Source organism: Schistocerca nitens, chromosome 1 (genome assembly GCF_023898315.1).
Source record: "Schistocerca nitens isolate TAMUIC-IGC-003100 chromosome 1, iqSchNite1.1, whole genome shotgun sequence".
Classification (NCBI taxonomy): domain Eukaryota; kingdom Metazoa; phylum Arthropoda; class Insecta; order Orthoptera; family Acrididae; genus Schistocerca; species Schistocerca nitens.
Genome location: NC_064614.1, coordinates 1,249,231,335 through 1,249,375,513, shown reverse-complemented (window position 1 = coordinate 1,249,375,513; position 144,179 = coordinate 1,249,231,335). Strand labels below are relative to the sequence as shown.

At 41.2% G+C, this 144,179-nt stretch overlaps 1 protein-coding gene across 1 annotated transcript; it reads left to right on the top strand.

Annotated features, from left to right (window-relative positions):
- The first annotated feature begins 28,618 nt into the window (after nt 1-28,618).
- Nucleotides 28,619-138,042, top strand: LOC126233923 (trichohyalin-like). Its single transcript, XM_049942894.1, has 5 exons — nt 28,619-28,684; nt 28,792-28,996; nt 32,770-32,970; nt 99,768-101,761; nt 137,917-138,042. The coding sequence occupies exons 1-5, from the start codon at nt 28,619-28,621 to the stop codon at nt 138,040-138,042; spliced, it is 2,592 nt and encodes an 863-aa protein (XP_049798851.1).
- The last annotated feature ends 6,137 nt before the right edge of the window (nt 138,043-144,179 follow it).

Here is a 144,179-nt window from a genome sequence, read left to right as displayed (position 1 = left end):
TTTAGTCACATTTCTGTTCATAAGCAGACAAAGCAAACTGTCTTGTGGACAGCTCCTTATAACTGGTTATGCCTTACAGACTCACAGCTGATACACTCTCCTGATCTGGAACAATGGCTACACTCAGCAGCAGTTTGGGCCCTGCACTTCTCAACATAACAGCCACCATCTTCACGTTCATGCTCATCCCATTCATTGTTGCAGGCCAGCTTCGCTCCAGTACACAGTGTTACCATACGAATCTGCAAATGTCACTTGATAGTCAGAAGAAAGGGACATTTACTTACAACAACACAATATAACAGTCCACATTACTCATTATATGTTCCCAATTTCTTTCTCAACAAGTGATCTAATTACATTAGTAAACATGATCGGGAACAATTTCTTCTCTTCACTCTCACTTAGTATCAGCATGTCGAAGCAGTAATGTTAAGGTTAAATTTTGTGCATTCACTTTCAATATTTTTGTTTTATGTTAACAGGAAAGGTTCAGATTTTCTTGTAACATGAAGTTCAATAAATAACCCATCCACTCCATTTTGGCACCTGCTTAGTTAGCAGGGTCCACACAGTAGGTTAATATAATAAGCTACATGTTGCAAAATAAGCCTGATAGTCAACAGAGATGACAGGACACACTAACAAAGACAATGTATACTTCACTTTCAAATCAATAAACTTGTCTTTTTGAGACATTATTATTATAAATCTGGGCATTCCTGGTACAAAATTTTAAGAACTACCTGAAGACAATAGGAAGAAAACAACTTCTGAATCTAAAATCTACTCATTATCAACCACATCTGCAAACTACATTTAAGTGTTGAAACACGCAGCTTGAAAAACAATGAACTGTAGCAAAGATCAAAGGATTTATTTTTATTCCATGATTACTGGTATGTGTCCTAAGAGCTATGATGGCAGCTTTAGTTTTGCCGAAACAGGTAATCATGGAATAAAAAGAATTCCTGTGACCTTGGCTACCAGTTTATTGTTTTACAAGCATCTAGAAAGCTCCCACATTAGCACAATGTGCTCCATACAAGCAGCTTGGATCATGACTGACCATTCAAGATTCTAAGGCTTCTTTCACACCGATTTTTGGATTTAGTAAACCCAGTTATCACGTGACAAAATGTTAGTATGGAAATGTTGCTCTTTGTGTCAAAGAGAGACCAGTGATGTCTAAAGTGTTGCTTTCATTCTGTATTAATATCTCATGAAAATACTTGCTTTTATAATATGTAAGGATCTAAAAGGGAAATTGTCAAGTTGTGAACTACTTGATAATGCCAATCTCACATGGTGAGGCTATTTTCACATACCTCCTCCTAATCATGTTTTTCAGTGTTATTGCATTATTCCTTATTTCCTAAAGTTGATAAGCAGACATCTTGGAATAGTGTCTTCAGTGATCTTTAGAGTCTTACACATAAATGGCAAAACATACTCCCTAATGGTATTTGGTTAACAGTGGCTTAAGAATGAGCTCACCAATTCACAACCACAGCATTATAGCTTAAATGTACAGAATTAAAATTTTGGAGTGGATAGGTAGAATGCCTGTACCAATGAATTTTAAAAAAATGAGTTTTCATACTCAGTGACAAACAGGATTTGTTAGAATGAACCAGTTATGTATTTAATGCTATTCTGCATTTGGATTGTGTTCTTTGATGTTGAACATGGTTCAGGGACATCATGCAGCACCACAAGACTGCAATCTGATGTGCTTACATCATCACAAGTGTCCAAGTGTGTGTTGCCATGGAGTTTCTTCTGTGTGAAGTTCCATGTTATTGGGATTCCCATGGACAAAGAGCACCTGGGTTACTAGACAATGAAGTGGCAAGAGATGTTAACCAGGTTCAATTCTAGTACATGCTTGCTTTTCAATTTGAAAAGGCTCTTATAACTCTTGTTGCCCAATTAATAAATTGATACTCATAAATATCTTCCTTCACACTTATTCCAGTTTTAACTTCCAAGAGCTTTCAACCCCATGGTCAAGGCAGGTAATGGGAACCCTCTTAAGAGGTAGAAGGAATACCAATACAACCTCTACACTCCAAACCATAATAGGCAGTGGAGTTTTCTAATCCAGTGCATAAGAGAGTTCCCAGAAGAGATCAGACAAAATAACCAGACATCCAGAAGAACTAGAAAGAATACTTTAATAGCTATTACTCCTCAAAGTACTCAAAATTTGGACTAGAAGACAAAGCCAATTTCCATTGCCACAAGGCAACTGCTGAGCTGATGAGCAGCAAGGTTTTCTGTTTTCAGTGTAGCTCCTTTTCTGCTTATATGCACACAGGTTAAGTGATCTGGAAATAATCTTCATAGTTACCCCTGAAGATATGAACAGCATGGCTAATTGGTTGTTAATATGTTCCATGGACATAGCCTATAGTGGCCACTTCTGTTTTAAAATATGTTATATCTTCTGTAAGTCCTCCTATGAAGCAATACAAAAAGGGGTAGTAATTTAAATGAAAATTTGTGTTCATCTGGGATTTCAATATCAGGATCTCATGTGGGCAACAAAAAGTCATTGTACCCGACTTCAATTTGTCAACTAAAGTTGTAACCTATATATTTAGAACCTTCAGTTTTGGCACTAGATCTTCCAACATTCATTCAAGTCAGTAAACTCTAATGCAGTGCTATTACACATTAAATTACTTCAATAAAGAGCAGCTCTTTAGGTCTAATTTACTACTAACATTATTACACAAATTAGCTATCTGCAGAAATTTTTTGAGTTGGGAAATGTCTAAAATATGTTTACTATAATACACTCTGCAATGCTGAAGTTTGAGTTGAGCAGAATGGATAATCTCTTGCAAACAAATTGTAAGATGGAGATAAAGTAAAGTTAAAATGACATAACTGAGTAATTGAATTAGGTGACTTTTAAGAAATTTGTAAATGAGTCACTGAATAGTGGATGAGATTTTTTTCTATTTGGGGAGCAAAATGACTGGCTGCAATGTTAATTCAGGCTCACAATAATGAGATGTTAACTTCTGAAATGGTAATCCAAACAAATTTAGGTGTCATTAAATTCTTTTCTGAAAATATTTGCAATGTAGCTGTCTATAGTACGTCACCAAGAATTTACAGGTGGACAATGGGAGCTTTTGAAATGTGGTGCCATAAAAGGTCTATCAAGGGGAGCCATGGTGTTCATATCACAGATTTACCTCATCCTATACACATTTACTAGGACAATGCTGAAGTAGTAACACATATTGAGGCCATTTCAATGAAACTGCAAGAGAAGCTTTCTCTGCCAGTGATGTACCAATGCAGTGCCATCGAACAAGAACTCTGTAATCTGAATCATTGAACACATTCCATCCATGCTTTTTATTTATGTTTTTTCAACACTAGTCACTTCATATACATTAGATTTGAAAGGTAATATGATGAAGGCATGAACATACATGACATTTTATTGAATTTTCCATGTTATGCAGTCTTTCACAAATTTTTGTTATTACAATAAATAGTATGCAATTCCTACAGACAAGTTAAGAATTCAGACTTTTTCATATTCCATTGACAAATGATAAATTGATTCTCATGAAGATGCTACTAAAATACATTCAATCATAAATCACTAATTTTTGGCATTCATTTACAAAAATAGTGTGTTATGCATGTTTTTTTTATCATTTTTCAAAAGAAATTTTTCAAAATTTCAACATGCTTTGCTTTTCCTTATAAACTTTGGGGATTCCTTGTGCATGTGGGAAAATTACATTCATTCAACGTAATAACTGCTGTATAAAAATGATGTCAAAAGCATATCTGATGATTAATCTTTCATTACTTTCATATTCTGGATATTGTAAGACAGTATTATCGAATGCAGTTATTTACACCTTTATTCATTGGTGTTTTACTAGTCATCCAAACCAACGCATCCTTGAAGACTGTGTTTGCAGATTGTGTTCAGGTGTGAAGCAGTTACTAGTAGCTACCCCTGATTACAAGTGTAAGATTCCAGAAATCGCAACAGGCATACATTTTCAGGAAAGCAATGGGTTTGGTTGTTTGCTTGTCGATAGTTAATATTTTCTGTGATAAAAATTAGCAAATTACCAAATAAATTAAAAATTTGGTAGTATGTTTATGCAAATGCACTTGACTTTGTATCTTTCAAAATTCATATGTATGAAATATGGCTAGTGTTGAAAAAACAAAAACCGTGAGTGGGACTTGATCCAACAATCAACTGATTGCAGAGCTTTAACGCTAAGCACACAACTTCTGCCAGCTCACTGCCATGGGCAACATGCACTGGTACATCACTGACATATAGAACTTCTCTTGCAAGTTTCTCATTCTCCTACATAGTGTGCCTTACTACTTCCACATTATGTTGTCCTAATGTATTAACATAAAAAAGGTACAAAATCTGCAGAAAATCTGATATGAATATTGTGGTGTCGCTGCCAGACACCACACTTGCTAGGTGGTAGCCTTTAAAACAGCCGCGGTCCTTTGGCATACGTCGGACCCGCGTGTCGCCACTATCAATGATTGCAGACCGAGCACCGCCACACGGCAGGTCTAAAGAGACTCCCAAGCACTCACCCCAGTTGTACGGCCAACTTTGCTAGCGATGGTTCACTGACTACAGATGCTCTCATTTGCAGAGACGACAATTTAGCATAGCCTTCAGCTACGTCATTTGCTACGACCTAGCAAGGCACCATATTCAGTTAGTATTGATATTGTGAATCATGTACCGTCAAGAGCGATGTTCATCATTAATAGATTAAAGTTAAGTATCAAACTACTTACGCCTGCTTTCTGAATTCTAATTCCTTTCATGTTGCAGACCTCATGTCAGTATAGTTCTTCCCTCCTCACGCCAGCCTGTGTGAGCTAAAACACGTGCATTTTGGCCTCCTCTAGTAACACGGCGTTGGCTCTTCTGCTAACACAACAAATATCATGGCCTGTCCTTGCAAACAGGAGATTTTCCAGACTTGCCCTCATATTCATGCTTACAGGATTTGACGTCCAGTGTGTGGACACCAGTTTCCTAATCCTGTACAGCACCACTCAAATACAGTAAAAATCTACTTTAAGTATTTTGAGTGCCATTAAGTATAAAAATTTCATTTTAGTTAAATTTGTCGAGTATTTAATTCCATCATACTGCTTCAGGATAGTGATATTCATACATTATCCTTTAAAACCTTAAGTATGAAGAGAATCTAAGAAGGGAGTCCATAAGGTTTCCTTGTTAGATTAGACAAAAAGATCTAGATGAACTGAATCAAAACCACAGCTGCAGTAAAATGGTTCCAGGAAGATCGGCTGTAGCAGCCCTACGGGGCTGATATCTTTCAGAGCAGACTCATGTGGAGAGCAAGATCACGTGCCAACGGATGTGTAATTACACCAGCCAGGCTCACCACTACGAGAGACTACTTGCCATATACAGAGCTGCAGATGACTGTGTGACAGGGCGGATGTTCCGGGCCAGCACAACTGACTGGGTCTGCCAGCCCAGCAGCTGGTGCTCCGCCTGGATTGTGTGGTTCCCAGCCACCACCACCACCACTACCTTCTTCATCACAACTGAAGGGTTACCAGCTGTTGCAAGCACCACTTGCACACAGTGGCTTGTTGATAGAGTGGCAATCTTATCTACATATGAAGGAAATGTCCCGACTGACTACCCAGCCTGAACCACTAAATACAAACTTTCAGTTTTCAAAGTGTGTCTAAGAAAGAATGTTTTGAAATTTCAAACCTAAGGAAGTAGAAAAGGGATGAAAGATGTTTGTATCATGTCACTATTGAGACAGATTTTAAGATCACCTATGAAAATTTGTACTTTATTCCTCAGTCAAATTAAGAAATATGTGTTTCAGCACTTTTCGAAATTTAACACTTATGGGAGTGCAATAGTAGCTGAAACATTTTACATAATTAAAAACTATTGAAGTTCTTTTTTGGATCTCCATCTACAGATGCTGGTATTTGACTGTTACAAATAAAAACACATGCCGCTGTTTTTGAAAATTGAGCCCCTAACGGATTTAAATAGGAGATGAAAATTCATGAAAATATTTGTACAGTATGAAAAAGATGTTTGCTACTCACCATATTGTAGAGATGTGAGTCACAGATAAGCACAACTAAAAGACTGTCATCTTTTGTGCCTACTTGCAATTCCACATCTCTGCTTTTTCATAACGCTACATTTCGTCCAAGATTTTTCGTTGTAAGAAAATAGTTATACTGAACAATTTTTAATGTTAAATTTACAGAAACTGTTATTTCACTTCTCAGTTATAAAGAAATCTGTGTTCAGGATTGAAGTTTCTATGGAAATATCTCTACAAGAATGCAAAATGTGTGATTAACAATAACTATTGGTCAGCTACCAGAATCCTTAGGAAAGAATTACACTGAGAAAATACTATGCTTCTATGTCCTTTATCAGTGTGCAATGTTTGGAAAGTATTACAATTTGTAAACAAAAATACAATTAAGGAGAAAAGAAATATGTGCAGACCACACAGTCTGCCCAAGTGAAGCAGCACACACTACGCTAGTTTAATTGTGAGCTTAAAGCTGTCCGTGGTAGTACAGCAATTTAAAATTGCAGAATTAACTACAATAAAAGTTGCCTTTTAAGATTTTTCTGTCTCACAATCTGCACGAATGCTGGTTGATATCGATTTCCTTGTCCACAGGGCAGGCACACGTGTAACATTTCTCCATCTGGAAACAATTAAGTTCCCAGTTGCAAGTCACATTTCACAAAATTTTTGGCCAGTCCTCTGATTAGGTTACATTTGCTAACTTGCAGTAATCACTGAAGGTAATTAAGCAACATTTTCAGTAAGGTAAAGGTCTCAGAATGTTGTTCACACAGTGAGAAGCATGCTAAATGTGCTCATCAAAGGAGGAGGCAATCATTTGCTTCATATTCTTTTTATAAATGTAATTTCTTGCTGCAATATAATTATTTTTAGTTTGCAGATGCATTCCACCTTTTCATTTTCATTTTTAAGGGACTGTCTTAAATAAAGCCCACTCATAAAAAATTAAACATCATCCAATCACTTTAGTGTGAATACATTTCCACTCCAGAATGCGTTGAACTCATTTAGACACCATTTGCAGCTGTTCCATCTGTGTGCCAAGATTTAGAAGTTTATAACATCTAAGAGAACTGAGTCACCCATCAGTTGTGGAATACCATCTATAATATAATGAACTGCCTGGCTAACCACCTCCAATTTCTCAAGATTTGGTTTGTGATATGAACAAACTTTACGAGGATCAAGAATTCAGTGCCAAAGTTGTCAACATAATTTCCACATATTGTACAACAGTTTAGAGGAACTGAATTAGAGAAAATTTTGTTCTGGTTGGGTTTCAAGACTTCTGATCACAGAGTAAGCAGATTGGGCTGTATTTCAGAGCTTTTAATTTTATAACAAATCAGGAACAAGATTAATTTTTTTGCCTCATTGTTACATGAGGCGATTCAAACTTCAATGAAATGGTGATGCACATTGTTGTCAACCAGAGAAAGCTATATAATTTCACTACAAAGATCAATGTAACCATCTTAGGACAGGGAATGGTCACTGGATTTTGTGCCCAGACAAAAATTGTGATCCCTATTTTGTGACCTTGAGGAAACTCTCTCTCTCTCTCTCTCTCTCTCTCTCTGTGTGTGTGTGTGTGTGTGTGTGTGTGTGTGTGTGTGTGTGTAGAAGAACACTGGGTTCGTAATTACTAACTACTGAAGAACATATGGATCAGGTAAGAGATTTAAGTGGAAGATAATTTTGAGTTAAATGGAAATGAAGTTTGTTATCTGCTTGAATTGCCCTGAAACAGTTGGGAAAGGTGGTGATCTGATTGAGTATAGGTACATCACAAGTCTTTATTTTTCTTTCCCTTGTCTTTCGTAACTCAACAGAACTAACTCTGGGATAGCCTTAACCCACCAATATATAAAGTGGCTGGTACCAGGCAAGGTTAATTCTGAACTCAGAAATCTGCTGTAATCAGTAAATCTGAAAAATTTGTTTTGGGGCAATTTCAGTAACTTTTGTAATGTAGAACTACAATAGTTGCAACCATGATATACATTGTAAAAGCACTGCAGGTTTAATTCCTATTACAGTCTACCTCTACAAACAATTGATGGAACAGTTTTTTTCTCATAGCCCATAATACCATTTGCTTTGTGACTTTGTTAGTGTTGTTTTGGGTTTGTTTTTCTTAGGTGTTTACTATCTAAGTTATATAATCTGACAAGACATGCTCTTGTCTGACTGGAATACATGAAGATGTAGTTTGTCATCTAGACTTTTACATTATAGGTATCGAGATCAAACTATCTGTCATTCCAGTGGATAACAAATCTCTTTCAGCACCTTTTGACATAAAAGGGAAGTCCACTGAGAAGAGTTAATCTGCAGTTAAAGGGGCACTGATTAGTCAAGATTTGTAACTAATGTATGTCTTAACAGACATTTTCCCCCACACTGGGAGCATATGATCCCCAAAGTAACAGTACTCACACATTTCAGAGTCCTGCTTGGGAAAGCTCTCTCTGTTTAATGCAGTGAAACTTCACCTAATCAAATACACATTTCAGTTTCACATTGTTCCTGCATATCAGCTATGATATTTTTTGTGGGGTATGTACACATAATAATACCACAATATACGAGAGGCATATAAGAATCATCACCTCTACATTTTTTACAATCAACTGCACCATCTGAGCTTACCAATCAGTTACATTAAGAGACAGCAGCAATATCTCACTATGCTGTTATCTGGTACCATTTGCAGCACAGTGGCAATAAGAATTTGATTTTCAATGTTTCATTGAATTATTGGCCAAATTGTAAAGATTTAAAATGCTATCATAATCTGCTCATTAACAAGCATAATCTTATAATAGAAGAACAAAGATGTATTACAATTACAAACTGTCTTGAGGCAGTTTAATTGCCAGTGCACAAATACCTGGCCTTCTTCCATCTGGTATCTGAGAGATTACTTAAAGGTTTCTAACAAATCTCACATAAAATTTCAAAATTTTTTACATTGACACTTATTTCGCAATCTGTAGTAGAAAAATACAAGCATACATTTTTAACACCAGAGATGACGCTAATTATTTTTTACACAAATCAAGAGCTAATAAATGTTAGGATTGGCAAAACTTTTAAAATAACCTTTCCACATTACACATGCACCATCCAAGACCTATGACAAGTAATGCAAACTTAACTTACACAAATCCACAACCATTACAATATTAAGGGATGCTGGATTAGAATTTGAGACTAATTGAAACACACAAAGAATGTAATGGAGAGGCATTAGTGAGGCCCTGACATCAGCTAGAAGGATGTGTTTAGGGTGCACTGAGCTTATGAGATGTCAATGAACAGCAGTATACATTTTGTAATTAGAATTTCATAATTATATACCCATGTCTTAGATATGCTTTAGCATTTGATCAAGCTGACATTTATTATCCTCCTAAAATTGGATAAATACAATCTTTTGAAGTATGAGAGTAATTCATGTTGCTTCATAAACTGAGTGTTTTTATTAACAATTTTTGCAATGAAATACTTCCTAAATGACAACCTTTCAGATGTGTTATCTGAGAAACCTATTGTTTGTAGATTGCACAGCCAATACTTGCATAGTTTGAATTATGTAGTATGGTCATTAGACTACAATTCAAGACATTTCCAATGCTAGCAGCTTCACAGTCTTCAATTGCAAAGCAATTACAAACTCAAACAAGCTCAGCAAGCTCAACCCTCAAAATAAAACCCCCAAGTTCCAGTTTTTAGTATTTTGACAGAAACTTAAAATCCTGGGCACACTCAGACAACTTAATAACAGTCCTTCAAAAAAATACAACACTGCATACATCTGTTTAGGCACTGGTAGTCAAGTGTTCAGCAGCTAGAGAATGTCTGGTCTACATTTGTAGTGTGGCTGTCTTATTTGAGTTAAGGTGGTTGCCAACAGACATATTTACAGTGTAAGGCTTTGGATACTCAAAACATGCACTTTAAGACTCTCCTGTATTTTTAAGCAATGCTTTCCAAAAAGGATGGCTATGGTGATCCTGTGTTTGACATTTAATTTAATCGCATAACCACAGATTCACATCTCATCACCAGTTATGATTCTCTTAAACGTCTCTCATTTGTGCAATTCTCAAGCTCTTTACAGATTGCAAGGGGGAGGTCTTTCTGGTCTCACGAGCCACAGGATGAACTTGGCGGCAACCTGACACATTCCAAGATGCTGTGTCAGGATTTCACAACATGATCCAATTGAAATTTTACATTCTTCTGCAGTCTGAAGGGGCAGGCACAATTTTGTCGACAATCTTGACGTGAGTATCATCTGTAGATGTCAGAGAATCCTGAACAAGAATCACATAGCTTTCCACAATGACATTTTTAAATTGTGTGAAACATTCACAACACAGTGTGGCTTAAGCACTCACCATCATAGGCTTCCTGCCTCATCTGGTGTGTCTCTGTGGAGGTTCTCTTGAGTCTCATGCAAAGTTTAATACAGATGTGTTTCACTTCTAACTACTTTCTCGAAATTCGCAAACTCTGTGGCAACATTCTACTCAATACAGTACTGAACAATAATTGACAGACCCACAATAATGAAACTTCTGACAGTTATGCATTAAACTCAGGTGCAAGCGGGGGTGCCAACTGCATCTTTCTCCAACGCAATACTGGTGCGAATTTATGAGTGTTTCGAAATTTTTTGAACAGATCTCATACTCAAGATTTATTGTTGGGGAAATTCAAAATTTTGATAATCATTTTCAACTTTAAAATCTCTCTTTATATGACTATGTACATTGCCGGTCTAGATTTTCATTTATAGAAACTATTCTTAGGAACAATTTCAAAAAACTGCTAAGGGGTTATTTGCCTGTGTCCATGCTACAGTGACTGTGACGTCAGGCCACTACTTATGATTGCAATGCCCCACCAATGAGTGTTATGGATCTTACACAGGGAAAGAGTTAGTGTTTATTTTACTCAGCACTAAAGCACTAAATTGAATCCACTACTTCTGTTAAGGTAGTTTCCATGCTTTTGAATTTGTGAGGTCTACATATCCTGGCTTTGAAATGACTGCTTTAAATCACAGTAGCCGAGAAATGAATTTGATTCCTCTTCATCCCAGTGCATGACCTATACCTGCTTATTTATCTTTCGTCCAATAAGTCCTCGACCAAGAGTTATGAGGAAGCTTCCCCACAGCAATGGCTTCCAAATGCAAGTTCCTTCATACCCTGTGATCGCTGTCATCCAAGTTGATGGATTCTATTGACTGCAGCTCAGCATCCGCCCTGTACAAGCATCATTGCCCATGTCTACAGTCATTCCGTCGGGTCAGTGCACACCGACCACTCACCATGACTTAAGTATGTCATTGAAAGAACATCTCATATGTAGGACAGGTAACTGACTGATGAACTGTTGGTTTGGGAAAGAAAATTCAATGTATTTAAGAATGAGCAAACGTCTGCAACCAGGTTCTGAGCCAGTCACAGTTTGTACTCCCAAAGGACTTCTGCATTGAATATGGGATTTAAAATTCCATTGACAACATTTTAGACAATACATTAAAATATTTCACCCATCAGGATTTGTGTAATGTGTCCATGACACTTGACAAAATCATCATATTTTGAAGAAGCTTTAAGTTTATGATTTTCAAGTTATGGTTGGTAAATAGTTCACTTAATATTTCATGGGGCTGCACGATGTCAAAAATTCTTAAATCATTTCTACTTAAAAACTCTTTTTGTGCCAGTGACCCTCAATAGATAGTGTGTATGTCAAATTTTGTTGTTTGTCAACATCAAAACAAAAATCCTGTTGAGTAAATAGTACCCTGTTTCCACAGAGGAAATTTGTCTTCTGACTGCAGTGATGTTCTGAATCATGGCCAGTGTTGCAAATATAATCCAAGGAACATGCAAAAACAATGGAACTAAATGAATGTCTACATTGTTACATGCTCTGTTACTGACTAGATGCTAACTATTTAAATTAGGACCAGTTTGTTCCTATTACGGATGTGACTAAGGAAAGCTTAACAGATCAATGAGGTCAAAGATGACTGGTATCTTAATACACTCTTATGAAGTATTATCAAAACATTTTGCCAACAGGAGTATGTTGACAAGGAATTTGATAAATTCTGAAAAACAGAATAAAATTGCATAACAAATTCTATGGCTAAAGTTATTTGCTTTGATGATATTTTACTGTAGCAATTTTGAAAGAACTGAAAATTTTTCACAGTTTACACAATATTGGCAGGTGGTGAAAATACCTTTTACATTAGTAGCACATCTGACATTCACTTACAACAAGAACTAAATACTTGTAAAAAAGATGCAACAGTTATCTGATCAGTAAATGGTACATGTGTGCTTTTGGAAAACTTAGGTGAGGGTACATAATTTTCTTCAACAAAATTTGGGATATTCCCCCCCCCCCCCCCCATAAGCATTAGAAGGGCCAAGATTTCTATATTCTTATCTACAAATGTGGAAATCCATCAGTAGTTTATGTTTAAGGTTACACTTTAAATCCTACACAGGTGTCATTTTTATATACGGGACATTCTCTATTAGTGCAAAAATTTTTATCGTAGAGATACTTCAGCAGCATGCAGTGGTTCGAGTTCATCAGGAGACATCTTTATGTCACATGAAGTTTAGCAAAGCTAACACCACACAGACTGCCTTAAGTGGATCTCTTAATAGCCAACAACATGAGTGGCCAACAAAGATGAGAAACATCGAGAACTTCGCAGTCTTGGCATTTTGAATGCTCTTATGCGTTCTTTCACTGCCATCTAAGGTTTCAGTTTTTAAAGTAATCCTTTGGGTGATGAAAAATTTGAAAAGGGAAGAAAGTGTAATATGATGTCAATGTTTAACTAAAATATCTTGTGGGTGACTGTAAAACTACTCCATCATCATATACATAGCTGCTATTTTATACAGAAGAACTTAATGTGGTCTTTGTATCAAGCTAACACTCTAGCATTAAAGTTTAATTGGTTTTTCTTTAACCTAGTTTCACAAAGTCAATCCCAACTGAAATTTACATTTCTTACTCTTTACTGACTACATATTTGAAGTTCTATTTGCATTTTCCATTTCCCCAAGAACGAAATTAAACTTATAGTCCCTGCAGCTAAACCAACACAAATGTCACTGGTTTCAGCTTTATCATCTGATGTTTGAACACCTCAGTGTTACCACATATTTAAGACTTCTGTTGCATATCTGGTAGTGATTTATGAAAAATGCTTTTCTCAGTTAAGTTGATTACATGTTACCCACAACTATAATACATGAATGGAAGGTGAGACGCAGCAATTTTAAAGGAGAAAAGGGCTGTAAAACACACATTTTAGTCTGTACATGCAAGCAAAACTAAAATGTGAAAAAGGACAATAGAACATTTAAATGACAGTTCAATTCCATCAGATGTAAAATATTTAAAAACAGTGATGAATACTTTCTTGTGAACAGGATTTAAGACAAAGTGAAACAAGATACATGAATGAAGTATAGTGAAATGAGGGGGTTAGGTTCAGAAATGAAAAAAGGATAGTTAAGTGTCAGAAGTACAGAATGTATAAAACGTAACTTGTGAACAGCAAGAACAGCTTTCCAAAAAGTTAAATTTCTTTATCAACACTGTGTGCCATTTCTCTGGCGCATTTCATATCCGGAAATATCGATAGTGACTTGTATTTCTGTTTCCGTCTGGTTCGGCCTGCACAGGCACTGAGGTAGCTGCTGCCCTCTGGAGCATTTATCACTGGGGGCCACATGCGCTCGGCTCGGCAGTTGGATTCGCACCGAGCTGGTGGTATTTTGCCTTCTGCCCCAGCATGGAGGTGCAGTCTCGTTGTTGGCGGGTCTCATTGATTCGGCCGTTGGGCAGTGTGGCATGTTGTTGATGTGCTGATGGATCCCTGCATGCAATCGCTCAAGGTTCTCTGCCTCTGAAACAGGTGCCACAAATTCGCTTGGATTTCTGCACCCAGTAGCTGTAAGGACTAAAGGGCAACCTTTCTGTGTGTTTGCTCTGTCCGGTCTGCATGGTGGAGTTCGTTTCACCTTACTTCAGCTGTTGTTTATATTTTCTGTGTCATTCCATTTTGGCCAGAATGTAGGGGTCGAGTTTTCTGCTAGTGTGTACCCAGTCGTTGCCCCCGTAACCTGCCCGGGGGGCAGCCGTATCTGTTGGTGCAAATTATTTGGCAGTGTGTGTTTTGCGTGGACCCAGTGTGCTCATGTCCCCTGATTCTGAGTTGAAATTACTGTGGTCAGGCTGGCTCGGTTGCTGGAGTGTGTGTGTGATTGGTTTTCTGGCTTGCTGGGGAATGCACACATGCTTGTTCCGTTTTGTGATGTGGCAGCAGTCTGATATTTTTATGTGTGCTTGTTAAGTTGCTAGCAATTGCTTTTAGCCTTATGCTTACTTATTCTTATTTAAATTGCTGGGCATTGTCATTTGCCTCTTCTTTTACCTTTATTTATTTATAGTGTCAATTAAGCCTAAGACGATGTCCAAGGTGCTAGCAATTGATTTTAGCCTGTTGTGTACTTAATCCTATTTAAATTCTTGGGCATTGCCATTTGCTTGTTCTTTTACTCTTATTTATTGTTGTGCCAGTTAGCCCTAAGATGATGTCAGACCTTGGTATCTGTCAACCTTATTTTGGCTACTAGTGCTCAGGTGCAATATTGCCGGGACTATCCTGGATTTTGTCATTAATTGAGATCCTTTTATACTGTATTGGTAGTAGGTTTGGCAAGTGCACTTGAGTATGGTATTTATTATATGCCCCCCCCCCCCCTCTTCTTCCTTCATTTAAATTGATTTTGGTAAGATTGCTAGGTGGCCTGTGTTCTTTTATTACCTATGTAAGTTTCCCCACTGCCGCAGTCGTAACATGTTTTTACATGGAAGCGGCCCATGTTGGCCGGAGTTTGAATGTGGTCTGCACTGTTGAAATCAGCAAACTTTCTGTAAGGAAGCAAATGTTAGGCTTTGCCATACATATATTTATGGTTTGAGCTAGTCATGTACGTGTTGTTGCGTTAAGGGTTTTAGTGCATTTTTAATTGGAAATTTTATCACTCTTTTAAAGAAGGTATAGGAAGGAGTAACTTCAACTTGAAATTTAATTTTAAATTATACATTTGTGCTTCACATTATAAAATTTAGCTGTATTAGGTGAAAGTATGTAGTTTAATGCACAATGATTATTTGTTAATGTATGAAATTGTACACAGTTTTGTGTGGCAGTGATTCAAACGACACAAATAAGTTTCTCTGTTCACCTGTGGCATATAACATTTTTATTACCTCATATTATAAGCAGCTTTATTTGTTTGTGTCACTGTAATTTGTAGGCCACAGTGTAATTTATTACAATTCATTAATTGTTTTGGGGAAATAAACCTTGAATTGTATGTCCCCTTTTCATTAACCAAATCCCATCCAAATTGTCTGCTCAATGGTAGCAGGGCTACCATCCTTCCTCTGGGGGTTTTTGCCCGCAAGTAGCTTTAATCATAAGTATTTTGGCCTTGTTTGGTACTGTACTCATTTGTTCTTTTACTGTGTTTTCAGTTCAGACTGCTGTCATGAGTGCCCGATCAGTTCCTGGACTAGGATATCTGCGACGCGATCAGCTCCATAGTGAGCTGCGCATTCGCGGCCAATCTTTAGATGGCTCCATTCCTGAGTTGGCATCACGATTGTACGCAGTGTTCATATTACCAGTCAACATTGTCGCGGACAATTTTCCAGCATTGTGTGAGTCCTTGGCAAGAGTTGCACATGATCTTCAGCAATTAGAGCTGGTTCTGGATTTGTTTACGGGAGTGACACTCACACAGGAACAGGTAGCTCATATTCAGTCACACCTTCTGCATTATAGGCAGTTTCTTATAGATCTTCTCTCGTTGGGTCAATCTGGTCAGGGTAAGAAGCAAATTGAAGACCTATTGATGTCATTGCATCGTGCTTGTTATCATTATCTTTGATTAAGAATCTATCCGGGGAAAGTAGTCAAGAAGCAGTGGATGTGTTGAGCTGTGCTTCCTTGGTCAGAGATCGGGCAGCTTCCTTTGACAGTAGTTAGTAGTTTTGCCCGTTTACCTCATCTGCTAGCCTTGTTAGTTCAGAAGATTTAATGTTTAGATGTTGACTCATTGAAGCAGCTTAAATATAAGCCTTGGCTGTCGGTTGAGTTGTAAGATCATGCTGACGCTTTACAGATTTCACATTCCTTGATCCTAGCGGTGCTTTACCCATTAACTAAGGGTCATTTAACTTCCATCTTGCTTGACTATCTTCAAAATGGAGGATTATTGGTGGCATTGAGGAGACGTATTCACACGTGCAGGGTGCGGAAGAAACCTTAGCTCAATATTTTTGAAAGAGTTAACGTAGCTAGGCTAGCCTAGGACTTTGATATTCTGGAACAGGAGGGAGTTGCTATGTTACTTGAAGGTATGAGGCACAAGGATAGGGTATCCTTTGTGTGGGCCTAGCTTCCAACTTCATACAAGCAGGTTAAAGCTCTGATTTAAAGCATGAATTTTTGATGTCTGTGTGGTTTTGCTTTACCCAAACCTTACGAAGGTAGATGTCGGCTCACAGATGGGCAATGGTTACCTATCTTCAGTTTAGTGAAGGCAAATGTCTCTATATAAGGTTTTTGATGGCCGACCCCTTTCTTGATTGCTGAAAAATTAAGCACCCCGGTTATTTTGGGTTGTGATTTCATTCAACATATGGGTTTGGTCTTTGATTTCTCTGGGAACACTTTTTATTTTAAATTTATTCCTAGAACTTCTATCGCCCTGTGTTCTTGTAATCGCGAGAATCCAACCGAAACCCTTTGTGTTATAGAAGATGAGGCGGGTGTTGATCTAGATCATCTTGAGCAGGTGTCTGCTAGCCAACTTAAGCAATTAATTAGGAAGTTTCCTGAGGTAATTACTCAACGCTTGGGTATGACTGCCCTGATTCATTATGAAATACAGTTATCTGATAACTTTCCCATCCGTCGGGCACCTTACCGCCTTTCACCACCAAAAATGGGCATTCTTTGGAAAAAGAGTGAAAAGATGTTACAACAGGTAGTCAATGACCCTTCTACTTCACCTTATGCTGCCCCGATGTTTTTAGTACTGAAAGATGACCAAAAGGACTTTAGGCCGGTGGTAGATTATCACGAACTTAATAAAAAGGTAATTTTGGAGTCCGTTCCTTTACCCAATTTACATAACTGTTTTTGCTGGTTCAAGGGGGCTACCGTTTTCTCGATACTGGACCTTAATCAAGCATATTACCAAATACCTCTCGCTGAATCATAGAGGTGAGTAACAGCAATTTTGTACAGACTGGAACCTATTCAAATTCAACCGGGTCCCTTTTCGTCTTGTGACCAATGCAGCTGTGCTTTCACATTTGCGCGATAATGTATTACACGACTTAAAGTTTAAATGTGTGTACAGGTAGTTAGACGATGTTGTTGTCTTTAGTAAATCCTTTCCTGAACACCTTCACCATCTTGAACAAGTCTTTCAAAGGCTTAAAGACGCCGGGTTAACGGTCAGCCCCGCCAAGATGACCCTATGTAGAGATAGGATTTCGTTTTCAGGGCATATTGTTTCAGCCAAAGGTATCGGCATTGATCAGGAGCAAACCAGAGCCATTAGGGAATTTCCTCCACCCCACGATCAATGTGGAGTAGCTCGTTTTGTCAGCATGGTTAATTTTTTTCGTAAGCATGACCCTAACCATGCTCAGTTGGCTGCTCCTCTTAATTATTTAAGAAAAAATAACGTGCCATTCGTCTGGGGGGAACAGCTGCAACAAGGCTTTTTGGCTCTTAAGACCACTATTAGCAATCCCCCTGTGTTAGCCATCCCAGATTTCAATCTCCTCTTTGTGTTTCAGACTGATGCTTCTCATGCGGGCATAGCGGCTGTCGGGTTGCAGGAGGAAAACGGTGAGAGGCGTCCTGTAGCCTATGCCTCTCGTCGCCTTACTGATACTGAAAGTAAATACTCTGTGTATGAGTGTGAAGCTCTCACTGTTCTGTTTGCCATTGAGAAATTTGACCTTTTCCTCGAACATCGATAATTCATTTTGGAAACTGATAACCAGGCTTTGTGCTGGGTCTTGGTTCATCCCCGTAAAACAGATCGTATTGCTAGATGGGCTATTAGGTTGTTGGCAATTCATTTTAGGGTTTGTCACATGAGAGGTGTTAATAATGAGGTGGCTGATGCATTGAGTCATATGTTTACTGAAGAGCCTGGGGTTGAAGTACATGAAGGTGCCGTTAACACCATACTGAGCGAAGTGCCAGATCTATTTTGTGATTTACCTCAAGAATAGAAACAGGATTCTAAGTGGAGTGATATTTATGCTCGTCTCCACAGTGGAGAGATGGTGTCCTGCTTTTCCTTGCATCAGCGGGTCCTCTTTAAACAATGTGCTCCCCAAGGGGACTGGAAAATTTGTTTCCCTAGTAGACTCATTTTGAGTGTCTTGCACTGTTTTCATAACTTGGCCCCGGGTGGTCATCTTGGTTTCATTAAAACCTTAGCAAAGTTCCGCGAGAAATTTTTCTGGGAAGGCATGTATCGCGATGTTCGTTCTTATGTCAACAATTGTTATGATTGTAAAAATGCTAAACCTGACTCCGGGGTTCGGAAAGGTCTGCTACAATCTACTCATGAGCAGAATCCTTTGGATCATACATACATTGATTATGTCGGACCTTTGCCACATACTAAGAGAGGAAACAAGTACGTCTTTTTGGCCGTTGATGCCTTCTCTTGCTTTCTCTGGTTGAGGCCTACCACTGGAGTTACTGCCTTCATCACCATTCAGCAGCTAACCCAGATTTTCACCTGGTTTGGACTCCCGAAGAAGTTTGGTTTCAGATAATGTCCCGGCCTTTTTGTCTCGCCAGTTTAAGGGATTTGGTTTTAATCAAGGTATTAGGCATATTCCCACCACCCCTTACTAGCCCTGTCTTTCGTTTGCAGAAAGAGTTAAGTGCAATTTGAAGACGGCTCTATGTATTTATCATGCTCGGGCCCCTTCTAAGTGGGATACCACCTTAGGTTTGCTCAATCACGCGTTCAATTCCACCAGGCACAAATCCACTGACTCTTGTCCCAACAAGTTGATGTTTGCCTATCAGGTCAATTCGCCACTCTCTAATCTCGGGACCATCAATGATATTCTTCTGGAGCAATTTACTCCTGTGATTCTCCAGGAAAATTGGGAGAGAGCAAGGAGAAATGTCTTCACGACCCACCAGAAAGAGGCCAACAGGTATAATAAGTGAAGACAGCCATTTAATGCTAAGATTGGTGATTTAGTTTTTGTCCATGTGATTTCTGAGACTTGTCGACACTATTTGGGATGGAAATTTACACCGCGGTTTCGGGGGCCTTGTCGCATTGTTGAAATCTTGGGACCTATTACCTTTGAGGTAAGAGATCTCTCTTCCAGACGTATTTCCAGGGTGCACATCAGCCAGCTTAAATGCCCGTCTTATACTCAGTAGTGTTCCTCCCCCCCCCCCCCCTCCACCAAGTTTAGCCTTTGGGGGAGGAAGATTGTGCCATGTCTCTGGCGCGTAGCGTATCCGGCACTATCGATAGAGACTTGTATTTCTGTTTCCATCTGGTTCGACCTGCACAGGCACTGAGGCGGCTGCTGCCCTGTGGAGCGTCTTTCACAGGGAGCCGTGCACGCTCGGCTCCGCAGTTGGATTTTCACCGAGCTGGTGGGATTTTGCCTTCGGCCCCAGCACGGAGGTGCAGTCTCGTTGTTGGCGGGCCTCGTTGATTTGGCCATTGGGCGGTGTGCCATGTTGGTGATGTGCTGTAGTGGAGAACTGATGGATCCCTGCACGCAATCGTTCAAGGTTCTCCGCCACTGAAAACGATGCCACGATATCGCTTGGATTTCCGAACCCAGGAGTTGTAAGGACTGCAGGGCAGGCTTTCTGTGTGTTTGCTCTGTCCAGTTTGCATCGTGGGGTTCGTTTCACCTTACTTCAGCTGCTATTTATATTTTCTGTGTGATTCCGTTTTGGCTAGAGTCTAGGGGTCAAGTTTTCTGCTGGTGTGTACCCGGTCGCCACCCCCGTTTTACTGCCCAGGGGGCAGCCGTAACTGTGGGTGGGAATTATTTGGCAGTGTGTGTTTTGCGTGGACCCAGTGTGCTCATGTCCCCTGATTCTGAGTTGAAATTACTGTGGTCAGGCTGTCTCGGTTGCTGGAGTGTGTGTGATTGGTTTTCTGGCTTGCTGGGGACTGCGCGCATGCTAGTTCCGTTTTGAGATGTGGCAGCAGTCTGATATTTTTATGTGTGCTTGTTAAGTTGCTAGCAATTGCTTTTAGCCTTATGCTTACTTACTCTTATTTAAATTGCTGGGCATTGTCATTTGCCTCTTCTTTTACCTTTATTTATTTTTAGTGTCAATTAAGCCTAAGGCGATGTCAAGGTGCTAGCAATTGATTTTAGCCTGTTGTGTACTTAATCCTATTTAAATTCTTGGGCATTGCCATTTGCTTGTTATTTTACTCTTATTTATTGTTGTGCCAGTTAGCCCTAAGATGATGTCAGACCTTGGTATCTTTCAATCTTATTTAGGCTACTAGCACTCAGGTGCAATATTGCCGGGACTATCCCGGATTTTGTCATTAATTGAGATCCTTTTATACTGTATTGGTAGTAGGTTTGGCAAGTGCACTTGAGTATGGTATTTATTATATCCCCCCCCCCCCTCTTCTTCCTTCATTTAAATTGATTTTGGTAAGATTGCTAGGTGGCCTGTGTTCTTTTATTACCTATGTAAGTTTCCCCACTGCCGCAGTCGTAACATGTTTTTACATGGAAGCGGCCCATGTTGGCCGGAGTTTGAATGTGGTCTGCACTGTTGAAATCAGCAAACTTTCTGTAAGGAAGCAAATGTTAGGCTTTGCCATACATATATTTATGGTTTGAGCTAGTCATGTACGTGTTGTTGCGTTAAGGGTTTTAGTGCATTTTTAATTGGAAATTTTATCACTCTTTTAAAGATGGTATAGGAAGGAGTAACTTCAACTTGAAATTTAATTTTAAATTATACATTTGTGCTTCACATTATAAAATTTAGCTGTATTAGGTGAAAGTATGTAGTTTAATGTACAATGATTATTTGTTAATGTATGAAATTGTACACAGTTTTGTGTGGCAGTGATTCAAACGACACAAATTAGTTTCTCTGTTCACCTGTGGCATATAACATTTTTATTACCTCATATTGTAAGCAGCTTTGTTTGTTTGTGTCACTGTAATTTGTAAGCCACAGTGTAATTTATTACAATTAATTAATTGTTTTGGGGAAATAAACCTTGAATTGTATGTCCCCTTTTCATTAACCGAATCCCATCCTAATTGTCCCCTTACACAGTGTTAGGAAATGCTTGCTGAATGTATTTGTCTGGTATAATAATATAAGTGAAGGAAACCCTGGTAAACAGTTCAGACAAAAAGAATATGGTGCTGGAAGTTTTCATCTACTCATTATCTACCATTTAATTTTTCTTGTGTTTGCAATGTTCATTACTGATCCGATATGCGTACTCGTCAATTATAAGAAACATGAACATCAAAGGTCTACATTTTGAACATTCATATTAGCTGATAAGATTATTTTGACACTATTTATTCATTTTCATGTCTAAAAAGGGGTGTAAATAGAAGTGTGCATCTCAGTGGCACTGCGAGGGACCTGTGACTACATTTTTCGGACACCAGGTGTCTATGAGTAGTAGATGATAGCTGTGACATTTAAAAATCCCAAAGAAGCACGACAAAATTATGAATAGATTCCAATAGGGAAAAGTGTATCTTTTATGACCACATCACTTTATGTTTGAAACTGCTTAACCAATACAATGCTGAATAAAAACATTGTGAGTAGGGTTAAGGATTACTTGAACGTTTTTCTGAGTAATTCATTACATGTAATGAGCTGAACTGAAATATTTTCTTCTTACTTTGTGCAGAAATTCATTTTCTTTTTGTTACCACTGTTGCAATTAGTCATCTGTGAAGTAACTACAAATCATTAGTAAATACTTTTAGTTTCAACCCATGTGCCACTACTTCCAGACATTTTTTCATCAAAACTTACTGTAGCCTATGTGATGAAAGCCTGGTGTGGTGCAATTTTCTATTAATTTTATTAAAATATCAGCAGAAACTAAACTGGAAGAGCACTGTCTCCAAACAAGAGATAAGCCAAAATTTTTTTCTCTTAATATCTACAGATGTTCGTACAAAATGCAGTGCTATTTGTTTGGAAGTGCTATGCACATTAGATGCTTTATTTGTGACCTATCACTGCATTGTTATTTTGAGGCTATTGTAAGTATCATCACAATATGTCGACACATTAGTTGCCGTGGCAACAACTATCAATAGATATTTTTCTGTCACCTTACACCACTCGATGCACAACTTCGGGACCATGGGCAATTGTTTTTGTTTATTATTCTACACTCTACCGCTTATCAAATAAGTGCTACAGAATATGGTTCAAGGTTATATGGGTAGATCTTAATTACTGTAGATGATGAATAATTTGAGAGAAAAATGTATGGTCAATTGACTAAAGTGATTACATGGAAGGCCGCATACTGAGGCATCAAAGTAGCTTGGTACTGGAAAGAAGTGTACGGGGTAACAATCAGAGGGAGACCAAGGCTCAAATACAGTTAAGTATGAATGTAGTGTACACAGAGATGAAAATGCTTGGATAGCACAGACTGCATGCAAAGCTGCATGAAAACAGTATGAATTCGAGTAATTTTTTACCCTTCAGGATAGGCAATTAAAAGAGGGGGTCATGTCCCTTATTAGGGAGGTTGAGTGCTAAACATCTAGTAGTAGCCTCACATTCACTGAGGAGATACCTGTGTATCATCCTGGCTGTAACGTGACATGCCGAGAGGAGCATTTCAAACATTATCCATTCTGTGACAGGAGAGCTATTCTGCTGTGTTCATGAGCCCAGTGCATTCTGTTCTACTTTTTGTGCAGACTCCTATGTAGCTCTCCTCACCATCGGCAAAGTAGATGTTACCCATCATGAGGTCTGATGCCTGGTCTTCCGGTAGACTCAGACCTGTAAATTATGAACTGTATCAATTTACACTTCTGAAAATGGTCTGTGACCCAAATATAAACTCCATATCACGGAGCAAAATGACATTTCCCCCATTAATAAATCTCTGCTAAAGACAAAATAGGCAACAAATATAAATTTTTCAGGTGACATGGGACTGATAAAGATTGGAAATTTGTGGTAAGGACTATGGGAGCAAACTGCTTAGGTCGCTAGGATTACACACTAAAAAATGGCTCTGAGTACTATAGGACTTAACATCTGAGGTCATCAGTCCCCTAGAACTTAGAACTACTTAAACCTAACTAACCTAAGGACATCACGCACATCCATGCCTGAAGCAGGATTCAAACCTGTGACCGTAGCAGTTGCGCAGTTCCAGACTGAAGAGCCTAGAACCCCTCTGCCACAGCGGCCAGTGCTTAGACGCTACTTAATCTAAATTAAACTAACTTATGCTAAGAACAACACACACACCCATCCATGAGGGAGGACTCGAACCTCCAACAGGAGGAGCTGCGAAAGCTGTGACAAGACACCTCAGACTGCATGGCTACACCATGCAGCTGAGACTGATAACCCCAGACATTTGGCTCTGGGCCTGCACCTAATGAGCCATCAAGCCACACCACCATCCTCCATATATTTCACCAAAAATTAATTTTTCTTTTCGAAGCTGTACAGAGAATATGGAATCCGAGTGTTCTTTCTTATTCAGTAGGCATGTATTGTAGAAGAAACAGTTTCCTTTAAAATTAACACCAGAACAGTGACACTGACACGGTATTGTTTTCTATTCAATACTCTTTTCACAAATGTAAATGTCTTCATTTATCATACAATTAACTTCAGTATTTTGATTTCTTGTAAGCAACACTTTTTTAATTGCTGTGAAGTAGATTCACTAACAAGATCAGAAATGTTTCTTTGTATGAAGTCTGTACTCTAGTATGAACAGAAGGTCAGAATATTTAATATAAGAGCAATGAACATGAAGTCTGCAAAGGACAGTGAACTGTGAAAGAGTAGGTGTTCAAAATTCCCACTACAAACTTTAAGTACTTTTGGAGGGGATTGAGTACATATTATTTTAATAGGAATCCATGCCTGGAAATTTTCTGTTTCAGTCCTACTATAGTTTCAATTCATATGTTTAACCCTTCCACTTCTACTAGAAGAATTTAATTAGGTGCAATGCAGTATAATTATTAGACAACAATTCAAAAGGAAACATCTATTAATCACTCACGCACGTTTGTATTAACACTTTAACTATATGTGCTTACATTATACCAAAACGAAGAGAAACCCAGCATATTGCACTTACAGAACAGTACTGAAGCATTACAACAGAGGCTTCAACATGGGGACCACTAGCTTCACAGACATTGTACCTGGAGCACGTACACTCCACCCCACTGATGTCTCTTCAATTTCTAGTGCAACAATCAGAACTTGTGCCAGCAGATCTTCAGATCTTGCTCCATCCCTACTGGAGTCAGAGACTTTGCACACGATGCCACATGAAATAATCCACAGGAATTAAATCTGGCAATTGTGGCAGGCACACTGTTTGACCACCTCGGCCTATCAGTCTTTCACTGTACCATATCATCTGTGAGTGTGTGTGTGTGTGTGTGTGTGTGTGTGTGTGTGTGTGTGTGTGTGTGTGTGTGTGTGTAAACTGCATCTCTTAAGTGAACTGCTGCACCACCATGCTGGAACCGCAATTCCTGATGGACATGCGGTCACAGATTTCAAGACCTGCCCCAACATGTTTGTAGGAAGGTCAAATTTGCAAGACCAGTTTCAATTAAGATGTACTACACCTCCTTCCACTCAAGCTATCTTAGAACAGAAACAATATGTTTCACGACAGGCTCCTATTCTAAATATTGTGTACCTACTCCCTCTACAGGTCCTGTAAGTTTGTACAGGAATTTCTGAACACCCTGTACACACCAATTAACTACAAGTGACCAGGGTGACAGCAGGTATGCCTCCTGCATCGAGACTGAGGGCAGTAATGTTTTGTGGCTGTTTTTTTTTGTGGTTTTAGGACACAAAACTGCTACAGTCATAAGCCCCCATTCTGTGGATTAGTGGAGATTAATCATCATCAGTGTTCTGCCTAAAAGCAGGTTTTCACATGGTAGTCCTCAGGCTGTCCAGTCTTCTGCCATCCTCTTCAGGTCTGCATAATTTCCTCTCCTCTTGTGTCATCTATCATCTTGTATCTCCTTCTTCCTCTCAGTCTTCTCCCACAAACCAATCCTTCTGGAGTGTGGATTAAACAAACCAAAAAATTTTAAATCAGCAGCAATGGGAGCAAAGTTCAATGAGAAAACTAAAAACGGAAGGAAATCTTAAAAAATTCCTATTGTAGGGGGGTTGTTCTTTATTTATTTATTTATTTATTTTTTTTTGGGGGGGGGGAACTACAACCCACCCCCTCCCTTCAATAGAAAATTTTTAAGATTTCCTTCCATTTTTAATTTTGTCATTGAAATTAGCTCTCATTGCTGCTGATTTAAATTTTGGTTTCTTTAATCTTCACTCCAGAATCTCCATGTGAAAGATTCCGGAGTGAAGATTAAAAAAACCAAAATTTAAATCAGCAGCAATGGGAGCTAAATTCACGAAAACTAGAAACGGAAGGAAATCTTATAAAATTCCTATTGAAGGGGGGTTGTTTTCCCCAAAAAGAGCTTCAAATGACGAATGTCATTCCAAAAACACGTAAACTCAAGGGCGCGATCAGCTGAGTGTGTATCATCTACTAAAAGGGAAGGTATATCAGGTGACAGCTGTAAACAGGCATGTAGCAGATTAAGATAGGGGCACTAAAGTAAAAGGTGTCACGCCATTGACAACTGAGAGCAGTGGGGACAAAGCTGGGGAGGATCACCACTTAAAAGATGTCAGCTGCTAAAAAGATCGTGTCCAATATGGAGTCTAATTAAAATTACCTCCTCTCCCAACAAAGAGGCCAGGGGGAAGAGGTCCAAGCAAAGGGAAGAGGTTTTATGTCCAGTAATTTATTATCAGGAAGTGCAGACCAATGTGAGTGTCATAAAAGAGCAACACGATAAATTAAAATGCTCTGTAATCGGCAAAGGAAACCATGCCAACAGCAGGCCGAGGAAGAGAGACTGCATCCTTTGCTGCTGCATCGGCTGCCTCATTTCCTCAGTTTTTTTATGAATTGTGTTAAGTGTTGTGCTTTTAGTAGATAAAATAGGATGAAACCAGTACTTTTGTCAACTTCGATGATGTGGGGAATCCATTCTGTAACTGCCTCCCAAAACCACAGAGACTGCTGTTGCCACAGAGTTTCTGCCGTGCAGCCCAATCACTTGCCAGACAATTCAACCGTGTGACTCAAATGCATGACAGACATGTATCATAGTGACTGAACAGTGTGGCTGACTCCCATTAGTGGCAGTTTACAACGGCCGTGAGCAGGAGAGAATCATCATCACTGACAAATCACTCATCACAGCACAGCCTCCTCTGCTTGAGTCAACATCACAAATGACAATTGCCGCCACTGTATGAGGTGATTAGTTGCAGACATGAATGTGCATCCGGACAAGGTGAGCAGGGCTTTACTAGTAAAGATGTTTTATCAAAACAGCAACACTGCAGCTGCTCATTGCCAGTAGCACATTAAAGAAATACACAGAGGTCTTCTGTTCACACCAGTATTGAAAAATGTGATTCAGAAGCCTGAATTAACTGGCAATTTGGGAGCTGCTCGACCACCAAGATCACCACATTTGAATCCCTGTGATTTCTGGCTGTGAGGTCTCTTCAAGAACATCCTGACACACACTGGAGACTGATGATGAGTGTAGTGGGGGATGTAGCCTACATGTGCCCTCACATTCCATGGCCCACCGTTGTTTCAGGCAACAATAAAGCAATGTCTAGTGGGGTTCCAGGCTGTCATGGATGTAGATGGTCATCACATAGAGCAACATTTGTAACCTGGAAGGTGGACTGTGTGTGCTATTAACAAGTGCTACTCTTTCATGTGGAAATTAAAATGGGGTTCTTTCAATGGCTTATTCACTATTTCTCTTCTACAATGATGTTGCTAACACTTTCACAAAGCTTCATCATCCTATAATCACTCATCTAGTTATAAGAACCGTGAACTATTAACCAGTGCCACAAATACAGTGCCAACACACTGAACGGAGGCAGAAATAATTCCAAATCCAGTAAATAAAACAAGCAATGCACCATCCACAGCACCACAGAAACTACAATTCCAACTCCAGAAACAATCCTGGCCACATACACAGGAAGAACAGCGATCACAAAATGCTGACAACCCTCATATACCTATGAATCTGAAACTTGTCATGTCGAATGAAATTGTCATAACAGAAAATCCACCCACATTGGGAACCAGAAGACAAATTAACAGAGAGCCCTCATGTGCCAATACGACAATCAGCACATTGCACACCGTGCTTTGGTCGTGAGCACACGACTGTCAACTGCTCATGATACTCAAAATCACTACATTTTAATGCAAAGTGTATAGCATGTAGTAGAAGTTTTTAGACAAGTATCTTACTACACTAACTTTGTTTGATTTTGTTATCAATCTGCAACCACAGGAATTTCACATGCATTAACTTTGAAATTACTGCCTTTGTGTCACATATTGTAATACATATACTACTTTTTACTTTTTCTGTGAGATTTAAGAACATTAGTTCTTAACACTTTGACATTTCCTTCAGGATGAACAGTAGAAGTAGACGGAAATATTATGAAACGTCATAGAAGTACGTGAAAATATTATAAAACATCACATTAAATGCCCATGTGTTTTCTGTCTTTTGTGTCTTGCAATACATTGAGGAAACACATGACAGATAACTCTGAATTTCATTTTCATTGTGAAGAAAGAGAATTTGGCAACAACGCAGGTTAATAATATTCTGTATTTGTTTGATGAGTATTTTATTTTAGTTGTTTCCATGTCAAATCTAAATGCAAAATTCCTTACCAATATAACCCCTGTATCACACTTTTTCAGCGTTTGAAGAATGGAAGACGTCATACAAACAGAAGAATTATGTTCATTATGTGTTGGAATTTTCAGAACAACAGCTCAAAGAAGGGTTTGTCAAATATCACTGCCTCTGCTCCTTTGAATTCAGCTACATGGGAACAAGGGTTCTGTTCCTTAAAAGCATAAGAATTAACAAAACAGTCAGTGCTTGTCCATCAACCATGCAAGTAATAACTGGCAAATGCATGGTGAAACTGTTTCCCAATCATGTGGGACACAGTGCAGACACTCAAAGGACATTTCTCACAACATATGAGAGAGCAGCCTTGGCAGGTAAGAGAAATGAAACTTTTTGCATCTATGAAATCATTCAGCAGAGAATCAGATTTACATATCTTGTGTTAAATAAATAACTAAATGTGTTTTTTAATCCTGGGTAGTTATCAGAGGGTGTTCCTGTGGGACAAGTTCTCCAAGATGTACAGACTGCATCAGTGACAGCAGGAATGAAAAGAATACACCTCCTCAAAAAGAAGGATTTACACAACACTGAGAAAGAGATTTCGTACTTCAAACAGCAGAATCAAATTAAATTCAACTTCCAAGATGAAGACATTGTTTTGAGTATTATTACTGAACTTCAAGGTAAACAGCTATTGGTATACCGCAAGAGCAAAATATGTGTAGTTGGAACTCATGGCTTGACTGCATATTAACTATAATAGTTGTTGCTAGACATGGCTCTGGAATGCCAGTTACTTTTTTGTTTTTTTTTTCCAGCAGAGGGGACATGTGTTTACCTTCAATCATGAAATCTGAACAACTTGTGAAGACAAAAATGAAATTTACACTCCATCAGCAAAACCAACTGTAGATAAGTGTTACGATGGTTATGACTCTTGATGCAAAGTGGATGACATCTCTTCACCAAGATCTTGCAGATATGAACAGTACAAAAGCAGGACCAAGTCATGTAACATCAAGTGACTAATATTTGTACATGCCCAAGGAAAAAAACTATTTTCATTTACTCCATATTAAAAATTAATATGTGTGTGTAGGTGTGTGTGTAGGTTATATGCAACATGTATGTGGTTATGTCATTTCTGTCGTACTATTGTGATCAAAGCCTTGAAAGAAAAGTAATTAAAAGCACTTCTTGCACAGTGCAATACATATTTTTTGGAATGGGATAAAACCTAACTAGCATGATTGTGCTACTGATACCTATCATCCTGAGAATTATCTGGTAGAACCTAATACTGTAAATATGAGACAGCCTACATACTGGACCTGTAGGTCTTGATCTCTGATGTATTACACCAGCACTGTATTTATTACCAAAGTGCTGTCAAACACATGTATCATCTCTGACTGCTTGACACTATTGTTGACTACTATGTTTGGGGAGAGTTCACTGCAGAAACCTTACCTCATTCTTACAGCAGATATTCTCACCTGCAATCTGCCTGTCGGCACGTAAGCACTTGGCACCTTGAGGAGTGACTGTGCACATGTGGGAGCAGTGGTGATGCTTGGAGGCATTCATGCCTGCAAGTCACAATGGCAGTTAGCATTTCTATATTCTATATTTCTATTGGCACATTACATATTTTAGATTTTCAGGGTGACAGTTATTAAACTATATGAAATGAAATTGTCATAACTTCTAAACAGTTTGCATTAGGACATTCAAACTGCAGAGTTGGCCACGGGGCACAATGGGACTTAGTATGGACATGCGAATGTACCTTGTTGTAGTCAGCCATTTGCACATGAAAATGTCATGGTACAGCATTCCTGAGGGTATAGCACTTGTGAAGGCCTACTATGTGAGCAATAACAACCCAACTGCCGCTCAGAGGAAGTTTGCAGCTGAGTTCAAGCTCAATACAACTAGTCCAACTGTATCAATGATCAAGAATTTGATTTGCAAGTTTGAGAGAACAGGTAGTGTTCATGACGATAGTGTTTGCAATGTCAGTCATTCAAATAGGAGGACTGCAACAAAATGTTGTTCAATATCTGCATCTCCTAGCAAACAAAATTCGAACCCATCATCCATTATGCCCCAGGACCATGGAACAGATGTTGAGTTTTACCAACACTATCGTCCACAGAATTGACAAACAGGACTTTGATGTGAATCCGGTTTGGTTTAGTGGTGAAGCCCACTTTCATTTGGATGGGTTTGGGGGACTGAGAATCTGCATTTCATGATTGAGAAGTCTTCACCCTCAACAGGTGACTGTGTTGTGGGCAGTGTCCAATCACGGAATAAAGACTAATCAGTGCAATATTCACTGATGGCATGATGGCTACCAAATGGTACATGAAGGTTTTGGAAAATGATTTTATCCCCATTATCAAAGGTGACCCTGATTTCGACAAGATGTTTTTCATGCACAGTGGAATTCGATTCCACTGATGTACAAGAGAGAGTGATGCCCTGGAGGAGCACTTTGGGGACCACATTCAAGCTCTGGGGTACCCAGAGGCCACTGGCATGGGCCTTGATTGGCTGCAATATACTCCAGATCTGAACACATGCAACTCCTTTTTCTGGGGCTATACTAAAGACATGGTGAACAGCAATAACCCCAAAACCATTGTTGAGCTGAAAACAGCCATTCAGTTGGTCATTGACAGCAGTGGTGTTCCAACACTTCAGCAGATCATGCAGAATTTTGCTATTCATCTGCACCACATCATTGCCAATGATGGAAAGCATACTTAACACTTCATAACATAAATCTGAATATCTGTAGTGACACTTGCACATTGAATAAAGTGTGTATGCACCATACTGTGTAATTAACTTACCTTTTTTCCACAAAATTCAATAATGGTCACCCTGTTCTTTTTGTTCTATAGATCCAGGGATCGAGAACACGTGAAACAGGAACGCAATACATTTACAAAAATAGAGAAATACTAATGTTCCTTCTGTTGTTGTTGTGGTCTTAAGTCTAGAGACTGGATTGATGAAGTTCTCCATGCTACTCTGTTCTGTGCAAGCTGCTTCATCTCCAAGTAACTACTGCAACCTACATCATTCTGAATCTGCCTAGTGTATTCATCTCTTGGACTCCGTCTATGACTTTTACCCTCCATGCTGCCCTGCAATACTAAATTGGTGATCGCTTGATGCCTCAGAATGTGTCCTACCAACCAATCCCTTCTTCTAATAAAGTTGTGCCACAAGTTCCTTTTCTCCCCTATTCTGTTGAGTAGCTCCTCATTAGTTACGTGATTTACCCATGCAATTTTCAGCATTCTTCTGTAGCACCACATTTTGAAAGTTTCTATTCTCTTCTTGTCTAAACTATTTATTGCCCATGTTTCACTTCCATACATAGCTATACTCCATTCAAATACATTCAGGAAAGAATTCCTGACACTTAAATCTATACTCAAAGCTAACAAATCTCTCTCTTCAGAAACACTTTCCTTGCCATAGCCAGTCTACATTTTATATCCTCTCTATATTGACCATCATCAGTCATTTTGCTCCCCAAATAGCACAACTCACTTACTACTTTAAGTGTCTCACTTCCTGATCTAATTCCCTCAGCATCACCTGATTTAATTTGACTGCATTCCATAATCCTCATTTTGCTTTTGTTGATGTTCATCATGTTATAGCCTCCTTTCAAGACACTGTCCATTCTGTTCAACTGCTCTTCCAGCTCCTTTGCTGTCTCTGACTGAATTACAATGTCATCGGCAAACCTCAAAGTTTTTATTTTTTCTCCATGGATCTTATTTCCAACTCCACATTTTTCTTTTGTTTCCTTTACTGCTTGCTAAATATACAGATTTAATAACATTGGGGAGAGGCCACAAGCCTGTCTCACTCCCTTCCCAACCACTGCTTCCCCTTCTTGCCCTTAACTTTTATAACTGCCATCTGGTTTCTGTACAAATTGTAAATAGCCTTTTGCTCCCTGTAATTCACTCCTGCCATCTTCAGTATTTGAAAGAGAGCATTCCAGTCAACATTGTCAAAAGCTTTCTCTAAGTCTACAAATGCTTTCCTTGACCCTCTGACAGTCGCGCATGTATCTGTGAGATACATGACCTACTTTTTCTCTAATATTACCGCAATGAACAGTGGTAACTCTTTGCTGGCCCACGACATATTGTGTCATACCTTTCTTATTGCTTCACAGGAATTTCAGTCTTATCCCGATACTGACAAGGTCATAAATGAGTCAGGTGTGGGAACGTGTACTGCCCGTATCTCTCAGATACAGCGCGCCTAGTTGGGTAATGCTTTGTCATCACTAATGACTGCAGCTGTTGCATTGTTTGCAGCGTACGCAAATCGGCAGTTGCGTTGTTGTCTTATAAATGAAGCAACGTTTCATTGTAGCTACGTGTACTCTCTTTCAAAATGAGTAAACAATATGATCTAGAAAATCCTAAGGATTTGGAAGAAGTACATCGCCTTCTTCTCGACGACGACGTATCCATTGAAGATGAAGATGATCTTGCAGAAACTGATTCAGAAACCCACGATATACTCGAAACGCGATCTGTAGACTCAGACACAGATCATGAATTTGATGAAGAGGAAAATAATGAAGCACAGGAAACTTATGAACATTACTATTTTGGTGAGTAGAAAAGACAATAAATATGCTTTCAGATGTAATAATAACAATATCTAATAATGGTGTAATGTACTTATTTTTTTATTCTAGGTAAGGATGGAACTAAATGGAGGAAAGTGCCTTGGAAAGCAACACAGACACGGCCTCATAATATACTAACCAAACTGCCTGGGGTAGCTGGAGACGCAAAGAAAATGGTAACTGAAATTGACTGCTGGAGCCTATTCATCAGTAATGATATCCTAGATCTAATTGTGGTCAACACTAACAGGCATATAGCTGATCTGAAAGGAAACTTTGCTTGCGAGAATGACTGCAAGGACACAGACGCAATCGTAATAAAAGCCTTTTTTGGCTTGTTATACCTTGCTGGTGTGTTCCGTGGTGGGCGACAGAATGTTCACGACCTCTGGACAGCAATTGACCTTGGTCTGAATATTTTTAGAATGACCGAAAAACATTTCCTGTTCCTAATAAGATGTGTTCGTTTTGACGATGGAGCCACAAGACAAGAACGGCGCAAGACAGACAAATTAGCAGCCATGAGGGAAATGTTCACTATGTGTTTGAATAACTGCAAGACACATTACTCCCTTGGTCAGAACGTCACAGTTGATGAGCAGCTACCAGCAATTCGAGGCCGGTGTGGATTTCGCCAGTTCATACCATCCAAACCATCTAAATATGGCACCAAAATTTTCTGCCTATGTGTTGCCAAGCTTTATTATACTTACAACATGGAAATATATTGTGGATTACAACCAGAACCCTTTCAGAATAACACCTCCGCCAAAGAAGTAGATCTGAGACTTGCCGAACCACTATATGGGACGGGTAGAAACATTACAGCAGATAACTGGTTCACTAGTTTGGAGTTAGTAAGAGAACTGCATAAAAGGAGACTGACGTTTGTAGGCACAATTAGAAAAAACAAGAAGGAACTGCCATCGAATTTCGTAGTACCAAAAAGTAGACAGCAATATGATAGCATATTTGGCTACAGCAAGAATGAAATCCTTGTGTCATATGTCTTGAAAAAAGGGAAAACTGTACTTCTCCTTTCGAGTATGCATGTATCGTCAAGTGAGGTTTTGGAAGGTTTAGAGAAAAAAACAGCAATTATTCTACACTATACTGACACCAAATCTGGAGTTGATGTAGTTAGCCGGCCTGAGTGGCCGTGCGGTTCTAGGCGCTACAGTCTGGAGCCAAGCGACTGCTATGGTCACAGGTTCGAATCCTGCCTCGGGCAGGATGTGTGTGATGTCCTTAGGTTAGTTAGGTTTAATTAGTTCTAACTTCTAGGTGACTGATTACCTCAGAAGTTAAGTAGCATAGTGCTCAGAGCCATTTGAACCATTTGATGTAGTTGACGAACTCTGTGCAACCTACAATGTAGCTAGGTCACCAAGAAGATGGCCTATGGTGATTTTTTTCAACCTGTTGAACATTGCAGGCATCAACTCAAGAGTAATTTTCTTGGGCAACAAGAATAAATACTCAAATCGGCGCGAGTACCTCAAAACTTTGGCTCTGACCCTACTGCAAGATCATCTCATAAGAAGAGCTCTTATTATGACTCTACCTGATGATATAAGGTCAATGCTAGTAAAGTACAAACCTAAAGGAAAAGAGCAAGAAAATGCTGAAAAATCCTTGGAATCACAAAACACAAAAAGAAAAAGGTGCCAGTCATGCTACAGGGAGACAAAAAAGACTTGTCTCAGCAAGTATACATGTGAAAGATGCGGTACACATCTTTGTTTGCAAAAGCACGCAAAAATAATTTGTGAACAATGTCTTTCTGTAGAGGACAATCAGTAAAAACAGACATGCTTTGATTAGTTCAATAATTTATTTTTATCTATAGTAAAATCAATTTTTAAAAGAATTTCATGTACTTCTCCATTACAAAATGTCAAATATTTCTGATAATTTGAAAGTGTAATGAGCCTGATGTTCATTTCCGTATTTGTAAAATCTGTAACAATAAAGGTAACTGCAATTTAAAACAAAAACAAAAGAAAAAGAACCTGTAAACAAACAAAAAACCACAAAAATCGTCGCATGTATCCACGAGATACATCACGACTGGTGACGTCATGAAAGTTGACGCGCCTGCTGGTGGGTTAATCTTTCTTATAAGAGAAGTCTAAGGGTCAGTATTGCCTCACGTGTTCCCAACATTTCTATGGAATTCAAACTGATCTTCCCCAAGGTCAGCTTCTACCAGTTTTTCCATTCGTCTGTAAAGAATCCATATTGGTATTTTGCAGCCATGACATATTAAACTGATAGTTTGGTAATTTTCACACCTGTCAACACCTCTTTTCTTTGGGATTGGAATAACTATATATTCTTCTTGAAGTCTGAGGGTATTTTGCCCATCTCATACATCTTGCTTCAGATGGTAGAGCTTTGTCAGTATTGGCTCTCCCAAGGTTATAAGTATTTCTAATGGAATGTTGTCTACTCCTGGGCCCTTGTTCCAACCTAGGCCTTTCAGTGCTCTGTCAAATTCTTCACAGAGTATCATATCTCTCATTTCATCTTCATCTTCATCCTCTTCCATTTCCATAATATTACCTCATGTACATCGCCATTGTATAAGTTTCTCTTCTTGGCCTAGAACTGGTTTTCCATCCGAGCTCTTGATATTTGTACAAGTGGTTCTCCTTTTTCCAAAGGTCCCATTAATTTTCCTGTAGGCAGTATCTATCTTACCCCTAGTGAATATGTCTCTACACCCTTACATTTGTCCTCTAGCCATCCCTGCTTAACCATATTACACTTCCTATCAATCTCATTTTTGAGACGTTTGTATTCCTTTTTACCTGCTTCATTTACTGCATTTTTATATTTTCCCCTTTCATCAATTAAATGTAATGTCTTTTCTGTTATCCAATGATTTCTGCTAGCCATCGTCTATTTACTTACTTGATCCTGTACTGCTTTCACTATTTCATCTCTCAAAGCCACCCATTCTTCTTGTACTGTACTTCTTCCCCTGTTCCTGTCTATTGTTCCCTAATGCTCTCTATGAAACTTTCTATGACCTCTAATTCTTTCAGTTTATCCAGTTTCTTCAGTTTTAATCGACAGTTCATAACCAATAGGTTGTTTGTCAGAGTCCACATATGCCCCTGGAAATGTCTTACAGTTTAAAACCTGGTTCCTAAATCTGTCTTACCATTATATAATCAATCTAATAGCTTCTGGTGTCTCCAGCCTCTTCCACATATATAACCCTCTGTCATGATTCTTGAACCACATGTGAGCTATGATTAAGTTACAAAAAATGTTCAAATGTGTGTGAAATCTTATGGGACATAACTGCTATGGTCATCAGTCCCTAAGCTTACACACTACTTAACCTAAATTATCCTAAGGACAATCACACACACCCATGCCCGAGGGAGGACTCGAACCTCCGCTGGGACCAGCTGCACAGAGTTACGCTCTGTGAAAAATTCTACCAGGCAGCATCCTCTTTCATTCCTTACTGCCATTCCATACTCACCTACTACATTTCCTTCTCTTCCTTTTTCTACTATCAAATTCCACTTCCTCATGACTATTAAATTTTCATCTCCATTCACTGTCTTTTATCTCATCATACATTTCTTCAATCTCTTTGTCATCTGTGGAGCCAGTCGGCATATAAACTTGCACTACCATGGTAGGTGCAGGCTTCATGTCTACAATAACACATTCACTATGCTGTTTGTAGTAGATTACCTACACTCCTATTGTTTTATTCATTATTAAAATGGCTCCTGCTTTACCCCTATTTCATTTTGTATTTATAATCCTGTATTCACCTGACCAGAAATCTTGTTCATCCTGTCACCAAACTTCACTAACTCCCACTATATCTAACTTTAACCTATCCATTTCCCTTTTTAAATTTTCTAACTTACCTGCCCAAATAAGGGCTCTGTCGTTCCATACTCTGATCCATACAACGTCAGTTTTATTTCTCCTGATAACGACGTCCTCCTGAGTAGTTCCTCCTCGGAGATCCAAATGGGGGACTACTTTATCTCCGGAATATTTTACCCAAGAGAATGCCATCATCCTTTAACCATGCAGTAAAGCTGCATGCCCTCGGTAAAAATTATGACTGTAGTTTCACCTTGCTTTCAGCCAGTTGCAATACCATCACAGCAAGGCTCTTTTGATTAATGTTAGAATGCCAGATCAATCAATGATCTAGACTGTTGCCCCTGTAACTACTGTAAAGGCTGCTGCCCCTCTTCAGAAACAACATGTTTATCTGGCCTATCAACAGATACCCCTTCATTTTGATTGCACCTACGGTACGGGTATCTATATTGCTGAGGCATGCCAGCATCCCCACCAACGGCAAGGTCCACAGTTCAGATGGAGGCATTCCTTCTATGTGTGAAAATGTGAAACAAAGTTCCAAAATGTGAAATAAAGTTCCATATTTGTTTTATCACCACTCAGATATATCTGTCCTGTTCCATATACATCAATGATTAGTACTAACCTGGTCAAACAATGAAAACTGCTTCTATATTACTTTGTATTTGCATGAGTGTACTAGGAGATAAAACACCTTCTCAAAAGAAGCCACTGCTTCTGCTGCTCTTACCCTAATCAGTTGCTGTCTAACTCTTCAAACAAAGTGTTGGGAAAAAACCGATAGCTGTATCCCAGATACAGATGCACGTTCTATATAGAAATTCATTTAGATCCAGTATTGTGGTCTTAAATTTCACAGTCTATCTTAAATTCACACTTGTTATTGAATATGATGCACCTTCACTCATGACACACACAAGTTCAGAGATAATCTGTCTGTGCAGTTCACAGGCTGCTTAGAAGCCACCTGAGCTGGCCCCCTGGGGCACATTGGTTAGCCACTAAAGAAACAGTATTATTTACGTGACCACAAAGGACTGTTTGGCCTATTCAGTAACCTGTATTATTAATGTCCTGTCAATGGCTTAATGCTACACACAAACTGTACATTTTATCTTATGTATGCTCTACAAAGTACTAAGTTCCATAAATTGAGTGTGTTCTTCATATAACAAAGTTGGCGACAAGTGAGGGTTTGGTTTTCTCCATGTACCACTGCCAGTGCTAAGTCACCTGACAAACATCTCAATGGAAGAAATATTTGAACACATCACTGCCCAGCAGCAAGCTTTTGCAGATCGGCCGGCTCTCACCACTGCTTGCGAGTGGCATCTGCTTGTTTCAGCAGGTTACTCTCCCATCAGTGCAACTGTTGCCCTTTCTGGCATAAGATAAACCACTTGAAGATTGGGACTCCTACAAGACACTATTATGCCAACATTTCTAGGTTTTTCATGTAGGTGATTCTATCCTGTGCATGGCTTTCTTTCCTGGCTATCACCGCACAGTCGTCAAATGTACCAACTTACACTTTTGCAACAACTTCCTGGCTTGTTTGATAAAATGTGTCAGCTTCTCTCAACATGTTACTGTGACAGAACACTGTCATTGTGCTGCATGTAGAAATTTTACCATTGTCAGAAACACGCAAACCAATCCCATGAACCCTGGGCTGCAGAATCACACAGGTTGAGCAATTGCCATAAATTTGTCACCAGTACCCATCACAAATCTTACACTCATTACACGGTGCATGTTAGTCATCTTGCCCAGATGGGGAAGAGTGTGAAGATGGTGTGCTACTTCTTCAAACATGGAAGACTCAGGAGTACTGATGGACAAACTGTATCCCCACAATGACTGTCAAGATCACTGACTTGTATGTGTTTAATACACACAGGAGCTGCAGTGACTTTAGTAAAGGACTGGCACTGCTCTCCTGACACAGGTTACATTGCAGCTAACCACTGTCGATGAAAGCTAAGTGACATTAGGGAGTTTGTTTTGAGTAGTAAGAATTAGTGAAAATGCAACTCAGAGATGTTACCTTAGCAAGCACTCTTGCTGCATACTTTTGTTAAGACAATACTTTGACCTCACAAGCATTGAAGTGAAAGTACACTAGCAGTCCTGTCTGCTGGTCAATATAATGTGAAAGCCTTGAAGTAAATATGTGGGGTAACTGACACTGAGCTACTAACAAGCTAGCCGGAGTGGCCAAGCAGTTCTAGGCACTACAGTTTGGAACCACATGACTGCTACGGTCACAGGTTTGAATCCTGCCTCGGGCATGGATGTGTGTGATGTCCTTAGGTTAGTTAGGTTTAAGTAGTTCTAAATTCTAGGGGACTGATGACCTCAGAAGTTAAGTCCCATAGTACACAGAGCCATTTGAGCTACTAACAAATTGTAAACCATACTTATTTTAACTTTTCTGAGGATACAAAGCTTGCTCTCTAGTTCATTTTGCTACATTTATCTGGCATAAGCACATGTTATTGAGCAGAATGAAACAACAGTAAGTCCAAGACAGAATGAAAATACTTGAAAGATATACTGCTACTCATCACAGTTGGCATAGATCTCCACATTTATTTTTCACTGTACCTGTCCATGACTATGCCTTCTCGATGTGGTAAGAAGCAATGTAACCTTTCCCTATTGTTAATAGTATTAACCAGTATGACAGTATTGTTCATATAGTAAACAACTTACACTTGCAAATAGATTGTAGATGTGATCTACATGCTAACACCTCGTACTCAGCGGCTCTCTGGGGTGACTTCTGCATGACTGAGGTAGTCTCCATTGTTGATGTTTATGGGGGTGCTCTCACATGTCTGTCCCTTTTTGAACAGCTTGCATTTCACCACAAAGCTCGAATGCTCTGGCAGCCAGTAGAGCTCGTCCTCAAACAGCACCAGCCTTTTGGGTCTCTTTAGCTGAGGAACAAGAATGGGTTGGAAAAGCCTAGTATGCATATGCTTCAGTAACGAACTGAGGAAATTTGAGACTACACATAAATATCAACTGAAATGGGAATAAGTTCTTTAACCATCACACCACTCAGGGATTAGGCCTTAAGCCTGTTCTGTGACTACTGCATGGAATTCAGTACAAGGAGACATCTATGATTGTGGGATGTGTGGTCAGCATGTTATCGATCTCTCCATCCATTGTCAGACAAATCCTGGTGATGCTACTGCCGCTGCATTAGAACAGCTCATCTGGCCTCTAAGGTGAATGAACTCTGTTGCAGACATCTGTACCTCAGGGAGGTACCAGGAATTGAACCCGGATCATTCTGCACCCGAGGCAGCACATAGATGTGTGGCTATAGAGGTATTTGGGAATAGGACCTATGATGGTTTATTGAGCCAACACTGTTGCATTTTGTTGTTTAAACAAAACATTCATCTCTGATGCAGGTCTCTCGGGTCTCCATCTGGGTGGTAGCATTGATATCTCGCGAAGTTTCGGGAATTGTCATACTACCCATCTTCTGGCCAGAAGATGGCTAGTATGACACTTCCCGAAATGACACGAGATATCAAGGCTACCACCCAACTGGAGACCTGAGAAACCTTCATCGGTAGTTTACACTGGGAAAGCCTACAGTAACATTCATCTCTGGTCTCACACCTTCCGTGTAATGGCCATTGTGTGTATAAGTAAACCGTATCTATTAGACTGAGTTCTTTGCCAACCAGGCAGTTGAGCCCAATTCTGACAATGTGGATATTTGATATGAGCAATTACTGTCAGCTAAGGTTAACAACAGCATTCAAGTAGCAATAATTCTTCACATGTGTGATTAGAAAGATAATTGTGTGTGGCACATCGACTTGTAATGTATAGTGCTTGTGTATTGTTTTTAGGATAAAAGCAAAACTGTCATTTCATAACTGAGCTGTGCAACAGCACAAGTTCATTCGCCTTAAAAAGTAATGGAATTCTCCCTCAAGGCTACACACTACAGGAAGACTATGCTGGCATCTCATGAGTAAAGTTTGGGAAGGTATCTTTAAATTCTTATAGCTTTACAATAAATTATGTAGTCAGTTTTAGTTTGTTGTACACTCATATGTACACATGCACACTCACTATTGAACATTACATAGCATATTTTCTTTTTGCTTTAACAGCAAATGTCTAGTGCAAACAGAAACAGTGCATTTGTGACAATTATTCCACAAAAGTGAGTTTACATCAAAGTAATACAAAGTGCAGCATGCTTTAGATGTATATTGTGAATAAATTTTCAGTTTCCAACAAGTAACAAATAATTATGTAGTGGGTTTTCAGATGAACCACGTAAAGCATTTGATGAAAACAGAAAAAGCTTTAACTAGTGAATCCCAGAGTGAATATATTTTCTATTATCTGTGCTTTTGATTAACCATTCAGACTGTTGTTGTTGTTGTTGTTGTGGTCTTCAGTCCTGAGACTGGTTTGATGCAGCTCTCCATGCTACTCTATCCCGTGCAAGCTTCATCTCCCAGTACTTACTGTAACCTACATCCTTCTGAATCTGCTTAGTGTATTCATCTCTTGGTCTCCCTCTATGATTTTTACCCTCCACACTGCCCTCCAATGCTAAATTTGTGATCCCTTGATGCCTCAGAACATGTTCTACCAACCGGTCCTTTCTTCTTGTCAAGTTGGGCCACAAGCTCCTCTTCTAACCAATTCTATTCAATACCTCCACATTAGTTATGTGTATCAATCCATCAAATCTTCAGCATTCTTCTGTAGCACCACATTTTGAAAGCTTCTATTCTCTTCTTGTCCAAACTATTTATTGTCCATGTTTCACTTCCATACATGGCTACACTACATACAAATACTTTCAGAAACGACCTCCTGACACTTAAATCTATACTCAATGTTAACAAATTTGTCTTCTTCAGAAATGCTTCCCTTGCCACTGCCAGTCTACATTCCATATCCTCTCTACTTCGACCATCACCAGTTATTTTGCTCCCCAAATAGCAAAACTCCTTTACTACTTTTAGTATCTCATTTCCTAATCTAATTCCCTCAGCCACACCTGACTTAATTCGACTACATTCCATTATCCTCATTTTGCTTTTGTTGATGTTCATCTTATATCCTCCTTTCAAGACACTGTCCATTCCATTCAACTGCTCTTCCAAGTCATTTGTTGTCTCTGACAGAATTACAATATCATCAGCCAACCTCAAAGATTTTATTTTTTCTCCATAGATTTTAATCCCTACTCCGAATTTTTCTTTTGTTTCCTTTACTGCTTGCTCAATATACAGTTTGAATAACTTTGGGGAGAGGCTACAACCCTGTCTCACACCCGTCCCTTCCATGCCCCTTGATTCTTACAACTGCCATCTGGTTTCTGTACAAATTGTAAATAGCCTTTCCCTCCCTGTATTTTACCCATGCCACCTTTCAAATTTGAAAAAAAGAATATTCCAGTCAACATTGTCAAAAGCCTTCACTCAGTCCACAAATGCTAGAAATGTAGGTTTGCCTTTCCTTAACCTTTCTTCTAAGATAAGTCATAAGGTCAGTATTGCCTCATGTGTCCCAACACTTCTACATAATCCAAACTGATCTTCCCTGAGGTCGGCTCCTACCAGTTTTTCCATTTGTCTGTAAAGAAATCACGTTAGTATTTTGCTTATTAAACTGATAGTTCTGTAATTTTCACATCTGTCAACACCTGCTTTCTTTAGGATTGGAATAATTATTTTCTTCTTGAAGTCCGAGGGTATTTCGCCTGTCTCATACATCTTGCTCACCAGATGGTAGAGTTTTGTCAGGACTTGCTCTCCCAAGGTCGTCAGTAGTTCTAATGGAATGTTGTCCACTCCCAGGGCCTTGATTTGACTGAGGTCTTTCAATGCTCTGTCAAACTCTTCATGCAGTATCGTATCTCCCATTTCATCTTCCTCTACATCCTCTTCCATTTCCATAATATTGTCCTAAAGTACATCGCCCTTGTATAGACCCTCTATATACTCCTTCCACCTTTCTACTTTCCCTTCATTGCTTATAAGTCGGTTTCCATCAAAGCTCTTGATATTCATACAAGTGGCTCTCTTTTCTCCAAAGGTCTCTTTAATTTTCCTGTAGGTAGTATCTATCTTACACCTAGTGAGATAAGCCTCTACATCCTCACATTTGTCCTCTAGCCATCCCTGCTTAGCGATATTGCACTTCCTGTTAATCTCCTTTTTGAGACGCTTGTATTCCTTTTTGCCTGCTTCATTTACTGCATTTTTATATTTTCTCCTTTCATCAATTATATTCAATATTTCTTCTGTTACCCAAGGATTTCTACTAGCCCTCGTCTTTTTAGCTACTTGATCCTCTGCTGCCTTCACTACTTCATCCCTCAGAGCTACCCATTCTTCTTCTACTGTATTTCTTTCCCCCATTCCTGTCAATTGTTCTCTTATGCTCTCCCTGAAACTCTGTACAACCTCTGGTTTAGTCAGTTTCTTCAGTTTTAATCTACAGTTCATAACCAATACATTGTGGTCAGATTCCACATCTGCCCCTGAAAAAGCCTTACAATTTAAAACCTGGTTCCTAAATCTCTGTCTTACCATTATATAATCTATCTGATACCTTCTAGTATCTCCAGGACTCTTCCATGTATACAACCTTCTTTTATCATTTTTGAAACAAGTGTTAGTTATGATTAAGTTGTTCTCTGTGCCAAATTCTACCAAATGGTTTCCTCTTTCATTTCTTATCCCCATTCCATACTCACCTACTATTTTTCCTTCTCTCCCTTTTCCTGCTCTCGAATTCCAATCACCCATGACTATTAAATTTTCGTCTCCCTTCACTACCTCAATAATTTCTTTAATCTCATCATACATTTCATCCCTTTCTTCATCATCTGCAGAGTTAGTTGGCATATAAACTTGTACTACTGTAGTAGGCATGTGCTTTGTGTCTGTCTTGGTCACAATAATGTGTTCACTATGCTGTTTGTAGTAGCTTACTCGCACTCCTGTTTTTTATTCATTATTAAACCTACTCCTGCATTACCCGTTTTTCATTTTGTATTTATAACCCTGTATTCACCTGACCAGATGTCTTGTTCCTCCTGCCAGTGAACTTCACTAACTCCTACTATATCTAACTTTTACCTATCCATTTCCCTTTTTAAATTTTCTAACCTATCTGCCCAATTAAGGGTTCTGACATTCGATGCTCCAATCTGTAGAATGCCAGTTTTCTTTCTCCTGATAATGACATCCTCTTGAGTAGTCCCCACCTGGAGATCCGAATGGGGAACTATTTTACCTCTGGAATATTTTACCCAAGAGGAAGCCGTCATCACTTAGCCATACAGTAAAGCTGTATTCCCTCAGGAAAAATTACGGTTGTAGTTTCCCCTGCTTTCAGCCGTTCACAGTACCAGCACAGCAAGTCTGTTTTGGTTAGTATTACAAGCCGAGATCAGTAAATTGTCCAGACTGTTGCCCCTGCAACTACTGAAAAGGCTGCTGCCCATCTTCAGGAACCACTCGTTTGTCAGGGATCTCAACAAATGCTCCTCCATTGTGGTTGCACCTACGGTAGGGACATCTGTATCTCTGAGTCACACAAGCCTCCCCACCAACAGCAAGGTCCATTGTTCATAGGACTACTCCACATTAATCAGGATAATGTGGAACATTTGGTATAACGCTATCAAGCTGTACTGTCCTGTTGCTGCCAGTCCCCGATGTGCAAGCCTCTTTACACTAATTGTATGAAGTGTCCAGTGTGCAGGGTAATCAGAAACTCACCTCCAATATGAACTCTGCTGTCCTCTCTGCACCGTCACATGTTGTCGACTATACGACCCCGAAGGAGGCATCTGCCCAGTAGATGATGCGCCGCACCGTGTCCAGAGCCAGGCCACCCAGAAACCCAAGGCCTGACTGCACCAGAACTGTCCTGCAGAACTGTCCTTCAAGCCTGCCCTCCTAATGCTGCCAGCCTCTCCTTTTTCTACAAACGTGCTCATTTCCATCCAAAACAGAAATATGGAACAGTCAACACAGCTACATTCAATACTTCTGTTGCAGCATCTGTAAGGGGTGAACAATACGTTGTATAATGAGAAATAGTTTTGACCCACACAGGTTGATCATAGGTAAAATCTTTTGTCAAGCAGCACTAACAGTAAGAGTCAGGGGATTCATGTTTTGAGCCTGTCGAGTTCAGGCGGAGATGGACCTGCCATGTGAGTCCCCGCTGCTGTGAGTTGACCCTCAGCTGAACATTACAGATTTGTGACAAATGATATTCATTGGCATTTCTGACAAGTATTTTATAAAGGTTTCAAGCATGCCAGAGATGTATATTCACATCTGAATCAACTGAAATGGTCAGATGTTGCAGTGAAGATGGCGTGTGTTCACCATTGTTGTAGTTTGTGATGTAATGCCAAGCATTCTGACGTAACATGATTAACCATAATTAGAACAGTGACAGAAGAGTAGTATCTGCATAATGTTGTGTCCAAACAAAATACATATCAAATTGTAAGACATTTTGACAACTGTTATTGCAAACTCATTATGACTGTGTGAATGTTACTGACCAGCTGCACCCTAATTAGAAACCACTTCCAATGCAGCTAAACCCAATTACATTCTACACTCCTGGAAATTGAAATAAGAACACCGTGAATTCATTGTCCCAGGAAGGGGAAACTTTATTGACACATTCCTGGGGTCAGATACATCACATGATCACACTGACAGAACCACAGGCACATAGACACAGGCAACAGAGCATGCACAATGTCGGCACTAGTACAGTGTATATCCACCTTTCGCAGCAATGCAGGCTGCTATTCTCCCATGGAGACGATCGTAGAGATGCTGGATGTAGTCCTGTGGAACGGCTTGCCATGCCATTTTCACCTGGCGCCTCAGTTGGACCAGCGTTCGTGCTGGACGTGCAGACCGCGTGAGACGACGCTTCATCCAGTCCCAAACATGCTCAATGGGGGACAGATCCAGAGATCTTGCTGGCCACGGTAGTTGACTTACACCTTCTAGAGCACGTTGGGTGGCACGGGATACATGCGGACGTGCATTGTCCTGTTGGAACAGCACGTTCCCTTGCCGGTCTAGGAATGGTAGAACGATGGGTTCGATGACGGTTTGGATGTACCGTGCACTATTCAGTGTCCCCTCGACGATCACCAGTGGTGTACGGCCAGTGTAGGAGATCGCTCCCCACACCATGATGCCGGGTGTTGGCCCTGTGTGCCTCGGTCGTATGCAGTCCTGATTGTGGCGCTCACCTGCACAGCGCCAAACACGCATACGACCATCATTGGCACCAAGGCAGAAGCGACTCTCATCGCTGAAGACGACACGTCTCCATTCGTCCCTCCATTCACACCTGTCGCGACACCACTGGAGGTGGGCTGCACGATGTTGGGGCGTGAGCGGAAGACGGCCTAACGGTGTGCGGGACCGTAGCCCAGCTTCATGGAGACGGTTGCGAATGGTCCTCGCCGATACCCCAGGAGCAACAGTGTCCCTAATTTGCTGGGAAGTGGCGGTGCGGTCCCCTACGGCACTGCGTAGGATCCTACGGTCTTGGCGTGCATCCGTGCGTCGCTCCGGTCCAGTCCCAGGTCGACGGGCACGTGCACCTTCCGCCGACCACTGGCGACAACATCGATGTACTGTGGAGACCTCACGCCCCACGTGTTGAGCAATTCGGAGGTACGTCCACCCGGCCTCCCGCATGCCCACTATACGCCCTCGCTCAGAGTCCGTCAACTGCACATACGGTTCACGTCCACGCTGTCGCGGCATGCTACCAGTGTTAAAGACTGTGATGGAGCTCCGTATGCCACGGCAAACTGGCTGACACTGACGGCGGCGGTGCACACATGCTGCGCAGCTAGTGCCATTCGACGGCCAACACCGCGGTTCCTGGTGTGTCCGCTGTGCCGTGAGTGTGATCATTGCTTGTACAGCCCTCTCGCAGTGTCCAGAGCAAGTATGGTGGGTCTGACACACCGGTGTCAATGTGTTCTTTTTTCCATTTCCAGGAGTGTATTATGCCTTGGTCACATCAAAATTGAAGCTAGCCTACTATTTTGGTTAATAACAAGCTACATCATATTAATCTGAAGTGATTCACGTTGCAACCCTCAAATATGAAGGACATTTTCATCAGGCAGCCTTAAACTACAATTTCATTAAGTTATTTGTTGGACTCAAGGTTTGCCCATTGTCAGGTTCATCTATAGATGAAACATCAAATATGATAAACTATAAACAAAGGTCTCCATATGAGAACCAGGCAGTCATTTCTCTAAAACAATGTCCTAATGATACCCATTTCTGGGAGCCCATCCAGGAAGGGTATGATACACACAAAGTGTGGCGACAAAAGTGAGGGTGATGCTGCCAGAGAGAAAAAATACACATGTGCCAAAGATAAACAACCGATAGCTCAAGCTTAATGCCTTCTCAGTGAAATGCAGTGTGGTGTCTACACAAATCTGTAGGGCTGTAACCTTTGTGTAAAAGCTGTTATTTTGTTTTGTACATAAATGTGTAATGACAGAGCAATGAATTGTTGTGAAACTTCATATGAAACTTGGAAAATTTTTTACTGGAAACTATCTTCCTAATAGAAGTGTATGCCAAAGGCACCACTCATGTGAGTGTATGGATGTAGGGCTTCGAAGATGTCTGAGTCGATGTTTAAAATGACTATCACTCAGGACCCCCCTGAACATCAAAAAGCAGGTAATCTGTTCAATCCAACCATAATTAGAGTATTCAATTGATTGCTGAATTTGTAGCAATTGAAGAAGAATGATTAAGGAAAATTTTACAGAAACAAATGAAAATGAGAAAAGTGCGTGTGCGAAAAACTGGTGCAGAACATTCACACCATCTAACAAAAAGAAGCTTGTGGCAATGTGTATTGACACTTTATACGATTTAAAATAATCTTAATATTTAGAAAGACATATACCATGTGACTAAACTGTTTTTTCACTTCCATTACAGCAACAAAGTGCCAATCTGTGCACTGGAAGGGCCAAGCTGAGAGCAAAGGAAGCTTCAATTAGCAATTTAGATTCAAAGTGATGACTTTTTGATATTCCTGGAATTTCATCTTCACTGGGTTCCAGAACATCTAACTATTAACCACTATTACTACCTTGAGGTTCTCGCACAACTCCATGAGAAAATAAACTCCCTGAATTGCCAAAGAACAAGTTACAGGCTCTGCGTCGAGACAGTGCACAGGCTCGTACTGCATTGCCTGTTAAATAGGTTTGTAGCAAAATACCACAACTCAGTGTTAGACCACCTACAATACATGTGAGATTTAGTACTGTGTCACTTATCTATTCCCATGATCAAATCTGCATCAGAAAGAATAAAATTTCAGTCCGTTTTAAGCAGTGAAAAAACATCAGCATATGTCAAGGAGCTCACAGATGAAGAGTTCTAACACCATTTCCATCAACAGAAAATTCCCACTGAGTGTTGTAGAGAGAGAGAGAGAGAGAGAGAGAGAGAGAGAGAGAGAGGGAGAGAGTACTGAGGATGACAACTAAATACTTTATCTGTTTGAAACCAGATGTGTTACAGCAATAGTCACATTATTTTGTATCCACATCTCACATGTTCACAAATCCATCACTCATAGCTCACAACTGTTTTCAGATTCATAACTTCTCTATTTGTAATGGAACATTATGTAGATTGGAAAAAGTGATGGTAGAAATGTGATCTATAATAATATTTCTAATCACAGTTTCAATGTGCTGTTTCCCATTGTCTTTTACTAATTGCATTGAAAGTTGTATTGTGTAATACTCACTTTTCGAAAGAATCACTGAGAGGAAGAATTTAACAATTGCACTAATCATATACAAATTTAAAAGTTAAGGGAAAATTTCTGTTCCTACAAGATATTAATATCAAAAATATTACAATCTCCTGAAAACTGAAAATCCTACACTAAATCATGGACTTGGAAATCACAATGAAACAATGGAAAATCCAGGATGGAATAATAACATTATTATGAAGAGGGTAGCATGTTGCTGACCATGTGGGATGCTGAGTCACAGACACACAAAACAAAGACTACTGAACATGTAAGCTTTAGCCAGAAGGCCCTCAATCTTCCAAAATAAATAGACACACACACACACACGCACACACACACACACACACACACACCACTATCTCTGGCTGCTGGGATAAACCTTCCATCTCCAATAAATGGGCAACAAGCATTTTTGCACTTGGGTGGGTCTCAAGAACAGCTGAGTATGTAAAAAAAATGATAACACTAAACACAGGGCAAATTGTGAAGAATAAAGCACACTTAATGTAAGCTGCCTAACAACACTGATAACTCACTATTCACCTCAAGCTGAGCTACAAGAAAGTTAACTACTTTTCCTAATGAGGAAATGAGACTGAAGTAATGTTTTGTTACCAGTGTGAAAGTCTTAAGAATTTTTTTTAATTTTCAATCTCACACAAATTGTGAGACCTGACAACACATTTACTCTTTCTTCTCATATACTCACAAGTATATTGACTGCGATGTTGCCAATTCTGCTGCCATGTTCGGCCAACACCATGACAGCACAGAGCTTCTCCTTCAGGTGGCACACCTGTGGAAAGGAAAAACATTGGTCAGAAAAAATTTCTGCTCTATACTGTCAATGTCACAGCAAGCAGTTTGTTGTTAGTAAGTATTGTGTAGTCTTCATCATGAAGCCTTTGACATTTTGCTGTCAGATGCTTTTGTGTCCACGTTGTTTTCTTGTAATAAATGGTACATTTTCTTTGCAATTAAAGTTTTATTTTTGTGTTATTCTCTTATGATTTATTGCTATAGCATTATCGTATGGTAGTGGCTAAAGAAATTTTGTTGTTGTTGAAGTATTCGTAGTTAGCATGAAACAAATATAACTGAAAACTAAATAAAAAATTTTCAATGGTCAGGAGACATTGTAGCATGAAGATGTCATATCCTGTGTGAGTTGTTTCCAGTGAATCCACAAAATGTAGTATAGTTTCACAAAACATTGGTCAACATGGGTCATGCATGTTCTGTCACATGGTCAGATGACACACACCAAGGAACTATGAGTGTGACAACTATTAAGTGTTCATGCTGGCTCTATGAGCAATTTTGTTCCATGTTTGATGATGATGTTAAAGTTAAAGAAACTGTCGACTACCACAAGGAGATGAATCCAAAGACTGGTTCGTTACTCATTTGCTATCAAATGTCAGTTCTGGTAGTGTTTTTGTAATGGACAATGTGCCGTACAATTCTGTACAGTTAAATAAGGCACCAACAGCTGCTGGAAGAAGAGACAAAATAGTCAGCTGGTTGATACTGAAGACTACATGGTCAGGTGAAGATGATCTTTGGGTTTCCATTCTTGCACTCGAAAAACAGAGGTAATATCCTTATCCGATATTTTACACCTAACATTTGTGCAATTTGCTTTACCTTGTTAATGTTGAAAATCTGATTGTGTCTAATTTTGATTTTGGCCAGAACCTTTTTAATGATGTTTCTGCCATTTGATGGTAATAATATTATTTTATGTTATATGATCCAGAGTTCGGCCATAGGCCATTTTCAAGTACAGTAACTTATTTATATGTCAAAAGATATCAGACTGGTAAGAAATATGATGAAATCTGAACCATATAACAATAAAATAAAAATTGTTGCATTCAGATCGCTATGTGTGTATGTTTGTGTAAGGTGACAAACACTGGTAGCACATGTGAAAAAATATTTCATCAAGGAACACATCAGTCAGTAGAATGTTGTCCCTACAGGAATGCTGCAATGAATGACATGGCACTGTTAGGTTCTGAAGGAGCTGAGTGTTGCCGTGGTCCGAAGGGTGGGACAGGTTGACCATTCTGAATCACAAATTCTGCATGTGCAGGTACTTTCAATCAGTAATTTACAACAATAGTTTACAAAGCATGGAAAATTAATGATCTCTTCCTTTTCTCAGAAAGGATTTTGTTTTACTGTCACTCAACTGGCAAAGTACATACATGAAGTATATTTGCAGTTGCTAATCAGGTTTGCTGTTGGCTGTACATTGGAATGACAAAATTTATTGTTGACTGGGACCCAAAACTGGATTTCCCACTTATCGTGAGTAGTCCAGCACAAGCTGTGTCATTCCATTACACAAGTGATGGCTGTTCATATTCACACCTGTGAATACATTTGCTGTATTTCATAATGGCTGTAGCCTTGCAGTGCCTGTTTCTTCAGACATGCAAATATGTCTAAAGGAACACATCATACTTCTGAACACGGCCACTGCTACATTGTAAATATGTTTTGCTGTGAATCATTTTATATAGTAAAACTTAATTTTCACCACAGAAACCAAATTTCTGATTATATCCATGGTGCTTACTCTCCTTACTACCGCAGTCATAAGCATTCATTTGAAAATAGAACTAAGTTATTAACATAAATTTCAGACTGCTAGCACTTAATCTAAAATTACACCATACTCTACTCTCACACAACAAATTTATGGTAACAGGTTAAGGCAACACTGCAAAAGCTGACCACAATCTTTCAGAAGTTAATCCCATGTTCTAAGAAATTCACATGTATTCATTCTTTACACAAAACTAGTGTTTTAATATTCATTCATTTGGTCTGGGCAAGAGGAGGGGGCAGAGATGATCACAGTACAAGTACAGTAAACAATACCAGTAAATAATAATGCCCTGCTTACCAGTCACAGCTCTGACCTTTAATAACTTACTAACAAGGCAACACTAGGAATCATGGCAGCTTTTAAATGTTTCTCGAAGCACAGAAAACCAAAATTAACCTCTAGAGTATTTCCTGATGATTCCAACACACGCACAGCACTGGGTGTTTATAAGTTAGAGATGTGAAAAAGTAACAAGCTTAATCCTTGCAGTGCTATCTGAGCACGCCTAATGGGAAAGAGCGTAAGTATGCACCCACAGAACAACTTTACCAGATGTTATTGCAGCATCCTTAAGTATGGAGCACAATTAATTTCTGGAAATCCAGAACTGAGCCAAGTTAATTTGCAGCCAACGATGACTGGAGATGTTACTTGTCCAATGCAAACGAATGTGACATCTTGTGCATAAGTGGCAGAGTGGCACACAAGTGAACCGTACTGCATGGTTAAAAGATCATTTGCCAATACATTCTTCACGTGTGGGCAATTAAGATTGTAAGAACAACAGAGGCTATCTTTCTGAAGTGAGCTTCAATATTAAGGACATCAATCATACACTCCTGGAAATTGAAATAAGAACACTGTGAATTCATTGTCCCAGGAAGGGGAAACTTTATTGACACATTCCTGGGGTCAGATACATCACATGATCACACTGACAGAACCACAGGCACATAGACACAGGCAACAGAGCATGCACAATGTCGGCACTAGTACAGTGTATAACCACCTTTCGCAGCAATGCAGGCTGCTATTCTCCCATGGAGACGATCGTAGAGATGCTGGATGTAGTCCTGTGGAACGGCTTTCCATGCCATTTCCACCTGGCACCTCAGTTGGACCAGCGTTCGTGCTGGACGTGCAGACCGCGTGAGACGACGCTTCATCCAGTCCCAAACATGCTCAATGGGGGACAGATCCGGAGATCTTGCTGGCCAGGGTAGTTGACTTACATCTTCTAGAGCACGTTGGGTGGCACGGGGTACATGCGGACGTGCATTGTCCTGTTGGAACAGCAAGTTCCCTTGCCGGTCTAGGAATGGTAGAACGATAGGTTCGATGATGGTTTGGATGTACCGTGCACTATTCAGTGTCCCCTCGACGATCACCAGTGGTGTACGGCCAGTGTAGGAGATCGCTCCCCACACCATGATGCCGGGTGTTGGCCCTGTGTGCCTCGGTTGTATGCAGTCCTGATTGTGGCGCTCACCTGCACGGCGCCAAACATGCATACGACCATCATTGGCACCAAGGCAGAAGCGACTCTCATCGCTGAAGACGACACGTCTCCATTCGTCCCTCCATTCACGCCTGTCGCGACACCACTGGAGGCGGGCTGCACAGTGTTGGGGCGTGAGCGGAAGACGGCCTAACGGTGTGCGGGACCGTAGCCCAGCTGCATGGAGACGGTTGCGAATGGTCCTTGCCGATACCCCAGGAGCAACAGTGTCCCTAATTTGCTGGGAAGTGGCGGTGTGGTCCCCTACGGCACTGCGTAGGATCCTACGGTCTTGGCGTGCATCATCCGTGCATCGCTGCGGTCCGGTCCCAGGTCGACGGGCACGTGCACCTTCCGCCGACCACTGGCGACAACATCGATGTACTGTGGAGACCTCACGCCCCACGTGTTGAGCAATTCGGCGGTATGTCCACCCGGCCTCCCGCATGCCCACTATACGCCCTCGCTCAAAGTCCGTCAACTGCACATACGGTTCACGTCTATGCTGTCGCGGCATGCTACCAGTGTTAAAGACTGCGATGGAGCTCCGTATGCCACGGCAAACTGGCTGACACTGACGGCGGCGGTGCACAAATGCTGCGCAGCTAGCGCCATTCGACGGCCAACACCGCGGTTCCTGGTGTGTCCGCTGTGCCGTGCGTGTGATCATTGCTTGTACAGCCCTCTCGCAGTGTCCGGAGCAAGTATGGTGGGTCTGACACACCGGTGTCAATGTGTTCTTTTTTCCATTTCCAGGAGTGTATATGAAGCTACTTTATGAGGTACTATTTAGTTAACCAGGTTTCCAAAAGATCCAACTGGTTTGCTGGGTACATGACAATTCAGAAGACAGAAACACTACAAGATAAAATAGGACAGTACAATTTTTACTCTTACTGTAAACCATAGTACATAATTTATGAAGCATTTTAACCTTTTCACAGTTGATGGAACAGATGTCCCACTAAAGTAGTACAGTTTTGAATAATGGGACATATCTGCCTGGAATTTTGTGAGAAGCTTTGCGTACCGTAAAAAATGTGATTGGCTGGGTTTGGATCTATGGATGGCTGTGAGTAGTAAGGTGGGGCAGAAAGTCTGTTAATTTGGATCTATCTCTGGAAAATGTCTGTCATCCAAGACTGAAGCAATTTTGTTTTCTTTTACATCACAGACTTTACAAACAATGTTACTCTAAAATCATGCCTCAGGTTTGCACATTATTTTGATTATTGTGATGCAGATGCCCACTAAACTTAATATACTGTAAAAGTGTTCGTATGTGTTACGTCAAAGTGTTCTCAAAATTATATGTTGAAAATTTGCGTGAAGTATCTCATTGTTTTCATTTCTATGAGTTTGCATTGGTACTGTCAAATTGAGTGCAGTTGGCCAAATTTGGACTTCAAATTTATTGGTTTCAGAAATATCATTGTACTATTTTTCCCTTTTCTGAACATAGGTTTTGAGCTGCAGTAGATCATTTTGTCTTATTACCTTTTCCTCAGACAAATCAAAAGTAAAAAAACAGCATCTCAACTTGACATCACCTGTGGTTAATTTGACCTATTATCTTTTCGGGTAATTGTGGATTGTTTGACTAGGATGATTTTTGAATGTACCATTAATTGACAAGCAAATACTGCATTAGTTAGAATTATATATTTGTCATGCTGACGAGACTTCCCAAGCAAAAGTTTACTTTGAAAACTCTAGATTCAAACAAAAACATGCAGTTGGTTAAGTTTGTAGGACTTTGGTTGCACCTGACCAACTTGCAGAATTGAATTTTACTTTTGTAGGTGGTAGTATATCAGTCACGAACGTTTTCAACCTCATATTTTGATATAAATATAACGTGTGTTAACCAGGAAGGGCTTAACGCAGCCACAATTTTTATTATTACAGCCCAGTGCAGTTCCAAACCCAAAGGGGAGACATGAAAATAATTTCTGTGGATCACTTGGACACAAAACAGCTTAAATTAAGTATAATGGTCTCTAATGTATTGCTCAACAAAGCAAACTATGGCCCTGACCATAGCTGGAACTGCAACAACTAGATACAGCCACATTTCACTTCACACTAAAAAGCACAGACAGCAATGCCAAAACTTGCTCAGTGAGGTTCTGTGATGACAATACCATTAAATCTGTTAGTAAGGAGGGAGTAACAACTGACAAAATGTGATTAAAACAAAAGTAAGCAAAACTAAATTGATGTTCCTGTGCATCAATTTTTATGATTAATCATAGTTCTGAGCATTTTGTCAAGCTTCCACTTTGTGCATGGTATTTCGTTGATGGACCCAGATGTCTTTCAGTTGCTCCAAGTTTTGCTGTTGTGCACTCACTGCTTGGACTCCAAGCAGACACAGTTATTGTGTGGTCTCACTTATTTGTAGCAAAGTTATATTCCTGACCCACACTATGCCATTTGATATATATATATATATATTAAGAGCTAGCACTGATCCTGTCAACCACAAATTCAGCATTTTCTAACTCTGGAGAATATTATGGCTACTGACACCAATAAACTTACTGCCGTATACCAAGCATCATTTCAATAGATTATTCTGTCTTGTGTAATATGTTTTCCAATGTCTATTTCAATATCTAAGCTGTGCTGTTTCAGCAACTGTTCACACCACCATACTGGTTTCAAATTTAATTCCACAATTATATTCAAGGCAGAGTTTGGTGACAGCTTCTTTGCTCTGTTTTATTCAGAAATATCACTGGTGTTTCTGACTGTTCAGACTGTTCAGAGAGTCTGTCCCAGATAAAAGCTGCAACATTCACATGGAATACAATATACACCCAGATTTTGATGACATAGACCATCATCAACATTACTGAGGATAGTTTTTATCTTATGAGGAGAACACAACAAGTGCCATGCCCTGATTTCCCCACAAACTTTTTTCACTTGAAGAGGGTCAAAATAACCAGACACTTGACTTATGTGTAGGCAGTCTACCATTTCTGAGTAAATGCCAGTCAAAGTTTGAGGCACTTTATGTGCCTTTTAGAGTGTTAGTAGTACGAATGAAGTGGTGGCACAGTGGTCAGCATCACAGCTCCACATTTTGTGCCTAGAGTTTGAAACACTGCTTATGTTTAGTTTTGTTCTTCATTTATCTATCCTCACCCATAGACTTTACTATGCAAATGTTTTCCATTTGCCATGTTTGTCTGGTGAATAATTTGAGGAAGAAGAATAAATCAGTGATAAAACTGTTTGAAACTTTTAAGTGAAAACCCTATTGCATATCTCTACTGAAAATTAATAACAAGTGGAAGTTTCTAGGAGAGTTACATATGGTTTGCAGTCAATGTATTGCCAACATGTGAAATTTTCAATCTTAGTAATGTTCCCCAAGTGAAGTTCATATTGAAAAATGTCACTGGCAAACCTGGCTTTTTGCCAGTCCCCATTTATAAGAAAGGGGACAGAACAGCATGTGAAAACTATAGAGGCGTAACACTCCTAAGTACAGCTTATAAGATCTTCACAAGTATATTAAACGAAAGGATACGGAAGTGTGCAGAAGGCATACTAGGGGAATATCAGTGTGCCTTTCAACCAGGCAGAGGAACAAATGATCAAACATTTGTGACAAGGCAAATGATGGAAAAGTTCTATGAATATGTTATAGATCTGCATTTCTTATTCATCAATTTCAAACAAGCCTTTGACAGCATAAATCAGCAAGAACTATACAGAGTACTGAAAGAAGTTGGTATATGTGCTAAATTAATAAGACTAATCAGAGTGATAATGACAGAGGCAAGAGCAAAAGTAAAGGTCCTTAGCAGAACAAGTGAAAGCTTTGACTTTAATAAAGGTGTGAAGCAAGGGGATAGTCTCTCCACTGTCCTATTCAACATAGCCCTGCATAGTGCAGTAAATAAAATCAACAAAAGAGGCACCATATTTATCAAAACTAGCCAGATATGTGCATAAACTGATGACATTGCTATGGTAGGAAGAAATGCCAATACACTACTAGAAACATACCGGGCAATGGAAACAGAAGCCTTAAAAATTGGACTCATAGTAAATGAAAACAAAAGAAAATATAAACTAGGGTTCCCACTGAATATTTAACAGTTGCCCCCTACCGCCCATACATGGCAGGGTACAGATCGAGTGTGGTATCATTGGATGTTCCCTCTCAGACAAACTGGAATTATAAGGTCTGCAGGTATATAGGAAACAGAGGTTTCTCACTCAGCAGTAAACAAAAGCACCTGGGAGAAGGTAGCTTGCAATGGGGACCTAAACATCAATAGTCTTTTATTTATTGTCTTATATTTATTGACAATGCAGTCACAAACCCACAAAAATTTTATTGAATGTTTTACAAATAGTCAAATGGAGGAACTGAAAGGTATTCTCCTGACCAATTGTAAGGCATTTTCAGACAGCCCATGATTGGTAAAGAATTTTCTGTGGAAAATAAAGTTGAAGGATCATGAACTGTTTTCCATCCAGCCTTATATTATTCCACTTTCAAAAAAACATGCAATGACAAAAAACATTCCAAAGATGGTCTCATGGGGGATAATTGAAACGTCAACCAGCAGGTATAATAATCCACTTGTAGTTTAAACAAGAAGAACGGTTGTGTCAGGTTGGTTCTGGATGCCAGGAAGTTAAATGAAACTGTAGTAAGAGAGAGTGACACACTAGCTAACATAGATGAAATTTTGCAAAAGTTCCACCGATGTAAATTTCTCACTTCTTTTGATATGACTTGTGGCTATTGGAACATTAGTTTGGACAAGGCATCTCGGCCATGTACAGCATTTTTACATGGAGGTAAGTGTTACGAATACTGTGTGATGCCTTTTGGTCTGTATTTGTCTATATGTGTCTTTTTCAGAGCTGTTGACTAGGTGCTAGGTGAGATATTAACCAATGAAACAAAAGTCTATGTAGATCACATCCTAGAAGATAGTGCAAAATGGTTCAAGCACTGTAAGTTTCTGAATGAAGTATTGAGACCTATGTATGGAGGAGGTATAAAACTAAAATTAGTAAATCTGAATTTGGAAAGAAGGATATTTCACTATCGGGTCACGGGATTAACAAGGAACGCATTCAGCCTGATGCAGAAAATTATGCTGCTATTGCAGATTTCCCACCACCCAAGCTGGAGAACAGCTTTTATTTACTAATAACAGGAGCGTTCCAGTCTCACCATTAAACCCAGAATGTCGCCTCCAATATCTTGAAGATACTTTCATTTTCTGGCCACATAGAGACGGAGAGATGCGAAATTTCCACCAGCATAATAAGCCAATCTGTACCAACGGGCACCTGCATGCCTCATCCCAATATCTGTGTAGGACACAGAAGAAATCTGCCCTCCACACATTAACCAAGAGGGTTCTCAGGTTCGGCTATGAGGTACATCTAAAGGATTAACTACAAAGCCTCAAGTCCATTTTCTGTGCCAACAGTTATGGAAAGAAAGTAATAGATAAAACAATGGCGACAAATAATGAAGGCAATTGAGGATAGAAAAAGGAAGAAGAAAGCATCGCTCTATTAACATATGTTCAGGTTGTCACTGAACCAGTAAACAAAATTTTCAGTCGACCAGTCATCAACCAAATTTTGCGAAGAAGCAACACAATAAAAGATGTTCCTAGCACAATGAAAGGCACAGTGAACACACTACATTCTGCTGGAGTTCACAAAGTCAGGTGCCAGCGTGGATTAGTGAATGTAGGCAAGATGGGGCAACACATCAGCACTCGGATATCTGAAAACGAAAGACATATCCGAGTATGACAGCACACCAGGATAAGTGCAGTAAACAGTTGATGTTGGTAAAGCAAGCATGCTTCCAAAACAGCCTCTTACTTTTAGGAGGAAGATTAGAGAGGGAATGGAAATACCCAAGTGACTGGCCAATATGAACAGAGAAGACGGGCACCTACTTTTGATGTCTTGGCTCCCAGCAGTAACAGTACTATGGAATGACAGCTCATCTGAAGCCACACATAGAGCCACATGGGTGACAGCAGTAGCTGTAGGTCAGGTTAGATTATGTTACATCTTAGAGGCATGCCTCGGCCAGCACTAAATTTCGGGGAAATAATGCCATGTGACAGTTGCAGCATGGTTTTCCATTAGTCGATTCCATATAGCACAACCAGTAATTCAAACACAAAAAAAATTTGGGTTTCCACAAATGAAAAGAAATAACAAAAACACTAATAAAGATTTCAAACATCCCTCCCCGTTCATCCTAAACAGCCAATCAAAGTTAGACAAAGGCTAAGTCTGCAAGTATGTAGGAAACAGATGCTTCTCACTCAGCAGTAAGCAAAAGCACCGGAAGAAGGTCACTTGCAATGGGGACTGATACATTGGTACCTTTATTTTTATTGACTATGCAGCTACAAACCCACAAACTTTTTATTGAATGTTTTAGAAATAATGAAATGGAGGAGCTAAAAGGTATTCTCCCGAGCAACTGTAAGCCGCTTTCAGGCAGCCCATGATTGGTAAAGAATTTTTAGTGGAAAATAGAGTTGAAGGATCTTGAATTGTTTTCCATCCAGCCTTATATTACTCCACTTTCAGAAAAACAAGCAATGGCAGAAAACATTCCAAAGATGATCTAATGGGGGATAATTGAAACGTCAACCAGCAGGTGTAATAATCCACTTGTACTTTAAACAAGAATAACGGTTGTGCCAGGTTGGTTCTGGATGCCAGGAAGTTAAATGAAACTGTAGCGATGCAGAGTGACAGATTAGCTAACATAGACGAAATTCTGCTAAAGTTCCACCAATGTAAAGTTGTCACTCCTTTTGAAATGACTTGCAGCTATTGGATATCAGTTTGGCCAAGGGATCTAGACCATGCTCATCATTTTTATGTGTGGGTAAGTGTTTATGAATACTGTGTGATGCCATTCGACCCGTACTTGTCAATGTGTATGTTTATCAGAGATGTTGATAAGCTGCTTTGTGAGATATTAACCAGTGAAATAATGGTCTATGTAAATGATATCCTCATAACAAGTGCAGAATGATTCAGGTACTGTAAGATTCTGAATGAAGTATTGAGAGCTATGTATAGAGGATGTATAAAACTAAAATTAGTAAATCTGAATTTGGAAAGAAGGAAATTTCATTACTGGGTCATAACATTAAAAGGAACACATACAGCCTGATGCAGAAAAGCTTGCTGCTACTGCAGGTCTCCCACCACCCAAGATGGAGAACAGCTTTCATTTAGTAATAACATGAGCAGACAAGGGAAATGTGACCATTGTCTTGCATACAGAAGATTACGAGAAACGAATGGGGGATCTTCTGAGGGATTTAATTTACAAAAACCTAATGGAGATTTGACAGTCAAGACAATGAAATCAATGCGAACTAAAGTAAACTATATCGAATTTCAACATGGCCAGAAGACTCATCCCACAAGTTCCACAGGCCCGTAGAATATATGGCGTACATAACGTCCACAAAGAGGACTTTGCTTTACATCTGATTGTGAGTGCCATTCATTCTCTGATGTACAGTCTAACAAAGGAACTGACTCCAAAGTTCCGACATTTGGTGGGCCACACAAGCTGTTACGTTGAGGACTACATCCATTTTGTGGAATTTTTATAAGAAAACTGTATCTTGGTCACAGAAGTGACGGTTACTTTCGACATGAAGTCGATACCTATGAATGTACACATAAAAGACACCATGAATGGGCTGCATAGCACACGATATCTGTGATCTAGTACTCCACTCTTTATCACCCATCTATTTTGTTGGAGTGGGGAATTTTATGAACAGACAGGTGGAGTAGCAATGGGCTCCCCTCTTTTGCCTATTAAAGCAGACATCTTTATGGAAGAATTTGAAGAAGCAGCACTCCAGTCCGCACCATTACACCCAGAATGTTGGCTTCAATATCTTGAAAATACTTTCATTATCTGACCACATGGAGAGGAAGAGCTACAAAACTATGACCAGCATCTCAACCAGCAGCAGGGAGAATCCAATTAGCTATGGAGATGGAAAAGAATCAGGTGCTGTCTTTCCTCGACATTGGTGTTTACAGAAAGCCTAATGGTAAAGTGGGACATCGAAAACATAATAAGCAAACCTGCACAGACAGGCAACTGCATGCCTCCTCGCAGTATCACCATACACAGAAGAAATCTGCCCTGCAAACTTTAACCAAACGAATTCTCCGGTTCGGATATGAGTAACATCTAAAGGATTAACTACAAAATCTAAAGTCCATTTTTTGTGCCAACAGTTATGGAATGAAAGTAATAGATAAAACTATGGGGACAAATAATGAAGTCATTACAGGATAACAAAAGGAAGCACAAAGCATCCCCCTATTACCGTACATTCAAGTTGTCACTGACAAGGTGAGCAAAATTCTCCATCGACAAGGCCTCAAGCAAATTTTTCCAAAGAAGCAACACAATAAAAGATGTTCTCAGAACAACAAAAATACACAGTTGACAAACTACATTCTGCTGCAGTTCACGAAATGAGCAGCAAATGTGGATTACTGTATGTAAGCGAGATGGGGCGACCCATGAACACTCGGATGTCAGAAAATGAAAGACATATCCGAGTATGACAGCACACCAGGATGAGTGCAGTAAACAGTTTATTTTGGTAAAGCAAGCATGCTGCTGAAACAGCCTCTTACTTTCAGAAGAAAGATCAGAGTGGCAATAGAAATATTAAAGCGACTGAACAATATGAACAGAGAAGACGGGCAGCAAACTCCGTCTGCCAGCAACAGCAGCACCATGGGACAACAGCTCATGTGAAGCCCTACATAGAGCATCATGGGATACTGGAGTATCTGTAGGTAAGCTTAAGTTAGGTTACATATTTATGGCATGCCTTTGCTGGCACTAAAATTAAGGGAAACAACACCGTGTCACAGTTGTCGCATGGTTTTCCATTAGCCAATTTCCGTAAATCACAACCAGTCATGCAATTACAAATCAAAATATCGCGTTCCCATGAAACAAAAGAAATAATAAAAACACTAATAAAGATTTCTAACATCCCTCCCCTTCATCCTAAAAAGGGTATCGGAATTACACAACAGCTAAATCTGCAGATATATAGGAAACAGTGGTTTCTCACTCAGCAGTAAACAAAAACGTGCAGTCGAAGGCTGATTGCAATGGGGACCAAAACATCAGAAACCTTATATATATTGACAATGGGGTCGCAAACATACTAACAATTTATTGAATGTATTGCAAACAGTCAAACGTAGGAAATCAAATGAATTCTCCAGAGCATCTGTTACGCATTTTCTGACAGCCAAGCTATGGTAAACGATTTTCAGTGCAAAATAGAGTTGAAGGATCATGAACTGTTTTCCAAGCCGTCCTATAATATTCCATTTTCAAAAAAACAACTGGTGAGAAAAAACATTCAAAATTTGGTCTCGTGGAGGGTAATTGATAGGTCAACCAGCAGGAGTAATACCCAACTTGTAGAGTAAAGAAGAAAAATTGTGGTGTCAGGCTGGTGCTGGATGCCAGGAAGTTAAAAGAAACTGTAACAATGCAGAGTGACAGATTAGCTAACATAGATGAAATTCTGCTAAAGTTACACCGATGTAAAGTTGTCACTACTTTTGAAATGACTTGCGGCTATTGGATATCAGTTTGGGCAAGGGATCTAGACCATGTACATCATATTTACATGAAGGTAGGTGTTTATGAATACTGTGTGATGCCATTTGGTCTGTACTTGTCAATGTGTGTGTTTATCAGAGCTGTTGACAAGGTGCTACGTGAGACATTAAACAATGAAATAACGGTCTATGTAGATGATATACTCATAGCGAGTGCAGAATGATTCAAGTACTGTAAGATTCTGAATGAAGTATTGAGAGCTATGTATAGAGGAGGTATTAAACTAACATTAGTAAATCTGAATTTGGAAAGAAGGAAATTTCATCACTGGGTCATAACATTAAAAGGAACGCATACAGCCTGATGCAGAAAAGCTTGCTGCTACTGCATATATCCCACCACCCACGCTGGAGAACAGCTTTCATTTAGTAATAACATGAGCAGACAAGGTAAATGTGACCATCGTGTTGGATACAGAAGATTATGACAAAGGAATGGGGGATACTCTGAGAGAATTAATTTAAAAAAAAACTTAATGGCAATCCGACAGCCAAGACAATCATATTGATGTGAACACATCTACAGTAAACTAGATCGAGTTTCCACATGGCCAGAAGACTCATCCCACAAGTTCCATAGGCACCTAGAATAAATGGCGAACATAAGGTCCACAAAGAGGCCTTTCCTTTACAACCGATTGTGAGTAACATTCATTCACTGATGTATGGTCTAACAACGGAGCTGGCTTCAACGTTCTGACATTTGGTGGGCCACACAAATTCTTAGATTAAGGACTACACCTATTTTGTGGGATTTTTATAAGAAAACTGTATCTCGGACACAGAAATGTTGGTTACTTTCGACGTGAAGTTGTTATTAATGAATGTACACGTACAATACACCATGAATGGGATGCATGGCACACGATATCTGTGATCTAGTACTCTACTCTTTATCAACCATCTGTTTTGTTGGAGTGGGGCATTTTATGATCAGACAGGTGGAGTAGCAATGAACTCCCCTCTTTCGCCTATTGTAAAAGACATCTTTATAGTAGACTTTTAAGAAGCAGTACTCCAGTCCGCAACATTACGCCCAGAATGTTGGCTCCAATACCTTGAAAATACTTTCATTATCTTACCACATGGAAAGGATGAGCTACAAAAGTATCACAACCATCTCAACCGGCAGCACAGAGAATCTAATTAGTTTTGGAGATGGAAAAAAATTGGGTGCTGTCTTTCCTTGATGTGGATGTTTACAGAAAGCCTGATGGAAAAGTGGACCATAGATAACATGATAAGCCAACCTGCACACACAGGCACCATCATGCCTCCTCCCAGTATCACCATACACAGAAGAAATCTGCCCTGTACACATTAACGAAAAGAGCTCACAGGATCAGATATGAGTAACATCTAAAGGGTTAACAACAAAACCTAAAGACCATTTCTTGTGCCAACTGTCATGGAATGAAATTAATAGATAAAACTATGGGGACAAAGAATGAAGGCAATAGAGGATAAGAAAAAAAAAACACAAAACATCACCCTATTACCATACATTCAAGGTGTCACTGAACTGGTGAGCAAAATTCTCCGGCGACAAGGCATCAAACACGAGTTTTCCGAAGAAGCAACACAATAAAAGATGTTCTTAGCACAACAAAAGACACAGTTGACAAACTACATTCTGCTGCAGTTCACGAAATGAGCAGCAAAAGTGGATTAGTGTATGTAGGTGAGATGGGGTGACCCATGAACACTCGGATGTCAGAAAATGAAAGACGTATCCGAGTAGAACAGCACACCAGGATGAGTGCAGTAAAGAGTTTATTTTGGTAAAGCAAGCATGCTGCTGAAACAGCCTCTTACTTTCAGAAGGAAGATCAGAGTGGCAATAGAAATAGTAAAGCGAATGAACAGTATGAGCAGAGAAGACGGGCAGCGATCTCCGATGACTTGGCTGCCAGCAACAACAGCACCACGGGAAGACACCACATTTGAAGCCATACAAAGAGCCACATGGGATACTGCAGTATCTGTAGGTAAGCTTAAGTTAGGTTACGTATTTATGGCATGCCTTTGCTGGCACTAAAATTAAGGGAAACAACACCATGTCACAGTTGCCGCATGGTTTTACATTAGCCAATTTCCGTAAATCACAACCAGTCATGCAATTACAAATCAAAATATTGGGTTCCCATGAAAAAGAAATAATAAAAACACTAATAAAGATTTCTAACATCCCTCCTCTTCATCCCAAAAAGGGTATCGGAATTACACAACAGCTAAATCTGCAGGTATATAGGAAACAGTGGTTTCTCACTCAGCAGTAAACAAAAACGCGCAGTCGAAGGCTGATTGCAATGGGGACCAAAACATCAGATACCTTATATTTATTGACAATGGGGTCGCAAACATACTAACAATTTATTGAATGGATTACAAACAGTCAAACGTAGGTACAAAAGGTATTCTCCTGAGCAACTGTAAGGCATTTTCTGACAGTCAAAGTTTGGTAAATGATTTTCAGTCCAAAATAAAGTTGAAGGATCATGTACTGTTTTCTAAGCAGCCTTATAATATTCCATTTTCAAAAAAACAAGCGGTGAGAAAAAACATTCAAAATATGGTCTCATGGGGTGTAATTGATAGGTCAACCAGCAGGTATAATAACCAATTTGTAGTTTAAAGAAGAAAAATTGTGGTGCAGGTTGGTGCTGGATGCCAGGAAGTTAAATGAAACTGTAACAATGCAGAGTGACAGATTAGCTAACATAGGCGAAATTCTGCTAAAGTTACACCGATGTAAAGTTACCACTCCTTTTGAAATGACTTGCGGCTATTGGATATCAGTTTGGACAAGGGATCTAGACCATGTACATCATATTTACATGAAGGTAGGTGTTTATGAATACTGTGTGATGCCATTTGGTCTGTACTTGTCAATGTGTGTGTTTATCAGAGCTGTTGACAAGGTGCTACGTGAGACATTAAACAATGAAATAACGGTCTATGTAGATGTTATACTCATAGCGAGTGCAGAATGATTCAAGTACTGTAAGATTCTGAATGAAGTATTGAGAGCTATGTATAGAGGAGGTATGAAACTAAAATTAGTAAATCTGAATTTGGAAAGAAGGAAATTTCGTCACTGGGTCATAACATTAAAAGGAACGCATACAGCCTGATGCAGAAAAGCTTGCTGCTACTGCAGATTTCCCACCACCCACGCTGGAGAACACCTTTCATGTAGTACTAACACAAGCAGACAAGGGTTATGCGAGCATTGAGTTGGACACAGAAGATTATAACAAAGGAATGGGAGATCTTCTGTGTGAATTCATTTTCAGAAACTTAGCTGATTTCTGATGCCTAAGACAATTAAATCAGTGCAAACACTACTAAAGTAATCTAGAACGAATTTCTACTTGGCCAGAAGACACATCCCACATGTCCTACAGGCACCAAGAATATATGGTGTACAGAAGCTTCACAAAGAATACTTTCTTTTACAACCAATTGTGAGTACCACTCATTCAAAAACACACAGTGTAGCAAAGGTAATGGCTCCAACTCCATGAATTGGGACGTGTGCAACATGATAACAGCAATCTACTACTCCAATTTTTAATGACCACCTATTTCAGGTGGAAAGGGGAACTTCATTAACAGACAGATGGGATAGCATTTGGCTGCCCTCTTTCACCTCTTATAGTAGATATCTTTATGGAAGAATTTGAAGAAACAGTGCTTCACACTGCACCGTTACTTTCATAATGTTTGCTACGATATCTTCAAAATACTTTTATTATCTGGCCACATGGAGAGCAATGAAATTTTCATCAGCACCTAAACCAGCTGCACGCAGAATCCAGTTAACTATGGAGATGGAAAAGAACTGGTTGCTGACATTCCTCACCATGAATGTTTACAGAAAGCCTGATGGCAACATAAAAAAAGATGTTCTTAGCACAACGAAAGGCACAGTTGTCACACTACATTCTGCTGGAGTTCAAGATATCAGCAGCAAATGTGGAACAGTGTATGTAGGCAAGATTGGGTGACACATCATCACTCGGATATTGGAAAACGAAAGACATATCTGAGTATAACAGCACACCAGGATGAGTGCAGTTAAGAGTCAATTTTGGTAAAGCAAGCATGCTGCTGTAGCAGCCTCTTACTTTCAGGAGGAAGATTAGAGAGGATAAAAACACCCAAGCCACTGGCCAATATGAAAAGAGAAGGTGGGCAGCGACTTGCGGTGTCTTGGCTGTCAGAAATAACAGCACTACGGGATGACAGCCCATGTGGAGCCACACATAGAGCCACATGGGAGGCCGCAGAAGCTGTAGGTCAGGTTAAGTTATGATACAACTTACTGGCATGCCTCGCCCAGCTCTAAAATTCAGGGAAAAAACACCACATTACAGTTTCCACCTGGTTTTCCATTAGCGGATTTCCATAAATCACAATAAATAATGCAAATACAAATCAAAATGTCAGATTTACACTAATGAAAACTAATAATAACAACACTAATAAAGATTTATAACATCCCTCCCCTTAGTTTAAACAGCCTATCAAAATTAGATAACAGCAAAGTCTGCATGTATGTAGGGAACAGAGGTTTGTTACTCAGCAGTAAACAAAAGCACCGGGAAGAAAGTCACTTGCAATGAGGACCAAAACCTTGGTAGTCTTGCATTTATTCTCAATGTGATCACAAACACACTAAAATAATACTGAATATTTCAAAAATAGTCAAAGGGAGGGGAACTAATAGGTATTCTCCTGAGCAATTGTAAGGCATTTAAAGACAAACAAAGTTTGGTAAATGTTTTAGTGGAAAATAAAGATGAAGGATCATGAACTGTTTCCCATCCAGCATTATATTATTTAATATTCAAAAAAACAAGCAATGACACGAAACATTCAAAAGATGGTCTTATGGGGATAATTGAAATGTCAACCGGCAGGTATAATAACCCACATGTAGTTTAAAAAAGGAGAACGGCGGTGTCAGGTTGGTACTGGATGCAGGCAGTTAAATGAAACTGCAGTAAGAGAGAGTGAATGATTAGCTAACATAGATGAAATTTGGAAAAAATTCCACCGACATAAATTTTGCGCTTCTTTTGATATGACTCTTGGCTCTTGGATATCAGTGTGGCCTGGGAATCTAGGCCGTGTACAACATTATTTTGTGAAGGTAAGTGTTATGAATTCTGTGTGATGCCATTCAGCCTGTACTTGTAAATGTGTGTGTTTATCAGAGCTGTTGACAAGGTAACCAGGTAACCAGTAAAATAAAGGTCTATGTAGGTGAAATCCTCGTAGGGGGTGCAGAATGGTTATAGATCTGTAAGATTCTGACTGAAGTATTGAGAGCTATGTATAGAGGAGGTATGAAACTAAAATTAGTAAATCTGAATTTCAAAACAAGGGGATATCATTGGTGTGTCACAGGATGAAAAGGAATGCATACAGCCTGATGCAGAAAAGCTTGCTGTTACTGCAAGTATCCCACCACCCAGGCTGCAGAACAGATTTAATTTAGTAATAAAATGAGCAGACAACAGAAATGTGACCATTGTGTTGGATACAGAAGATTATGACAAACAAATGGGGGATCTTCTGTGTGAATTCATTTACAGAAACTTAACAGAGATCTGACAGCCAAGACAATCAAATTGATGCAAACTCAACTAATGTAAACAAGAATGAATTTCGACACTGCCAGAAGACTCATCCCACAAGTTCCATAGGCACCAAGAATATATCATGTACAGAATGTCCACAAAGAGGACTTTCCTTTAGAACTGATTGTGAGTACCACACTTTCACCAACACACAGTGTAACAGAGGAACTGGCTCCAAAGCTCTGACAATTGGTGGGCCACAGAAATTTTGACGTTAAGGAACCAACCTGCCACCACCATTCTTCTTCTTTAAACTACAAGTGGAATATTATACCTGCTGGTTGACTTTTCAATTATCCCCCATGAGACTATCTTTGGAATGTTTTTCTCATTGCTTGTTTTTTTTTTTCTTTTTTTTTTTTTTTTTTTTTTGAAAGTGGAATAACACAAGGCAGGATGGAAAACAGTTCATGATCATTCAACATTATTTTCCACTAAAAATTCTTTACCAATCATGGGCTGTCTGAAAATGCCTTACAGTTCCTCAGAAGAATAACTTTTAGTTCCTCCATTTGATTATTTGTAAAAGATTCAATAAAATTTAGTTGCATTTTTGATCACATTGTCAATATATATAAGACTACCGACGTTTCAGTCCTGCTGAACAAGACACCTCTGTTTCCTATATACCTGCAGACTTGGCTGTTGTCTAATTCTGATAGGCTGTTTAGGATGAAGTGGAGGAATGTTTGAAATCTTTATTAGTGTTGTTATTATTCCCTTTCATAGGTGGAAACCCGATGTTTTGATTTGTATTTGCGTTACTGGTTATGATTTATGGAAATCACCTGATGGAAAACCAGGTGACAAGTGAGATGTGGCATTGTTTCCCTGAATTTTAGTGCTGGCCAAGGCATGCCAATAAGATATAACCTAACTTAAACTGACCTACAGCCTCTACGGTCTCCTGTGTGGTTTTGTGTGTGGTTTCACGTTAGCTGTTGTCCGGTAGTGTTGTTATTGCTGGCAGCCAATTCATCGGAAGTCACTGCTCGTCTTCTCTGTTCATATTGGCCAGTGGCTTGGGCATTTCTATCCTCTCTAATCTTCCTCCTGAAAGAAAGAGGCTGTTTCAGCAGCATGCTTGCTTTACCAAAATAGACTGTTTACTGCACACTTCCTGGTGTTCTGTCATGCTCAGATATATCTTCCGTTTCCAGATATCCGAGTGCTGATGGGTTGCCCCATCTCACCTACATACACGAATCCACATTCGCACCTGATTTTGTGAACTCCAGCAGATAGTAGTGTGTCAACTGTGTTGTTTTTGGTGGAAAGAATATCTTTTATTGTGATGCTGCTTTGACGGAGAATTTAGCCCACCCATTCAGTGACACCTTGAATGTATGGTAATAGGGCGATGTTTTGTGCTTCCTTTTGCTATCCTCTTCATTCTTTGTCACAATAGTTTTATCTATTAGTTTCATTTCATAACTGTTGGCACAAAAAATGGACTAGAGGTTTTTCAGTTAACCTTTAAGATGCTCCTCATCGCCGATCATGAGAGTCCTCTTGGTTAAAGTGTGCAGGGCCGATTTTTTATGTGTAGGGTGATATTGGGCGAAGGCATGCCTGTTCCTGTCAGTACAGGTTGGCTTAATATGTTTTCTAAGGCCCAGTTTATTATCTGGCTTTCTATAAACATCCATGTTGAGGAAAGGCAGCACCTGATTCTTTTCCATCTCCATAGTTAATTGGATTCTGCATGCTGCTGGTTGAGGTCCTGGTGGAAATTTTGTGGCACTTCCTCTCCATATGGCCAGATAATGAACCTATATTCAAGATATCAAAGCCAAAATTCTGGGCATAGAGTGCAGACTGGAGCACTGTTTCTTCAGATTCTTTGATAAAGATGTCTGCTGCAAAAGGCAACAGAGGGGAACTCATTGCCACTCCACCTGTACTTTCATGAAATTCCCCTTTCTACCTGAATTAGTTGGTCAATAAAGAGTGGAACACTAGTTAGCTGATATCTGGTGCCATGCGTCCCAGTTCATGGTGTCTTGTAAGTTTACATTAATGATTAAAGACTTCACGTCGAATGTAACCAACATGTCTGTGGCCAGTTTACAGTTTTCTTTCAAAATTCTCACAAAATGTGTGGAGTCCTTAATGTACACATTTGTGTGGCCCACCCAATGTCGAAGCTTCGGAGACAGTTTGTTTGCTGGGCCATACATCGGTGAATGAATGGTACTCACAATCGGTTGTGAAGGAAAGGCCTCTTTGTGGACCTTCTATACACCATAAATTCTAGGTGCCTGTGGAACTTGTGGGATGAGTCTTCTGGCCATGTCGAATTCATTCTAGTTTACTTTCACTGTGTTTGCATCAATTTGATTGTCTTGGTTGTTGGATCTCCATTACGATTCTGTAAATCACTCAGAACATCCCCCATTCATTTGTCATAATCTTCTGAATCCAACACAATGGTTATGTTTCTCTTGTCTCCTCGTGTTCTTACTAAATGAAAGCTGTTCTACAGCTTGGGTAGTGGGAAACTGGCAGTAGCAGAAAGGTATTCTGCATCAGGTTGTGTGCGTTCCTTTTAATCCTGTGACCCACGAATGAAATTTCCTTCTTTCCAAGTTCAGATTTACTAATTTTAGTTCCATACCTCCTCTACACATAGCTCTCAATGCTTAATCAAAATCTTACAGTGCATGAATCATTCTGCACTCACTATGAGGATATCATCTACATAGACTATTATTTAGTTGGTTAATATCTGATGCAGCACCTTGTCAACAGGTCTGATAAACACACACATGTATTCCAATAGAAACATGTCATATTGAAAGAAGTGAGAAATTTTCATAGATGGAACTCTTGCAATTTTCGTCTATGTTAGCTAGTCCATCACTCTCTTTTACTACAATTTCTTTTAACTTCCTCACTTCCAGAACCAACCTGACACCATCATTCTCCTTCTTTAAACTACAAGTGGGTTATTATACCTTGTGGTTGACCTTCCAATAATCCCCCATGAGACCATCTTTTGAAAGTTTTTTTCCCACTGCTTGTTTTTTTGAAAATGGTATATTATAAGGCTGCTTCAAAAACAGTTCATGATCCTTCAACTTTATTTTGCACTGACAATCTTTTACCAAACCTTGGCTGTCTGAAAATGCCTTACAGGTGCTCAGGAGAGTACCTTTTCGTTCCTCCCTTTGACTGTTTGTAAAACATTCAATAAAATGTTTGGGGTTTGTGACCTCATTGTCAATAAATATAAGATTACTGATGTTCTGGTCCCCATTGCAAGTGGCCTTCTACTGGGTGCTTTTGTTTACTGATGAGTGAGAAACTTCTGTTTCCTATATACCTGCAGACTTGACTGTTGTCTAATTCTGATAGCCTTTTTGGGATGAAGGGTAGGGATGTTAGAAATCTTTACGTGTTGTTATTATTCATTTTCATGGTGGAAACCTGACATTTTCATTTGTATTTTCTTTACAGGTTGTGATTTATGGAAATTGGCTAATGGATAACGAGGCGGTAACTGTGAAATGGCATTGTTTCCCTGAATTTTCGTGGCAGCCAAGGCATGCCAGTAAGATGTAACATAAGCTAACCTGACCTTCAGCTACTCCCATCTCCCATGCAGTTTTATGTGTGGCTTCACGTTAGCTGTCGCCCTTTAGTGCTGTTACTGCTGGCAGCCAAGACAATAGAAGCCGCTGCTAATCTTCGCTGTTCATATTGCCCATTCGCTTGACTATTTCTATTGCCTCTCTAATCTCCCTCCTGAAAGTAAGGGGAAGTTTCACCAGCATGCTTGGTTTACAAAAATGGACTGTTTGCTGCACTCATCCTGGTGTACTGTCATACTCGGATATGTCTTTCGTGTTCAGCTATCTGTGTGCTGACGGTTTTCCCGATCTCGCCCACATACACTAATCCACATTTGAACCTGTTATTGTGAATTCCACCAGCATGTAGTTTGTTAAATGTGTCTTTCATTGTGCTAATAAAATCTTTTATTGTGTTGCGGCTTTGCAAAATTTGTTTGATGCCCGCTCGATGGAGGATTTTTGCCGACAGGTTCAGTGACAACTTGAACATATGGTAATGGAGCGATGTTTTGTGCTTCCTTTTGCTATCCTCAATTGCCTTCAGTCTTTGTCCCCATAGTTTTATCTGTTACTTTCATTCCATAACCATTGGCACTAAAAATGAACTTGAGCTTATGTACTTCACCCTTTAGATGTTCCTTATTGTCTTGGTTAAAGTGTGCAGGGTGTGGTGTCACCGCCAGACACCACACTTGTTAGGTGGTAGCCTTTAAATCGGCCGCAGTCCATTAGTATACGTCGGACCCGCGTGTCACCACTGTCAGTAATTGCAGACCGAGCGCCACCACACGGCAGGTCTAGAGAGACGTCCTGGCACTCGCCCCAGTTGTACAGACGACTTTGCCAGAAGGGGATCACTGACAATTACGCTCTCATTTGCCGAGACGATAGTTAGCATAGCCTTCAACTACGTCATTTGCTACGACCTAGCAAGGCGCCATAATCCTTTGCTATATATATTGTGATGCCTGTACCGTCAGACCAATGTTCACCAATTGTGGATTAAAGTTAAGTATTACAGCAACTGCATCCGTTTTCTACGTTCTCATTTCCTTGTAATGTTCCAGACCTCACGCCAGTCTGCGTGTAATTAAACGCGTGCATTTCGGCCTCCTCTAGCAACACAGTGTTGGCTCTTCTGCCAACACTTCACAGCGCATATTTATTCTGTGTGTAGTGATATTGGGAGGAGGCATGCAGGTGCTTTTCAGTACTGGTTGGATTATTATGTTTTCTACGGCCCAGTTTACCATCAGGCTTTCTGTAAACATTCACATCGAGGAAAGGCAGCACCCAATTCTTTTCCATCTCCATAGTTAATTTTATTCTGTGTGCTGCTGGTTGAGGTGCTGGTGAAAATTTCATAGCTCTTCCTCTCCATGTAGCCAGATAGTGAAAGTATTTTCAAGATATCGCAGCCAAAATTCTGAGCGTAATGGTGTGGACCGGAGTACTGTTTCTTCAAATTCTTCCATAAAGATATGTGCTGCAGTAGGCTAAAGAGGAGAGACCATTGCTACTCCACCTTTCTGTTCATAAAATTCCACTTTCCACCTGAAATAGGTTGTTGTTAGAGTAGAGCACTAGATCGCAGATATCGGTTGCCATTCGTCCCTGTTCATGGTGTCTTATATCGGTACATTCGTGAATAAAGACTAGACATCAAAACTAACCATCATGTCTGTGGTTTTTCTATCCAACTTGTATGATTATTGTAGCAGTGGCCTCTAAATAATATACATGTTCCCACAATTTGCTCGACAGATGGTATGATGATGTTAGTGTGTGATCAATGTTTTCATCTTCATAAAATGATTTCCATAACTGGATTGTGTACTATGATGAGAAAGGACCCCTTTAGGTTTTCCTTCCTCTGAAAACAATCTCTCCTGATGTTTTTGTAGAAGTCTTTTTGAGTAATAAATTTGGAAACCAGCTCAACCAAAATTCACAGTTACAGTTATTATGTATAAATCTGATAATTTATTTCATGTAAAGCCACTGTGTAATTACCGTAACTTTTTTTAACTGTTAGTCACATTTAGCAATTTCAGTAATTAATGTTTCATTTACTCAGTTGTTAAAAACACACACACTAAAATTACTTGTAGTGAGAAATATTTGTTTGAATGTTTTTCACTGGTCATATTGAAATTACAAACTTTCATTCTTGATTAGTAGATTGTACGTCGTATGTGTTGGAGCAGCTTGGATTCTTTGCAAACACAAAATTGTTTCAGGTATCACTCACCATGAAAATATTATGTAACAATTTTTAATAGGTTTGTTTATAAATAACTCATCTGCTACCAGTCACGATTTTCTTTATTTTATTTTTCTCAATGCATTTCGGGAAATGATTCCCATTTTCAAGTATGTTTTTTGTGTTTGTTATGTCATTCGTATGTGATGTGGTTGATGTGTGAGATTCTGCTTCATTTCATTCACTTTACTGCAATGTGTAAGGAAACAAGTGATTGTTGGTTGTTTATCAATCTTTTTGTGAAGTTGGTGGCAAAATTTAGAAGAATTTGTCCTTAGAGTTTCCTTATGGTCCATTTGTGCAGAGTGTTACACACGCTAAACATCACACACAACTTGTTGTATACTTTTAAACATCGAAAACATTTTACATAAACAAAACAGTGACACAGATGTTCTTACAAGCAGTCAACAGAGATGACATAGGTCTTGCACAGAGTATGATATGCTTTTGTACAGAGGTTATTTACCATAACAATTTGGATCATAATTTACTTATGACTATTTTACAATTGTGCTTATTTCTACGCATTACCATTTTCATTTACGTGTACTATTGAAACATCTGACGAAATTCACTGATTCACTTTCAAGTTTTTTGTTTAATATTTTATCTTCATATTTTCTGTAATGTGAATATATCTCCAGTTCTTCTAGCAAATCCATTTTGTGTCCTGTGGAGTACTTTGAAATTTTTCTCTATATTTCCAAATGGGTGTCATATATTATGTACATGTGTTGCTATGGCTGATGTAGTGTGTCTGTTGTGTGTCTAGGCTTTTACGTGCACTGTGTACCTGGTGTTGAAATTACAGCCTGTTTTTCCTACGTAGAACGTGGAGTATTCCTGACATGTGGACTTGTATATTTCAGGGTCCAAGTATGGATGATGCTTACACTTTATATTATTTATTAGTTTTTGTTGTAGTTTATTAGAAGTAGAAAACCCAGTTTTTACATTGTTGTTTTTGAAAATAGTTGCAATCTTCTGTGATACATTGCCAATGTATGGGATACTAGATACATATTTGTTTTTAACTTTTTCTTCCGTGGTGCAGTTTGTATCTGGCTCTTTCTTCACTTTGTCTAGGATTGTGTCAACCATGGAAGCATTGGACCCATCGGAAACTGCAATCTTTTTTATTGTGTTTATTTCTTGTTGCATGTTTTCTTGGTTGAATAGTATTTTAGTAGCCCTAGGAAACTGCAATCTTTTTTATTGTGTTTATTTCTTGTTGCATGTTTTCTTGGTTGAATAGTATTTTAGTAGCCCTATGTGGCACTGACCTGTATGCTGCCTGTTTATGGATATTTAGGTGACATGAGGTTGCAAGGGTTTTGGTGTCAGGCATTGCATTTTTCTTATGAATTTTAAATGTACATGTGTTGTTGTTGTGAGTTGCAATATTTAGGTCCAGAAAGTTGATGCTTTTATTTTACTCATGTTCCACTGTAAATTTAATTTTCTCATGTAGATTACTGAGTAACTTAGAATGTCTGTGATGTCTTTGGTATCACCTTGCACTAACAGTTGTGTGTGATCTACATATCTCCTATAAAATTGTATTTTCTGTAGGCAAGGTTCTTGGCTGTTAAAAAAAAAATTGTGGTGCGAGATTTTTGAGGACCAATTTTGCACAAATCTGTATCCTACCAAAATCTTCAGTTATTACTAGATGAACCATTTCTTGATTGATGTTCAGCTCTTCTGCAATCATTTTCATGGATAATCTTCAATCAGATCATACAAGTTCACACATCCTGGCAAAGTTGGCATCCATTTGTGAGGTTGATGGTCGTCCACTGCTGTCTTCATCTTCAACATTCGAACTGTCTTCACTAAACATTTTATGCCAATGAAAAACCTGAGCTCTTGGTATAACCTCCTCTCCTAAGGCCTTCTGAATTTTACTGTAAGTTGTCACGTTTTCAACCAATTTAATGAAAAAAGAATTGCCATACCTTTGCGCAAGATTATGCGGTTCCATTTCCATGACGAGAGACACAAACACATGCTAACTTATTACAGCACAACTCACGACTGAGCAGTTGCATCGATGTGCCACTTTGACTAAAGCAGCTTATAGATCAGCAGCCTACACAAGCCTGCAAGTTTGCCACATCTTGCAAAGAAAATAAGTCTCATTACTTTATTCTCGCACCTCTTATCACTGTTGCAGCAATATACAGCACACAGACTGTAATGGCAATGTTTGATAAATCTGTTTCCCATTGACCAATGATTCTACTTAATTCAAACTCACTCACAAGCTGAGTTACATCTTTTGACATCAGTGAGGCATAGTAGTACTTCATTGCATGTTTCCACTTTGGGTGTGGTGTAACACTGACCTGTTGGGACACACAGAAGAGGGCACTTCTGGGACTATGTACATGTCATCTCTCTGGGCTCTTAATCATTTAGTACTATTCCACTGTTCTGCACATCCTGTGATTTTGGAGTAACTGAGACAGTTTCTTCTTGGCGCTGCAATTTTCACACATGATTGTGTATTTAAGAAGTCAATCACATATTGAGAGACAAAAATGTTGGCCAACACTACTGCTGATAGACATGTAAAATGATGTATACCATCCTAGCTTTCAGAACTATTAGGAGGCAAGATGGATGGATTTTGGAAGGTTAAAAATTGAAGGTGAGGTCACTTATACTCTAGGTTGAGAGAGACCTACTTGTTGAGAGGATAAGGGTAAACGAAGAAGAAGATATGGAGAATACCGTATGTGATTTTTATGTGTGTTAAATGGATTTTACTTTTTAAAACACAGTCACATTTATGTTTCCAGAATATTGGATCAGAAAGAATGAAACTCAATTACTAATACCTGTCCTATTATTACATTCACCTTTGTATCAAGGCAAGGCAAATAATAAATACAACATTACATGTGTGCACATTTTACTTTTTGCTCAGAAACTTTGTTTGTGTGTGTGTGAGGGGGGGGGGGGGGGGGAGGGCTATGTGTTATATTTACACATATGTACAATGACTTTACCCTTATTTCTTCACTGTAACCACCTACCTGATCCTTTCACTTTGACCGTCACTGACTTCTCAGTTATCACTCGCTTACTATTCCCTGTTTATGTCTCATTTTTGTATGTATGCCTGTGTCTAAACTGAAATTATGTAGTTCCTTTCCAAATAAGTTAACCAATATGTGGCTTATGACCAATCATATCTCAGAGTTTGTGACTTAAATTAGTACCTTTCACTGGTTTCAAAATTTCTCTGAAGAAGAGCATCTGATACCGTAACTTGCAACTTTTCTCCTCCTCCTGTGGAACCCTTGCTGTCTTACTTCCCAGTGCTGGTAACACATGTGATCTGTGTGATTGATGTGATCTGAGAGCTCTGTGTATTTCACATGACAACCCTCTCTCTGATATTCTCCCTACTGTCATTCATCTTAAGCTTCCTGTGCGTCTCTCTTCCTCCTGCATCACATTCATTAACATCAACATCTCCTCTTTCCTGTTCAATCATCTCTTCTTAAAGCTATGTGATGGCACTCTCTTTGTTCTCCATGAGGTCCCTGTGTGCTTCATGACTCTATGCACCATGCCATGTTCCTGCACACCTTCACCCCTCCTCCCAACATGGAGGAAGACTGCTTCAGCAAACAACTAAGGCTGCCTTCCAATCTGCATGGCCCTTGTCGTGCACAAAGCTACAATGATGCAGGACCAGTTGATCCCTGTCCCTTGTGCTACCTAGTGTGGCCCCTGGCATGAATTCAAATGTCATTTCGGACCTACACAGCTTTGCTCCATCCATTTCTACAAGAAATGGTCCAGCCACAACCCTCTTCTGGACAAGCCACAATGCACATGGTCAGGAAAACTTTCCACACATGATGTTTGATGCCAACTGACTGCCATGTCACATCACATACCTTGACATCTCTTCTTTGTTTCCTCCATCATTCCCTGTATTGCTGCGGGATGCATGTGGTGACCTCAAAACATGAAAAATATGATGATCAGTTGTAACATGAACTACTGTGAGGGGCTTCATTGTTATCTTTGGTCCAGTTTGGTTTCAACCACTACTGTATGTGTTACACATGCTGTTGTATTGTGCTGACTTCAGTAAAAGTGCTGTCTCTGCATGTTCTCTTCTGTGCTGGTGATTGACTTTCTTCATCAATTCGCCATGGGAATAGTGACTGCCACAATGTATTACATTCTGTGGATATCTAGTGATAATAATTGAAGAGAGATTAACAAAAATGATCAACATAGTCTCTGAAAAAGAAAAACAGACAAAGAAAATGGCCAGGGAGGCAAGATAAAAAAAATGCAAAGGGAAGTTGCCACTCAACATACATCAGAGATACTGAGATAGAGATAGGCACAACAAAAAGACTTTTCCTTTTCACAGTATTGTTACATTCCATCCTGGATTTTCCATTGTTTTATAACTTAAATGCAGATTAAGCAGGAGTCCTTATTCAACTGACACATATTCAGATTACAAGTCAAAAACTTCACAGAGGTTTTCAGGAAGATAAATCAAACAGAAAAACAATGAAAGCAAGAAGGGCAGATGAGAAGAAATAGATCATTCTGAGAAAATGAAAGAGCTTTTGAGAAGGATGAAGAAAAATCGAAATAAATAGTTATCTTGATATGACACTTAGTTGGCCTGAGTCAATATTTTGACAAATCAGATAACATTATAAAAATATATTACAATTAAAATAACATGAGTGTCACTTAAATACATCTGAAATGACTTCATTCTTTGGAAATATCACAAATAAAGTCCTTTACTTAAAGGGAAACATAGGTACAAGCACAGTGAGCCTACCATTGACTCTGGCATAACTTAATCCTGTGTTCTACTATTACAGATCAGATGGGATCTCCATAAATAAGTCTCCTGAGATGCATGTTTCTGGGTAAAGTCATTTCTTTTTCAAAACTAGCATTGCAAATTTCTTCTTTCGTTTTCTCCCACTTACTCATTTCTTTCACTATTTTCAAATCTGGTGTGCTGGTTAATACTGTTGCTACACATGTTACCTTTCCTCCTGGTCAGAACTGTACATCACTCCAATAGGAGATAAATCTCCAGCTACAAAGTTTTTTGGCCATTCACACCACAGCTGACAGAAATATCAATGTTTTGTGTTTCCCTATAGTGTCACAATTTTGTTGGAACTCTCACCCCCCCCCCCCCCCCCCCCCCACACACACACACAATGTTCTTCTTCTTGGGTAAAATATTCTGGAGGTAAAATACCATCCCATTTGGCTCTGTAGGTGGTATTGCTTAGGAGGATTTCATCATCAGACAGAACAATACTGGCATTCTGTGGTCTTCAGCTCAGAATGTTAACTCTCTGAATCAGTTAAGTGATTAACGAATTTAAAAAGTGAAATGAATAAGTTGAAGTTAGATACTCATATAGTGGGAACTTGCAACTGGCAGAAGGAATGGGACTTCTGGTCAGATGAATACAAGGATATAACTGCAAAATCAAATAGGGATAACACAGGAGTGGGTCTAATAAAAAATAAGGAAATAGGAATATGGGTAAGCTACTATGCTTGGTGGCCACATTATTATAGCCAAGAAATTCAGAAAGCCAACACCCACCACAGTATATGAGTTAAAGTACCATCTAGCTCTGCAGTTGATAAGAAGATTGAAGAAATGTATGATTAGAGAAATTAAATTATTTGGATAATTAAAGGAGAGGAAAATTAAATTGTAATGGAGCCTGGAATTTGATAGTATGAAAAGTAGGAGGAGAAAAAATTGTAGGAAAGTATGAACTAGTGAAAATTAATGAAAGGGGAAGCCACCTGGTAGAACTTTACACCGAGCATAATTTAATCATCACTGACACTTGCTTTAAAAGAGTGAGAAAGGTAGTATACACGAAGGCGGCCTGGAGGTGCAGGAAGGTTTCATGATGATTATATATTAATTACATATGTGTATGTCAGAAAATCCAGAAATAGATTTTATACTGTAAGACATTTCCAAGAGCCAATGTGGACTCTGACTGAAATTTGTGGTATTCAAATATGTATTAAAACTGAAGAATTTACAAAAAGTAACGAAATTAAGGAGATGGGACCTGGACAAGTGGAAAGAACCAGAGGCTACTGAGGATTTCAAAGGGAGCATTAGGTAATGATTTGTTGTTATTGTAATGACCAGGTCTTCCAGTGTCTAGCACCCCCGTACTTACTTATGGTCCTCATGTCATGTGCTTGTGCGCAGTAGCCAACAACTGGTGTTAACTGCAGAACAGAGCAGCTATGCCACAGTTGCGCCAACCCCATCCCCCCCCCCCCCCTCCCCCAAGATATTTACCAGGATGATGGCTAGTGATACCTAGGTGACTATAATGATGTCTAGGCAGCTACAGAGCTACAGTGTACTGAGGGCATGTCTCCCCAGCAAGACTGTAGAGAGCTTTGCAGTCTATTGGTCAAAGATGTTGTTTTCTGGTCTGAGATGCTGGAGTTGGAGGGTGTGTGATGAAGGCTGTGGCCAAATGCTATATGTGAGTGTCTTTGAATCATACTTGTCTGCAACTTTACCTGTCTTCTTTGTGGAAAGTAGCAATCTTTCTTTTCCTACATTGTTGATAACCTGGATTATTTATACCCTTATAGATAAGCAGCTTACATATTCCTACTGGAGAGGATGAGAATGGTTCATTTCCCCTTACTTTTTCTGTCAGCTTTTCCCAACTTCTTCTGCCCTGAGCTTGGTTTGCTAGGCATGGTTAATTTGCAACGTGTAGCATACTAGTGTCTGAGTTATAAAATATTACCCAATATTCGTCACACTGTGCTGGCTTTTCTGTGAGCTTGACCACTGACCTGTGTCACAAACTCCTCTCTCCTGGAATGTATTGTCATAATGTTAACAATACTGCCCAGTTACTTATTTGATTAGCATATTGGCCAGGACTGCCTCTACTGCTTGGCCATGGTAGGAATATAAGTTAAAAAATTCACAGTTTGTGCACCCAACTTTTCTGGGGTGCAGCACTCCTTGCCTCTTTCGAAAGATTTACCCAAAATTTTCCAAGACCTGTTTATCATAAAATTATTCTTAAAAAAAAGGAAAAAAAGAAAAGGAAAAGGCCTCTATACCAGGCTGACAGCAACACCCAGCTCTACCCATGAGCTGTTCTACAAGGATTTCTCCCTTATCAACAACTAATATAAGTTTACAACAAAATAGTGGCCTCCAGGCCCTTACTGCAATACAGTCCTTAATCTAATGCTTATACACTTTACTTTAATCAGCTGGATCTGTGCAGGTCTGCATTTATTACTGAAATCAAATATACAAATACCTAGTAGAAACAGGCTACAACTTGTAACTGAAATGCTTGTCAATACGAACTTGTGCTGATGATTCTCTTGAAAATTTTGAACATGTTGTATCACCAATTTAACTGAAATTTTCTCCTGCTGTGATTTGATAAATTTGTCAAATGAAGGTTTAGTTTAGGGTTGAGGGTGGAATTATGCTAAGCTAAATTGTGGTGAGTAATACTCTTAGTGACCTTCCTGTATTCCATCTCAGTGTCAAAGCAGTTGTATCTGTCATTGTAACTCACCAGCTGTACGATATGACTTCCCTCCAGTTTCAGTTTTCACAACCTCTAAGTTTTTCCTTTTTCATAGCAATCTGCCAACACAGTTTCTGGTGAGAAGACATACTGCCAATACCTCCCTACCTCATGGAAGTAAGACTATGTCAGCATTATTTTCTTTTTGAAACTTGCCTCATTTGTTTACCCTGAAAACATACTCACCTCACATGACTGCATATATGTCTGCACCAGTCTGTCTGGAGAGACAACAACATTCCTTGAGCACACTTCTCCAAATCTGTGAACGACGTAAGCACATGAGCTTCCCTACTATCAGAAACCAACAAACCTTTTGCATCTTCATTTGTATCCATTTCCCTACCAACCCTATTTCACTGGGTATGTGTGAATGTGTAACACTGAAATTTCAAACTAACTCTCGCTATGGGTAAGTGAACTGCAATGTACGCCTTTATTCAATCCAATCTTACTCTTTTCCTGGGCATAAAAATTTTAAATTACTTTCTATCTCATGTGGTCTGTGTCTTAATTCTGCTGGGAACTGCTTCTCCACTGCCCAGTGTGGCCGAGCGGTTCTAGGTGCTTCAGTCTGGAACCACGTGACCGTATGGTCACAGGTTTGAATCCTGCCTTGGGCATGGATGTGTGTGATGTCCTTAGGTTAGTTAGGTTTAAGTAGTTCTAAGTTCTAGGGGACTGATGACCACAGACATAAAGTCCCATAGTGCTCAGAGCCATTTGAACCATTTGAACTGCTTCTCCATTGGACACAATCCTAACATGAATGCCTGTACTGGAATCAAAACTGTACTGAGCCATCCATTTACTGCACAAGACATTGCTTCCTGCGGTATGGTCACCTCACTCCTTGTGTCACCCAGTTGGTCTGGCAATGCATGGAGCAACCTTGCAATGGCCAACTTATTATCAAGTAAACTTAATTGTCCATGTATCTTCCACAGATCATTATTCAACAAGTTCTTTGTATCACTGGTTTACCGACTTAGCTCCCATACTAACATTTTACTGCTTAATACTACTTTATCTAAACTAGACTATCAGATTGCATGCCATTCTACAATGCCTTTCATAGAACTTGCCACATGCTGGACCTAACCGAGTGGATAATTTAATTTCCAAACATTTTCCCCATATGCTGTCCCAAACACTGTTTGTAGTAATTTACCTTCTGCATTTAACCAACCTCTTACTCTGAACTAGGGCCTTGGTACAATATCCACTAGCTGTGATAACTGTGCTCTTAATTTCAGATATGTAAACTGTTACTCATCATATTCCCCTGGCATTTCTGTAAACATTGCTTCCTTGAGCCTGTTTACACAATTAAAAATATTATCCAATCTCCAAATTTCTTTCCTTACTTCCCGTACCTCTACTGTTGATTCCAATAGACAATGATGTCTTGTAAGCCAGACATCCAAATGCCTCAATAACGACACAACTGATTCTAATGGTTGAATGATTGGTAAACATTCTGCTCCACTTATGATGAAGTATGACCAACCCAGGATGATTCCCATCATCCAGGATCTCCTCACAAGTTCACCATCTGAGGAAAGAAACCACCCATTATCCCCCTTGTTCTGAAACAAGTAAGTAATGTCAAATAGAAACAAGTTATAATGGCAACAAAAACCTGCCAATAACCCTAAAATAGTAAAAGAAATACTCACATGACATAGACGCAAAATTTAAATCCACCCAAACAAAGCAAAACACAAAATGTTTGCATAGGCTAACAAAAATATCAGGAATAAATCTATCACCAGCTCAGATAAAACATAAACAATCATCATAAAGGAATTCAAGTTCAAACGCTCTCTTAAATGGGAATAATCGAAAATAATAATAATAACACCAGCATAACATTACAAAGAATAAGGCATATCTTGGCTCTTGTGCTGCATAACTTCTAGAGGTTAATTCTTTCTGTTTACTGCATCATTTCACATCAGGTTGGTCACAGGTGATTCTGGTACTGCACTCACCATACCCTTAAATGGTTTCACCCGACTGAGGTGCGTGATAGAGGTTTTGGCAGGAAATGTACCCTTATGTTAACTGGTGAAGTCATCTCCATGACTTTATACAGTCCATGATATATGGTCCTGAACTGATTTGTCTTTCACTTTGGTGTGTAGGGTTTAGTGACTAACACCCTTTGCCCCATATGATAATGTGGTAGTCCGCCCATGCACCTCCTTAGATTTTCTTGGCATTACCAGAGCCTTTTTTTTAATCTTTTGTACATTTTTCCATACTTCTCATACAGTATTCTTCTCGGATACTTATTCACTGATTCACATTTCAGCATTATTTAGGACCTGAAACGTCAAAGAGGAATGGCATTTCATCCTGTACAGAACGTCAAATGGTGATATGCCTGTTGCTGTATGAACCTTTGGGTAGCATGCTCTAACCAGATGCAGAGAGCGGTGTACCAGTTTTCAAGTAGAAGCTTAACACTTTTGAAATGGTCTCATTCATAACTTCTGAATACACAACACATGGCATACCTGTTTCGTAAATTCCGAGATGAAATTAATACCCTGATCCATGACTAATCTATGAGACAATCCAATCTTCAATATTCAATTGTTAACTAATGCCTGGGCCACAGTACTGGCCTAATGGTCTGGAATTGCTATAATTACTAGAAATTCTAAGAAATGATCGATAATGATGAGTATGTACCTATTTCCTGCAGACAATTGTATTAACACGGGCTTCTGCAGCAGGATTTATTGCATAAACAGCACTCGTATGCCAGTGGTATCAATTTTATAGATGGAGAAACGAATTGAAGCAATCGATTAACCATCAGAAGCACCAGTCATAGTTCATCAGGGTACAGCGGGATAGAATCGCTTCTAACAGATAACCCCTCGATTATCTGTTATTACAAAACAGTAAAACTATTCACTGTCAAATGTAAAATCGCAATCACATGAACCAAACTTAAATTTACAAAATACTGTGGGAAACAGATCTTTGATGCTTGTAGTAGGTAACTCTCACTAAAATAGGAATCAGAGCAGAATTACTTCAGTGCTAACCTTTTATAAATATCTACGATTGTTAGAAATAAAGGTGTTTGATCAAATATCTGTCAAACATCTGTTAATAATGACTTCGAGCTACACAGCTGAGCAATGACAGTGACAAATTCAGTGCCTCGCTTCATTATGAAGAAATCACTGGCAAATAATACATACTGAATCTTCTGGAAAATGGAATTCTAAAACTGACTAACATTCGTGCTGTGAATGTTTACTATACAGTCCGTCCGTATGCTGGAGAGTGAGCAGTTATGTCTCCTCCCCCTCCCCTTCTGCCCTCCACACTCCCTCACTCACTCCCTCCCTCCCTCCCACCCTGACCAACTGCGCCACAGGGAGCAACTACAGGCTCTACTGGGTCTTCTGCAGGGCACCTTTTAAATGAGCGACAGCACACTACCCAAACACTGTCTTAACAACATATGGAATACAGAAATTAATAATTAACAGCAAGAAAGCACATCAATACAATCCACTTAAGTCACCTCATGCTGCACTACACTGCTAGAAGGCAGGATGAGCAACCTTCCACTATAGGCCACTTTCCCAGCCATAAGCGATGCTTGCTCTTAAGTCTGGGGGCAGACTATACTAACAGCTTGTGTGATTATCACAACACAATACTACCCATCTCATGAAATACGTTTCATTACACCTAATGTTGAGTTGAGTTGTTTGGGGGAGAAGACCAAACTGTGAGGTCATTGGTCTCAGCGGATTAGGGAAGGACGGGGAAGGAAGTCAGCTGTGCCCTTTCAAAGGAACCATTCTGGCATTTGCCTGGAGCGATTTAGGGAAATCACGGAAAACCTAAATCTGGATGGTCGGACGCGGGATTAAACCATCATCCTCCTGAATGTGACACCTAATATTGTAAGTTGTATAAGCATCGACATCTCAAGGACTTTAGGAAGCTGTAATTAAGTATGAAGCAACATTCAATGGAGCTATAGCACAACAGGTAAACGCAAATTGTCTACCATTTACGATGGCAGGACTACAGTGCCTTCCATCCAGTTCTTATGTTTAAGCCAAAGGACGAGGTAGCCCTGTTCATTGTTCTCTCAGTGAGTAGGCTCTTTACCAGTCTCTTTGGGATAGCTGTGGTAGACGACATTTACTTTGAAGCGGCAAACTTCTGGGATTTTTGTGGCTTTTGAACTCCAGAACAGTAATTTAACAAAATAATCACCACGAATATCAAACCAACTACTGTACTGAATTTATTATTCCTGCATGATACATGAACTGCATATAGCCTAAAGTTTCTTTACCGAAGATGCAAATTAGGATTAGCACTCAAAGTTTGAAATGAACAAAGCAAGTAAACAGTCATCTGCTTGAATAGCTACTGAGACATGATTTTATATGTTCTCAAGAACTTTTGTACTATCTGGTAACACGATGTTCTGTTCAAGTCTCCAGGTGCTGTCCCTGGACAGAATTCACGCCACAGCACATCACAGCAACTGAAAACCACAGTGAGTTATGTGAGAACCTGCCGAAGCATTGCATCATGCTGTTTGGTTGTGTAGTACTTATGAAAAGCTCTCATGTTATGTGTATTACTGCGGGCCGCTGTGGCCAAGTGGTTCTAGGCTCTTCAGTCAGGAACCGCACTGCTGCTACGGTTGCAGGTTCGAATCCTGCCTCGGGCATGGATGTGTGTTATGTCCTTAGGTTAGTTAGGTTTAAGTAGTTGTAAGTCTAGGGAAGTGATGACCCTCAGGTGTTAAGTCCCATAGTGCTTAGAGCCATTTGAACCATTTTCTGTATTACTAAGTAGTAGGTAATAAGAGAAATATATTGAGATGTTTTAGTCATAGTATTAGTTTCCGTATGTCCGTCTGGAAACAACTTTCTATAGAACTGATATCCGTGTTCGAAGAGCTAAGGGAACCTTAAAACTATTGGATTCCTTTAAATTTATAATGTAAAATTTGGAGTTAGTGTATGTGCTGGAAGAACTTCGAAAGCATAATAAATTCCTGAAGCTTTTTTTCTATCTCTCGAGACTGACAAGGATTGATCCATCTAACTTTATACATGGTAGTTTAGGTCAGGGTGGGAAGATGAAAGGGGCACACTCCATTTACAGATGGATTTGAATAGTTCAGTCAATAAAAAATCAGTATATCTTATTTCAAGATACGAGGTGCATAACCTAATAGTTTCCGAGACACTGAAGAATTAGTCGTTTCTATCCGTTGCAGATGTACACGAGGACATATTTTTTAGTGCCTTCTTTCATGTACTAAATTATTTTCATCACTGGTTAAGCACTAACATTACTATGATGGAATACTTTTCTATTCCACACTTCTGCATGAGCACGTAAATAATTTTTATGTATGAGTACGTAAATAATTTTTATGCATGAGCATATTAATATTTAAGGACACTCTGAAAGTTCATCCACCACCCACCCCCCTCAAGTAGCTTAAGGTCATGAGTCATACACAAAGAGATATCTAAGAAGAGAGGAACAATTATTTAAAGGAGAGGCTTGAGCTGGAGCAGTAAAGATAGAAAAACAGACCAGAGGGAAAGTAAGAAGCTGGAGTTAAAAACAGGTAAGCCTCTAAGTGAAATGTACTTTGTTGGAGGCAACTTTGGGAGCCAGTAAGCAATGTGCAGAGTGTAATATGCTCCTCAGGAAGTATTTTGGGGCTTGGATGAGCTGTCATTCTAAATTTCATTTTGAAATCTTACCTTTATACCATTCCCTTTCTGTTTTTATAAGTTATATATGGGAAATTTTGTAAATTATCTCTTGAACACTCTGCTAGATACCTCAACTTTAAATAGAGGTTTGTTAGTGATAAGTGTGGGAATTTGATAGGTATTTACCACTATTGCTGCTAAAATGCATGGTAGAGGCTGTGACTCATACCAGTTATTAAATTTTCCCATTGTGTTCCTGTATGTTTAAATGCCCCCGTGTGAGCTGTAATTGGTCTAATCTTGTTGTCCTGATCCCTACAGGAGTATACATAGGGGACTAATACAGTCATTTAAAGCCAGTTGTTAAATCTTTGTAATTAGGCTCTCTTGGGACACTTAGTGACTGTTAGTCTACCAGTTCATTTAAAGCTTGTGTGACACTCATGGATCCAACATGTGAGCATTTGTTCAGGCAGTCTCTATATATTCAATATACCTCTTTCTGTTTGGTGTGGGTGTCACCCGCCCCACGAACCATGGACCTTGCTGTTGGTGGGGAGGCTTGCGTGCCTCAGCGATACAGATAGCCATACCGCAGGTGCAACCACTACGGACGGGTATCTCGGAGTGGTATCTGTTGAGAGGCCAGACAAACGTGTGGTTCCTGAAGAGGGGCAGCAGCCTTTTCAGTAATTGCAGGGGCAACAGTCTGGATGATTGACTGATCTGGCCTTGTAACACTAACCAAAATGGCCTTGCTGTGCTGGTACTGCGAACGGCTGAAAGCAAGGTAAAAATACAGCTGTAATTTTTCCCGAGGGCATGCAGCTTTACTGTATGGTTAAATGATGATGGTGTCCTCTTGGGTAAAATGTTCCAGACATAAAATAGTCCCCCATTTGGCTCTCCGGACGGGGACTACTCAAGAGGACGTCGTTATGAGGAATAAGAAAACTGGACCAGAGTGTGGAATGTCAGATCCCTTAATCGGGCAGGTAGGTTAGAAAATTTAAAAAGGGAAATGGATAGGTTAAAGTTAGATATAGTGGGAATCAGTGAAGTTTGGTGGCAGGAGGAACAAGACTTTTGGTCAGGTGAATACAGGGTTATAAATAAAAAATCAAATAGGGGTAATGCAGGAGTAGGTTTAATAATGAATAAAAAAATAGGAGTGTGGACAGGCAACTACAAACAGCATAGTGAATGCATTATTGTGGCCAAGATAGACATGAAGCCCACACCTATTAAAGTAGTACAAGTTTATATGCCAACTAGCTCTGCAGATGACGAAGAAATAGATGAAATATATGATGAGATAAAAGAAATTATTCAGGTAGTGAAAGGAGATGAAAATTTAATAGTCAAGGGTGACTGGAATTTGATAATAGGAAAAGGGAGAGAAAGAGACATAGTAGGTGAATATGGATTGGGGTTAAGAAATGAAAGAGGAAGCTGCCTGGTAGAATTTTGCACATAGCACAACTTAATCATAGCTAACACTTGGTTCAAGAATCATGAAAGAAGATTGTATACGTGGAAGAACCCTGGAGATACTGGAAGGTTCAGATGTGAACTCTGACCACAATCTATTGTAGATTAAAACTGAAGGAACTGCAAAAAGGTGGGAATTTAAGGAGATGGGACCTGGATACTCTGACTAAACCAGGGGTTGTACATAGTCTCAGGAAGAGCATTAAGGAACAATTGGCAGGAATGGGGGAAAGAAACACAGTAGAAGAACAATGGGTAGCTTTGAGGGATGAAGTACTAAAGGCAACAGAGGATCACATAGGTAAAAAGATGAGGGCTAGCAGATATCCTTGGGTAATGGAAGAAATATTAAATTTAATTGACGAAAGGAGAAAATACAAAAATGCAGTAAATGAAGCAGGCAAAAAGGAATACAAACTTCTCAAAAATGAGATTGACAGTAAGTGCAAAATGGCTAAGAAGGGATGGCTAGAGGACAAGGGTAAGGATGTAGAGGTTTATCTCACTAGGGGGTAGACGACATTCCATTAGAACTACTGACAGCCTTGGAAAGCCAGTCCTGACAAAACTCTACCATCTGGTGAGCAAGACAAAATACCCTCAGACTTCATGAAGATTATAATAATTCCAATCCCAAAGAAAGCAAGTGCTGACAGATGTGAAAATTATGATGCAAGGCAATATGATTGATAAAATCAGGTCCTATGAATTTCCTTTGGCTGACTCTTGCTATACAAAATTGTCTGCAAACCTCTGGTTGGTTGGAATGGGGGAGGGGACCAACAATGAGATCATCAGTCTCATCGGATTAGGGAAGGAAACCGGCCGTGCCCTTTCAAAGGCAGCATCTCGGCATTTGCCTGAAGTGATTTTGGGAGATTCTTTTGCAGTAGGCTACAAAGGAAGTTGAAGACTATAATCAATTTATTTATATACCAGCATTTGCAGTGCATCCCACAGAAAGTATTCTATTAGTTTATGTTGGGGAAGTTCAAATGATTATTGGGTCACCTTTTTCAATTACTCTTTAGACACTCACTCAACAACTACTTCTTGTAACTGCCACAAGACTTCTATTTAACTCTTGTATCATGTCTATTTTCCATAAGAATGCAACGTTTGGGGTTTTTTGAGTAACAGGAGACAGCAATAAAAAGAAATCAGCCTGACAATCTTAAGAATTAAATAAATTGAAAAACGGCTGTTGAAATGGACTGCCTAAAGGTACACAGTTCTTCATAGAAGTTGTTGCTATATGCCTTTTCGATGTGTGTTGCTGTGCTTTAAAAAAATCATTTTCAAGAGTAATTAGAAGCTGAAAATGTAGATGGGTTAACATTTGCTCAGTTCCAACACTTCTTAAAACAAGAATGTAGCTTTAAATTAAAGAAAGTTAATGTCTTCTTTAATAGAACTGGTAATCAGATTGATAAGACGGTTTTTGTCTAAGTCCTCATATAAAATACGTTTGTAAGGCAGGTTAGGTAGTATTGTATCTTGTTGCTGCCAAGTGGCTATAAATATAGAGTACTGCAAAGTCATATACATTAAGTAGCACAATTGAAAGTAAATTGCTTTTGCGAATCCAACACCCCCATGAGTGAGCCCAGTTAATATTTAAATTGTAGGACAGTTCTTTCTACAAATTTAATATTTGCATGTCATGTGAAGCATTGAGCATCAAGTAATGTTGACCCACTATATATGTAGTGGCGGTAGACTGGCTATGATGAATGTAGCACAAACCTTGGAATGGGTACTCCAAACTATGATTTGAGCGAAAAGTTCATCATTCTCCAACTAACCTCAAGGGAATTACACGATTTGAAATGTGTAGTTAAAATGATATATGTGAAAGGGCTACTGCATCTTTACGAACCCACCAGGAGGTATTTGCCATCTATGTATTGCTATCCGTGTTGGAAGAATTTCTATTTTGCAGTGCCAGGTATGGGTTCACAATCCCAACATTTCAAACAATGAACATGTAATGATGAGTGCACCACTGTAGTGTGTATTTCAGATGGGACATATGGATTTACGATACTCAAGATAATTTTATTGCCTCCAGTCAAAGAGAAGAATGTGGAATAAGGGAAAAGCTATTGGCATAAAATACTTCATATAGTTAAAAAATACAGTACCTTCCCTCTAGACAACCCACATGGTGCACCGTATGTATATTTACTTGCAGCAACCAAATTTTTTATGTATTTAATGCAGTGTTTGGGCATTTTAGCAGCTTTGGGGTGGTACTGGTATGTTAAAGCTGAAAACTTACCTACTTCTGCCGTGAGATGTGTAAATTTTACATTAACTTTTCCCTCATGTTTTACTCATTTGTTATTATACTGAACCTATCAAAAAGGCCTAATCCTATTATGATCCAATGCACACAGATCGACACTGAGGCCTAACTCATTTCTATACTGTAGATAATATTTACCTGTTTAATGACTCAGTTTAGAAAAGCAAACCAGAAATGATAGTTGTGAGTACCAATTTTGAGTGTGAATACATTAAAATGATGTAAAACCAAAAACTTGGACCACAGACCTAGAAGATGCCTTATCAGAAATGTGCTGCTAGTGTCCCTATGTTCTATAAACAGCTTTATTGTTAATATAGTCATTATACAGATTAAACAGTATTTTACAGTTTTATCACAAATGTCCGATATTTAATATATCTGTGCCAAACACACAAGCAGACAAAAGTGTATAAGAAAGGGAACACTACAAACAATGTAGAAACTAACACACATTTTCTCCATAAAGTAGACCAGAGTTGTTTATAGTGCCTGTGATGTTGGCAGGAAGGTAAATGAATATGTGTGTATTGCAATATTGTTATGACACAGCATTTACAGTCACAATTACATCTACATGGCACAGTAAAATAATCTTGTGGGAAGGAGTAAAAGTTTCTTACAAAAATATTCGGTTGATTTGTATACAGCAGAGCTACAGACAAGTCTTTGTGGTTATTTGAAACTGTAAAACAATAAGGTTCTCTGTGACTCCAAGAAACTGCAACTGGCAATTCATATTCTACTTTCGCAATGAATGTAGCCATGTGGAGAGTTAACAGTGACACTTTAGAAAAAAAATGTCAATCAGTAATATTAAGAATGTAAATAGTGTCATCTCTAGCCCTAAAGAAATACGTGAATCATTCAATAACCATCACTGCAACACCCCCAACCTCCTTTTCATCAGACCTGAAGTTGTTAGCAGGTGCATGTGCTTGATCCAGTCTCACTAGGTGACATCTTCAGTATTATAAAACAAAAACCAAATTCTCATGTGGTTTTGATGGCGTATCTGGTAATCTGTCCAGAGAAGTCTATCAAAACACTATAATGTGCATACTTTGTACATTCACACTCATATTTCATTCCATTTTGAGGCATCTCAGATCAAGAAACAATCTTTATGTAAAGAACAGAGCAGTGTAAGGCACATGGGAGTTTTACATAACCAATTAACCAAAAACAAAGGGACAGACAAAAATTCAGAGATAGTAAAAAGCTTCAATAATTTCTATGTAGCATAATTAATGGATGAGTAAAATCAGTGTCCTGCAAGTGCATTTTACAGGAGTTAATAAATAATGAACATAAAATCAAAAACAAAATTCAGATTCCAACAACTGTGGTACAACAGCTGTTCACTACATTCTATTTCAAGGAATAATATCAATGAAACTGTATAGGCTTCCACAGCCAGAATCATTCAACATAAAAGTTTTCTGGGTATGGTACCGCATCGTAATGTATAAAACTACTGCTGCTGCTGCTGCTGGAGAATAACCAATGTTTCGGCCATGGTTGCAGCGACCTCCTTATGATGTGGTACCATACACAGAAAACTTTTATGTTGAATACCAATTAAAGTTTACTGAAGCATTTCTTTTCAGGCATTGCTGAATCACTGAGTTTCATCTGAATGCAAATCCACCCAAATTTACGAGCCTTCAGTTATGTAAGCAGCAAGCCATTCTCTAGAGACTGCATCACAATGTTATAGGATTTTTCATCATAATACAATGAATGCTCAACATATACATTCAGAATATATAAAGTTTATTTGCAAAAAGACATTGCAATTATACACTGAAATACAGACTAATCTGTCAATGGATTCTACCAACAATGATTAGGATTTCTCATCAAAATACAATGAAGGACAGCTCAAAATATACAAACAGAACATATGAAGTTCATTTGCATAAATACATTACAATCACAGTGTGAAACATGGATTAATCTGAATTCCACAAAATAATAGACTTCCGTACATCATCTGAATTATTTGTAGTCTTTAAATATTCATCACAACAGCAGCACATAAATGATATGAAATTATCTGAGTAACAAGTAATTATCCAAGCTTATGGAAAACATGGCATTTGTAAAACTAGCAGCAATGTCAATAAATATACTGCACAGTCAGTGAATTTCTTAAAGTTTTAGTATGAATCTCAAACATACATTCATGTTTTACAAGTGTCGAATGTTTTTGTTCCAAATCAACATTACATCATCAGCAGTATAGTATAGTCAGCTGCATAGTTTCCTTTCCTTTTGGGATTATGAGAGCGATAGCAGTAATGAGTTCTTTGCTGAGTGAATGAGAAGACTTCATGGTCAATCGCTAAGCACCATAGATCAGATGTAGAATGGTAGTCAGTTGCAGTTTTCTTGAATATGCAAGCCAAAGGTTGGTATCAGCAAAATGATGCTCAGGAAGGACCAGCAACATCTTGGAACAGCCAATCCAGTACATGAAACATTTTTAAATTCATGAAAACCATACAAAATCTGAATCTACCTAAAAAAATTGACATTGTCAGTAGAGACAGAGGTACTTCTTTTTTATGAAGTCAATGTTCTAACCAAATTAAACCGCAGTTGGTCCAGGAGACTGGAGGACCAGCAGAGGGGGGGGGGGGGGGGGAGTATAGGACACTAGCAGAAAGTTATTACAAAAAGCAGATAACTGTATGCATATCAATGACTCAACACTTCTGCTTCATAATATTAGTGGTCTTTAATCCTAAAGTATTTACATTCTGCAAGAACTTTCCTATGACATTTATACCACATAGTTTCTTTTGTGATTTGTATTATCTGATATCTCACAGAAGCATTATCAGCACAGATTCAGCAGTACTACAGCGATACTGGCATCCTTATGTAAGTAATAAGAGAAATGTAACCTTAACCAGACTGGAATAACTTTATATCTCAGAAGATAAATAGATGATATCAGCGTCCACAGTTGGTATTACATTTGTGACTCTGATATTATTCCATGTTATGCAAACTTATCCAGTCAGTTGAGCAATTTTCACTAATCACAGCATATGTAAGAAAGCATGAATATGAATTGTGGTCAACCTAAAAATATTAAAACACATTTAACAAACAAGTTAACTCTTAAGATCCCCAGAATTACTACAAATAAACTGAATGACCAATAAAAACACAACCAGAAAATATAAACCCACCAGTGATCCTCTAAGTATGAAGCTTAAGGAGCACGAAAACAATGCATGTTAAGAATATTAATTATTTGCAGTACCAGCAATGATATGACACCAATGCATGGTTAAAATCTGGGACAAACAACTGCCAGAATATTGGACTGTAGCTACTGTGTATCAGTTTCAAAATGAAAAAGAAAAAAATTCATAGCTAGAGTGATATCCCTCTTTGATTGCACATCAAGTCTAGTCAGTTTTGTCACTGTAGATATAAAGTTGGACAGAAACTAAGAGTTTCCCAAGGAGTTTATAGACCGTGGAGAAGCTAGCGCTCCATCTTCAGGCCACAAGTGACCCATCAGGACCATCTCACAACCGTGTCAGCCTCAGATGAGGATGCGGATAGGAGTATGTGGTCAGCACACCACTCTCCTGGTCATTATGATGGTATTCTTGACCGAAGCCACTACTAATCAGTCGAGTAGCTCTTCAACTGGCATTACGAGGCTGAGTGCACCCCGAATTTTTTTTTTTTGTGGTTTTAGGGCGCACAACTTCAATGGTCATTAGCGCCCTGACTACGTTAAGAATGCACCGTGAGGCACAAGTTTAAAACAACAACTAAAAGGGAAAACACGATAAAAGACAGACTGACAGGCAAAGGATTAAAAAACAGCATCATCAAATATCCTTAGAGAGGTTTGTCAAATTGATAAAACGAAGAACGCGAGCACCTGCTCGTGGGTCATCCGCTAAAATGGCATCTAAAGTACATGGCAGGTTAAGATCTAGACGCAGTGTGTTAAAATCCGGACAGGACATTAAAAAGTGGCGGACCGTCAGCAATTGCCCACATGGGCAGAACGGCGCCGGCGCAGCCGTCAGCAGATGGCGATGGCTGAACCGGCAGTGTCCAATGCGTAACCGGGCCAAAACGACCTCCTCCCGCCGGAAGGGCGGGAGGAGGACGTCCAAGCCGCGGGAAGAGGTTTCAAGGCCCGAAGCTTGTTGTCTGTAAGTGCAGCCCAATCGGCATGCCACAGCGATAAAATGCGCCGACAAATTACCCTGCTACAATCCGACGAAGGGACACAACAAGAAGCTGTCCGAGGCTGGAGGACCGCAGCCTTGGCCGCGGCATCTGCAGCTTCGTTCCCAGGGATACCGACATGGCCAGGAACCCACATAAAGCTAACCGGAGAACCGACGTCCACCAGCTGCTGAAGAGAGCGTTGGATCTGGTGCACGAAAGGGTGAACTGGATACGGATCACTGAGGCTCTGGATGGCGCTCAGGGAATCGGAGCAGATGACATAAGCAGAATGTCGGTGGCGGCAGATGTAAAGAACAGCCTGGTAGAGGGCAAAGAGCTCAGCTGTGAAGACCGAACAATGGCCATGGAGCCGGTATTTGAAACTTTGTGCCCCGACAATAAAAGAACACCCGACACCGTCACTGGTCTTTGAGCCATCTGTATAAATGAAGGTCATATTGATGAACTTCGAAGTTCAACAAAACGGGAGTGGTAGACCGAACCGGGGGTAGCCTCTTTTGGGAGCGAGTTGAGGTCAAGGTGAACGCGGACCTGAGCCTGGAGCCAAGGTGGCGTGTGGCTCTCGCCCACTCGAAAGGTTGCAGGGAGTGAAAAATTAAGGTGTTGAAGGAGGCGACGAAAGCGAACTCCAGGGGGTAGCAGGGCAGAGACATACAACCCGTATTGACGGTCGAGAGAGTCGTCAAAAAAGGAACGATAAGACGGGTGGTCGGGCATTGACAGTAGCCGACAGGCATACCGACAAAGCAGTATATCGCGCTGGTAGGTGAGTGGCAAGTCGCCAGCATCAGCATGAAGACTCTCTACGGGACTAGTATAAAACGCTCCGATCGCAAGTCATAAACCCCGATGTTGTATGGAGTTGAGGCGGCATAAGATGGATGGCCGTGCAGCGGAGTATACGAAGCTCCCATAATCCAGCTTGGAGCGGACGATCGACCGATATAGACGAAGCAGGACGGTTCGATCCGCTCCCCACGACATACCACTGAGAACACTGAGGACATTTAAAGAACGGGTACAACGGGCAGCCAAATATGACACATGTGGAGACAGGCTAAGTTTCCTGTCAAATGTAGGACGTAAAAATTTTGTTGTCTCCACGATTGGGAGAGCAACGGGACCGAGTCGTAAGGACGGTGGGAGAAACTCTTTGTAGCGCCAGAAGTTAATACAGACCGTCTTCCCGGCAGAAAAACTGAAGCCATTGGCGACACTCCAGGAGTAAAGACGGTCAAGAGAACGCTGAAGACAGCGCTCCAGGACACGTGTACACTGCACGCTGCAATAGATGGTAAAATCGTCCACGAAAAGGGAGCCTGATACATCAGCTGGGAGGCAATCCATTATTGGATTGATCGCGATGGCGAAGAGAGCGACGCTCAAAACTGAGCCCTGTGGCACCCCATTCTCCTGGTGAAAGGTGTGACAGGACAGAACCCACACGTACCCTGAACTGTCGATCCATTAAAAAGGAACGAATAAAAAAGAGGGAGGCGACCGCAAAGGCCCCATGTATACATGGTGCGGAGAATGCCCGCCCTCCAACAGGTGTCGTAAGCCTTCTCCAAATCAAAGAACACAGCCGCGGTCGGGCGCTTCCGCAAGAAGTTATTCATAATGAAGGTCGACAAGGTAACCAGATGGTCAACAGCAGAGCGGCGCCTACGAAATCTACATTGTACATTGGTAAGTAGGTGTCGAGACTCGAGCAGCCAAACCAATCGAGAGTTAACCATTCGCTCCATCACTTTACAGACACAGCTGGTAAGCGAGATGAGTCGATAACTGGAAGGCAAGTGCTTGTCCTTCCCCGGCTTAGGAATCGGGACAACAATAGACTCGCGCCAGCATGCGGGAACATGTCCCTCAATCCAGATGCGATTGTAAGTACGAAGAAGAAAACCTTTACCCGCAGGAGAAAGGTTCTTCAGCATCTGAATATGAATAGAACCAGGCCCTGGAGCGGAGGACCGTGATCGGCCAAGTGCGTTTTCGAGTTCCCGCATGGTGAATGGGGCATTATAACTTTCACGATTCGAGGAGCGGAAGTTAGGTGGCCTAGCCTCCTCTGCCTGTTTGCGGGGAAGGAAGGCAGGGTGGTAATGAGCGGAGCTCGAAACCTCGGCGAAAAAGCGGCCGAAGGCATTGGAGACATCCTCAGGGGCCACAAGGACGTCATTCGCGACCGTCAAGGTAGAAACTGGTGAGTGGACCTTAAGTGCCAGATAGCCGGTGCAGGCTACCCCAGACAACAGAAGGAGTAAAACTGTTGAAGGTGCTTGTGAAAGCAGCCCAGCTGGCTTTCTTGCTTTCTTTAATAATACGACGACACTGTGCACGTAATCGTTTATAATTGATACAATTCGCCACTGTAGGGTGGCGTTTAAAGGTGCGTAAAGCACGTCGACGAGCACGTAAAGCGTCTCTACATGCTGCGGTCCACCAGGGCACCGGTTCGCGACGTGGAGAATAAGTAGGGTGAGGGATGGAATATTCAGCAGCAGTGAGAATGACTTCCGTGAGGTGTGCGACCTGACGATCGCAGCTTGTGAAGGTTTGATCCTGAAAGGTCGCCCTGGAAGAGAAGAGCCCCCAGTCTGCTTTGGAGATGGTCCAACTAGATGAGCACAGAGAGGGGGTATGCTGCAGGAGATGGATAACACACGGGAAGTGGTCGCTCGAATATGTATCAGAAAGTGCATACCACTCAAACCGGCGCGCAAGTTGGGGAGTACATATAGAGAGGTGTAAATGGGAATAGGTGTGAGATGTGTCCGAAAGAAAAGTAGGGGCGCCAGTATTGAGGCAGACAAGATTGAGCTGGTTGAAAAGGTCTTCTAACAGGGAGCCCCTCGGGCAGGATGCTGGAGAGCCCCAAAGGGGATGGTGGGCATTGAAGTCGCCAGTTAACAAAAATGGTGCAGGTAGCTGAGCAATAAGTTGCATCATGTCTGCCCTGGTAACGGCAGATGACGATGGAGTGTAAACGGTACAAGTGGAAAATGTACAAGTGGGGAGAGTAATGCGGATGGCAACTGCCTGCAGGCCGGTGTGCAACGTGATGGGATCGTAGTAAATATCATCCCGGACCAGCAAATAACCCCTCTATGAGACGGGATACCTACCACAGGGGGTAGGTCAAAACGCACAGAGGTGTAGTGTGCCAAGGCAATTTGATTGCATGGGCGTAGCTTCGTTTCCTGGAGGGCTACGACGAGTGGACGGTGCAAGCGGAGCAGCAACTTCAAGTCCTCTCGGTTGGAGCGAATGCTGCGAATATTCCAGTGAATAAGTGCCATCGTAAGAAGAAAAGGAAGATGAAAGAAGGGGTCACCTCTAAGGCCGCTGAGGGCCTGGCTTCGAGCGAGCACTGCCGCCGCTGTCGGGACATAGGGGCGAACAGAAATAACCTCGTAGCCTGCCTTGATGCGCGATGGCAGCTTAACACTATCGAAGGTCAAGGAAAGTGTCCGGGTCGGTACAAGTTCATTGTTGACCTTTTTCATGACCCTATGGACAGCCGTCACGCTCTGCTCAGCGAGGAAAGATTGAATCTCCTCGTCAGTCAATCCGTCGAGGGAGCTAGTATAGACCACACCACGAGACGAATTCAAAGTTCGGTGAGCCTCCACCCGGACAGGGAACGTGTACAGGAGTGTGGCCTGAAGCAGTTTTTGTGCCTGAAAGGCGCTCTCAGTTTCTAGTAGTAAGGTACCGTTACGCAACCTGGTACAAGATTTGACAGATCCGGCTATGGCATCTATGCCCTTCTGGATAACGGAAGGGTTGACAGAGGAAAAATCCTTTCCGTCCTCAGAGCGAGAAACGACGAGGAACTGTGGGGCAGGCGGTAGTACTTTTGTCACTGGTGGCTGGTCATGTTTCCGTTTTTGGGCAGAAGTCGAGAGAGATGGAGTGAAATCCATTGCGGAGGAATCCCCCGTGATTGCCAGCATCTCCGATCGCGCTCCTTCCTTGTGGGGACCCTCTCAGAGGGCACTCCCGCCTTAGGTGAATGTTTACACCTCAGGTCACACCTCCCGAGAAACAGACGGAGGGACCAATCGGCATGGTCAGAAGGTATCAGCTCAGGCAATCACCCCTCCCTGGGCCTGGCCTTTCCCAAGGGGTACGTCCGTGCCTTACATGTCTACCCAGGGCGGGGAATTACGCATTACCCCGTCACCGGCTACGCGTGCGAACGCGTGGGTCGGCCTTCAGGCACGCACAGGGAGGAAGGAAGAAGAGGAAAAAGAAGAGAGAGAGGGAGAGAGAGGACAGACTGTCTCAAACGCCGAGGCGGAGACACGAGAAGAAGGCAACGAGAAGAAGGCAACGAGAGGAAGGCAACGAGAGGAAGGCAACGAGAGGAAGGCAACGAGAGGAAGGCAACGAGAGGAAGGCAACGAGAGGAAGGCAACGAGAGGAAGGCAACGAGAGGAAGGCAACGAGAGGAAGGCAACGAGAGGAAGGCAACGAGAGGAAGGCAACGAGAGGAAGGCAACGAGAGGAAGGCAACGAGAGGAAGGCAACGAGAGGAAGGCAACGAGAGGAAGGCAACGAGAGGAAGGCAACGAGAGGAAGGCAACGAGAGGAAGGCAACGAGAGGAAGGCAACGAGAGGAAGGCAACGAGAGGAAGGCAACGAGAGGAAGGCAACGAGAGGAAGGCAACGAGAGGAAGGCAACGAGAGGAAGGCAACGAGAGGAAGGCAACGAGAGGAAGGCAACGAGAGGAAGGCAACGAGAGGAAGGCAACGAGAGGAAGGCAACGAGAGGAAGGCAACGAGAGGAAGGCAACGAGAGGAAGGCAACGAGAGGAAGGCAACGAGAGGAAGGCAACGAGAGGAAGGCAACGAGAGGAAGGCAACGAGAGGAAGGCAACGAGAGGAAGGCAACGAGAGGAAGGCAACGAGAGGAAGGCAACGAGAGGAAGGCAACGAGAGGAAGGCAACGAGAGGAAGGCAACGAGAGGAAGGCAACGAGAGGAAGGCAACGAGAGGAAGGCAACGAGAGGAAGGCAACGAGAGGAAGGCAACGAGAGGAAGGCAACGAGAGGAAGGCAACGAGAGGAAGGCAACGAGAGGAAGGCAACGAGAGGAAGGCAACGAGAGGAAGGCAACGAGAGGAAGGCAACGAGAGGAAGGCAACGAGAGGAAGGCAACGAGAGGAAGGCAACGAGAGGAAGGCAACGAGAGGAAGGCAACGAGAGGAAGGCAACGAGAGGAAGGCAACGAGAGGAAGGCAACGAGAGGAAGGCAACGAGAGGAAGGCAACGAGAGGAAGGCAACGAGAGGAAGGCAACGAGAGGAAGGCAACGAGAGGAAGGCAACGAGAGGAAGGCAACGAGAGGAAGGCAACGAGAGGAAGGCAACGAGAGGAAGGCAACGAGAGGAAGGCAACGAGAGGAAGGCAACGAGAGGAAGGCAACGAGAGGAAGGCAACGAGAGGAAGGCAACGAGAGGAAGGCAACGAGAGGAAGGCAACGAGAGGAAGGCAACGAGAGGAAGGCAACGAGAGGAAGGCAACGAGAGGAAGGCAACGAGAAGAAGGCAACGAGAAGAAGGCAACGAGAAGAAGGCAACGAGAAGAAGGCAACGAGAAGAAGGCAACGAGAAGAAGGCAACGAGAAGAAGGCAACGAGAAGAAGGCAACGAGAAGAAGGCAACGAGAAGAAGGCAACGAGAAGAAGGCAACGAGAAGAAGGCAACGAGAAGAAGGCAACGAGAAGAAGGCAACGAGAAGAAGGCAACGAGAAGAAGGCAACGAGAAGAAGGCAACGAGAAGAAGGCAACGAGAAGAAGGCAACGAGAAGAAGGCAACGAGAAGAAGGCAACGAGAAGAAGGCAACGAGAAGAAGGCAACGAGAAGAAGGCAACGAGAAGAAGGCAACGAGAAGAAGGCAACGAGAAGAAGGCAACGAGAAGAAGGCAACGAGAAGAAGGCAACGAGAAGAAGGCAACGAGAAGAAGGCAACGAGAAGAAGGCAACGAGAAGAAGGCAACGAGAAGAAGGCAACGAGAAGAAGGCAACGAGAAGAAGGCAACGAGAAGAAGGCAACGAGAAGAAGGCAACGAGAAGAAGGCAACGAGAAGAAGGCAACGAGAAGAAGGCAACGAGAAGAAGGCAACGAGAAGAAGGCAACGAGAAGAAGGCAACGAGAAGAAGGCAACGAGAAGAAGGCAACGAGAAGAAGGCAACGAGAAGAAGGCAACGAGAAGAAGGCAACGAGAAGAAGGCAACGAGAAGAAGGCAACGAGAAGAAGGCAACGAGAAGAAGGCAACGAGAAGAAGGCAACGAGAAGAAGGCAACGAGAAGAAGGCAACGAGAAGAAGGCAACGAGAAGAAGGCAATGAGAAGAAGACAAGGGAAAGAGTAAGGAAGACAGTGAGGTGGAGAAGAGCAAACAAAGGAACCAACCGAAGGAAGGAAGAAACGAGAAGTGAAAAAGCAAAATGACCGAAAAAGAAGTCGTGGAACCGTCCGTCTCCAGACGCAGGCGCTAACTACCCCCTTGAGGGGGAGGGACTCCTTTTAGTCGCCTCTTACGACAGGCAGGAATACCTCGGGCCTATTCTAATCCCCGGACTCACAGGGGGGCTCCCGAAAAATGGCAACAGTGCTTGGCGGCCTGGATGGTCACCCATCCAAGTGCCGGCCAAGCCTGACAGCACATAACTTCGGTGATCTGACAGGAACATGTGTATCCACTGCGGCAAGGTTGTTGCCCTGGAGAAGCTAACAGCAACATATTCTGAAATTAGTAATCGATGTTTACAGAAAGTGCCAAAGAAGTTATGACCTTTGAAGGCATCAGAAAAACCTATGAATGCACCTGTATCTCTTGCAATGTTAGACATACAAACTTAGGACTTCATCCAAAATTAGTGAAAATTTTAAAATTAACCTTTATACACATGAAATATGAAGTCAAGTCTCGAAGAACAATCGGAGCCATTTATGATTAAAACAAGGTGATGGTCTATCATCCTTACTCTTCAGCCGTTTGTAATACTTAGTGAATAATACAATGAAAACCTTAAGAAAATACAAATTGGAACCAAGAAAGATCAAGCACTTCAATTTTTTGGGATTTACAGACTATTCAACATTACTTGATATTAATATGAAGTCCAGAGACAGAAAAAATATAGCACAAAATCAGGATCCGAGATATCCTGGAAAAGAATGTGATGGTAAAACATTAGTAAAATAAGAAACAGAGGTGAAAATAGTGAAGTAATTTGAGTATCATATCTAGGAGAAATTATAACATACAACTTTATCAGAAAATCTGCTTGGCAAGAAAAAACCAATACAATTAAACAGCTCAAAAACTAACATGGTCTACATTAAAAAATAAAAAAACTCGAAACAAAATTATGACACTGCAGTGACTTAAGTGCAGAACATACACAAGTTAAAAAATTTTAAAAGTCTTTCAGAGACTCAGAACCCCTAGATAACACTGCCAGACAGTATTTCTATAGTTGAAATAGCTGAGATAAAACCAAATACTTAAATATAGTTAGAGAATATAATACTGTAACTCTTTGTTTTTTAAAGCAATTAATCTGGAAATCCTATAACTGATAGTTGTGTCTAAAATATTTACTTCCCTTTATATGCCTTAGCTGTTTATTCTGGGACAGCTCTCTTATTCTTCCTCTATAGCCTGAAGTTGGCTTCCTTCACCTTGAGATCACATGTGTCATTTGTGACAGCACACCCTAACACCCTCATCAATGATATGATTTAGAGGGGGGGAAAATACCAAATGAATTGCTACCTCTGTAAAGTATGTTCTATGCTGTCAGTCAGGGAACTGATGAGTATAAATATCCTGACACCAATGTACCATGCTGTTTCACTCGATCCTAACATATGGCCCCATATTCTGGGGCCACAGTTCTGAGTCCAATAAAATATTTAAGCTTTAAAATAAAGCTGTCAGGATAATGTTATTTAAAAAGCAAAGAGACTCTTATTACGAAGTGTTCTGAAAACTAGGTATGCTTCCACTTCCATGCCAGTACGTATTGGAGATACTAAGCTTTACCAAGCTAAATATTGGCTGCCTGAAGCAGAATCTGGAGTATCACCAGCATGAGACTGGAGGGAACTACTTCGTGACAGTTTCCTCATTCCACAAAATTATATACTGATAGTGTAAAATGTATGGGAATTAAAGTTCATAGTCTTAAACCACTAACCATAAACAAAAAACAACCCAGAATATTAAAGTAAGGCTTACACCAATATTATTAAAATACTGTTTTTATGACTTACATGAATATTTTGAATGTGATTTTTTATGTAATATATTTGCACACTTACCTTTCTCTACTTAAATTTATCTTTTAAATGTAAATTTCAATAAGGCCTAACTATCTGTTAAAAACTGATCTATTTGCATGTACTTATATTTATCCAGTAAATCTTAACTATTGTATAAATTACATAATGCTTATGTGTAGTTAATTTGATTTTAAATTTAACCACAAGTTTTAATTTTTAATTAGGCTTTGTTGACCTTAATTTTGAACAACTTGAATATACTAGTACAATATCCTGTAATCTATAATTATCATACAGTTGTGTAAGTCTCAATGTATTTAATTTGTTGTTATGTATTTTTTAGATGTTTAACAAGTATAATGACTTGTTCCATATCATGTAGTATTCTGCACACAGAATGATTCAGTGGATCAATAAATAATGAATGAATGAATGGAATTCTTAGACACTGAACACTACACCCTCAAATTTGTAGTAACTAAAGCTGTTAACAACCAGAGTGTATAATTTTATCTGAGAGTTTTACTTTCATTTGTTGCCATGTGTTGGTGATAGGGCATGTAATGCTGCTTTTACATTTGCAACTGTGCTGCAATCTTGTTCCTCTTTGCAATGCCTTTTCTGTCATTCCTGTTGTAAAAGCCAACTCCTGGTTCTTCACCTGTGTGGATCAGATACCGAAGTACACTCAAAATAATTGCAATTTATTTGTATATTAAACTTATGTCAGTAGCGTTTACAAAATTATTATAAATATTGTAAAACAATGAAATGATACAGTTACTGCTCTATGTACCTTCATTATCGTTGTTGATTCTTCCATGGTCTAGGATTTAAATTATCATCTTAAATCTACTTATCTTTAGGCCTAAGTACCAATAACAATATTAATAATAATACTAATAATAATGATAAAACTTGCCCTTGTTACTTTACATACTGGGCTTGATAATACGAATTTCAGTTTCTGAACTTTGAACAAAAACAATTTTTAACAAAGGAATGACCGTAGTACAAAACAACCCTAATCATGCAAGTGATCGGGTTTTATTAAGTTACTTGATCAGAAATCTCACAATCAAAAAATAAATTTATGCAATGAAATTCTGGGCAGAACAGTACAGGATTGGGTTGCTATTGATGTTAAACAGAGACAAACTAAAATTCTTCAAACTAGAGAGAAACACATGAAACACACAAGATTGTCGACAACTACTTAAAAATAATTACAAAAGACAATAGACTATACTACACATAAACACGATTGGCTAGATTACTTGAACAGCCCCATCAATACGCTTCTTTTTTTTAATTATACTCGCCCAGGTGTCCAGGTTATGATCTTCACATTTATCTGTGACTACTACTGATACTCGCGGCACCCGCTAGCGGTTACATACCTGTAACTGAAACATAGTCTCGCCTGAAACATATTTTGAACAGGAAGACGGAATCGCAATGGAAACGTATGTACAAAATTAATGTTCTCCCGAAATAAAGGAGAACCTTATCATACACTAATATATCGTACTCTCTACCACAAAAGTAATGGGAAATAAATAATAAATGGAACGAATCCCACATCGAACTTACAGAAGTACAAAAACAGCAGAGAAAACGACAAGGATATGAATATCGGTGTGTTATTCCTCGTCGTCAGCAGCCTTCAGTACACTTTCACTTTTTGAAAGTCTCAAAAAAAACTTCCGATGCTCACAAACCTGACACTGGTTAGCAAAAACTGTAACTGTGCATGGCGCGCCCAAAACACTCGCTCGTGATCCCAAGGAATAATCTTATTCGCTCAGACTCTGCCTTCCCGATGCAGTTGGTATCTCCAGCACAATGTACTTCATGCGCTCTTCAGACGGAGGTCTCAAATCACAACAACAATTGACAGCGAGCTTTAGTTCGGGTCGTCATCTGTTATCGAGTATCTAAATTTACGCAGCTCATTGCGAACTCGTCCTGTAAAACACACTCATTAAATATTAAATTAACGTGGCCTCCATCGACTTCTACTTGGTGTACATGAGGTAAACCAGGGATACACGGGGAGATGGCCTGTAGTTGTTCTACAGTCCGCTTTACAGAGCTGTCGGTCAAATGGTAGGTAGTATTGTGAGTGGATGTTGCTGCTGCAGATGACTATTTGAACTAAAAGTAAGTATTTTCTGCGATTTTAGTTTTCAGTATACCATGAAATTGTGTAATAAGTGGTAACCTTCCATTTAAACATAACTTAGGCTTAGAGTAGCGACAGAAACGTTAGAGTTGTTAAGGTCTAACTGCATAGCGGTCTCTCCCGGCTGATCAGGAGGGACAGCCACAGCATTATCGCAGTGGATGGCCATCCCATAAACATGTATTTTGATAACCTCCGAATTTTTTTCAGGTGCCAACTAAGTACACACGAAACGCCTGCTCTTCTAGTGGATCATGTTACGAAAATACCGTAAAATTATGATAACGTAAGCCACGATGGTTATTATGTGAGAAAAGCTTCCATGGAATTTAATATCACCTGGAAAACTCTTGAGAGAAAATTAAAGAACGTCTGTGATTCCAAAATTCCAATGGATCTTTGTTCTTGTTTGGATTCAGCTAATGAGTACAACTTTTTCACCGCATGCAGACCTAAATGTGTGAAAATCTGAAGTCATATTTTTGGTCGGAGTCCAGGTGTAATGTCCCCACAGAAAATACCCTCTACCACGCACCAATTAATCATTGTCAATCAAACCATCCACATTCATTCACTTTGGAAAAGTATCTGATCTGATTTTCTCGTAGCGTATGCGGCGACAGCTAGATGACGCCACAGTATTTTCTAGCGTGTTTCTTCTTTGAAATAACAGAGATGCATATATGCATTCTCCATGGTTGTTAGAGTGGTAACTAGGACAGCTTCTGGAGTAGGGATTGAGGGATTGACGTGTTTCTGAGAGATACATATTCTGATTTTCTTCTCGCTAAATCGAGCGAATTAACTTTTGTGCCACTAGCGGTTTGTTTGAATAGAAAGAGACTGTAAACGGAAAATAATTAAGACGTGGAATCACCGGAGATCTGGACATGTAATGGAGATGGATTTAATACACAATTTCCTTCATAAATAAGGTTTGTGACTTTTTGTTCCGGAGTGAATGAACGAATCAGTTTTTTTCTGAACCATTTGATGATCACGTTGGCCTTTTAATTAGTGGGGAAGTTTCAGCTGTGTCGAAGAGAGCCTGCAATCACAGTGTGTTAAATCGTCCAAAAAGGCTTCGTACACATCTGGAATTCGCAATCTTTCGTAAAAGGAACAAATTGTCCACACGATTTTTTCTCCCGACTGAATACAGTGATTAACAGTAATAATAAATGTAAAGATCTCTTACAGCAAGCCAGCCGCTGATTACCAAGACGAAGGACTCCACCAAAGATCCTATTTGGCTGATTTCACGTAATGAAATATATTAAAAACTGTACATAGATAAAGGAGAGAAAGAGAGTGAGCGAATGAAAATAGAGATAATACTAATAATCCTCCATTAGTCTAACTTTTCGCCTGTCTTATCACGGATCAGCCAAGACACGGGAGGCCCTTACATTACTGTATAGATTTGTGTGTGAAGGTGAAAGGGTCTTAAAGGCAACAGATACACGTCTATACAGACAAGACATTACAGAAAGTTAGCGGCTAGCTGCATTCATCATCTATTTATAAAGGAAGAGACCACAACTTATTATTTTGTTAAACAGGGACCACTCCTGAAGAGTCGAGGAATATTTCAAATTAACTTTACAAAATATTTTTAACAAGAGATTCAATAAAATACATTTAAATTGTTGAAATATTTCTTTATATTTTTCTCTTTGCTTTTAAAGTGTTTTGTTCGATGACCACTTCCCTCTCACATGTCTGGCCATCCAACCATGATAGTCGGGTAAGATGGGCAAGTGTTTCATGTTATGACGAATGTGTAGCAAGTATGAAATTGGCTGTATGTTTTCAAACGAAGTTCTACTTTGATTTACATGAATTGAAAGAAATTTTGGAAATTTTCGGTTTGTTCTTAATAGATTGTGAAACTGGCTTTTCAAGAAATTGTGGCCATCTATCGCAGATTCACCCTACACACAGTCGGACCCCATAAGTAACGTTCACATTTATTAGAATAATTATACAAAATTAAATCCAACCTCTCTTCCCCGGCACAAAATAAGTGTCTGCTTTAATATACCAACACAGTTTCCACGAATCGCTCCCTTCTCCGTTGCCCGTCTTCCACGAACTTTGTGAACCCCGTATCGCCGATAAGGATCAAGGGACGTCCAACGTCCAGGACACATGCAAGGGATACCTCCCTAATCCTAATCGTTGCCACAGGCCTGAAGGCAGTAAGCTTCATCCGTGTAGTCTCCCGTACCATCGTCTCTCTCCCGCCTTCCTTCGCAACAAACCGCTCACCGCACTCACTTTTCCATTGTTTCCTCCACTACTATGCATTTTGTATCTGACAATCGTCACTGCGGTGCCCTCTGTCCCTCGTCCGGTGGATTACTACGGGGGTCAGTAGGCCTAGTTTCCTCACTGGGTGGTAGATCAACGCTCCTGTTGCCCTCGAATCCCTTATCACGGAGACGACAGTGCTTCACGTAATTTTATCTCTGGCGGTTATGGTTGCTACCACCGTCACGCATACCGTTTCTATCGATGTCGTTCCGGTATTTTCAGTTACTGAGGCCCAAGCTATTCAGTGACGGGAAATTTCCTGCCACGCCGCTGTGCGCGGGCGCTGATCCCAGTTGTGCTGCGTTGGCGGTTGTTGCCGCATGACCGCGACCTGTAATGGCCCTGTGCACCATATGTGCCTCTCACGCGCGGTCACCCTTTTAGTATTGAATCTCCTGGAGCTTAAGTTCTAAATCATCGATATTATCGCCCTATCCTGGCTACCGATCACGACCATCGCCCCTACATGTTTTCGCGGACGCGCCTCATTGCTTCCTGTATTTCATTCTGATCCAGCTGAAAACTTAACAGCAGGCTCGTTTCCTCCGTTTCACCAGTATCCACCACACTATATTGCACGTGTGTCTTATTCTGAATTACGGAGCAAAGTTGCTTCGGACATGCACGTACTGCATTGCATCGTAATTCAGAGTAACACAGGCACTGCAATATCGCACACATCCGCCAACAGCGGGCAAATGACTTCCAAGTAAAATATCTCCCCTGTACAATTCATACGTAGTGGACGTACGAGTTCATGTTTTAGACAAATGACTAATGACATGTGGAAGTTTTGGTCAGACTGTGGGTCGTGCTCGGATAGCTAAATGGTAAGGTAACCGCTAGAGGTAAGTGGGAAAGGCGCGTTGGAGCCTCGGTCTGGCACAAATTTTCACTGTTGATATTTCTTTTATAGAGCTGATGCTAGTCCATATTCACTGCGTGCATCCATATTTAACGCAAAAAGGATGTACAACGAGAAACATCCCTTATGCGAAAAGCAATTTAACAGATGTTCACATGCTAACTGAAGTATAGAGCAGTAATAATCCGCAACGCAGTTTAACATACTAGAAAAAAATCTTCACACGCAAATAACTGAAGTAAAATCCCACAATAGATTACAATAAAACCTCCAAAAGCAAACACAAATGCACATAAATACATAAAAACAAACGAAACAGCAGAAAACGACGACGGTGTCATGCTGAATTGCTTGAGAGTTGGCTGAGCGCTGAAAATATTTTTGTTTACTAACATATACTACAAAACTAGACTAATTTTCCGAGTGCTCCAGCAAGAGCGGAGTCAGAAGACAGGTTCGCCATTTGAGTGCCATCTGGAAAATATACGATGGTACCTCTTAAAATTGTAGCAAAAATTATTCAAACACTACGAAGGGTCTAATATGGAGACGCTTCAACAGCGAACTGCTATTGTATACAGGGTGGTCCATTATAGTGACTGGGCCAAATATGTCACGACATAAGCATCAAACGAAAAAAACTACAAAGAACGAAACTCGTCTAGCTTGAAGGGGGAAACCAGATGACGCTATGTGTTGCCCGATAGATGGCGCTGCCATGGGTCAAACGGACATCAACTGCGTTTTTTTGAATAGGAACCCACCTTTTTATTACATATTCGTGTAGTACGTAAAGATATATGAATGTTTAGTTGGACCACTTTTTCCGCTTTGTGATAGACGGCGCTGTAATAATCACAAACGTATAAGTACGTGGTATCATGTAACATTCCGCCAGTGCGGACGGTATTTGCTTCGTGATGCATTACCCGTGTTAAAATGGACCGTTTAACGATTGCGGGAAAGGTCGATATCGTGTTTATGTATGGCTATTGTGATCAAAATGCCCAACGGGCGTGTGCTGAGTATGCTGCTCGGTATCCTGGACTACATCATCCAAGTGTCCGGACCGTTCGCCGTATAGTTACGTTATTTAAGGAAACAGGAAGTGTTCAGCCACGTGTGAAACGTCAACCACGACCTGCAACAAATGATGATGCCCATGTAGGTGTTTTAGCTGCTGTTGTGGCTAATCCGCTCATCAGTAGCAGACAAACTGCGCGAGAATCTGGAATCCCAAAAACTTCGGTGTTGAGAATGCTACATCAACATCTATTGCACCCGTACCATATTTCTATGCACCAGGAATTGCATGGCGACGACTTTCAACGTCGTGTAAATTTCTGACACTGGGAACAACAGAAATTAAGTGACAATGACATGTTTTGCACGCGTTCTATTTAGCGACGAAATGTCATTCACAAACAGCAGTTACGTAAACCGGCATAATATGTACTATTGGGCAAAGGAAAAACCACGATGGCTGCGACAAGTGGAACATCAGCGGCCTTGGCGGGTAAATGTATGGTGCATCGTTATGGGAGGAAGGATAATTGGCCCCTATTTTATCGATGGCAATCTAAATGGTGCAATGTATGCCGATTTCCTATCTACCGATGTTACTACAAGATGTTTCACTGCATGACAGAACGGCGGTGTGCTTCCAACATGATGGATGTCCGGCACATAGCTCACGTGCGGTTTAAGCAGTATTGAATAGCATATTTCATGACAGGTGGATTGGTCGTCGAAGCACCATACCATGGCCCGCACGTTCACAGGTTCTGACGTCCCCGGATTTCGTTCTGTGGGGAACGTTGAAGGATATTTGTCATCGTGATCCACCAACAACGTCTGACAACATGCGTCAGCGCATTGTCAATGCATGTGCTAACATTACGGAAGGCGAACTACCCGCTGTTGAGAGGAATGTCGTTACACTTATTACCAAATGCATTGAAGTTGACGGACATGGTTTTGAGCATCTATTTCATTAATGTGGTATTTACAGGTAATCACGCTGTAACAGCATGCGTTCTCAGAAATGATAATTTCACAAAGGTACATGTGTCGCATTGGAACAACCGAAATAAAATGTGTAAACGTACTTACATTCTGTATTTTAATTTTAATTTTAAAAAACCTACATGTTACCAACTGTTCGTCTAGAATTGTGACTATTACAGTGCTATCCATCACAAAGCGAAAAAGTGGTCCACCTAAAACATTCACATTTCGTTACGTACTACAAGAATATGTAATAAAAAATGGGGGTTCGTATTTTAAAAAACGCAGTTGAAATCCGTTTGACCTATGGCAGCGCTATCTAGCGGGCCAACCATAGTGCCATCTGGTTACCCCGTTCAAGCTAGAGAAGTTTCGTTCTTTGTAGTTTTTTTGTTTGACGCTTATTTAGTGAGATATTTGGCCCGGTCACGATCAATGGACCACCCCGTATATTCTCCTTCCATTGATTGATTACAGATTGAAAAAGACACATTAGTAGAAATGCAAGCGAATTTTCTGCTTAAAAAAAAGGCACTTGGGCCTAATCATGGTACTTAATGTAAAAGCCTTTATAATTTTCTTTTGGTGGCGTTTCGTGATTTTATTCATGAATCCATTGAAATGTGCAATACGTATCTTCACACCAACGTATAAAATTTAATAATGAATATGTAATATAACTACTCTACATGCCTGGCTCTTTCAGGGCGAATATAATATATAATTTGGTACAATGAATAAATAATAAATGTAATAAGATTAAAAATTATTTTTCACTTTTTTCCTGAAAGTAAGTACTAAAAGTAGGTAAATTTCTAGTTATGGACATGCGAGTATTTTATTACAATATTTTAAAATACATTTTTATGTGAAATAATTATCTGGAAGTAAATACATAACTAATCTGCATTTGTTATCTGTTAATGTTTTATCAAACAAACAATACCATTTAACATACATAAATCTTGTACAAGAAAATTTTATTGGTTTTAGGGATGGAGCGGTCCGTTCATAGTAACCAGTGGTGGTGCAGTCATGGAAAGCGCTATGATTTTGAACGCAAGTGGCTTGTTCTCTAAACTGAGGAGGGAGTAAATCTAGTTCATCATAAGCGAAAACGTAGTATATGTCCACTACATTTTGGAATAGGTGAAAATCTGAGTGCAAATGAATAGTTGAAAGTACTGGATGGACAAGAAAATTATAAGAACACTTACCTTGTCCTTTCTCTTCACTACCATGAATCCAAAGCTAACCAAATGGACAGGGCTACATCAGCTCTGAAGCAGTTCATGAAACTATGGCCAGATATCAGATCCTTCTTACACAGTTGTCAGAAACCTAATGGTCCCACGAAGGAAACATCAATAGCGTAGAACTCGTATCTGTGTTTTGTAGTGAATTATATGCTGACATTATAGTTAGGATTTGTAACTATACCCAGAATATCGACTGTCCGTTGGCAAATCCTCCGCCTCACACAGAGGGCAATCCCTCTGTTACGTAGATGACGGAAGGGCCGGTCCACACTGTGGACACAGCAGTTGCGCACTTTTCTCCGACAGGACACCATCGCCCGCATCACGTAGGATGGCGCTATGGCGCTTCCGTGCATAACAGCAGAGTGCCAGGGAAGCGTGGAGGGGATTAGATCTGCGCATGCCTCGTAGCACAGAGCGGGGAAACCAACTTCAGGTTGTCCAACTGTGGTGCTGCAGATAACAACCAGGTTCACTTGCCTACGGCATATCGTGTTATACATTCAAATCTGTGAGAGGAATAATGGATTTTATAACCGATTTCTATCACTCGTCTTGAGAGAAATTTTACTTCACATCTTGATAACGTTGCGCCCATTGCTGCACAGCTTTAATCCGAGTGGTGTTTGAAGACGAGAAGAGCTGAACAGCTTCGTGAAGACGTCAAGTACAATGTTTTTCAAAATCACAACTGTCCATCGACAAGGTCATTCAGACTGCTTGCAATAGTTGCCATTTATTGCGTTTTGGACTGTATCACAAGCAAAAATGTAATACCCAACAAAATAAACTTCAAGCACAAGCCGAAATCATCATACTTGTTTGACAACTGTCTCTGTCTCGTCTTGTAGGCTTTGTCTTACCTCGAAGAGAATGGTATATTGGCATACACTAAATACAAATTTAGAAAACATTGTGCTTGTGAAACATAACTAACTCTTTACACACACTTGCCATTGAGAAAGGATTTCAAATTGATTTCGGATTTCTAGATTTCTTAAAAGGATTTTGACCCTGTACCACACACCCAGACGAGTACCTGACAATGTTTGAGGAGGCCTCTGCTTCTGCGGCGTCTCTGAGTGCAATCAGGACTTCTTCCTCATCTTCTAGGTGGTCGTCGTGCTACGGGGAGGGAGGTGACAGTGTTCCCATGTACGTTGTGGCGTGTGGAAGTTGGGACGAAAGAAGGCCGAGCTATCTGGCCTAGTGACCGCGAGCAGGTCCCACATGTAAGTGGCCCTGGATCACAGCGCTCCCAACACTCCCTAGGAGTCCTGCGAACTGTTCCTGAACAATTCCCAGGGCAACAGCGCTAAGTGAACTACAGATCATACTGACAATTTGCAGCCACATGTGAATAGAGTTCGCAGCAAGCTGCAGGAGCTGCAAGTCAAAGACTCTTCACGACAGACGTGCTTTTACACACAGCATGTGATCTTGGGCGGCGAACTCTCCTCTTTCTGCTTTAGAAGTTGTTCTGTGAGATGAGCTCTCGCGGATATCTCTAATTTCGCGATTCTTCTTCTTCTTCTTCTTCTTCTTCTTCTTCTTCTTCTTCTTCTTCGTCTTCGTTTTCTCGCAGCAGCGGCGGCGATGTCTGGGGAGGAAGGTTTATTCGCGACACTGATGTGGGAGAAGCCCCTGGGGATAATGAGAGCTGAAGGAGGAAGCTACCTACCGACGTGGTTGCTGCAACCTCTTGACTGAGCTGTAGCGCTGTTGCTGTCGCTCCATTGATGAGCTCTCCCTGCTCAGCATCTTGAGCGGTGTTAGCATGAAATTTCTTTCTTGTTGGGGGGGGGGGGGGGGGAGAATAACCTTACCTTTAGGAATTGATGTGGTGGTGATATTCTGTTCTGTTGGCCTGTGGTGTGGTTGGTGGCCCAGGCCATGGACGAGCCGGTTACGGGATAGCCAGACCTTCTCAGAGAAGGATCTTGAGATGATCTTGACTCTGTCCTTTACGAGCGAGACGCCTGTATCCTCACGCAGCAACCGCATGGAATATTCGCTTGTAAGACGAGGAGAGGTCTTTAGAGCTGGATTCTCGACCCTTTGCAGTGTTGCGATGAGTGAATTACGGCATTTCCCGACAACACAGCTGTGTATTCTGACACTGGTCGGACCAGTGTTAGGTATAGCGTGATGCCGTGTTGCGGCGGCAGTGTCGGCTGTGGGTACTACTGTGTCCAGACTAAACGCCTGCAACTCTCGCTTCCCGCGAAGCAGACCGGTACAGCGGGCCCCAGACCGAGTAGGAATCAGCCTGGCCGGTCGTCCCGGAAACACAGACGCTTCCCAGAAACCACCAGGAAGCGTCCACGGCGCAGCAAGAGGTCGCTACAGCCGCGGACCTCTTTCCTTCCGCTCGACACGTGACTGCAAATAGAGCCAGCCATATCCATGCGCCAAGCAGTATTTAGGCTGGCGCAGGAGCCTGGAGAGGCAGTTCATGCCGAGCGAGCCCACTAGTGTCATCGTAGCAGCCGCGTCATCGTCCACCGCCGCAAGCGTACCGGAGCCATCCTCGCAGGGCCTCTACTCGTCCTCTGACTCCGGTGACGGCAACGTGGACTCCGCGCCGCTCTCCACGAGACGCCCGAGGCTTGGTTAAGTTGTATGGTTACTACAGACAGTGTGTGTTTGGAAGAATCTCTGACTTAGTTATTGGTAGGCTTGGAGGATCAGTCTTACCTCACGAATATTGTTTTGTAAATTTTGAAGAAAGACTTTAGTTCAAATAAAACGCTATAACTCACACTCCTTTTCCTATCTGCGGACGGCGGATATCTTAGGTACAGCAGCGAGTAAAGAGTGAAGACGCCCTAAGGCTCTGCTTCTGACGTCTCAGATATGAGGTGGTCAGGAGAGTCTTTGGTGCAGGGTGGAACCTAGGTACTCCATTGTCTTGATCCATAGGACAGGCACTCACACGATTTTGATGGGCGGGGGCTTGGCTCTTTGCGTCACTGGAGCCGCCATTTCGTTGACCACGAACCCAGAGCTCCGCACCCGTATTGCAGACGAAGTTGCATCGTGTGAACGTTCATGCTGTGAGTTTACGGCGCTGTGTCATCAACGCTGAGTGCCAATTCGACGGGCGCCACCCACCGTATGTATTATAGCAAGGGGTCGAACACCGTTCGCTGTGACACCCCAGCACGTGTCTCTCGGTCTGTGGACGTACCATCCTCTACCTTGACGCGGGACGTTTTCTCCGCTAAGTATAATCTGAGGAGAACTGTGAACGATGTCTGTGTCCGGGGTACAATGAGTTTTTACACACGACCTTTTTTTTTTGGTGTGGTTTAAGGGCGCTCAACTACTGAGGTCATTAGCGCCCAGTCACTGTTAGAGCACATGGAATCTAGTAAAACTCAAGGGGAGGGGGGGACACCAGAAAGACCTGACAAAGATGCAGATAACATAAGTAAAAAGGTTAGATGTCTTTGGACAAGCCAGTCAAAGTTATAAAACGCAGAACACGAGCAGCTGCTCGAGCATCATCAGCTAAAATATCCGGTAAAGTAGATGGCAGGGACAGGACAACACGGGATTGACTACAGCGGGGACACGACAATAAAACATGGCGCACTGTTAATGCCTGACCACAAGGGCACTGCGGGGCTGGGTCACCGGAGAGCAGGTAGCGGTGGCTAAACCGGCAATGCTCAATCCGCAACCTGGTCAGAAGGACCTCCTCTCGTCGAGATGGTCGGAAGGAGGTTGTCCAAGCAGTTGGGAGCGGTTTTACTGCCCGGAGCTTGTTTCCTTGGAGGGATGACCAAGCATCCCACCACAACGACACAAGCCTCTTACAAACATCCCCACGAACGTCAGATGACGGGACACAATGGGAGGCTGGCTGAGGCAGGAGGACTGCAGCCTTGGCTGCAGCATCTGCAGCCTCATTCCCAGGCACTCCATGTCCGGGAACCCACAGAAAGCTGACAGGAGAACCATTATCAGCGAAAGAATGGAGGGACTGCTGTATCCGTTGAACCAAGGGATGGACCGGATAGGGAGCTCCAAGGCTCTGAAGAGCACTGAGTGAGTCAGAGCAGAGTACATACAATGAATGGCGGTGGCGGCGGGCATACAGAACGGCCTGATGGAGAGCAAAAAGCTCGGCCGTAAAGCTCGAACATTGGTCGAGGAGCCAGTATTTAAAGGTGGCGGCCCCGACGACAAAGGCACAGCCGACACCATCGTCAGTTTTGGAGCCATCGGTGTAAATAAAGGTGTGACCAGCAAGTCGAGCACGAAGTTCGACAAACCGTGAGCAATACACTGCAGCCGGAGTACACTCCTTCGGGAGTGAGCTGAGGTCGAGATAAATATGAACCAGAGCCTGGAGCCAAGGTGGTGTCGGGCTCTCACCCTCTCTGAAGGTGGTAGGGAGGGCAAAATCCAATTTTCGAAGCAGGCGACGGAAGCGGACTCGGGGGGGGGGGGGGGGGGCAGCAGGGCAGACGGCAGACACATACAACCCGTACTGACGGTCGAGAGAATCGGCGAAGAAGGACTGGTAAGAGGGGTGGTCGGGCATAGAACACAGCCGGCAGGCATACCGACACAGCAGTACGTCGCGCCGGCAGGTCAATGGTAATTCGGCAGCTCCAGCATAAACACTCTCGACAGGACTAGTGTAGAAGGCTCCGGTCGCAAGACGTAACCCCTGATGGTGGATGGAGTTGAGACGGCGTAAGAGGGATGGCCGAGCAGACGAGTAGACGAAGCTCCCATAATCCAGCTTCGATCGAACTATGGGCCGATACAAGCGAAGCAGGACAGTGCGATCCGCTCCCCAAGATGAACCGCTAAGAACTCAGAGGACATTAAGGGAACGTGTACAACGGGCCGCCAAATAAGACATGTGGAGACCAACACAGTTTCCTGTCCAACGTGAGCCCTAGAAACTTAGTTGTTTCCATGAATGGGAGAACAACGGGACCGAGATGTAAGGATGGCGGAAGAAACGCTTTATATCGCCAAAAGTTGATACAAACCGTCTTCTCTTCAGAGAACCGGAAGCCATTTGCCACGCTCCATGAGTATAGGCTGTCTAGACAGCGCTGAAGGCAGCGCTCCAGGAGGCATGTTCTCTGGGCACTGCAGTAGATCACGAAGTCATCGACAAAGAGAGAGCCTGAGACATTAGGTGGAATGCAATCCATAATTGGATTGATCGCGATGGCAAAAAGGGCTACGCTCAAGACGGAGCCCTGAGGCACTCCGTTCTCCTGGAGGAAGACGTCGGACAATACGGAACCCACACGTACCCTAAACTTTCGATCCGTTAAAAAGGAATCAATAGAAAGAGGGAGGCGACCGCGTAGGCCCCACCTGTGCATAGTGCGGAGGATACCTCCTCTCCAACAGATATCATAAGCCTTCTCCAAATCGAAGAACATGGCTACCGTTTGGCGCCTTCGCAAAAAGTTGTTCATGATGATTGTAGACAAGGTCACAAGGTGGTCAACAGCGGAGCGGCGGCGACGAAAGCCGCATTGGACATTGGTAAGTAGCCGTCGAGATTCAAGAATCCAAACTAACCGAGCATGAACCATGCGCTCCATCACCTTACAGACACAGCTTGTAAGAGAAATGGGGCGGTAACTAGAAGGAAGGTGTCTATCCTTCCCGGGTTTGGGTATAGGAACAACGACGGCGTCACGCCAACACATGGGGACCTGACCTTCGGTCCAGACGCGATTGTAGGTACGAAGAAGGAAGCTTTTGCCCGCCGGAGAAAGGTGTGCCAGCATCTGAACGTGAATGGCATCTGGCCCCAGAGCAGAGGACCGGGACAGTGCAAGCGCACGTTCGAGTTCCCGCATAGTAAAGGGGGCATTATAAGTTTCCAGATTCAGCGAGTGGAAGGAAGGTCGCAGAGACTCTTCTGCCTCTTTCCTGGTAAGGAAGGCAGGGTGGTAATGGGCGGAGCTTGAAACCTCCGCGAAAAACCGGCCGAAGGCGTTGGAGAGAGCCACAGGATCAACGAGGACCTCATTACCTGAGGTCAGGCCAGGTACCGAGGAATGGGCCTTAATGCCCGACAGCCGGCGCAGGCCACCCCATACGACAGAAGAGGGAGTAAAACTGTTAAAGGAGCTGGTGAAAGAGGCCCAACAAGCTTTTTTGCTGTCTTTGATGACTCTACGGCATTGCGCTTGGAGTCGTTTGTATCCAATACAATTCGCCAACGTAGGATGGCGGCGAAAGGTGCGTAAAGCACGTCGTCGAGCACGGATAGCGTCTCTACAAGCCTCATTCCACCAGGGGACGGAAACGTGACGTGAAGAGGAGGTAGTACGAGGAATGGAATGTTCGGCAGCATTGATGATAACAGCCGTGAGGTATTCGACCTGACTGTCACAACTGAGAAAATCGTGGTCCAGAAAGGTCGCCAGGGAGGAGTCAAGTCCCCAGTCAGCTTTCGGTATGTTCCAGCTCGAAGGACGTGGGGATGGGGTGTGGTGCAGGAGACGAACGACACAGGGGAAGTGGTCGCTCGAATAGGTGTCAGAAAGGACATACCACTCGAACCGACGGGCAAGAGTGGTAGAACAGATCGAAAGGTCCAAGTGGGAGTAGGTATGAGTAGAGTCCGAGAGGAAAGTCGGGGCGCCAGTATTTAGGCAGACAAGATTGAGATGGTTGAAGACATCCGCAAAGAGTAAGCCTCTTTGACAGGATGCAGGAGAGCATTGATGGGCATTGAAGTCGCCAAACAATAAAAACGGCGGGGGAAGCTGAACAATCAGGTGCATCATGTCAGCCCGACTAACAGCAGATGACGATGGAGTGTAGATGGTACAAACTGAAAAAGTAAAAGCATAAAGAGTAATACAGACAGCTATTGCTTGGAGTGGGGTGGTCAATGGGATGGGATGGTAATACACATCGTCCCGAACGAGCAACATGACCCCACCATGAGCTGGGATACCCTCCACAGGGGTGAGGTCATACCGCTCCGTGGTATAGTGGGTAAAGGCAATACGGTCAGTCGGACGCAACTTGGTTTCCTGGAGACCAAGGACGAGTGGACAGTGCAGGTGGTGGAGCAGTTTTAATTCCTCCCGATTAGATCGAATACCTCTTATGTTCCAATGTAACAAAGCCATCGCTAGTCAAAAAAGAGGGGGAACGAGACGGGGGAAGAGGTGGTCACCTCGACGGCCACGGAGGGCCAGGTTTCGAGGGAACAACGCTACAACCGGCGGGAGGCGGATCCTGTTCCATCGAGTCGTCGCCAGCTGCAGCCGCTGTCCCTGGTTGTGTAGGAGGGGCAGCATCATTTGCCGACGAGATGCCAGCTGAGCGCCTGGCAGCAGAGCGTCCCAGCGAAACTGAGGACGGCCGGGAGCAGCGACTCACAGATGGAGCGTCAGACGAAATGCGCCGGGGTGGAGAGGGGGATAGAGACTTCTTCTTGGAGGCCTTCTTGGAAGTCCGAGGAGGCACAGGGATGGTGGGCTGGACCTGAAGAAGGTCCTCACGCGCGGGGTCCGTTTTGGAACGCTGGAGCTCGGAAGCTGGGGTCCGGAACGTTTCCCCGATGGACGCCTGAGAAGAGGATCGCTTCTCAGGCGGCGGGGGGGGGGGAGGAGGAGGAGGAAGAAGGGTGGCCCCTGGGGCAGAGGGGGCGGGGGCCATGGGGGAGGAGGATTTGGAAGGGAGGGATTTGGGAGGCAGGGGCAGAGAGCCCAGGTGTGGGGAGGAGGCGGAGGGGGGACAGGATAGGGGTGAGGATACCGCAGAAGGAGTGGACACAACTGAGGCAAACGAAGTGGTCAACGGCATGGGATGGAGGCGGTCATACTTCTTCCTGGCCTCAGAATAAGAGAGACGATCCAAAGTTTTGAGTTATTGTATCTTCTTCTCCTTCTGATATGCGGGGCAGTCTGAGGATCTAGGCGAGTGGATGCCACGACAATTAACGCACCGAGGTGGTGGGGTGCATGTATGTTCCTCACGAAGAGGACGTCCACAATCGCCACAAAGGGGCTCAGCCTCACACCGTGACGACATGTGCCCAAAGCGCAAACACCGAAAACAGCGCATAGGAGGCGGGACGTAAGGTCGCACGTCGCACCGGTAACACATCACCTTTACCTTCTCCGGGAGAACGTCCCCCTCGAAGGCGAGGATAAAGGCCCCGGTGTCGATGCGACGGTCTTTGGGGCCGCGCTGGACTCGCCAGACGAAATGCACGCCTCGGCGCTCCAGGTTGGCCCTGAGCTCCTCATCAGATTGCAGCAGGAGGTCCCGATGAAAAATAACCCCCTGCGTCCTATTTAGTTCCAGATGCGGGACAATGGACACTGAGATGTCCCCTAGGCAGTCGCACGCCTGGAGCGCCGCCGACTGTGTGGCGGAGGTGGTCTTTATAAGAACGGACCCCGAACGCATCTTACTGAGAGCCTCGATTTCCCCGAAGATGTCCTCAATGTGCTGAACAAAGAACATGGGCTTGGAGGTGGGGAACGTCCCCCCATCGGTTCGAGAACAGACCAAATAGCGTGGGAAGTACTTCGCCCCAAGCCGGTGGGCCTGTCCCTCCTCCCAGGGAGTGGCCAAGGGGGAAAGGGCAGGAGAACCAGAACTAGAAACAGTACCTTTCCTTTTGAAAGACTCGGCCGCAGAGCGACCTGATACGTGTTGGCGTTTCATCTGCGAAACGTCCGCCCCGATACCACCCACTCCGTTCAGGGCGCCACCCAGCCTCAGCAAGGGTCACCTGGCAGGATGACCATTGCCGGGAGTCCTGATGCCCCAAGGAGATGGGCATCTACTCCCTGGCTGACGTCGGGAGGGTGCAGCTCAGGTATCGGCAGTACGATCCCTGTGTTGTCAGGGGGCTACAACCTAGAGGGTACATGACGATCCCACCACAACGGGCTGGCTAGTGCTGGATTTCTGGTGCCATGGAAAGTCCATCATGATCGTAGTTGCACATGGGGACACACTATGGGCGTAACTTGTACATCCCATCAGGCGCTTAGGCCCAATTTGAGGAATAGTGGGTATGGTTACAACGCCGGTACAATGCTGAGTGCCAAGGTGTTAGTGCACTGAGGACCAGTGGTACACCACGTAAGGCGTCCTTCCCCAAAAGGCTCGTACTTCTGTAGATATTTGAAAAATGGAGGTCAAACCCCAAGGGGGACCATAACATGGAAGGCCGAAACGGTTGAAACTCCTTTTAGTCGCCTCTTACGAGAGGCAGGAATACCTCGGACCTATTCTTACCCCGGACCCGCAGGGGGGGGGGGGGGGGCACGACCATCGTGCCAGACGCAAACTCTGGACGTATCAAGGAACACTGTCCCACGGTATTCTCTTGTTTCCAGTGCTCTCATCGTCGGCTCTACCGTCTCAGAAGCTGGTGAGAGGTAGAATGACCGCTACGGAAACTAAACTGCCTGTCTGAAATAATACCCTCCTGGTGACGTGTTCCATCAGCCTTTTCGCGTACAGCCTCTCTGAAACATTTGAGACGCAGAGGAGGAGGCTGATGGATCAGTAGCTGGTGATCATGGCGTGGAGCTTTGCCGGTCTTCGGGATGGCTACAACTTCAGCATCTTTCCACGTTGTCGCGTGGTTGCTTGTATATCGTTGAACACATCAGCTAAATGCTGTCCTGGTGTTCAGAGAACGAATTGCACAGCAGCTTCCTTCTTTGTAATCGGCTCTATTGCGTCTCCTTGATTTCTAGCTGCTTCGAGGATTGGGAGTTGCTCGTCGACCCGACTGCTGTGGGCTCCGCCCAGGACGTCGGCCACTGGTGTGAAGTTCGCGGTGAATGCGGCGGCCAGCACGCTGCCTTCCGCATCTCGCTCACTCATGTATTCGTTGCCGACTTGTAGCAGCGGTACGCCCTCTCGGCACCGCAGGAGGCTCTTCACGATTTTCCAGGTGCGCCGTCGGGGTTGAGCGCCAAGTCTGCCCACTCTGTTCCTATGTTCTTCGACTGCTGCCCTCATCCTCAATCGCATGTGTTTGACGTTGCATTCGGCGTCGCGTTGGCGAGTCAGTAGCCACTGACGTACAGTGGATTGTTCTCGGTGATAGCTGCCAGCATTCGTCGCGGCTGGCGGTGCGCTACTTAAAGCGCGGGCGGCGCTCTGGGCGCTGATCACCACCGGCGTACGGCGCACTGAGTGGTGGGAGGAGTACCGGCCAATCAGCGGACGGCGCGTCTGTGGAAGCTGGGCAGTGGCTGAGCGGAGGAGAGCAGGGAGTAGAGCACTCACGTCCTTGCGCTGCGGATCCTGAGCCTGGAATGCGCGCGGCTGAGGCGACCTTAAGCCGTCGGCACACGGACCGTGCTGTTGAACGTTAACGTTGAGCGTGCCAAGTTCAACGTGCTGCTGAACGCTCAGGAACGATGCGACTTGTCCATACGGTGCGTGGGCCTCAACGTGGCATACGTGATCGCAACGCGCTTCAGCGGCAGTTGAGGGATTTTTCTAGTTCGTAAATTACATTGTTTAGTCAGCAAACGAGCGTAAAATTCCCACGTTAGCCCTATTAAAACGCACATTTCCTCCATCGTCTACGAAAAGGAAAGTACCATGTCCAATCAATAAGGACACAGGCTTATGAAAGTTCCATTACAAACAGTGCTGTACAAATTTGGAATACCTCTCCGCATAAGAAACATTATTTCATCATCTCCACATTTTAGTAAAACCACAAGGTCAGTCTTACTTGATCACTGTTCCTACCCAGTAGCAGAATCTTTGCAACATGTGAATTACGAAGCGTAAAAGAAAAAGCAGCAAAATATCTTTATACATGTAGCTGTCCTTTAAGCCAACCGAACAGTCACCTCTCAAAAAAAAAAAAAAAAAAAAAAAGAAGTGAACTTATATTTACATATCAAATATTACACTGTATTCTTATATTAAACTAATAATAAAGTACCAGAACCCAAAAAAACGCGATTGTTAGGAAAAATTCGAAAGTGGCAAGACGCGAACCACCGCCCCAGCAAACACCTCTACAGCGGACTGATGCGCAAGTCATTACACTACACGAACAACTTCCAAATGTCTAACAATAGTGTCTTCGAGCCTGCTTAAAACCTTAATCGTAGATATGTTGCTAATTGAAGTTTAACAAATTGTGCCAAGAACACTGCGTTTTGGGTGGATCTTGAGTGTGTCGCTGCCTTCAAATAGCCTACTCTCATAATACGAAAGTTACAATAATTATTTTGCCACAAACAAGACATTTGTCATTTTATTGGAACGAATCACACAGTTAACAACGGGTTTTGCAGTGATTCAATTTTCTGGTGCTCAGAAACGGCTTATATACATATAGGTTGAAATGAATGCCAATATGGGGCCTCACAACTGTGTACTGAAGGGAGACAGCGTGCGTGTGACGTAGGTGGCGTTGTGCCATCTCATTGGTCAACGCTCAGAGGCACGCTCAGAATATCTGACATGCCAGATATTTGCTCTGCACGTTCGGAATGAGTCCCCAACGTGCTATTCCACGCAATGACGTCACAAACTCGGCACGCTCAACGTTCGGTTGCACGGTCCGTGTGCCGACGGCTTCAGGCGTTAGTGGCCGGTGGGCTCTAGTATCTCACTCCACCCCTCTCACTCTCTCCACGCCCTGCCACCTCGCCTGCGACATCAGGTGCCAACCAACCCAGCCGCCACCCAACCCTCGCTCGGCGCCCAGTCTCTCATCCTCCACCCTCTCGCCAACACTTTGCTCCACCCTATTCTCGCACTCTGGGACGCGTGCTGGTGGCGTATGCGCTGTTCCTCTGCCTGTCCACGAAGTTAGTCAGTTGTGGGACATCGTCTTCCCTTCCTTAATCAGAGCAAGTGCGGGATCCCAGGCCCCACCAAGAATGTACCCACTGTACCCACTGTACCCACTATCCCTTGGTTGGATATCGACGGACCACCTAGCCCCTTGCCATACTTTGACGGGCACAACTCATGGTAACAAATGCGGACCATACGTAAGCATTTGGGGTCACATTGACGCGAATGAAAGGCCAACAGACGTGGCAGACGTAGCTCTATTCGATAGGTACATTATCTTAAAACTAATCTTCGACTAAGCATAGTATTTGGCCCATTTCCCGAAACATAAACAATAACAAGCATGAGCGAAACCATGCGGGATTACATCGAGTGTAAAGTGACGTTACATCTACCACAATGCTTTCGAAATTAGCCTTGCAGCTACTACTAATTTATCGAGTTTTAGGCATTTTCCTATTACGAATTCGTTCCATGGGAGCGTTTATTCTTGGAATCACATTTTATAGACAGTATCTACGTTTAGGCTTTGAGTTATTACATTCCAGATGAAGTCACACCTGAAGACGCCCACACAGATTAAAATTTCTGTTAAAGTATTGTCTATGTTTAGGGGCGTGCGTGTGCGTGTTCTCAAGCGACTGAGGACGCGTGCAAAAGGTGCACTGCATTGCAAGCCGATATAGATTTTGTGCGACTGCATGTTCGTTTCATGTGACCGTGCTTCCGTGCACGTATTACATTTTTCCTTTTCTATGTATGCCTGGGCACGGATTATTTTGTCACACGTAGTTGTGTGGCAAGGGCTGACCGACACAGTCTCAAGTTAGACGTTTCTGTGAGAACTGTACTACCAGTGTGACAGTGATCCGTTTTTGTGGAATTTTGGAAATTACCATGGGAGTCCCGGTGTCTGGAGTGATCTCCTTTCTCGACGTCCTGGTAACCGACTAGCTGACGACACACTACGTCACAACGTGTACCCGAGGAGGCACACACCGGCTTATTCTTGCATTGCGGTTAACTGCCGCCAACAAGCCTGGGGTGCCATCGGAAGTGCGAGAACGGAATGACACAGGGTTCTGCACTATCCCCGCCCATCGTGTCAGCTCTAACCAAGAGACCAATTAAAAGTCAGAACTGGAAGCCCAATGGGAAAACGCTGTTTCACTCGCGTACAGGATTACATTCTTTTTCTTAAAAAAGTTGCTTTCGACGCATTAAAGATTTATCACAAACCTATCATCCTTGTAGGATTTCATATAGTTAAGTATCAGTTAACGACGAATCAACGGAAAACGTCATTAGGAGATAAACACTTGCTCTGATACTTCTGCTCAATGTTCAGTGTGGCCATGTGGTTACAGGCACCGTATTATCGTATCTAAAGTCACATGTTCGCCGATTGTTGTATGAATTTTTTTGTCTTCGCGTTTGGAACGTATTCTGAGACCAGCAATGATATTTCTATTCTCACCTGTCATAAATATGTGACGGCCTACTTCGACTATGTTGCGATTTCTATGGTTATGGCGAGGCAGGAACATGAGACTACAGCTGAAATTGCTATGAGCGAACGAGCAGCAATGACATTTAGAGAGGTAAGTGCCTAAAAGCAGGTTCCCATTTCGTATTTAACAAATAGAAAATAGCAAAAACTTATGTTTTGAAAGCATGTAATATTTACTTCATAATGTTCCCCACCATTTACATTTTAGTAATAGAAAAAGAACGAAACATTGTGAAAAACATTCTTAAAAACTTTACACTTAGCTGGTTCCAAAATCGGATCCGAAATACATATAATCAAAACAGCACTAAACAAAATCGGAGACTAGTAGCAACATATGTACAACATAACATCTTCCAGAAAGTTATATAATTTGCGTTTTCTTTGCTGAACCGAAGAGCCCTACTATAGGATGTTCCTGTAGGATTTATTCCTGACAGTTTGACTTCGCATCGTTCAAGAACTACCTACATTTTTCTAGCAATTTCATCTTCGGAAGGATCTTCAGTGCTACTTCTCTATGGCGATTGTATTGCCATTCTTCGTAAGTCATTGCTAATAAACGTGAAGAAATAAGTTTCCGTAGCGAGACAGTACTAAACTGATGAAAGGTAAGATTGGATTTTGGCCTCTGTTAGACCGTCGAGCGGTGTGATGTAAATAACCCCCACGGGAAGAATTCAAAGATCTACGGGCCTCAACAAGAACAGGGTAGCTGTGGAGAAGCGAGGTAGCAAGCAGTTGTGCTTGATAATCAGAAGTGGTCTCTAAAAGCAAAGCGCCATTTCGTAAACGAGAGCAGGATTTCAGAGGGCCAGCAATTGCATCAACATCTTTCTGAATAATAAACGGATTTACCATAAGGATTGACCGTCTTCAGTACGTGAAACGAGGAATTGTGGAACAGCCGGAAGGGTCTTTGAATCCTTAGCCTCATTACGTTTGCGTTTGATACACGTTGATTGGGAAGATAATTGACTCACCGACAAAATCCCCCACGATTCCCAGCGTGTGCGATGTCACGCTCCTTCCAACTGGGGGCTCCCTTCACAACGGGGCGCACTCACCTTAGGTGATTGTTCACAACTCAGGTCACACATCCCGAAAACCTGACAAAGGGACCAACCTGCAATTTGGGACGGTTGCAGCTCAGGACATCACCCCTCCCTGGGCCTTGCCTGTACCAGGGGGTACGTGCAGACCCTACCTATCGACCCAGGGCTGGGAATTACGCGCGTTACCCAGTCAACTGTTACGCGTCAGAAGCGTGGGCCGGCCTTCAGGACCGCACAGGGAGGAAGAAGAAAAAGAGGATCCTCAAACGCCGAAGCGGAGGAACGTGGGGAGAAGAACTGTCCGCTAGGAGTATTTTGGGATAAGACTGCGGGGTAAAAGCATCACCTCCTGAACTGTTTGTGTTTTGGGGTTTCAGTTCCTTCAGCAGTTTGATATATTATGCTATGGTGTTTGTCCATGCTCAAACGCGTCAGTGTCAGAGTTTCTTTCAGAACCTACACGCGTTTTAAGAAAATGTTTGTAGTCTGTGTCTCATATGCTGTGTTCAGATATTCTATTTAAATGCACATGTTCGCAATTTACCGATTCTACTTATTTGAAGTAATGTGATGTTATGGTGTCTTTGCAGTTCTCCGTTGGCGTCTCAAGAACTTTGATCTTCTCCGCTATCTCGCAATATAAATTTGGCCATGTATGTGGAGTGGCAATTTATGTTTTTGTTTGCTGCCCTTTTCAGTATTTACTACTCAGTCATTTCGTTGCTATGTTTCTTTATTCCCTTCCAATTCCTTTGACTTTGTGGCCCATCCTCTTGAGAATCCCGCGTTCGTGTTATTTCTTCGGTACCTCTGAAATTTCCGTTATTTTGTATTTCTCTTACGAAGCCTGTACAATACCTATTGCTTTGTTTAATTTTTAGCGATGTTCGTCTTTACTATGAAGTGTCAGTGTTTGAGTAAACACTTTATAGCGAAAGCTCGTTTTATGTTTCACAGCTACAAGGAACAGTTCCCAATGTGTGTATCAACAACCAGCGTATTTACATAAGAGTGTATTTTTACGTTTATTCCAGCAAATGGACATACCGAAGTTCCGACTTCCTGTCACTAGGCATTCCTCATATCCTTTCCTTGTACTGACATTTTCATTTTATAGTTTTCTATAATTCCACACGCACTTCTTTACATATCGCACTGTTTTTCATGATGTCTTGATTCTTCACGTACGGTCTACGCACTTGCAATTAAACAGAAGTCAAGGAATATGTCATTACAATTTTTATCTACGTGAGGTGTTACGCTGCATGGATCCTGAATCAGACTGCACAAATTTAATGTTACAAGCTGCTGCCTGGTCTGTTATCGCCAACTTTTAAGAATAAGCTTATAGCATGTTACGTCTTCATGAAATCCACATTTTATTTGTCTAGGTCTATATACTCTTATCAATGGGTCTTTCCTTTCTGACCCCATTCTTTGAATATGTTTCTTACATTTTTGTAGACAATCCTATTTTTCCTCCATCCAAAATATATTTAATTCTTTCTATATTACAGAATACTTTATTTGATCTCTGATTACATTCTTTTGCTTTAACATTTAATTTCAGCCAACTTTATTCTACTCTGGCGTTTGTTACTGTCCATGACTCACTTCTGCATGTGAGCATAAGATTTGCCATTACTTTGAAGAATTATTTATGTCTTGGCTGACGATCTATGTCTGGTACTACTGCTTGCTACATCTGGTAGCAAATGACATTTTACTTAACATTAAGTGTATTTGTTTTTCAAATGGTGTTAAATATTAGGACATTAATATGGAAAATTTATTTTGTAGAATGTGCGGTCTGTGAGGATTTTTCAGTTTTTGAGCATCCATTTATTAATGACGTCTCTACTGGAGTACGCCCTGTTGCATGTTATACGGTGCAGTGTCAGCATCGCAGCACGCCGCTATAGGAGCCAAGACAGAATGGCGCTGTCAATCCCCAGTTTAATATAGGGCTGCACTATTCAGTTTTAGCTGATGCAGCGGCGTGCTTTCGTACTTTGCGATTCGCATATGTGCGACGTCATCGCATGTATGCCTGCAAACTAACTCATACGTGAAGACTAAAGGTATCACTGTAATCCACGATGATTGGTGAGAGCCCATCCCCCTGTCGCACTCCCGTTTTTATTTCAAAGGGTTCCGATAATTCGCCTTGCTTGTGGATAGGGTGGATGAGTTCAGTGCGCCAGAATTCTACAAATAACTTCACTGCTGGACACATTCAGTTTCGTCCAGCAGATTCCCATAGAACTGATGTGTAGTGTTTATGGGTACTTCCACGATGTTACCAACTAAGTATTCTAAGATAGTTGTGCTGAGAATAATATATTGGAAATGTGTAGCAATTATGTTTTGCTGTAGCCATAGCATGAAAGAGCGACTTAGGAGGTGAAAAATTAAGCAGGTCAGCCAACAACAGAAACACAGTGAAAATTATTACATTGTTAATAATGAGAGACAGCTGTGTGGCAGATACCCACACATCTGACACGAAAATGTCCTATGAGAAGGTTTTTCGGCAACTAAAAATAATCTGTAGGCATTGGAATGATGGACGAATGGTTCAAATGGCTTTAAGCCCAATGGAACTTAACATCTGAGGTCATCAGTCCACTAGACTTAGAAATACTTTAACCTAATTAGCCTAAGGACATCACACACATCGATGCCCGAGGCAGGATTCGAAACTGCGACCGTAGGAGCAGCGGGGTACCAGACAAGCGCCTAAAACCGCTCGGCCACAGCGGCCGGCGATGCTGGACAAATAGTAATTATGAGAGTTTTGGAACCCTGTGGTAGACACCATAAGTTACTGTCAATGTTCACAGTACAGTCAATTTATGTATATTCATACTCAATATTGCGGGGAACCTTATTCGATTCATCTTTTTCACGTTTGTCATAATTACGATGTGTTAAGCTGATATTTCTACATGACTGAGCTTGTCAATAACTGTATGAATGAATTAGTGCATAGTGTAATCTTAAGTACCATTGAAATACTTCTAACCGATACGTGTTTGACAGCTAACTAATATAACTTGGAAAGACACAAATGTTGGAACTGTTCTATGTTACATAGAAATAAAATCTACAGTCCACGAATTTGTTATTGACTGTCGCTCTGTAGCCGGGTCCTTGAGCACATTACAAGGTCACATAGGTTACCTTCATGTTATAATGTACAGACCTAACGATCGGAGGTGAAAATGTGTAATTCCAAATAAGAGAAAGTTACATATGAATATTTATTTAAATTAATAAAAGGTTCATGAAATAAAATAGCTCTCACTAGGAAGCCCCCTCAGCTGTCAGTGACTGGCCTCGTGTTGCAGGACTAGTGGACTCTGCCGCTGTTTCTGGTACCAACCTGAAGTCTCGAAGTTACAGATTGTTAGTATAGTGGAACAGACAGCACAGATGTAGATCTTCAGTCCGTTGTCCAAATTCCATGGTGGCTCTGTCAATGTGCGGAATTCCAGATGCCTGTAAAATGGAAAGGGGACATACGATTAATTTTATTACTATAGCTCATCATTAAACTTAATTGTTCCTGCTGAGCAACACTACGTGCCATATCAGCAAAGGAAAAGGCGGACTTCTTCCATAAAGCATGCATTCTTGTGAACCCCAAGTTGTTTAACATATTTAAGTACCTGGATCGGAAGCTCCAAAGGTAAGGGACGGGAGCTTCTAAAAAGGTTAGTTGAAGCGTTGTCTGTAGTAGGAAGTAATGCTATGTTCATTTAACCGTGCGATCAGCTAACTTGGATTAAATGTCAGGCGCCAAAATAAAGATTCTGAGTGCTTTGTAATGTTGGTTTGTCCGCTCCCTGTAGCTGAGTGGTCAGCGCGACAGAATGTCAATAAAGGGTCCCGGGTTAGATTCCCGGCTGGGTCGGAGATTTTCTCCGCTCCGGGACTGGGTGTTGTGTTATCATTCCATCCCCATCGACGCACAAGTCGCTGCAGTGGCGTCAAATCGAAAGACTTGCACCAGGTGAACGGTCTACCCGACGGGAGGCCCTCCTCACACGACATTTTTTAAATGTTGGTTTTACAGGTAATTGACAATCACGGTTACTCGAAATCAGCTGATCACACGATTGAACAAGGATAGCACTACAGCCTACTACGGACGATGTTTATGTTTATTAAACTCCACATAGGGACTCTAAACGTAATAATGGGAAGACTTGAAACAGGAACTTCTTGCTCAATTTACGGGGATCCTTTATTCATACAACAAAGAATGGAGGTGAGCACCGGGTGCAATCAATGCACCTAATTCCGAGAGGTCAGGTCTGTACTGGAAACAGCGGCAGAGTGCGTTAGTCCTGCTAGCCAGGGGCAGCCATTGACAGCTAAGGGCACTTCCTAGCGGGAGCTATTTGTTCGTACCACTAACGCCTCAATTGCAGTTTGGCTACTTTCTAGCGAGAATGTATCGCACGCTTGATGCAACAGGCTGAGTTTATTTATAGCCAGCATCCCAAGCGTCTGTTAAATTACGTGAATGCCAATGGGGAGCTACATCCATATTCTGTTATGGAACTTTACTGACAATTGCCGTCTTAATGCCAAACCGGTGACACGGAACAGTCCTTGTTACAAGAACACTCAATGTTCCGAGGTAGGTATTAGTCCTTACACGTGGGTAAGAAGTGATTTTCAATATATATCCATTCAAACATCTGTTAAGTTCAGACTTCGTTCAACGACCTAGGGAAAGAGACTATGCAACACAAAACCGCCCGAGAGACGTGCGACTGTTAAAGGCCGCTTCAAGGTGGACGTCAACCGAGAGGAACGGAAAGAGGTGTAATCGCCAGATAGCGGTGCGTTCACAGTAAACGCAACGACAAGGCAACGCCACGTACAGCAGTGCTGAAAGGTGGTAGTTTAGTAATCTATATCAAACATGATAGAAAGTGTGAACTATAGTATCAGAATTAGAGGACTGGCCATGATAAAGATTACTTGTGCCAGCCTTCTCCGTAGCTTCATCTCTGCTCTGCAAGCCATTTTCACCGACTCAGTAGCTTAGTCAACACGCGACTCACACTAGCTGCCCTTACGATTGGAAAGCTTACTGCAACGACGATACTACTCGCACCCAATGATCACGGTCCTTGTGTGCTTTTATGTGACAACGTCTCTGGCGTAACATACCACCTACTGTTTGAAAAATCCACTATACCCATGTGAAATTTAACACATCAAATGAAAATAGAGCTGACCAATAACAAAAATAGAATTTCTGCTGTAGATACCATGTTCTATGAAGCACTGTAGCTTTGTATTACTCTACATTTGATAACCCTCTTTTACTAAAATATGGATTGCAGATTATGGTCAAAAGTTTTTGAAAGGAAATTAAACAAATGAAATAAATGTAGGGGAGCTTGAGGTATACTGGGGTTGGGAAACATTGGTGTAGATATATCTGGTGACCACAGTGAAGGAAAGAGGAGCCAGTTAAATAACAAACACCAAGCTATAAAGAAGAGGTACACAATACGTTTCTTGGCATCCTCATCCTCGACAGCTGTTATAACCAAGTGTTATTGGTTTTTTCGTCTAAAGTTTACTGCAGTTTAAGCATAGTTTCTGTAGAGTTTTTATTTATGAAGATCTACTGTGGCGGTTGGGGATGTATGGACACACATTATGTCTACTTTTCTATGTTATAGATCACAAACAGGCTTCACTTAAAAAGCATGACTCCTTCTGGCCACCTAAACTTGCGTCTCCCCTCCTTCCTCTTAAAAAAGACCACGGCTTATTAATTGAGCCTTTGTCCAATCCGCGTTTGTGCTCTGCATGTAACGACCCCGCCGTCAACAGTGCGTGACATTAACATTTCTTGCAGACAGTAAGTCTCGACATACAGATTTCTGCATGTCTTTCTTTCCTTTGGCTTAGACGATACTACTATACTTCTGCACCATTACCTCGTAAAAGTGAAACACTCACTGGCGAGTGCTAAACAAATCCTGTCGACAAAAAGGAAAGTGACAATGAGAAAAAATATCATGATTCATCTGCCTACGAAGTTTTGTATGGGAAATATGAGAATTGTACTATGAATTTTCAGTTCAGGGACATTGTTGGAACAAATGCCAAAAATGGGTCTGACCTGTTAAAATCACGAACAATCAATGTTTCCGATAAAAATGTTCCAGTCAGCCTATGTCAAGCAATAGAAGATGGCCCTCGTAAATGTTATCCGGGTCCTGGGGTGAATGAAAAATAAAGTTACTGACGAAAAGTAATAATACTAATCTATTAAAGTACACTGAAAAACGATTTTTACCATGTTTTGGGGACCACCAATGACCGAAGGGAAGCATCTCACGCTGACAGTCAAACTTTTCGGAATCCGACACGTTTATATGCGTTTGTCTCCAACACACAATAACTATAGCATCTGACAACACAACCCACGAGGTGCCCAGTGTATTATCGGAACGTGTGCGGGGACTTCGGTCCAGGTACTGAGAAGTTTAAGGAGATCGAATAGCTCGCAAGATAAAGAGGAGCGCGTTGCTAGTGCTCTGTTGAGGAATTACGGTCGCCACGAACTGTTAGACTTTGCTATATGTTCTACATAGAAGTTGAATTTGTGTGATACTAATATAATATTACTAGGTAACCTCAGGGAACAGTTTTATACCTTGCTGGCTGTTTCTTTAAATAAAGTTCTTTAACAAATAAAGTTCTTTAACATTTTCGACATTTCATCTTAGCTGCACACAAATTCCTACATAGCACTGCACCATAGTAATATTTTATAATAACTAATTAGTGACTCCGGACCACGCCATATATTTGTCCATCGTCTTTTAAAAAATATCATGTCACTGTTAACAGAAGAGGATTATAATTCTTCAGCTGTCAAAAAATAAACACGAAATATCCATCAATACACATTATGAACAATTCGTATTCCGCGCCGTGGCGCGTAATGTATTTTTCGAAATATCAGGTGGTCGCTGCTCAGCGACGATCTAAGAGATTTACACAGATGGTTTTTTTGAACCTGCATGGTTAGATTATCGAAAGTAAGTTTAAGCTATCTAAACAGATAATATTACAGGACAAAAATGAAAAGCTGTGTGATGATGGAAGGAGATGAAGATGAGGAAAGTTACTGAGAGAAGTAACGCCTGACGAAATTTACTCCAGACACATCCTATTGATGGCTCTGGGAACTTGGCAAGACATCTCGTTGAGGATGCAGTCGTCTGACCCACTGTCAGAGGAGCTGCTGATGTCCTCACTGTCGTCTGAGTCACTGTGAGAAGCCTCACTGTCTGGGACAGTGTCAGACGAGTATGGGACAGTGTCAGACGAGTATGGGACAGTGTCAGACGAGTATGGGACAGTGTCAGACGAGTATGGGACAGTGTCAGACGAGTATGGGACAGTGTCAGACGAGTATGGGACAGTGTCAGCGTCCGAAACTACTTGCCGAGCTCTACAGCGCTGTCGCTGCTCCTCAGTCTTCGACGGTTAGCTTGAAGAGGTTCTCGACGGCATCATTCCGCCGCCACGACGGCCCAACCACAGTAACAGGTGCATGCGCAGCGGCGGCAACTGTGGGCACCTCTGCAGACGGGTGGCTGCTGAAGAAGCCCGGGCTGTTACCGAGGATGTGCTAGCAGCGTGCGGCGTGTTCACCCTCGCTGTTGGCAATAGCGGACGGGAGCAGCGCCTGCCGCTCGAGGCGCCACCGCCGGCTGCACTCCTATTGCCGCTCGAACTCCTCCCACGGAGACGTCGTCGGTTCGCTGTGGATAACAAAGTGCTCTGCTCAGTCGCAAAGGTCACAAAATACTGTAACATTATGCAGGACACCTCTTCGTTTTACAACTATCAGACACTACTGTTTCTCACCTTGGCTGTTACGCAATCACTATCACAGTGAGAGAAAGAAAGTCACGGGATAGCGATATTCACATACACAGATGGCGCTGTATCACGTAAATGGGTGTAAAATGGCAATGTATTGGCGGAGCTGTAGTTTGTACACAGGTGAGTCATGTGAAAAGATTTCAGACACTATTATGACCGCACGACGGAAATTAACACATTCTAATCGCGGAATGGCACTTGAAGCTAGACACATGAAACATTAGATTTCGCAAAACAGGGAAATCAATATTCAGAGATCTACATTGTTAACCCTTTCACGTACATTGGACACGTTTGTCCCACATATAAATCACCTTACTAATTGGACTGTAATCACAGTTAATGTGCAGCAGATGCTCTACTTGAAGCAGAAATATTTGTTTTCTTTAATATCTTTGGTGGCAACAATTACTATAACTACCATTAGTCATCGGTTATTGTTTGTTCTCACTTCGAGCTGATACACAAATTTATTCACTTATTGTGTGCGTATTGTGTCCTCAGACTTATTGTCAAAGCTTGAAATTATATTCAAGTAAGTTTCTCTTTTACTTTAGACCATTCATTTAGAAAATAACTATTTCATCAGTGGAAAACTATTTTCATTCTTTGGGACATAGTTGTCCCAATGTACCACAATCGTAATTTGTGTACTTGTTTTTTAATGTCATGATATCGTTACTATTACGTAAAAAAACGAGCAGAATGGTATTTAAAATTCGGTTGAAAATATATTATCTTTCATTTTATTAAATAAGCGGAAAAAACTTGTACTGGTATAATTTCAAATCTGCTTTTGGGTCGTGTGCTCCAGAAAAAGAGAATTTTTCATCACTATTGAAAGTGTTATGCAGATTTTGGAGGCTTGCAGTAGTGATGAAGATAATCTGTTACTGGATGTATACGATAAAATTTTTCTTGAAGGAGATATGGGAGATGAAAGAACATTATAGAAGATCCTGAAAAAGAAATACGTAGCCCACCCAGTAAAAGAAAGCATACAGACGAAGTATCAGAGCCAAATGCTCAGGTACCTGATTCCCTTCCAGATTTACCAGAACTTAAATGGTCCAGAACTTACCAACCAAGACAGTTCAGTGATAACATGAATCATGAATTTGGGAAAGTGCTTTTGTTTAGTGTCAATGAAAACCGTGAAATGCCACAGCCATTTGAAATTTTTCCTTCCACTACTGGCCTAAATGATTTGGTGCAAGATATATTAATTCCTGAAAGTATTCGGTATGCAGAACAATCAGGCAACGCATTCATCACAAATGAAGATGAAATCAAGGTATTTCTTGGCATGAACCTGGTAATGGGGTACCATATTTTGCCTACATTTAGAAGCTACTGGGCAACTGAACCCGATTTTGTTGTTCCTTATATAGCTCAGATTAAGCCACTACATCGGTTTGAAGAGATTCGAAAATACTTACATTTTTCCAAGAATGTAGATCAGTCAATGGAAGACCGCACATACAAAGTGAGACCTGTCATTACCCATTTGAACGAAACCTTCCAGGAACCCAGTGCAACTAGGTCTTTATCTGTAGATGAGCATATGATCAGATTCAAAGGACATAGTATCATGCGAAAATATGTCAAAAATAAGCCAGTCAAATAGGGTTTCAAAATGTGGTACAGATGTGATTCAGAAACTGGCTACCTATTTTAGTGATTTATACACCGGCAAAAAACTCAGGTTCTGAAGTAGGGCTTCGTGAGTCAGTAGTTCTGCAACTGACAAAATCACTAACCGGAGTGGGATGTGAAATTTACATGGGTAACTTTTTTAACCCTCCAGCTTTGCAGTATTACCTTGGTTTACAAAATATCAGATCATGTGGAACAGTGCGCACCAATCGTAAAAACATCCCAAAGACATTCACTCCATACAAGAAAATGAAAAGAGGTGATTCATATAGTTTCAGTAGCAATGGTCTGACAATCTTCAAATGGATGGATAACAAGCCAGTTTTTCTACTGGCTAATTTTATTTCCCCAATACCATGTATTGTACAGTGAAGAGACGTCAGTCTGGTTCTTCTGAAAAGATCAATGTTCAGTGTCCTCATGATAGAGTACAAGAAGTGGATGGGAGGGGGTGGACCTTATGGACTAGAAGAAAGTGACTTATGAAATCGACAAGAAGGCAAAGATAATGTATTACCTGAGAATTTTCTTTGATCTTCTTGACATTGGTGTAAACAATGCGTATGTAATATATTCAAAATTGGCAGAAGAATCAGGATTCAAATCAACACTATTATCCCTAGGGTTCGGACAATGCATTGCGAGAAATGTAATTGGAAATAACGTATTCAAGTCGACAAAGGAATTCATCAACAGTAGCGAAAACATCAAGTAGTTTGCAGACCAGTTGCAATCCAAATAATCCAGAGCATCGAATGATAAAATCAGACGTAAGGAAGAGATGTGTTCATTGTGCTTCAAAGTGTGTTGAAAATCGCACAATATTTGTGAACAAAAAAAAAGTGGCTCTGAGCACTATGGGACTTAACATCTGAGGTCATCAGTCCCCTAGAACTTAGAACTACTTAAACGTACCTAACGTAAGGATAGCACACACATCCATGTCTGAGGCAGAATTCAAACCTGCGACCGTAGCGGTCGCGCGGTTCCAGTCTGAAGCGCTCGGCCACACTAGCCGGCATTTGTGAACAGTGTGGTGTTAATTTATGATTTACTTGAAGCAGAAACTGTTTTGCAGAATTTCACATCAAATAGACAACATATACACATCCTCTAATTTTTCAATGTATTGAGTGTAATGTGTTCTGTAACTGTCCTTTAAGTAGCACAGTGACAAATACGTCCCAGCTTTTTTTTAGCAGAAATAAAAATGTTTGAAATAATGACATTTTGTTTATAAAACCTCGAGTTACCACAGAGATACAAAAATTTTAATCACTAGCACTTTATTTTTCTTACGTACCTGAAAGGATTAACGGTTTGCCGAGAATACGGAATTTGACAGTACCTCTCACAAAGCACAATGCAGTGCCTGAAGGCTTTCACTTAACGACCCAGAGCAGCGCGTTTGTACCGAGCTGTCAGTGCAAACAGACAAGCAAGAACACGTGAAGACCATAGCAGTGCAAACACAGAAGATTACGTGAGGAAGTAGATGTGGTGATACGCTAGCAGTAGAGCCAAATGCCGTGAGAGCCTCACCTGGTGCGTTGGTACACTCTCAGTGGTCTCCGCTCTCAGCTGCCGCCGACCTACCTCGCGTAGGAGTGCCCTGGCCACTGGTATGGCGAGCCGGCAGACTCGCTGGCCGCTCCTTCGTCGGGCAGCAAGACGGGGACCCAGCAGCAGTCGTCGCCCCCGCCGCCCGGGCACTCGTTCGCCACCTGCTGACGAGGGACCCGACGGGTTCGTCTTCGTCACTGTCAGTCAGCTCTGCGGCACTCGCTGGCCAGGTGCCCCACGGCTCGTCCCCACTGACCCCTTCGCCGTCGGCGTCGGCCCAGTGCGTGTGTAACTCCAGTGCCACCCCCCGGGCATGTCCACACGTACCCTCCAATGACCGTGCAGCGTGGGTCGTACTCGCTGTCCTGCCCAACCACCGCCTGCATGTGTTCCACGCCCCCTGACGACTCTAGAGCGTGGCCGCTTGCCCACCCTCCGAGCGACTCTCAGGCAGACGGCGTTCCTATCCAACCCTTCGCCCTCAGAGGACTCTGCACTGCGACGCCGCTTTGTCACCTTCCTCGCGAATCAGTTGCTGATGGCAGTCTTATCAGGTCGCGGGCCTATTACCCTCTGTCGAATAAAAAACGGGACCAGTTTAACACTAACCAACGTAAACAGCTGTTACATACACTTAACTATAAGGCACTGAGTTAATTCCACTAACAGTGATGTATCTACCTTAATGCTCGAAACCGGTAATTCTTGCTTACTGACATAGTATGCACGAAATCGGTCATCACTTTAGTTGACACCAAAGAAACGGTAGTCAGAGAATGGAACTAATATCAAGAGTGGTGTAAGACTGGGTTGCTTAAAGAAGAACCTAAAAGTAAACTGCATTGCTTTTGCAGATATGGCCCTGTTTGTTGAAACAATGGAAGAAGCACGGGATCAAATCTTTGAACTAAGAAACAAGAAGCTAAAATACGTCTTCACATCTCCTTTCAAAAATCTAGGATATGGACAAACATCAAGCAATCATGTAAATATCTAAAAGTTCAAGAACAAAATGTTGAAATAGTAAAAGAATTCAAATACCTAGGAGAATGGATTAGTTGGAATGCTGGGGAAAGCAAACCACTGGAATCCAAGAAAGTTAACATGAATTGGCTTTCCAAATAACAAAAAATACAACTAAAAATCCCTTTCATGGGGCTCAAAAATTAAGGAATATAAGAGTCATTAAGCCAGAATCACTGTATGCAGCAGGAACACTAAACATGAATTTCAAAGGCCAAATGGAGAAACTTGAGCTAAAGGAAAGAAAAATTTTAAGAACAATCGTAGGGCCATAGTTTCAAGGCAACAAGATTATATACATCAAAAATGAAACACTATTAGAAAATTTAAAAACTTTCAGATACTGTGAGAAAAAGGATAAATTTTTGTTGTTATCTTCCCGGAATGAATTCCAATAGATTAACCAAACAAGATTTGATTTTTTCCGTAACCGCGAAACGAAATCCAACTGGTTTAAAGAAACTGAGGAAGACCTAGTAGAATTTAAAATTTCAGAAAATTCACTTATTGATCGAACCGCTAAATTGCTAAAGACGTAAATGTAAGGTTCCAGGACAAATCTACATGAAAATCCAAACCAGTCATCTCGGAAGAAGAGAGGGAAATAAGATCAGAAAGAATGAAGAAATACTGGACCCTAAGGAAAGAACAGTTCACAAAGAAATGATTGATCCAATGTACACTAAGGAAGGGGAAACTGTAGAAATTATGTAGAACTACGATCAGAAGTCTAGGTCACCAAAACGAAAGGCGTCCAGTCAACAGGCATGGCAATTAGTAACCATCATTACTCAGGATCACACGTAACTAACGAGAACACAATAACAAATACCATACCAACGAACTTCGCTAGTGGTGTTGAAACCGCGTTACAAACATACAGTAGCTTCATATTTTAGTAGGACAACCCAGAAAAATGAAGTTCGCTGCATCTATGTGCAAAATGGACTATTGGGCGTGTTAGAAATAGGTAAGATTTACGTAAATTACGTTTTGAAAAAGAATGAGTGCTCTGCCATTGAAATTGTACTTGCTGATCTACGATATGTAATCATTAACGTCTATAGACAACCTGATTGTAAATAATATTCCTCACTTTTCATATAGCATTAAACAAGACTACCGAATTTAAATGGAAATTAGTACTCTGTGGGGACTTCGATGTTGATTACCTCAACGATTCTGAACATAACTTCAATCATGATTCACCTCTCAACATGCACAATAGAATCATAGCCCCTGCTAGAATTTCTAGTAACAGTGTCACTGCAATTGATTATATTGTCACAAATATTCAGTCAGAATTACACAGAAAACACTGCTGAAAACTATTTAACTGTACAGAACAAATAATTACTGTAAACCAAAAGCACAAGAAACGCAATGTTAAGTACCAACCTCTACATACAGAAAACACAAGTAAGTTTACTATCGTGCGAAGGAAAGTTGGACCGAACTACTAGAAAAAACAATGGGAAAATGCTAGTATCTTTATAACTAACACTTGGAAACATATAAGTGAGGGTTTTCCATAGAAAAACAAATGAGGGTCTGTTAAGACAAAAATAACTGGATAAGTAGGGGCATTACGGTATCTAGCAGCAGACTCAATGAGCTGCATGTATTAGTTAAGTGCTGAACAGAGTGCTCAAATATCGACGTACATACTAGGTATGAGAACGTATGTAACAAAATTATTACGTTTGCTAAGAAAACGGCTATTGAGAAGGCTATCAGCCTTTCGGAAGAAAAGGCAAGGACAGCATGGCAAATCTTAAATGAAGAAACGGGTCATGAATGGAATAAAGAGGACTGTCCCGAATAAATTTCATGGCGTAACACCTTAATAAAAAGTCTTGAATCAATAGCAAATGTCTTCAGTCAATACTTTATAAATATCTGAGAACATAAGACAGACAATATCAAGTAATTTGATTTACCTGTTTTCTGCTAGTGAAGGCGAAGTAATTGGACTTATAAACAGCATGGAAAACATTAAGACTCAGGATGTTTATGGGATATCAAATATGCTCCTGTAATTGTCTTCCATTTTTATAAGTATGCCACTGGCCGAAGTATATAATTATATAATGAGCCAATTACAGATGGGGGGGGGGGGGAGCGCGGGTGTTTCCAGAAAGCCTAAAATTGCGAAGTTAGTACCTTTATTTAGAAAGGGTGTTACAAGAGAACAAAAAATTACAAACCTGAGTATTTTACCCACAATAGAAGAAATCTGAACGTATTCTGTGCAACAGATTAATAATTTTTTCAGAATACACAAATTATTATCCAGAAGTCAGTATGGTTACCGAAAACTAAGTCCACCACCACTGGTTCGCAAGGTGTCACCGACTATGTGCTAGATGCTTTTGAAAAGGAGGAAACTACAATAGGGACACTGCGACCTGTCTGAAACACTTGGAGGAATTAGAATTCTATGGGGTAAGAAGTACTGCATGTGACTTGCTGAGATCCTATTTGACAAACAGGCATCAAAAAGTGAAAATATAAGAAAAAATGAAATAAATTTTAATTCACATAAATAAATTTATACATGTACCGGAAGGAAGTGTGCTTGGGCCAGTATTTCTATTTATGTAAACCATTTTCCTAATGACTTCCAAAATGAAAGCGGCATTTATGCTGATGCCAGTATTCTGATGCAGTGGAAATTTAGAAGAACATGCTCTAAATGCTTAAGTGGTTGTTATCATGGTAAATGGTTTTGCAATACGAGATTAGTATGAAATTACAAGGAAACCAATTTCATCTGTTTTAAAATTACAAGGCCAAGAAACGTTAGAATTAAACTGTGGCTTTTGGGGAAGTGCATTAAATATGAATAGAATCATTATTCAGGAAGAGGCCATCCACATAGTGATGAGGCAAAAGAGTTTTACAACTTTTAGACCAAAACTCAAAGAATTGAACAAACTAACAGCAATGTCTAGATCTACGTAACTCACAAAAGAACAGTAATTTGTACCAAATAAATGAAAAAGTACACCAATATGAAACCAGAAATTGCTGGAAACTAAGTGCAATTCAGCACTGAACCACCCGGAGATTACATAAATACTTGTAGGAACGCACCTCTGTTTTCCAAATCTCTTTGCGCAAATAGGGACTGTAAATGAATTTAAAGAATGTATTCGACAATACTGACAGAAAATCCATTTTATTCACTGCAGGAACATATTGATGAAAGCAAAGTCATGAATAAATGAGCAGGTTATTTGAAGCTTAAATATAACCAATTTGTTATGTTAATCCTACGTAATGTGACATCGTTGACCTTTGGTTTGAAAGTTTTTAAGCTATGGTCATATATTTAATCAGCTTCATACGTCACAAACCTTCAAAGAACTGCTCACATGCTTCACTAGAGTATGCGCTATGATGGTGTCATTCCACTTTACGTATTGCTAAATTGAATAAGTTGAGACAGTGGTCACGTAGTGACCTGTTAAATTACATGGGATGTAACATGCTTTCAATGTGGAATGAGCTCTCACGTACCAGGAAGAAGTGTCACTGATACAATTAACATTCTCTCCAATCAGAATTACGAACTTTAGTTATTGGGATGATAGTTAAATGTGACAGACCTAGTAAAGTACGTAATTGCTTAATATTATACAGAAGATGACACTGAGTGGGACTTAATCCAGCTTCCTGATTGATACGTGTGACAGAAGCTTACATCACACTAAAACACAAGAAAATTTATATAGGGCGCCTGTTACTAAAATGTACGCTAACCAGTATTTTCGATTTTATACTGAGGTTCTGGCAGCATCCAAGGACGTCATTGATAAGTATTCGCTCATGGTATGGTACTGGCCAGAGTATTAATATTTATCTCTTGGAACAACGAATTCTTCCCACATCCATGATGTACTTCACCGTTCTTTTAGTTTATGCAATACGAGAAAAACGACATAATACGTCCCGTTTAGTTATTCCTATAAACGTTACGTGTGTGAGATGTGCAGTATGGATGAGAGAGGATTTCGCGATTTCTCTGATTTTATGTTTCTTAGGGAAGTTTCGTGTCTTACATGGCGCTTTGGTTACATTATTTTTATTCGAATACGTAACGAGTCAGACGGGAATGTGCCAACCATATATTTTGTCAGTAGAAGAACGTCCTAAAGCGACAGTTTAGTAGATTTATCTTTTTGGTTGGATTATATTTCCTGGACATAATTTTTAAATGAACATTGAGGAATATTACGCACTCACGTTTGTGAGGGACCCCCCGTCAGAACACGTGGAGCTGGATGCCCCGTGGTGTCGACGACGAGGCGCTGCCTGCCACTGGACTGTGTCCGAACCCTGGACCCATTCTGCACAGAGTGGTGCGGGACTCTTTTAGCTCCAGGATAGAGGACTTTGAACAGCTTTCTGAACAAGCCAACTTTAGTGCAGTGCACTCTCACTTACACCTCAGGTTACCACCAGACAAGTAACTACCGACTTAGGCACATGATACGAATAGGCATACATAAATACTGATAGTTTATCGCTAAGTCATTGTCCCGATGCTGATTTTGCAATAATTGATATTTTAAAACGTTGAAAATTATATAATCGTCTACCACTGTGAGCAGTGAATTATTGATGCAACAGACAAAATTCTGCGACTAATAGAAAATTTGTCGGTTTTTCCATATGTTTCGATATAACTAATGATAGGTGAACTAATAATTCAGTTTCGTGAATGTGATCCTTCAGCTATGAATTTGCATTAATGATGCTATTTAAGTCTTAAAACGTACTTGCCATCAAGAAAATAACTTACCTGCATTATTTTCAGCAACAAATCTAGGTGTGTATAAGGATAACATTTCTATGTTACGCAGAGCGTCTAAAATTAGCTTTTTAATAACACTGCAGAAGTACAGAGCTTCTTAATAACGAGGGTGAGTTTTGCCCTTTACGTCTCCAAAACGGCGAATGTAAGTATGTCATCCAAACCCAACATGGTTGTGGCAATGCACACCCATAGCGCACATACGACGAAACCGTAGATTCCTTATAAAGTTGTTCAGCATAATTAAAAAACTTAATGTAAGAAACATAGCGAAAAGTTCGTGGTTTTTAGGAGGACGGGACATTAACATCCATGAGCCATGTATGATAAATTAATCAAAGTGTAACGTTATGAGACGTGCAGTGTGCAATGGTTATTAGCATTACTGGACGCTCAACGATCAGAATTTTGTACTGCACGCGATGATTATCAACCGAATAAGCATAATTAAAAATTTAGGTCC

Coding starts and splice junctions, on each gene's coding strand:
- LOC126233923 (XM_049942894.1), top strand. CDS start 28,619: ATGTGGGACACAGTGCAGACACTCAAAGGACATTTCTCACAACATATG. Junction 28,685..28,791: donor TGAGAGAGCAGCCTTGGCAG/GTAAGAGAAATG, acceptor AATCCTGGGTAG/TTATCAGAGGGTGTTCCTGT. Junction 28,997..32,769: donor TATTATTACTGAACTTCAAG/GTAAACAGCTAT, acceptor AATATGATCTAG/AAAATCCTAAGGATTTGGAA.